At 43.9% G+C, this 144,179-nt stretch overlaps 6 protein-coding genes across 6 annotated transcripts; 1 reads left to right on the forward strand and 5 right to left on the reverse strand.

The window, feature by feature from the left end:
• Positions 1 to 6,512: 6,512 nt before the first annotated feature.
• Positions 6,513 to 25,813, forward strand: LOC140077740 (cytochrome P450 2H2-like). The gene is made up of 9 exons (XM_072125175.1): positions 6,513 to 6,740; positions 9,877 to 10,039; positions 10,201 to 10,350; positions 15,160 to 15,320; positions 16,718 to 16,894; positions 18,108 to 18,249; positions 20,281 to 20,468; positions 20,728 to 20,869; positions 24,863 to 25,813. The coding sequence occupies exons 1-9, from the start codon at positions 6,561 to 6,563 to the stop codon at positions 25,045 to 25,047; spliced, it is 1,488 nt and encodes a 495-aa protein (XP_071981276.1). The 5' UTR covers positions 6,513 to 6,560; the 3' UTR covers positions 25,048 to 25,813.
• Positions 25,814 to 43,673: 17,860 nt separating this feature from the next.
• LOC140077762 (cytochrome P450 2G1-like) lies at positions 43,674 to 52,353 on the reverse strand. The gene is made up of 9 exons (XM_072125206.1): positions 52,140 to 52,353; positions 51,132 to 51,294; positions 48,861 to 49,010; positions 48,504 to 48,664; positions 47,540 to 47,716; positions 46,211 to 46,352; positions 45,586 to 45,773; positions 44,776 to 44,917; positions 43,674 to 44,546 (listed from the first exon to the last, which is right to left on the reverse strand). The coding sequence occupies exons 1-9, from the start codon at positions 52,317 to 52,319 to the stop codon at positions 44,362 to 44,364; spliced, it is 1,488 nt and encodes a 495-aa protein (XP_071981307.1). The 5' UTR covers positions 52,320 to 52,353; the 3' UTR covers positions 43,674 to 44,361.
• Positions 52,354 to 73,564: 21,211 nt separating this feature from the next.
• Positions 73,565 to 86,036, reverse strand: LOC140077753 (cytochrome P450 2G1-like). The gene is made up of 9 exons (XM_072125194.1): positions 85,697 to 86,036; positions 83,695 to 83,857; positions 81,944 to 82,093; positions 80,277 to 80,437; positions 79,285 to 79,461; positions 78,231 to 78,372; positions 77,768 to 77,955; positions 75,240 to 75,381; positions 73,565 to 74,898 (listed from the first exon to the last, which is right to left on the reverse strand). The coding sequence occupies exons 1-9, from the start codon at positions 85,874 to 85,876 to the stop codon at positions 74,717 to 74,719; spliced, it is 1,485 nt and encodes a 494-aa protein (XP_071981295.1). The 5' UTR covers positions 85,877 to 86,036; the 3' UTR covers positions 73,565 to 74,716.
• A 3,466-nt stretch (positions 86,037 to 89,502) lies between these two features.
• On the reverse strand, positions 89,503 to 98,383 carry LOC140077743 (cytochrome P450 2G1-like). Its single transcript, XM_072125179.1, has 9 exons — positions 98,166 to 98,383; positions 96,375 to 96,537; positions 95,715 to 95,864; positions 95,367 to 95,527; positions 93,976 to 94,152; positions 93,742 to 93,883; positions 92,995 to 93,182; positions 92,605 to 92,746; positions 89,503 to 89,922 (listed from the first exon to the last, which is right to left on the reverse strand). The coding sequence occupies exons 1-9, from the start codon at positions 98,343 to 98,345 to the stop codon at positions 89,738 to 89,740; spliced, it is 1,488 nt and encodes a 495-aa protein (XP_071981280.1). The 5' UTR covers positions 98,346 to 98,383; the 3' UTR covers positions 89,503 to 89,737.
• An 8,897-nt stretch (positions 98,384 to 107,280) lies between these two features.
• LOC140077736 (cytochrome P450 2C8-like) lies at positions 107,281 to 116,798 on the reverse strand. The gene is made up of 9 exons (XM_072125171.1): positions 116,572 to 116,798; positions 115,362 to 115,524; positions 113,913 to 114,062; positions 113,668 to 113,828; positions 111,811 to 111,987; positions 111,564 to 111,705; positions 108,861 to 109,048; positions 108,469 to 108,610; positions 107,281 to 107,684 (listed from the first exon to the last, which is right to left on the reverse strand). The coding sequence occupies exons 1-9, from the start codon at positions 116,749 to 116,751 to the stop codon at positions 107,500 to 107,502; spliced, it is 1,488 nt and encodes a 495-aa protein (XP_071981272.1). The 5' UTR covers positions 116,752 to 116,798; the 3' UTR covers positions 107,281 to 107,499.
• Positions 116,799 to 131,877: 15,079 nt separating this feature from the next.
• Positions 131,878 to 139,342, reverse strand: LOC140077505 (cytochrome P450 2G1-like). Its single transcript, XM_072124745.1, has 9 exons — positions 139,148 to 139,342; positions 138,237 to 138,399; positions 137,894 to 138,043; positions 137,562 to 137,722; positions 135,604 to 135,780; positions 134,687 to 134,828; positions 133,325 to 133,512; positions 132,438 to 132,579; positions 131,878 to 132,062 (listed from the first exon to the last, which is right to left on the reverse strand). Exons 1-9 carry the CDS (start codon positions 139,325 to 139,327, stop codon positions 131,878 to 131,880), a joined length of 1,488 nt encoding a protein of 495 aa, XP_071980846.1. The 5' UTR covers positions 139,328 to 139,342.
• Between the last annotated feature and the right edge of the window lie 4,837 nt (positions 139,343 to 144,179).

Raw genomic sequence — 144,179 nt, forward strand, 5'->3', positions numbered from 1 at the left:
GTGGACGAGTGCTGCCGGGCAGGGCCACTATATATCGCTGACGGCACATTGGGTTAACTTGGTGGAGGCTTGGACCGAGTCTGACCCTGCGGCTGGTCATATACTGCCGACGCCGAGCATTGCGGGGCCTACCTCGGTCCAGGTCTCAAAGGCCTACTATGCCTCCTCCTCCTCCCACCCCTCCTCCACCTCCTCCTCCGAACGACCATCCGTGGGCATGGCGCCATCAGTCGGTAGCTCTAGGCACAGCAGCAGTGCCGTCGCTAAGCGACAGCAGGCGGTGCTCAAACTGCTGAGCTTAGGCGATAAAAGGCACACCGCCGAAGAACTATTACAGGGCATCACGGCGCAGACTGATCTGTGGCTGGCACCGCTGAACCTGAAGCCAGGCATGGTTGTGTGTGACAACGGCCGTAACCTGGTGGCGGCTCTGCAACTCGGCAGACTGACACATGTGCCATGCCTGGCCCATGTGTTAAATCTGATAGTTCAGCGTTTCCTCAAGACATATCTCAATTTGTCTGATTTGCTCACGAAGGTGCGCCGCATCTGTGCGCATTTCAGGAAGTCCAGCACAGATGCTGCCACTCTCAGGGCAGCGCAGCGCCGCCTCCAACTGCCCGCTCACCGACTGTTGTGCGACGTGCCCACGAGGTGGAATTCAACACTGACCATGTTATCCAGAGTTTACCAGCAGCGCAGAGCGATTGTAGACTGCCAGATGTCAACTTCCACCAGAACTGGAAGTCAGGTCAGTCAGCTTCCTCAAGTCTACAATGAGGAGTGGACGTGGATGTCTGATATCTGTCAGGTGCTGAGTAACTTTGAGGAGTCAACACAGATGGTCAGTGGCGATGCCGCCATCATCAGCCTCACCATCCCGCTGCTTGGCCTGTTGAAAAACTCTCTGGTCAGCATGAAGTCGGAAGCTTTGCGCTCCTCACAAGAGACGGGGGAAGAAGATTCCCTTGTTGATAGCCAAAGCACCCTTAGGTCTGTTTCTCAGCGCATATCGGAGGAGGTGGAGGTGCAGGAGGATGAGGAGGAAGAGGAGGAGAATGTTGGCGAGACACAAGAGGGGACCATTGTTGAGTCCTCCACTGTTCAGCGTGTATGGGCAGAAGAAGAGGAGTTGGAGGAGTTGGAGGAGGAGGAAATGGACAGTCAGGCCAGTGAGGGGAGTGAATTCTTACGCGTTGGTACTCTGGCGCATATGGCAGATTTCATGCTAGGCTGCCTATCCCGTGACCCTCGCGTTCAAAGAATTTATTCCAGCACCGATTACTGGGTGTTCACTCTCCTGGACCCACGGTACAAGCAAAATCTTTCCACTCTCATCCCTGGAGAGGAAAGGAGTGTGAGAATGCATGAATACCAGCAGGCCCTGGTGCACAAGCTGAAACAGTATTTCCCTTCTGACAGCGCTAGCGGCAGAGTGCGTAGTTCTGCGGGACAAGTAGCGAGGGAGAGTAGGCGAGCAGGCAGCTTGTCCAGCACTGGCAAGGGTACGCTTTACAAGGCTTTTGCCAGCTTTATGTCACCCCAGCAAGACACTGTCACCTGTCCCCAGTGTCGGCAGAGTAGGGCTGATCTTTACAGAAAGATGGTGAGGGAGTACGTAGCTGACCATACCATCGTCCTAAATGATCACACAGCTCCCTACAACTACTGGGTTTCAAAGCTGGACATGTGGCACGAACTGGCGCTGTACGCCTTGGAGGTTCTTGCCTGCCCTGCCGCTAGCGTCTTGTCCGAGCGGGTTTTCAGTGCAGCTGGTGGCATCATCACCGATAAGCGTACACGCCTGTCGACTGACAGCGCTGACAGGCTGACGCTTATCAAGATGAATAAAGCCTGGATTTCTCCTAATTTCCAATCTCCAGCAGGTGAAGGAAGCTCAACCTGAATAATTTATCCACTCCTCCTCCTCCTCATTTTCCTCCTTCTCCTCCTCTTTGTACAGTAAAGCAGAGGAAACTGGCTATTTTTTGACAGGGCCCACTGGCTCTAGCTATAGTACTTTATGCATTTAATTTTTATGGAGGGCCACCGACCCGGTCCTCTGTTTTAAACAATTGTTGGGAGTGCCACATACAGGCACTCAATCTATTCAATTTTTCTGGAGGGCCACCTTCCTGCTCCTCTGGTTTGAAAACTTTTTTGGACTGCCACATACAGGCACTCAATCTATTCCATTTTTTCTGGAGGGCCACCTACCTGCTCCTCTGGTTTGAAAACTTTTTTGGACTGCCACATACAGGCACTCAATCTATTCCATTTTTCTGGAGGGCCACCTACCTGCTCCTCTGGTTTGAAAACTTTTTTGGACTGCCACATACAGGCACTCAATCTATTCCATTTTTCTGGAGGGCCACCTACCTGCTCCTCTGGTTTGAAAACTTTTTTGGACTGCCACATACAGGCACTCAATCTATTCCATTTTTCTGGAGGGCCACCTACCTGCTCCTCTGTTTTGAAAACTTTTTTGGACTGCCACATACAGGCACTCAATCTATTCCATTTTTCTGGAGGGCCACCTACCTGCTCCTCTGGTTTGAAAACTTTTTTGGACTGCCACATACAGGCACTCAATCTATTCCATTTTTCTGGAGGGCCACCTACCTGCTCCTCTGGTTTGAAAACTTTTTTGGACTGCCACATACAGGCACTCAATCTATTCCATTTTTCTGGAGGGCCACCTACCTGCTCCTCTGGTTTGAAAACTTTTTTGGACTGCCACATACAGGCACTATCCAAATTGAATTGTCTCCATAGCAGCCTCCACACGTTGTCTCCATTGCTACCTCCAAAAGTCGTCCATATAGCTGCCTCCATACATCGTCCCTTTATCAAACGTGCTGTGTCAGGGAGAATTTTGGGTTGTTTTCATGGCTTCCACAACAAACTTGTTAACTTTGTCGCCACCTTGCTGTGTAATCCTCAAAATATACTGGCAAACTTTTACCATGTACGGATATTATTTCAGCGCTTCTTGCGCATCTGTTTACATTCCCCTCACCCGCCATATCCCAAACTTATAAGAACGCTACTACACTTGATCTTATACAAAAGGTTCTTAGAAGTGCTGTTTGGGGAGTAGCCTAGAGACAGGGGCTTGGATTGGCGAAAGCTCGCCTGGCAGCGGAGCGCCAGCTCCATGCCAAGATCCAACTAACATAGTTTTAACTGCAGCACCTTTAATCTACTACTAGTTCACTGCCTCCATACATGGTCCCCTTATCAAACGAGCTGTGTCAGGCAGAATTTTGGATTGTTTTCATGGCTTCCATGTTAACTTTGTCGCCACCCTGCTGTGTAATCCACAAAATATACTGGCAAACTTTTATCATGTACCGATATTATTTGAGCGCTTCTTGCTCACCTCCTTTGGTTCCTCTCTGCCACCCATTGGTTTGAAGCCTGAGTCCATTTAGGGTATGTTGCCATGACACTCTCTAGCCTGCCGCTGCTGCCGCTGCCTCTGCATGCCGTCCCCTATAGTGTCAGGGTCAATTATTGGATGTTTTAGATGCTATCTAGCCTCATTCGGTCACTCTGTCATGGCCATGCTGTTGCCCATAATTTTGGCATAATGGTGCATTTAAGCAGCCTCAGAGGCATCCATGCATGCTGCCCCTGCTGTTTCCTGTCCATTTCCGTGGTGTTTCCATCCTTTTCTGAGGTTCCCAGGTGTTTGGCCAAGCTTCCCTGTGCAGAGCCTTGGTCCCCTTGAAAAATGCTCGAGTCTCCCATTGACTTCAATGGGGCTCGTTACTCGAAACGAGCACTCGAGCATCGGGAAAAGTTCGTCTCGAATAACGAGTACCCGAGCATTTTAGTGCTCGCTCATCTCTAGTCCTTATGCCATAATTCCCTGAAATAATTTTTAAGAACCTTCCATCAATCTCTTTCTTGGTTGTTGACCTTTGTGACAATTCGCCCTGTCTGTTCCCCTAATAATGGACTTATTAGTGTTCCCACTACCAGCACCTGTCTGACCTTGCCTGTGCTCCCATTCCCTTTCTTACTGCAGCAGACAGTTACTAGAGGCTGTGTTTCACTGCAGCATCGCTACCCCTGTGGTGATACATGTAGGAGCCCCCCACCCGACACTGTGGGCCCCATAGCAGCTGCTATGGCTGCTACCACTGTAGTTACGCCCCTGCTACCAGTGCAGTCTCTAGGTCATTGGGCCAACATTTGCGACTCCCTGCCAAAATATTGTTGAAAGCTGCAGAACCTTATAATATACAGCTGCTGTAGAACCTCATTTAAAACCCCCTATATTCTACAGAACCTCCTCATACATACCTTAGCTAATACTAATGCCGCACTTGCGGCTGCAGCTCACAGTCCACAGCTCAGCTGCTACACAACCTCACAATACACCTTCCAATGCTGCTGAACATTATAATGAGAACGGCTGTGCAGTGATCTTTGTCTCTGGGCAGGCTGTGTATTCTCGGAGGGGGCAGGTTGTGTATACTAGGATGGGCAGGCTGTATATACTGAGGGGGAGGCTGTGTATACTAGGGGAGGCTGTGTATACTGGGGGGGCAGTTTGTGTATACTAGGATGGTCAGACTGTATATACTGGGGGGACAGGCTGTTTATACTGGGGGAGGCTGTGTATTCTCGGAGGGGGCAGGTTGTGTATACTAGGATGGGCAGGCTGTATATAATGGCGGGGAGGCTGTGTATACTATGGGAGGCTGTGTATACTGGGGGGGCAGGTTGTGTATACTAGGATGGGCAGGCTGTATATACTGGTGGGGAGGCTGTGTATACTAGGGGAGGCTGTGTATACTGGGGGGGGCAGTTTGTTTATACTAGGATGGGCAGACTGTATATACTGGGGGGACAGGCTGTTTATACTGGGGGAGGCTGTGTATACTGGGGTGGGGGAGCTGTGTGGTACTGGGGTTGGCGTAGCTCTATATACTGTCCATGGAGGAGTCTGTATATAGGGGCTGCATTTTAATTAAGCTGGGTGGCCTTATAAGAAGTAATGTATATCATTTAATTTGTGAGTGTATACATGGGGGCTGTTATAAATAAATTAAGGAAACTGTATATAAGTTGGGTGTGTATGTAAATTAGCAGGGTGCTGAAGTTCAGGGGGCCTGCTATATATTATACAATGTGGTAGCTGTAGATACTATACATTTTTAGGGGGAATATAAAGGATGTTTATGAGAATAGTGTTCAGTCATGTTGTAAGGATAATACATATTGGGAACACCCTCCATTATACTGTAAGTGACTGTGGTATTTTTATGAGCGTAGTGTGGAGTTGTGCTGCATAGAGCTGAAGACATTTGACTGTGAAGTCAGCAGAAATAAACCATGGCTGTGAGAAATCGTAAAGACGTCCACTTCCTGATGTAGCAGATCATCACCTGTACTGTGTCTATGTATACCCTGCTGTGCTGTGTCTCTGTATATCCTGCTCAGCTGTGTCTCTGTATATCCCGCTGTGCTCTGTCTCTGTATACCCTGTTGTGCTCTGTGTCTCTGTATACCTTGCTTTCTTGTATGTCTCTGTATACCCTGCTGTGCTGTGTCTCTGTATATCCTGCTCTGCTGTGTTTCTGTACTCCCTGCTGTGCTGTGTCTCTGTGTATCCTGCTCTGCTGTGTCTCTGTAGACCCCGCTCTGCTGTGTCACTGTATACTCTGCTGTGCTGTGGCCCTGTATACCCCACTGTGCTGTGTCTCTGTATATCCTGCTGTGCTGTGTCCCTGTATACCCCGCTGTGCTGTGTCACTGTATACCCAGGGGTGAACCAAGCCTTTCTGCTGCCTGAGGCGAGCCATAGAGAGATGCCCCCCCCTCCCCATATTTGTAATATATCAGGGACCAGATGTGTCAGCATACAGCGTACCGCCATGTAGTATAAGATAGATACAGCGTGCCACCATGTAGTATAAAATGCATACAGCGTACCGCCATGTAGTATAAAATGCACACAGTGTGCAGCCACGTAGTATAAAATGCATACATCATACATACATGCATACATTGTGCCGGCCGGAAGGCGGGAGCACCGTGCCGATCAGTGGGTGGGTGGGAGCATGGCCCCGGTCGTGGTGGGAAGACGATGTCGACCAGCGGGTGGGCGGGAGCATGGTGTCGGTGCCGCCCCCTCGTCCAGCATGGCAGGTGCGCCCCTGTGTATACCCTGCTGTGCTGTGTCTCTCTTACCTCCTCCAGTTTCTAGTCACCTAGTAACTTGATCATACGTGCACCCTCAGCCAGTAACAGGAGATCTCTCTCATGAAGAATTATACAGGGGTTCGATGCTTCGACTCTTCTATCCTTCCATGTATAACTCGTACTTGATGGGAAAACACAAGAGGCCCAATATGTAGCTAAGTTTCTTCTGCCTTGGGGCTCACTTATAATAGTGTCCTGAGGTTGTAGACATATTTATGCATAATGATATATGGTGGAGACTGTGATGTGCTCCTCAGCGCCTCCTCCACCCTGGTGCCCCAGGGCAGTCACACGCCTTGCCAGTGGTTGGCACAGCCTCGCTCCGTACAGACAGAGGGCACAGGATGGCTCTGAACATTGCAGCGACGCTTCTCCTGACCACTGGGGTCACCCTACTAATCTATCTTATAAAGTGGTGGTATGGGGTCAAGCAGAAGAACCTACCTCCAGGACCTACCCCTCTACCCATCCTGGGGAACATCTTTCAGCTAGATGCCTCTGAATTACCTCAGTCTTTAGTTAAGGTAAGTACAGTATTTTTCGGACTATAAGGCACACCGGAGTATAATAAATGCCTGCTAAAATGTCTAGGTTCATATATAAGGCGCACCTGATTATAAGGATGAATGACCAGCAGGTGGCAGACCTGTGCACAGTTCAAGGCAGCTGTTGTCTGTAAGTACGGTTCATATATAAGGCGCACTGGACTATAAGGCGCACCTGATTATAAGGATGAATGACCAGCTGGTGGCAGACCTGTGCACAGTACAAGGCAGCTGTTGTCTGTAAGTGCGGTTCATATATAAGGCGCACTGGACTATAAGGAGCACCTTTGATTTCTGAGAAAATCAAAGGATTTTTTGTGCGCCTTATAGTCCGAAAAATACGGTACATGTCATGAGGTCTGTATATGCTATGGCTAAAAACCACCAGAACTGCAACCTGAACTCTGCTGACTTTTTTTATAGTAAGAGAATGTGAGGATTTCCTATATTTGACTAAAAAAAAAACCTATTTTAACCCCTTCCTGCTGTAGCATTTTTACTTTTTGTCCGTTTTCTAATTGCTACTTGAAAAATGTGAAAATTTTGCATTATTATTGTATTTTCTGTCGGTACAAAAGGTACATTATAATAACCATTAAATATGAAATGTACTGGAAACCTGTAAAAATTCTGGGGATGGGAAAAAAAAATGATTCCCATAATGTGAAAAAGACATTTACAATATTTGTGCAGCGTCATCACATCAATACCAGTTTTATATAAATTTTCACTTTTTTTTATTGTTTTTATAAAAGTATAAAAAAAGTATAAAAGTAAAACAAAAAAAAAATTCCCTTGTTTCATCCTAATCTGACCCTCATAACTTTTTTTTAACATTTAAGTATACATATCATAGCTGTGTAAGGGAAAGGGAGGGGAAGTACTGAGGGAAGTAGAGGGGGAGACAATGTAACAGCCTGTGAAGCTAAAGCACGGGGAAACCCTGGTAATTCTCCCCAAAGCGGTTGCGTCTATATTCATTAGCATAATTTCAAAAAATGCTTTTAATTTTATATACATTGTTACATTTTTTATGCCTAGACTTAGACCTTTCTATAAAAATCTAAACACATGTTTATGCAAATTGGCATTTGATTTTTATTTACTGCTACACTGTTAATCAAAGTTTATACAGTTGAAAGAAGACACGTGTCCATCAAGTTCAACCAAGGAAGGGAAGGGAATTGGATGAAGAAGAGATTTATGGGAAAAAATTCTATATATAACATAACCATCAATGTTATTTATTTGTAAAAAGGCATCTAGAACCTTCTTGAAGCTCTCTGCTGTCCCGGCTGTGACCAGCGCCTGAGCTCGGCTATTCCTCAGATTGACAGTTCTCATAGTAAAAAAGTCCTGTCATCTCTAGTGATTAAACCTTGTTTTCACCAGACTGAGACATTGCCCCCTCGTCTTTTGGTTTGATTTAATCTGAAAAACTTTCCACAAATCTTTTGCATGGACCATTCATATATTTATAATAAATTAATCATGTCCCCTCGTAGTCGCCTCTTTTCCAGACTAAATAAATCTAGTTGTTTTAATCTTTCCTCATAACTGAGACCATCCATACCCTTCCATTTTTGTAGCTCTACGTTGTCCCCTCTCCAGCTCCAGGGCCTCCTTTTTATGGACCGATGCCCAGAACTGGACAGCACATTCCAGGTGAGGCGGAACCAATGCCTTGTACAGTGGTAATATTACATCCTTATCACCAGAGTCCAGACCTCTTCTGATACATGACAAGATCGAAACACACGGTCTATAGAAACGGTCTATTGAGGATGGGGGGAGTAGTACAAACTGTGTAGTGTAGTACAGTCTATGGAGGATGGGGGAAGTAGTACAAGCTGTGTAGTATATTACAGTCTATGGAGGATGGGGGGAGTAGTACAAGCTGTGTAGTGTAATACAGTCTATTGAGGATGGGGGGAGTAGTACAAACTGTGTAGTGTAGTACAGTCTATGGAGGATGGGGGAAGTAGTACAAGCTGTGTAGTATATTACAGTCTATGGAGGATGGGGGGAGTAGTACAAGCTGTGTAGTGTAATACAGTCTTTGGAGGATGTTCATATGCTGCAGAATGTTTGGTCATCCATTGGCAAATGAGGTTTAATGTGGATAAATATAAGGTTATGCACCTGGGGACTAAAAATCCCCAGGACTAAAGTCCTTGGGGGAGTAAATCTGGGAGAGTCCCTTGTTGAGAAGGACCTGGGTCACTAGTAGATCATACATTAAATAACAGCACAATGTCAATCAGCGGCCTCTAAAGCCAGTAGGATTTTGTCATGTATCAGCAGTGGTCTGGACTCTGGGGATAGGGATGTAATATTACCACTATACAAGGCACTGGTTCCACCTCATCTGGAATATGCTGTCCAGTTCTGGGCTCCGGTCCATAAAAAGGAGGCCCTGGAGCTGGAGAGGGTTCAACGTAGAGCCACAAAAATGATAAGGGGTGTGGAGGGTCTCAGTTGTGAGGAAAGATTAAAACAACTAGATTTATTTAGTCTGGAAAAGAGATGACTACGAGGGGACATGATTAATTTATTTAAATATATGAATGGTCCATACAAAAAATATGGTGGAAAGTTGTTTCAGATTAAATCAAATCAAAAGATGAGGGGGCACTGTCTCCGTCTGGAGAAAACAAGGTTTAATCACCAGAGGTGACAGGGCTTTTTTACTATGAGAATTGTCAATCTGTGGAATAGCCTGCCTCAGGCGCTGGTCACAGCAGGGACAGCAGAGAGCTTCAAGAAGGGTCTAGATGTCTTTTTACACCTAAATAACATTGACGGTTTTGTTATAAAGAATTGTTTCCCAGAAATCTCTTCCTCATCCAATCCCTTCCCTTCCTTGGTTGAACTTGATGGACAAGTGTCTTTTTTCAACCGTATGAACTATGATACTATGAAGGAGGATGTATAAAGTCATTGGATAAATGTAAAACATGGAATAGCTGAGTTCTCCAGGAACAAGTCCTTAAATTATTTTCACTTTACTAGCAAATAAAGGAGAGTCCTAAAAAAGTCCCAATTTTCCCTATAATAATTCAGAAATCCATTTTAGAGTAATACTATTTTTTAATATTTTTAAATATTTCCATAGTTGAGCAAGAAGTATGGACCTGTCTACACCATTTACATAGGAAACCTTCGGGCGATAGTTCTGGTTGGGTATGATGTGGTGAAGGAAGCCTTGGTGGACCACAGTGATGCTTTTAGCAGTAGGGGGGACACAGGAGCCGGCAAATTTTTTCAGAAGGATTTTGGTAAGTTGTTAAAATTATTACTGGTGTGTCTCATTGTAACTGGTGATGATTTTATTGTAAATTCCTTTATAATCTTATAACCAGACATTTCTACCGTACAATATTTGACAATATTGAATATTGCAAACCCTTGAAATTGGTTTCATGCTTGATATTAACAGGGGTCATTGCCAGCAATGGAGAAAGGTGGAAAATACTTCGGCGATTTTCAATGACAATTTTAAGAAATTTTGGAATGGGAAAGAGAAGCATTGAAGAAAGAATCCAAGAAGAAGCTCGTTTTCTTAGTGGGAAATTTTTGGAAGATAAAGGTGGGTGGAAAAACCAAACCCAATTTGGCAAATTTACTAAGAGCAATGCAGTATGTACTATGTGCAGTGTGTACTATGTGCAGTGTGTACTATGTGCAGTGTGTGTACTATGTGCAGTGTGTACTATGTGCAGTGTGTGTACTATGTGCAGTGTGTACTATGTGCAGGGGGTGTACTATGTGCAGGGGGTGTACTATGTGCAGTGTGTACTATGTGCAGGGGGTGTACTATGTGCAGGGGGTGTACTATGTGCAGTGTGTACTATGTGCAGTGTGTGTACTATGTGCAGGGTGTGTACTATGTGCGGGGTGTACTATGTGCAGTGTGTACTATGTGCAAGGTGTACTATGAGCATTGTGTACTATGTGCAGTGTGTGTACTATGTGCAGTCTGTACTACGTGCACGGTGTACTATGTGCATTGTGTACTATGTGCAGAGTGTGTACTATGTGCGGGGTGTACTATGTGCAGTGTGTACTATGTGCAGGTGTGTACTATGTGCAGTGTGTACTATGTGCAGGGTGTACTATGTGCAGTATGTGTACTATGTGCAGTGTGTGTACTATGTGCAGTGTGTGTACTATGTGCAGCGCTTACTATGTGCAGCGTGTACTATGTGCAGCGTGTACTATGTGCAGATAAAGGTGGGTGGAAAAACCAAACCCAATTTGGCAAATTTACTAAGAGCAGTGCAGTATGTACTATGTGCAGGGTGTACTATGTGCAGCGTGTACTATGTGCAGATAAAGGTGGGTGGAAAAACCAAACCCAATTTGGCAAATTTACTAAGAGCAGTGCAGTATGTACTATGTGCAGGGTGTACTATGTGCAGGGGGTGTACTATGTGCAGGGGGTGTACTATGTGCAGGGGGTGTACTATGTGCAGTGTGTACTATGTGCAGTGTGTGTACTATGTGCAGGGTGTGTACTATGTGCGGGGTGTACTATGTGCAGTGTGTGTACTATGTGAAGGGTGTGTACTATGTGCAGGGGGTGTACTATGTGCAGTGTGTACTATGTGCAGGGTGTACTATGTGCATTGTGTACTATGTGCAGTGTGTGTAGTATGTGCAGGGTGTGTACTGTGTGCAGGGTGTACTATGTGCAGGGTGTACTATGTGCTGTGTGTACTATGTGCAGGGTGTACTATGTCAAGGGTGTACTATGTGCAGGTGTGTACTATGTGCAGGGTGACTATGTGCAAGGTGACTATGTGCAGTGTGTGTACTATGTGCAGGGTGTGTACTATGTGCAGGGTGTACTATGTGCAGTGTGTACTATGTGCAGTGTGTATACTATGTGCAGTGTGTACTATGTGCAGGGTGACTATGTGCAGTGTGTGTACTATGTGCAGGGTGTGTACTATGTGCAGGGTGTACTATGTGCAGTGTGTACTATGTGCAGTGTGTATACTATGTGCAGGGTGTGTACTATGTGCAGGGTGTACTATGTGCAGGGTGTACTATGTGCAGGTGTGTACTATGTGCAGTGTGTACTATGTGTAGGGTGTACTATGTGCCGTATGTGTACTATGTGCAGTGTGTGTACTATGTGCAGCGTGTACTATGTGCAGATAAAGGTGGGTGGAAAAACCAAACCCAATTTGGCAAATTTACTAAGAGCAGTGCAGTATGTACTATGTGCAGGGTGTACTATGTGCAGGGGGTGTACTATGTGCAGGGGGTGTACTATGTGCAGGGGGTGTACTATGTGCAGTGTGTACTATGTGCAGTGTGTGTACTATGTGCAGGGTGTGTACTATGTGCGGGGTGTACTATGTGCAGTGTGTACTATGTGCAGTGTGTGTACTATGTGAAGGGTGTGTACTATGTGCAGGGGGTGTACTATGTGCAGTGTGTACTATGTGCAGGGTGTACTATGTGCATTGTGTACTATGTGCAGTGTGTGTAGTATGTGCAGGGTGTGTACTGTGTGCAGGGTGTACTATGTGCAGGGTGTACTATGTGCTGTGTGTACTATGTGCAGGGTGTACTATGTCAAGGGTGTACTATGTGCAGGTGTGTACTATGTGCAGGGTGACTATGTGCAAGGTGACTATGTGCAGTGTGTGTACTATGTGCAGGGTGTGTACTATGTGCAGGGTGTACTATGTGCAGTGTGTACTATGTGCAGTGTGTATACTATGTGCAGTGTGTACTATGTGCAGGGTGACTATGTGCAGTGTGTGTACTATGTGCAGGGTGTGTACTATGTGCAGGGTGTACTATGTGCAGTGTGTACTATGTGCAGTGTGTATACTATGTGCAGGGTGTGTACTATGTGCAGGGTGTACTATGTGCAGGGTGTACTATGTGCAGGTGTGTACTATGTGCAGTGTGTACTATGTGTAGGGTGTACTATGTGCAGTATGTGTACTATGTGCAGTGTTTGTACTATGTGCAGCGTGTACTATGTGCAGCGTGTACTATGTGCAGTGTGTACTATGTGCAGCGTGTACTATGTGCAGTGTGTGTACTATGTGCAGGGTGTGTACTGTGTACAGTGTGTACTATGTGCAGGGTGTGTACTATGGGCAGGGTGTGTACTATGTGCAGTGTGTACTATGTGCAGCGTGTACTATGTGCAGTGTGTGTACAATGTGCAGGGTGTGTACTATGTACAGTGTGGACTATGTGCAGGGTGTGTACTATGTGAAGTGTGTACTAAGTGTGGTGTGTACTATGTGCGGTGTGTACTATGTGCAGCGTGTACTATGTGCAGTGTGTACTATGTGCAGCGTGTACTATGTGCAGTGTGTGTACTATGTGCAGGGTGTGTACTGTGTACAGTGTGTACTATGTGCAGGGTGTGTTCTATGGGCAGGGTGTGTACTATGTGCAGTGTGTACTATGTGCAGCGTGTACTATGTGCAGTGTGTGTACTATGTGCAGGGTGTGTACTATGTACAGTGTGGACTATGTGCAGGGTGTGTACTATGTGAAGTGTGTACTAAGTGCGGTGTGTACTATGTGCGGTGTGTACTATGTGCAGTGTCCTGTGTACTATGTGCGGTGTGTACTATGTGCAGTGTCCTGTGTACTATGTGAAGTGTGTACTAAGTGCGGTGTGTACTATGTGCAGTGTGTACTATGTGTGGTGTGTACTATGTGCAGTGTCCTGTGTACTATGTGCGGTGTGTACTATGTGCAGTGTCCTGTGTACTATGTGTAGTTTGTACTATGTGCTGTGCATACTTTGTGCAGTTACCTGTGTATAGTGCAGGGGGTGCCAGATTCAGGATTTCTGCCACATGTTCATCATGAATCTGGTGCCCCCTGCACTGCTCCGACAGAGGGCACCACTTGTTTTTGGTGTGTAGTGTACTATGTGCAGTGTGTACAATGTGCAGTGTGTGTACTATGTGCAGGGTGTGTACTATGTGCAGGGTGTACTATGTGCAGCGTGTACTATGTGCAGTGTGTGTACTATGTGCAGGGTGTGTACTATGTGCAGGGTGTACTATTTGCAGGGTGTACTATGTGCAGGGTGTGTACTATGTGCAGTGTGTACTATGTGCGGTGTGTACTATGTGCAGTGTCCTGTGTACTATGTGCGGTGTGTACTATGTGCAGTGTCCTGTGTACTATGTGTAGTTTGTACTATGTGCTGTGCATACTTTGTGCAGTTACCTGTGTATAGTGCAGGGGTTGCCAGATTCAGGATTTCTGCCACATGTTCATCATGAATCTGGTGCCCCCTGCACTGCTCCGACAGAGGGCACCACTTGTTTTTGGTGCCCCTTTAACATGGGGAGTGCAACACATTTCTGTCGGACTTTGCATGTTAAATCTGGCACACGGTCCGACTGAGCACCCATGCGTCCAATTCAGTGCAGAAATTTGTGTTGCACAATGCCTAGTGCAGCCGTGACACAAAAGGGCAGTGTACGACACAAATGTGGTGCGGAAATTTCTTAAATGCCTGTGCAAGAAGGAACGTGCAGTCTGACAGAAAACTGGCGCCCAACCCTTAGTAAGTGTGCCCCAGTGTTTATTCATCCATAACAAGTCTTTGAACTGTAATCATCATCTATGGGCTGTGCATGGTCGTGTGCATGGTCGTATGCATGGTCATGTGCATGGTCGTGTGCATGGTCGTGTACATGGTCGTGTGCATGGTCGTGTGCATGGTCATGTACATGGTCATGTGCATGGTCGTGTGCAGGTCGTGTGCATGGTCGTGTGCATGGTCGTGCACAGGTAGTTTTCCTTAGCAACATTCTTACTCACTTTGTACAAACTCTATGTGGGGGATTGTATCAAGTCTTGTTCTTGTACAAGCTTCAATATACTCACAGTTTGTGGTGCACTTCTAGGAACTGTGACTATATGCCCCCATACACAAGTTGTAATGTTGTAAGATTATTACAATGCTGGAAATTTATCAAATCCACATTTTCCATGCACCAAATTCAAGACAAGTAGAGATGATCAGGTTGGGTTCAGCCATGGCTATCATTGGCCAGGAGCAAGTTGCTAGAAGGTTTAATTTGTCGAAAATTGGTTGTTCCTCCACCAAGCTGGTAAGGGTCAGGTGGAAGTACCCAAACCCAGCCTTCAGCTCTGCTCGTCTCTAATGACAAGACATCCACCTCCTGCCACAAAAATTGAATCTGATGATAAATCTGGTGAAGTCCTGTGGTCATCCATGCTACCTTTTAAAAAAAAAAAAAGTGCTTAGAGGGGTGAAAATACTCCTTGTGCATGAATAAATGCAACGTACAAATGTAATTTAAAAAGCCACAAACCTTGAATGTATATAAGACCATAATAAATCTGTCCCAATGATTATCTATTGATTTATCTTCAGATACACCATTTGACCCAAGAGTTATATTACGACTCGCTGCTTTTAATGTCATCTGCCCCGTTGTGTTTGGTAAAAGATTTGATTATAAGGACCAAACATATTTGACTCTCCTGAAAAATCTTCAGGAACTATTCCAACTATTGATCAAACGTCCTGGACAGGTAAATGTAACAAAATAGTGATTATAACATAACTCTCTACATGTAGATACCGTATATACTTGAGTATAAGCCGATCCGAGTTTAAGCTGAGACTCCTAATTTTAACACAAAAAAACTGGAAAAACCTATTGACTCGGGTATAAGCCAAGGGTGGGAAATGCATTGGTCACAGTTCCCCCAGTATATAGCCAGCCAGCCCTCTGTAGTACATAGCCAGCTAGCCCCCTGTAGTATATAGCCTGCCAGCCCCTGCAGTATATAGCCTGCCAGCCCCCTCTAGTATATAGCCTGCCAACCCCCTGTAGTATATACCCTGCCAGCCCCCTGTAGTATACAGCCTGCCAGCCCCCTGTAGTATCTAGCCTGCCAGCCCCTGCAGTTTATAGCCTGCCAACCCCCTGTAGTAAATAGCCTGCCAACCCCTGTAGTATATAGCCTGCCAGCCCCCGCAGTATTTAGTCTGCCAACCCCCTCTAGTATATAGCCAGACCCCCTCTAGTATACAGCCTGCCAGCCCCTCTAGTATATAGACTGCCAGCCCTCTGTAGTATATAGCCTACCAGCCCCTGTAGTATATAGCCTGCCAGCCCCTGCAGTATATAGCCTGCCAGCCCCCTGTAGTATATAGCCTGCCAACCCCCTGTAGTATATACCCTGCCAGCCCCCTGTAGTATATAGCCTGTCAGCCCCCTGTAGTATATAGCCTGCCAGCCCCTGCAGTGTATAGCCTGCCAGCCCCCGCAGTATATAGCCTGCCAACCCCCTCTAGTATATAGCCAGACCCCCCTCTAGTATACAGCCTGCCAGCCCCCTCTAGTATATAGACTTCCAGCTCCCTTGAGCATATAGACTGCCAGCCGCTGTAGTATATAGCCTGCCAGCCCCTGACCCCAATATAATGCCTGTAGGAAAAAATTAAAAATTATACTCACCTTCCAACGCCCCCCTGGCAGGCCCTCTTCTATCCATTGCAGTTCTGGCATCAGCTCCGAGTCCCGGTCATGCAAGCACCATGACGTCAGCCGTACACTTTTTTTTTTTTCTTGACTTGAATATAAGCCGACCTTTTTGTGCTAAAAAACTCTTCTCATACTCCAGTATATACGTTAATCATTATGTATATCCAAAAATGTCTTTACTTTCTTAGATGACTTTAGTGTCTCCATGGCTACAGACCACAAACAAACCTGGTGTAGTCTGATTCTACAGCCACACTGGATATTTTTTATCAGACCTATTTTGGGAAATCTACATGTAACAGCACTATAGTATCTTTTGTAAGGGACATTTTTGAAGAGTTTTTAAAGTATGAAGTTAACTGAATTAATATATATTTTTCAACTAATATAATATTATCATCGTGTTTTCTAATTCTTTTACATTGTTTTTTTAATTAGCTTTTCAACATATTCCCATCCATAATGCGGCACCTGCCCGGTCCTCACCAGAAGATCTTCAAACACCTAGCCAAGGCAAAAGAATGTATTAAGGAGATGGTGGACACCCACAGAGCCACCTTGGATGAGGGCTGCCCTCGTAACTTCATAGATTGCTTCCTCATCAAGATGAATGAGGTGAATTTATGTACAATATTTTTTTTCTTCAAATAGTAAATGACCTTTAAGGTAACATATTTAGGAGCTGCCCGTATTAACAAAAATTCAACAATTTCAACAAATTCTACAAATATTTTATGAATTTTTAACCATAAAATGTTAGAAGTAGCCACTTATTTGTTTTTATTTTACTTTTATTTACTTTTTTATTATAAGCCGAGGTACCTAATTTTTCCACCGAAATCTGGGAAAACCTATTGACTCGAGTATAAGCCGAGGGTGGGAAATGCATTGGTCACAGTGTCCCCAGTATATCACTTGATAGCCCCCTGCAGTATGTAGCCTTGCAGTCCCCTGTAGTGTATAGCCTTCCAGGCCCCTGTAGTGTATAGCCTGCCAGCCCCCTGTAGTATATAGCCTGCCAGCCCCCTGTAGTATATAGCCTGCCAGCCCCCTGTAGTATATAGCCTGCTAGCCCCTGTAGTATATAGCCAGCCAGCCCCTGCAGTATATAGCCTGCCAGCCCCCTGTAGTATATAGCCTGCTAGCCCCTGTAGTATATAGCCTGCCAGCCCTTGTAGTATATAGCCTGCCAGCCCCCTGTAGTATATAGCCTGCTAGCCCCTGTAGTATATAGCCAGCCAGCCCCTGCAGTATACAGCCTGCCAGCCGCCTCTAGTATATAGCCCCCTTGTAGTATACAGCCTGCCAGCCTCTGTAGTATATAGCCTGCCAGCCCCTGCAGTATATAGCCTGCCAGCCCCCTCTAGTATATAGCCTGCCAGCCCCTTGTAGTATATAGCCAGACCCCCCTTTAGTATATGGCCTACCAGCCCATTAAAGTATATAGCAAGCCCTCTGTAGCGTATAGTTTGCCCGTAAAAAAAAGTACTCTTCATTCCAGAGGCCTGGGCAGCTCCTCTTCTATCTTCATGTGCGCTGCTGACATCACGGAGTGCGCCGGCCAGGCCGTGCGCACGGAGCTGTCGCAGACCTGCCACGCACATGAAGATAGAAGAGGAGCTGCCCAGGCTGTCGGAATGGTGAGTAGTCAGTTTATTTTTTGTATATACCCGAGTATAAGCCAAGTGGCGAATTTTCAGCACAAAAATTGTGCTGAAAAACTCGGCTTATACTCGAGTATATACGGTACTTTTGTTACTTCAACATCATCTATAAGGACTTTCAAATGGTTTTACGTTTAAATAACAAGCCATTTAATATTTCTTAGGAAAAAATGAACCGAGACACAGAATTTCACGAGGAAAACTTTGAGGCGACAATATTAGATTTATTCGTTGCTGGAACAGAATCCACAGGTTTAACGCTGAGATATGGGTTTTTGTTACTCATGAAATATCCAGAAATTCAAGGTAACAATTTTGATGACTTTTTTTAAAATAAAACATTAACACTACAAATAGAGCTGTAGCTACACCCAGAAGCCTGTTATGTTGTATCAGGAGTCCTGAATTATTTTCACATAACGAGACCCAAATATTAGATACGGCACATAATAAGTGGGTAACCCTGGAATTTCCCTTATTTCTGTCTCCTTCATATCTGTCAAGTCAGTGACATAGTAAGAGCAAAAGAAGTCTTCTGCTGCACCAGACTTAAAACTTGCATAGTTTGAAGATAGGTAATTAACCAATATACATCTATTTAAAGTTCTGCTCCGCTTTCCTTATATGTAAAGTGTCGCCTCCTGTCTTTTACCTCATTAGCCGGAGATTCCTGTCCATAAAATGGCCATGGCCACAGATGAAAGGTCATGTGATCTGTACCTGTACATGAGCAATCACCAGTGTCACGGGTGTCCCTACGATCCACGTCTCGGATCGCAGGCACACCCGTGCCCCTCTCCATGGCGGCTCGATTCCCAGCCCTCACTTACCTCTCCACGCTCCTGCTTCCTCCTCATCCGATCGGCGAGCGCGTCGGCTCTCGAACACTTAAAGGGCCAGTGCACTGCTGATTGGTGCTGGTCACTTCTGGGTTTTCCTTAAAGGCCGGCTGCTCCCATCAATCCCTGCCGGATCTTTGTGCTACATGCATCTGAGAAGGCTTCCTCCCTGCGTTCCTTGTGTTCCTGTTCTGCTCTCCCATTGTGACCCCAGACTTGACCCTGACTCTGCACCTCTGCCGCCTGCCTTGAAGTTCTACCTGCTTCTGACCATGAGATTGCCTATCGTGCCTGTACCTCGACCTTGACTGCCACTCCGGGCTAGTTGTACCTGTGGTATGACCTAGTGGCACCCTGCCGCAGCAAGACCATCATGCTTTGCGGCGGGCTCTGGTGAAGATCAGGTGCCACTTAGATTCTGGTCCTAGGTGTCGGCTAGTGTTATTGTCCGCGGTGGTTCAGGGGGTTCACTGACCCAGAACCCTGACAACTAGTTAGAGATCACATGACCCTCCATCTGCGGCCATTTTATGGTCAGGAATCTCTGTCTGATGAGGTAAAAGACAGGAGGCTTCACTTTACATATCAATAAAGCGGAGCAGAACATTCAATAGATGTATATTGGTAAATTACCTCATATACCTCATATATGTAGTGTATAGCCTTCCAGGCCCCTGTAGTGTATAGCCTGCCAGCCCCCTGTAGTATATAGCCTGCCAGCCCATGTAGTATATAGTCTGCCAGCCCCCTGTAGTATATAGCCAGCCCCCTGTAGTATACAGCCTGCCAGCCCCTGTAGTATATAGCCTGCCAGCCCCTGCAGTATATAGCCTGCCAGCCCCCTCTAGTATATAGCCTGCCAGCTCCTTGTAGCATGTAGCCAGACCCCCCTTTAGCATATAGCCTTCCAGCCCAGTATTTAGCAAGCCCTTTGTAGCGTATAGTTTGCCCGTAAAAAAAAAAATAAACTAAGTACTCACCATTCCAGAGGCCTGGGCAGCTCCTCTTCTATCTTCATGTGCGCTGCTGACATCACGGAGTGCGCCGGCCAGGCCGTGCGCACGGAGCTATCGCAGACCTGCCACGCACATGAAGATAGAAGAGGAGCTGCCCCGACTGTCGGAATGGTGAGTAGTCAGTTTATTTTTTTTATATTCCCGAGTATAAGCCAAGAGGGGAATTTTCAGCGCAAAAATTGTGCTGAAAAACTCGGTTTATACTCGAGCTAAGGCATTTTAATTGGCGGTAATCACAACAGTATTCAATCATAGACTGATTAGTAAACCTGCCCCTATATGTCTCTGTGTAGTATTTCAAGTATACGGTGCTATATGGTCTCATATATTTCTGAGTGTTGAATGATTGTATCTTATTTCATGTGGTTTATTTATGTAACTTATCTTCTTAGCATCTTCACTCATACATTTAGCTGTAAAAGTTCCCTAGATACAAAGATGAGGGAATAATATAATTTTAATTCTGGTTTCGTCAACTTCAGAGAAGCTCCACAAAGAGATTGACCAAGTGATCGGCAGAGATCGATGTCCATCAATAGACGACAGGAGTAAGATGCCCTATACAGAAGCCGTGATCCACGAGATCCAGAGATTTGCAGATATTGTCCCATTAGGAACTTTACATGCTTTGAGCAAAGACACAACATTCAGAGGATATCACATCCCTAAGGTGCAGTATAATGGTCTTCTAAAAATTTTTATTTTTAAGCTTTTTGTTGGTGGCTTGAATGTAAAACTTTTTATTTTGTATTGTTACTACTCTTACTTATAACCAGTCTTTATGCTTCAACTAGATTTGGTACCATCAGGTCTGAAGATGATGGCCTGCCATCAAGATCCTGGTTTACTTCTTCTCTGGTTTCCCTTCTTCTCTTATCTTCTGGATTTGACTTTTCGTGATTTTTTATATTTTATACTTGTATTTTCAGGGAACCTTGGTGTTTCCACTCCTGACTTCTGTACTCAAAGACCCCAAAAAGTTCAAGAACCCAGAAGAGTTTGATCCTGGACACTTTCTGGATGACAAAGGTGGCTTCAAGAAAAGTGATGCCTTCATGCCCTTCTCTGCAGGTAAGAGATTGTTATATTATTATCATGAAGTTTCTTTCAAAAATATTTTAATCATATTGTATTTGTTACAAAAAGTTTGAAATTTCCTTTGTATATTATTGTATGTGAATACTGAATGTGGATTTTTTTTAATAGTAAATATATATGAGCTTCTTTGGATATGCAGGGGCTTATTTACTAAGGGTCAGCACAACGCACTTTTGTCGGATTTTGGAAATTTTCGGGGTTTGCGCAGCTAGAAGGGAATTTTGACGGACGCGATTGGATTTTGACGCAATCAATCGAAATTTGGCTTTCATCCGGTGGGGGGGGGGGGTTTGGAGCGGGTCATGAGACGATCCGACTGATTCGGACTGAGCGTGGGATTTAACTTTAAAATTGTGTCGCAAAACGTGTACATGCACCAGGAAGAAGAAGGTGAACTCCGGGGACCTGAGCGGGGAAGCGACACATGCAGGATATCTGGCAGACGATCTTAGTGATTCGCGGCACAATGCATTCCAGTCGGACATTCCGGATCGGGGAACGCGCTAGGGACGGACTGATAAGTAAATGTGCCCCGTTGTATGTTATGTGCACCAGGATGCCAATTTACATTATAGGATTTCCCCATCTATGAGATTTAGGAGACTTTCTTAATTATTAAAGATGTTTCTCTTTATTATTTCTGCAAATATTATTCCATTGCACAGAAGATGAAGACTGGTTAAGAGGTGAAAAATTAGTTATAGGGTTTTCTTCATTTTCAATTGTTATGCCCTATTGATAGGATAGAACCACTGGGATCTCCACCGATCAACTGATGAAGCAGAAGGACCAGCATGCATCCTGCCTATCTATTATTTATCTATGAGAGTTCCGGGAATGCGCAAAAGCTGTGTTAGGCTATTATTTCATAGCTCCATAGACTTAAAATTGAGACACTAGGAAACTCCATCAATTTGGTAAAAGGGACCCCTTTAATAGTATTCAATTGGGGGCCCTATAATTAGGACTCCATCATTTTAATACTAGACAGACAGTTTAAATCTTAACAATCACTTTAAGGCAATATACTAGGGCACACAAATTTCCTATGGTAAATTGCTAGTGACACATGATGTAAACCTCGCCTAATGGTAATATATTATTAAAATATAAATGGTTGTTATTTCAGTCTTCATTAGAACCTTATTCAGAAAATGAGCATGATAAGCAATCACTTTGATTTATTAAAATGATACAAAGAACTAAAGAGATTAAAACTATTTCTGTAGCAGCTGTGATTCCAACAATATGCATTCAGTTACACTACAGTGCCCCCATAGGAAAAATTAAGTATTACCTTAGGACTAGTTCTCTTCCACAAGACTGGCACATAGCAAATGTGGTGCCAATAAACAAAAAATGACAAAAAGCGATCCTGGAAACTACAGACTTGTGAGTCTAACTTCTGTTATAGGGAAAATATTTGAGGGGTTTGTTAGAGATGCTATCCTGGAGTATCTAACTGTACATGTCCTTATAATCCAGCATCAGCATGGGTTTATGAGGGAATGGTCCTACCAAACTAATCTGATTGGCTTCTAAGGCAATACAGACTGGATCTGAGGAATGCTGTAGATGTTGTATATCTGGACTATTCCAAGGCAAAATGAGACCACTGATATTTGAGAAGCAATTGGCTTAGTGATAGAAAACAGATGGTCATTAATGGCACATTCTCAGATTGGGATGACGTTACCAGTGGAGTGCTAAAGGGGTCAGTATTGGGGCCACTTCTTTTTTATATTTTTATTAATGACCTTGTAGTGGGTTTACAAAATCAAGTTTCAATATTTGCAGATGATACTAAGCTGTGTAAAGTAATAAATACTGAGGTCGATAGTTTAGCATTACAGAGGGATTTGTGGAAGCTTGAGGAGTAGGCAGAGAAATGGTTGATGAGGTTTAATGTAGATAAATGTAAAGTTATGCACTTGGGCCACGGAAACAAAAATTATAAGTATGTTCTAAACAGTCAATTATTTGGTAAAACTGGAGCTGAAAAGGACTTGGGGGTATTGGTGGATGGTAAACTTAATTTTAGTGACTAGAGCCAGGCGGCTGCTGCTAAAAAAAAATAAAATTATGGGATGTTAAAGAGATTTTCGTGATAAAGACATAGTTTTGCCCTTATACAAATCACTGGTCAGATCACTCATGGAATATTGTGGACAGGTTTGGGTGCCGGTGTATAAAAAGGACATAGTAGAGCTGGAACGGGTCCAGAGGAGAGCAACCAAGATTATTAGGGGAATGGAAGGACTAGAATACACTGACAGATTACAAAACTTGGGATTTAATCAGTTTAGAAAAAAGGCGACTGTGGGGGGGGGGACCACATTACAATGTACAAATACCTGAACAGGCAGTGCAAGGATCTCTCAAAAGATCTTTTTATACCTAGGCATGTGACCAGGAAAAGGGGGCATCCTCTACACCTAGAGGTGGTTCTACCATCACCATAGACAGGGGCATCCTCTACACCTAGAGGAGAGGAGGTTCAACAATCACCATAGACAGGGGGCATCCTCTACACATAGAGATGGTTCTACCATCATCATAGACAGGGGGCATCCTCTATGCCTAGAGGAGAGGAAATTCTACCATCACCATAGACAGGGGGCATCCTCTACACCTAGAGGAGAGCAGGTTCAACAATCACCATAGACAGGGGGCATCCTCTACACCTAGAGGTGGTTCTACCATCATCATAGACAGGGGGCATCCTCTATGTCTAGAGGAGAGGAAATTCTACCATCACCATAGTCAGGGGACATCCTCTACATCTAGAGGAGAGGAGGTTCTACCATCACCATAGACAGGGGACATCCTCTACACCTAGAGGAGAGGAGGTTCTACAATCACCATAGACAGGAGGCATCCTCTACACCTAGAGGAGAGGAGGTTCTACCATTACCATAGACAGGAGGCATCCTCTACACCTAGAGGAGAGGAGGTTCTACCATCACCATAGACAGGGGGCATCCTCTACACCTAGAGGAGAGGAGGTTCTACCATCACCATAGACAGGGGCATCCTCTACACCTAGAGGAGAGTAGGTTCTACCATCACCATAGACAGGGGGCATCCTCTACATCTAGAGGAGAGGAGGTTCTACCATCACCATAGACAGGGGGCATCCTCTACACCTAGAGGAGAGGAGGTTCTACCATTACCATAGACAGGAGGCATCCTCTACACCTAGAGGAGAGGAGGTTCTACCATCACCATAGACAGGGGGCATCCTCTACACCTAGAGGAGAGGAGGTTCTACCATTACCATAGACAGGAGGCATCCTCTACACCTAGAGGAGAGGAGGTTCTACCATCACCATAGACAGGGGGCATCCTCTACACCTAGAGGAGAGGAGGTTCTACCATCACCATAGACAGGGGCATCCTCTACACCTAGAGGAGAGTAGGTTCTACCATCACCATAGACAGGGGGCATCCTCTACATCTAGAGGAGAGGAGGTTCTACCATCACCATAGACAGGGGACATCCTCTACACCTAGAGGAGAGGAGGTTCTACAATCACCATAGACAGGGGGCATCCTCTACACCTAAAGGAAAGGAGGTTCTACCATCGCCATAGATGGGGATTCTTTACTGTAAGAGCAGTGAGACTATGTAATTCTCTTCCACAGGAGGTGGTTAGGGCCAACTCTATGTACGTGTTTAAGATAGGCCTGGATGCCTTCTGGAGAGCAAAAATATTACTGAATATGGGGAAAAACATTTTTTTAATTCTTAAAGGTTGGACTTGATGGACTTGCATATATTTTCAGCTTTATATATTATGATACGATGATACTAGTAACGATTAATCATTATAGCTCAACTATGTGGATATCATAAAAATTTTTATGAAAAACGCTAAAAAGTACAATAAAAAATTAGTTTTTCAAACATGTAAACTCCTCTAAGTTTACATTTGTTTTTGTTCTATATGCTTTTTCTCTTCTCAGGCAAACGGATGTGTATGGGAAAAAACCTTGCCCGTATGGAGCTCTTCCTCTTCCTCACCTCCATACTGCAGAAGTTTTCCCTGGAGCCGACCATAGACAGAGAAGATCTGAACATAAGACCAGAACCCAACATCAATGCATCCATACCCCATATTTACCTGATGAAAGTCGTCCCTCGTCTCTGAGGAAAACCTCTTGCATAAAATAAGTGTATAAGTTGTAGATTTGAGCAGAGAAAACTTTAAAAAAAATTTCCTGTATCAATATAAAAATCTAATAGAATTCTCAAAATCTGTAACTATTTAATGTTTAATTCAATATGCTGTGTTAATGGGTTTGTAGCATAAAGATGAACCTATTCCGCAAATACAAAAATTACCATGTTGTGGGAGGAGCTTAGATCTGAAATTATAAGTTTGAACAATCGTTCTGCTTTGAGCTAGAGTGGCAGCCGGATTCCATAGAAACGAGTATTTTTGTTTCTGGCAAAAAGTAAATAAGAATCAGTTTCTTGGGACTATATATTAAACCAGCTAAGAGTATGATCTCTTAATAAATGCAACATTTCATTTGCAATAAGTGAGGGAGTGGGGCCAAACAGAAGAACCCACCCTAAAACACACACTTATAGGTGGCCTGGGGAATGTGCTTCCCATCTGAACTACCACAGTCTTCGAAGGTTCAACTGCGTCCCTCTGTGTGCCCCAGCGCCCCACAGCTTCTAGTCACCTATTCTTGCTCCTGCTTCCGGCCTGGACTTCATTGTTGTTAAGGTCCACTCTACCCAACTAAGGACCATGGATGAAGTTTGGAAGTAAATCAGATTTTATCATTAGATACAGTTAACTGTGTACTGTCATGATCAATAAGTGCATTTCATGTATTTTGGAACTTTGTCCTATGTTGCTCCTTTGGACGTGGTAAAAATGTTAAATATTCCCATTTTGCCTACTGAAGGCTCTGTTTGCATTGTGTTTTTATGTTCTACTACTCTATATTGAAGCCATATTTCAATCTTTTAATGCCTGCGTGTACAATTTGCGTCCATATGATGTGGCCAGAGATGGCAACAGGCCAACAGCAACTCTACAATATTACACCTACAACCTCAGAAGTGAAATATAGTAAAAACGAGCCGTGTGGTAGGATTCAGTTTGGCTGTTTCCATACTCTCTACTATGTCTGGTTGTGACTGTAAATACAAAAGAGGATTTAATCTCAGCCATATATCTATTTATTTTTAATTAATGTATGTACACTTATCTATAGAATTAGGGTCTCAGTGTCACTGTTGTCCCATGTTACACAACGGAAAAGGAGAATTATGAATTCCTAATTTAACTAATAAAAAGATGAAGCTAGTATCACCAACCAATGGATACGTCATGAGAATCCCCCTTCACATTCTCGAAGAGTCTCAGAGATTCAAGCTTCAGAACATCTTTGTAGGTGGTGTTTCTTAATAGGTGGAGTCTCACGAGGTTGTTTATCTGTGGATTTTTTTTCATGTTAACTTTTTAACATGTTCCCAACCTTAATGGCCTACATCCCTGGTCCTCATTAGAAGATGTTCCAAATTATGGACAGACTGAAACCGTTTTGTAAGGAAATGGTGAAAACCCATCGAACTGCCCTCGAGACTTCAGAGATTGCTTCCTCATAAAGATGGAAGATGTACATTTGTAAATAATGGAATCGGAGATTTTGGTAACTCATTTAGAGGTATCACATAATAATATGGTTTATTAATAAATTACAAATGTTCTCTACATGAGGCCGGTAAAATAATAAACCTTGCTCACCACTGTTCCCTATTCTTATGGACTTAACGTCCTAGATGCCTCCTAACACCACAGAAGGCACTAAAAGTGTCTTCTTAGCCAATCACTGGTTGACCCCAGAAATTACTCCAACCAGTGATCGGCTTGTATTTTGTTTATTGTTGGGAAACACAGTGGAAGTGGAGTGTGCATCAAGGACCAGGAGTGGTGGTAGTAAAAGCCACATGTAGCGGTAAGTAATGTTTAATTATTATACTTCCCCCCTGTAGGGTTTATTTTAGTAATGTTGTTCACAAATCAACCTCTTTTAGTGGCCACTGGCAACTTGAAATGTTCTATTTGTTATTGAGTTGATTGATCAACAATGAAATAATATTAAAACCTTTTTTTTAGGAAAAAAAAAATCCAAACACAAAATTTAGAGGGGACTAATTTTGATTTATATGGGTTTTTGTTACTCATGACCGTGGTGAACTTGGAAGGAATATGATGCCTATGCACTTAATCTTTGAATTCACCACTATGACCATTGTGACCTAAAAGTCCCTAAAATGCAAGCAAAAAATTATAAATGTGCGACAATAACAGATCAGAAGAAAAATCTGTAAGCTCCCAAGCTATTGCAGAAGTCGCTGTATACAAGCTGGGACAGTAATACTGTCAACATGTTACCTGACTGCAAGTATGTGTTTTTGGGTTCTTTTTATTCCCACCCTGGCTCTGGCTCCTTCAGTTTCATATATTTCTCGAAACCCCTTTATCTAAGAGAAGTAACGGGAACTTATTAGAGTAATAGTAATTATTAGAGCATTTCCAGTATATTAAAGGGGTATTTCGGGAATATGAACATCTGATACAAAAACCCATAAATAAATAAATATAACAAAACTAAATGTTATTAGTCACAAAATGGGTGGAGTTATCCCCAAGATGGCCACCAGTGGAAACTACAAGTCCCATGATACTTTAGCTCTCATTAACTCATCCTCCTTCTTATGCTCTACTCCCAGTGATGATCTTCCAGACTTGTTTGCTCTGTTAATAGCAATGATGCCATCACTGTACCATATTTTTCGGACTATAAGGCGCTATAAGGTTTTAGCAGGCATTTATTGATGGTGCGCCTTATACTCCGTTGCGCCTTATAGTCTGAAAAATACTGTAATGGAAAACCAAAATTCGAAGATACAACATGTCTTCTCTATAAAAGACAGTTCATGTAACCTTATTTCAACTATGAATGAACCCAAGTTGCAACATAGCTTATTCTCATTTGACACATATTGTTCTTCACATACTATTGTGAAGAACACCTTTCTGCGCTAATGTCTTCTGATAAGTTAGCAGATGTACGGAAACATCTGCAATGTGTTCTTCAGTGAAGAACTCATTGCAGATGTTTCCATACATCTGCTAATTTGTCAGAAGACATGAGTACAGAAAGGTGTTCTTCACAATAGTATGTGAAGAACAATGGGGCACATTTACTAAGGGCCCGATTCGCGTTTTCCCGATGTGTTACCCGAATATTTCCGATTTGCGCCGATTTTCCCTGAATTGCCCCGGGATTGTGGCGCACGGGTTTGAATTTTGTCGCGCGCGCACCAGCTTCCGTGCGCCACAAATAGGGGGTGTGGTTTTCGAGCAACTCGAATTATTCGGACAAGCCCCAGAATTTAAAAACCGAATTGTGTCGCAAGACGTGCACTCATATACACCGGGCTGAGGAGGTGAATGTCAGGGCAATTTTCTTTTGCTTAGGATCCTACTTGGAGAATGTTGCTTTTGAAAAGCAAGAAGCCCCAGTTAAAGGGATAAATCTGCAGGTATGCTCTCTCCTCAAGCCCCACTTAAAGGGATAGGTCTGCAGGTATGCTCTCTCCTGAAGCCCCACTTAAAGGGATAGGTCTGCAGCTATGTTCCATCCACAAGCCCCACTTAAAGGGATAGGTCTGCAGCTATGTTCCACCCACAAGCCCCACTTAAAGGGATAGGTCTGCAGCTATGTTCCACCCACAAGCCCCACTTAAAGGGATAGGTCTGCAGCTATGTTCCACCCACAAGCCCCACTTAAAGGGATAGGTCTGCAGCTATGTTCCATCCACAAGCCCCACTTAAAGGGATAGGTCTGCAGCTATGTTCCATCCACAAGCCCCACTTAAAGGGATAGGTCTGCAGCTATGTTCCACCCACAAGCCCCACTTAAAGGGATAGGTCTGCAGCTATGTTCCACCCACAAGCCCCACTTAAAGGGATAGGTCTGCAGCTATGTTCCACCCACAAGCCCCACTTAAAGGGATAGGTCTGCAGCTATGTTCCATCCACAAGCACCACTTAAAGGGATAGGTCTGCAGCTATGTTCCATCCACAAGCCCCACTTAAAGGGATAGGTCTGCAGCTATGTTCCACCCACAAGCCCCACTTAAAGGGATAGGTCTGCAGCTATGTTCCACCCACAAGCCCCACTTAAAGGGATGGTTTGCAGCTATGTTCCATCCACAAGCCCCACTTAAAGGGATAGGTCTGCAGCTATGTTCCACCCACAAGCCCCACTTAAAGGGATAGGTCTGCAGCTATGTTCCATCCACAAGCACCACTTAAAGGGATAGGTCTGCAGCCATGCTCTCTCCTCCTGGTCCATTTAAAGGGGTTTTGTGTGATGTATGTGCATTACACCCTGCTCCTATCTCCTGATGATTGATATAAGTGCTTGTCGAAAGTGAATAAGGATGCAAAACACTGCTTTTGCTTAACATAGGCATCACTTGCCTCCGATGAGCACATAAGAATTAATAATCAGTCCTTATCAGAATGTTCCCTGTCCCCAATGGGGCTCCCAATCAAAAAAACCTGCAAGTATGTTTTTGAGCGTGGGATGAAACCGGAGGACCTGGAGGAAACCAACACAAACATGGAGAGAACTGCAAACTCTGTGCAGATATTGACCTGGATGGGACTTGAACCGAGGTCCCCAGTGCTACAGGGCTGTAATGCTAACTAATGAGCCACCATGCCACCCAGCATACATTGCTCTTGTGGAGGCTGCATAGTGGAAAGATGTATATTTATTTGTAAAGCTTTACGGAATTTACTGACGCAATATAAATAAAAATTATCTTGTTAACTGTTGCAAGCTTTTAGTCCTTGATTTAAAGTTTTAGCATCAGATGGAGCCAAAAGGCCACCCGCCGTCTGCAACTATGTGCCAATGTATACACAAAGGTCACACGTCAGGGGCTTTAGTGACATATACGCTGAGCCTAGACCAAGAATATGGTGTGAACCCAGCCAAATACACCAAGCTGCCCACATCATGTAAGTTATCTTTAGCCAAAGTGTCTGTGTGTCCCTGTACTCCCCCCCCAGTGTTTATGTCACCATCCCCCCCCACCAGTGTTTATGTCACCATACCCCCCCACCAGTGTTTATGTCACCATACCCCCCCACCAGTGTTTATGTCACCATACCCCCCCTCCACCAGTGTTTATGTCACCATACCCCCCCACCAGTGTTTGTCACCATACCCCCCCCCCACCAGTGTTTATGTCACCATACCCCCCCACCAGTGTTTATGTCACCATACCCCCCCTCCACCAGTGTTTATGTCACCATACCCCCCCACCAGTGTTTGTCACCATACCCCCCCACCAGTGTTTATGTCACCATACCCCCCCACCAGTGTTTATGTCACCATACCCCCCCCCCCCCCCACCAGTGTGTTGCTGCTCCTGTTTTATTCTGGAGGTTAACGTAATAAACAGTCTTTTTTATGCAAAAAATAATAATTTATTCAAGCATTGTTTTAAAATCACATTACATTTATTTCAATTCAGACATCAAAGAAAAATAATGCTACCTTAATAAATACGTCTCACGCTATTGATTTACAGCAACTTTACAAACACAGTTGCCTGTTTTGGGGGATAATCATGGTAAAAAGGTAACTTTTTGTTACATTTTTTTTTTCCATAACGTTTTTTTTTTTTTTTTTGTTTTGTAAAAATTTTTTATTTTTTATTGCATTTTTAGTGTTGGGGGGGCTTGCCGATTCGCCGCCTCCATCTCCCGTGCTCTGCGGATGGCATTGTCGTACACCTGGGGACACTGCTGCCGAAGTAGCTCCAGAACAATGGCACTGGGAGCATCAGGTGCTGCTGTGGACTGCTCAGGACGCCCAGCCATGATAGATACCAGCTGTGCAATTAGCCTCGCTGTGCACCTTTTATGCATAAATTTGTGGCGCAACTCATGCGCCACATTTATCACGCGTGCGACACAATTAGTAAATGGGCGCATATCCCATTCTAGTGGGAGGGACGCACTTTTTGTGCATTCCAATTCGATCTTAGTAAATGTGCCCCAATATGTGTGAAGAACAATGGGGCACATTTACTTACCCGGCCCATTCGCGATCCAGCGGCGCGTTCTCTGCACAGGATTCGGGTCCGGCTGGGATTTAAGATGGTAGTTCCTCCGCCGTCCACCAGGTGGCGCTGCAGCGCCGAAAATAATCTTAACGCCCCGGAATGCACCATCCCATAGAAGGTGAAGGTGAGCGCTCCCCAAGCGACACATTTTCGGTTTTTAAATGCGGCGGTTTTTCCGAATACGTCGGGTTTTCGTTCGGCCACGCCCCCCCGATTTCTGTCGCGCGCATGCCGGCCCCGATGCGCCACAATCCGATCGCGTGCGCCAAAAACCCGGGGCAATTCATGTACAAGCGGCGCAAATCGGAAATATTCGGGTAACACGTCGGGAAAACGCGAATCGGGCCCTTAGTAAATGACCCCCAATATGTGTGAAGAACACATTTCAGATGTTTAACACGGGTCATTCTCCTTTTTGAAGTTCCACGAATATTCCATTGAATAAAAAAACTAAGAAACACGACTGACTTCCTTATTTCTCATTAAAATGACACATTTTATTGCAGAGCCTTGGTCCCCTTGAAAAATGCTGGAGTCTCCCGTTGACTTCAATGGGGTTCGTTATTCGCTAAGAGCACACGAGCATCGGAAAAAGTTTGACCCGAGTAACGAGCACTCGAGCATTTTAGTTCTCGCTCATCTCTACTCATAACCACATATCAGTCCCCATATATTAACTGTATTTTTCGGATTATAAGGCACACAAAAAATCAAATGATTTTCTCAGAAATCAAAAGTGCGCCTTAAAGTCCGGTGCGCCTTATATATGAACCGACCATGTTTAACAAGAGCCCCGCCATCAATATCGTGCAAACATCCGGAACCAATGCATGCTGTAGACCGGGCACACTGGCTCCTGAAGAGCACTGGCACCGCAATACCAACATCGTGCCCCTCCTTGCATCGGAACCGGGCAGTAGCATGGAGAGACCGGAGCCACGACCCTGCAGGGCTGGCAGTGCCACCAGCGAAGGGACTCGGCAGTGACGGGAGGAGGCAAATCGGAGGATGGCAGTGGACTCTACTTACGCCCAGAGACCACATAGGGCGCGAACCACAGGCACCATAGTGCGGACCATGTGACTTCCTCATCGGCCGCCCGCACGGACTCCCTTCTAACCCAAGCAGCCACCAACAGCCTTATAATCCGGTGTGCCTCATATATGAACCTAGACATCTTAGCAGGGCTTTATTGATAATGTGCCTTATAGTCCGAAAAATACGGTAAATAAGATCTAATCTGCAGTGACCAGATCTGGCCACTAAACTCAGAACTGTTCTGTCTGTATCCTTATCTATTTTCTGTGTGAGATCAAGTTGCCTGGGAGGATGTCAGAAAATTCAAACATTGACGACCCATATTATATAGGTCACATACAGTATATTTTTAGTCTGGCAAACATATTAATTCTGTGTAAATTCATGTTCACTGCATTATACCCATATACATTCTAGATGCTTTCTTGTACTTACTTGGCCAGATCGAGTGTTAGACAACTCAAGAATATCCTGGATATATGACAAGAGAGTCAAGAATTTTTGGTCTTCATAGTCAAACCTTTTTCCATAAACAATGGAGCAAATTACATTGGCAACAGCGAGACGTGTCATATATGTGGGGTTAAATGGAGCATCTGTAAATTTAATAGAAAGAGGTTGTCAGACACCGCTACTACTATATGATATAATACAACAATTGGAAATATATGTGCAACATCCCCCACCGGGGCGTAGCCCTTTGCGGTGCCTGGAGACAGCCGGGGCCCGCGGTACCGGAGTGGCTGGCGGTTGCGGCCTAAGCACGCTATTGTCACGGTGCTTGGTACGGGGGAACCGGAGGGCTGTCCTGCAGCCTGGCAGGTCTCCAGCAGGGTGGTGTTGGCAAGAAATGATGAGGGAGCGGCTGCTATAGCGGATCTCCCTGGGGCAACCCCTTAACGTCCCGAGTGTGAGTCTCTGTGTGGTGGACAGGGTGCCGGTGATGATGAGAGTTGTAGTAGCAGGGACCAGACGGAGGCAGAGGTTGAAGAAAACAACTTACAGTTCTTTATTGGAACCGCAGGAACTTCAGCAAACGTGCCTTTAACAGGTAGATGGAGTACTGGAGAGGTATTTGGAGGGAGCCGCAGGATGTAGGTCACCAGCCTGGATGTAAGGGCAGGCTGGGAGGCAGCTGTGTCCTTAGAGGAGGCTTCAGCTCGGTCCTGGATCTCTTCAGGTATCACCCTTGAAGGTAGGATGATACCCCTTTCCTCACTACACTAACTCTAGTCTTATTCTCCATAAAGTACAGGGGCTAGGCTCTTCCTGCACTGGTCCGGTGTGCTAGAGACTCTCTGAGCTGCTGCTCAGCTAACTACTCTCTGCATGCGTCCTGCAGACCCAGAGGGCCTGACTAGGACCGGCCTCTTCTCCCTTCTGGGAGAGACTGCTCTCTTTCTCCTCTAGGGAGAGACTTCTCTAGAACATTCCAGGCTAGGGGGTTTTATTACCTCCCTTTGGTCAGGTGGTGGCTGCTCCTCCAATTACCTCTCAGTGCACAAAGACAGGATGTAACACAGACATTGGTGGACATAATTACATCACAGATTAACATCTGCCTCGCCAGGCAGGATTAACCACTGCAATTTCCCCTTGATCCTATAAGGACCATGTAGTGTAATGTGGTGTTACCTACAGATGGGACGTATTCGCAAGCACTACCTCGCCATTGCATCGGCGAGGGTGTTGCATACCCCGGGGGCAATTGAAAGAGCCGCCCTCGGCTCGACTACAGTTGTTTTGGGGCACAGAGGGGGGCTAAGGGCACTTCTGGGAAGTGCAGGCTGTGTGAGGTGTAGGGACAAACCGCCCATGGTCCTGGAGACAGGCACCTGGGTTGGTGTCGGACTAAGACAAAACATGTAGCTGTATGACAGTTGGTCGCTGACGCCATTAAACCGAACTGTACAGTAGGAAAGGTGTGGTGTCATGTCCTGTAATCCACTCCTTGCACCAAGGCCTGTATATTTGTTATGTAAACACTTCTTCCCTGGCGACAATTATATAGTGTGTCTATTGCATTGCATTAGCATATGCGACACGAGTACCTCCTGACGTCCTTACCCATAGTATGAGTGGCATCCAGGTGCTATCTCTGTAACACCCCCGGTCCCCGAAGGACCCGCAGTTTACGGACTACCCCCATGTGCAAACCTCAGTTTGAGGGATCAGGTAGCGGTCAGTGTTTTTCACATAAAAAGACGGTCCGACACAGCCACACTACAACCTGAAAAGCCTATGAAAGGGTTAATGCAGACTACTGGCATATAGACAGGGTGCTAGCATATTGTAAGCTCACATTGGCTTAGGAGCCCAATGGGTACATATCTTAAACGTTACAACGTTACATAGGTAGATAGGCTACTCAGGGTAGCAGCATAGAATGTCTCTTTCCTGCAAAGAAAAGGCATGGAAGTGCAAACATAATGTCCGTACCTAAAAAGGAAGGCATCAAGTGCAATATAATAGTCAATAGATTACATGTCAACTTTTCCTCAAGATTGGCAACAGTCTCTCAGAAGGTCTCCAATAGGAAAGTCCATCTTCTGGGCACAGCCCTTGATGTGGGGAAAAGTGCAATAAAGTTGCAAAGGGTCTCCTCTTTTTGGGTAGAGGGACAGAGTCCTTTGAAGACATTCTCTGCTGTGGCAGAGAAAGGGTGCTATCATAGCACATGACAGTGTATAATCTCTTGATTGAGATAAATAAGGGTAAGAGTTTCAGGACTGTCTCTGGCTCTATAGGGTAGGAAAAAGCAAATATACAATATGTACAATGGACAAAGTATCTGAAGAGGGCTTTCAGCCCATCAGGGGTTACTCAGTATCGCTGGGTTCAGCAAAGACAGGATCCAGCTCCTGCAGGGAATCCTGTGCATCCTCAGCGGGAGTAGGTACCGGCTGGGGACACCCGGTGGCAGCAGTGGGTACTGCAGGTGCAGCAACATCCTCCGGACCTTCAGGGGGAGGAGCGCTGTCGCCCGGGGTGTCGGCTGTTCCAGCCGGGGGCTCAACTGAGCCAGGGACCACGGAGGGGTCCAGGAAAAAATAAACGGAGTCCAGCGGCCGCGCCGCGGCTCCTTCCAGCTCCGGTTCTTCCGGGGCCGGGTCATCACCCCATTGGTAACCGGCAAGGGGAGATGCGGGCCTAGATGGAACCTCCGGACAAGGTTCGCTAGCCGGGATGTCTTCTCCCACAGAAGAACCGCGGGACCTGACAATGCTCCCGGCAGGGGAGACGGTGGGGGTGGCGCCCTGGATCATGCCCGGCCCATGGATGGCAATGGGGCCCGTACTCACGATTACCGTGGATGGGGCATTCACGTGGGTCACCGCCCGGGGACTCGCAGCCGAGGAAGAAGAGGTGTTCGGAGATTCCGGCCACTCGTCGTCCTCATACCAGTCATCGTGCGGGTAGTAGCGGTCCTCATCGGAGTCGGGGATCCGGATCACACCAGCCGCCCAAGGTCCTCGGGGCCCCTCTTGCAGGGAGAACTCAATACACTCGCCTGGCTTCAGGTTGTGCTGGCTCTCCGGCAGATCAGGCCTCTTGACGGACCGGCGGGGTATAAATACTTCCCGTCCGGTGTAGTCCTGGGTGGCGAAGCCATAGCCCTTCCGCTTGTCAAAGAACCGGACCATACCGGTGGTGCGGTTTTTCTCGACCCAAGCTCCAGCTGTAGATCGGCCGGCCATATACCGCTGGGCCTCCTTCTCTCGGCGTCGCTGGTCCGAGACAGCGTCTCGGAGTCGCCGGCGGGCGGCCTCACCTCGGCCTTGAGGCTGCGGAGGTTTCGGTGCTGGGGCTCGTGGCTCCGGTTCAGGTTCGGATCTCCTTGGGCGACAGGTAGGTGCCGGAACAGGAGCAGGAACCACCGGAGGGTCAGGAACCACCACATCGGGGCTAGCAGGCCGCGCAGGAGGAGTAGTAGGCCTCGGAGCAGGTGGAGCGGCAACACTAGGCCCAGGCGTTGGCTCAGCAGGAGTCGGGGCCTCCCCACGTGGCGCCTCCACGTGGACCCGCGGTACCGGGATGGTAGCCGGGATAGGGACGAGGAACCGCCCGGGTGGGATTTGGTACTGCGTCACCGTTTGGTAGCATGTCCTGGTGACGAAGGCCCGAGTCAATCCTCGGTGCAGCCGATGTCCAGCGGAGGGTCTTCGGACGGGCTGCGCAGAGACCACCACCATAGTCTCTAAGACCTCGTAAAACTCCGGACGCTCCACAGGAGGGAAAGGCGGAGGACCCCACATGGCGTTGTCCTCTTTGTCCAAAGTCCACTCCAGTTCTCGCGCTTCTCTGAGGCAGGGCAGGAAGTCCGCCTCGAGCCAGTGGGAGGAGTCCGAGTCCTTCCCGCCAAGAGCTGTGGCGGGCTCTAATTTTTCCTGCGCCACAGGAGGCGGGGTTCGCGCGCTTCGCGCGTGGGTGGAGCTTGATGCGTCATCTGGATTTCCCGCCAGTGAAGGTTTTGGCGGGCTGGAATTATTTGCTGCGCCACAGTTTCTGAGGTAAAAATCTTCGGGCGCGGCAGCGCCGGATGTAGCAGAGCTGGTACAGTTCTTGCCAGGATTAACCTCTGGAGTGCGGGAGCGGCGCTCGACCGCACGTGGCAGCAGTATAACACAGTTCATTACAGAAACGTACAAGTCCTTAGGCCTAAACCCGGATGGCAGCAGGGTTAGGCAGCACAGTCTTTTAATAAAGGAAAGTCTTTAATGCCGTAATAAGGCACAGAAGTCTATATCCTGTTCGTGACGCCACTTGCAACATCCCCCACCGGGGCCTAGCCCTTTGCGGTGCCTGGAGACAGCCGGGGCCCGCGGTACCGGAGTGGCTGGCGGTTGCGGCCTAAGCACGCTATTGTCACGGTGCTTGGTACGGGGGAACCGGAGGGCTGTCCTGCAGCCTGGCAGGTCTCCAGCAGGGTGGTGTTGGCAAGAAATGATGAGGGAGCGGCTGCTATAGCGGATCTCCCTGGGGCAACCCCTTAACGTCCCGAGTGTGAGTCTCTGTGTGGTGGACAGGGTGCCGGTGATGATGAGAGTTGTAGTAGCAGGGACCAGACGGAGGCAGAGGTTGAAGAAAACAACTTACAGTTCTTTATTGGAACCGCAGGAACTTCAGCAAACGTGCCTTTAACAGGTAGATGGAGTACTGGAGAGGTATTTGGAGGGAGCCGCAGGATGTAGGTCACCAGCCTGGATGTAAGGGCAGGCTGGGAGGCAGCTGTGTCCTTAGAGGAGGCTTCAGCTCGGTCCTGGATCTCTTCAGGTATCACCCTTGAAGGTAGGATGATACCCCTTTCCTCACTACACTAACTCTAGTCTTATTCTCCATAAAGTACAGGGGCTAGGCTCTTCCTGCACTGGTCCGGTGTGCTAGAGACTCTCTGAGCTGCTGCTCAGCTAACTACTCTCTGCATGCGTCCTGCAGACCCAGAGGGCCTGACTAGGACCGGCCTCTTCTCCCTTCTGGGAGAGACTGCTCTCTTTCTCCTCTAGGGAGAGACTTCTCTAGAACATTCCAGGCTAGGGGGTTTTATTACCTCCCTTTGGTCAGGTGGTGGCTGCTCCTCCAATTACCTCTCAGTGCACAAAGACAGGATGTAACACAGACATTGGTGGACATAATTACATCACAGATTAACATCTGCCTCGCCAGGCAGGATTAACCACTGCAATTTCCCCTTGATCCTATAAGGACCATGTAGTGTAATGTGGTGTTACCTACAGATGGGACGTATTCGCAAGCACTACCTCGCCATTGCATCGGCGAGGGTGTTGCATATGGAACATATAAAAAAATGAATACATGGAGGCCTAGGAAGATGGCGGCTACCCAACAGCTATATAATACTAATGGTCATTAGTAAAATCAATTCCTTTCTAAATGAATGCTGAGAAATATTTTTGGATTTTCACCCACCTTTGTCCTTCATAAATTTTTTAGTAAGGAAGCCGGCTTCTTCTTGGACTCTTTCCTCAATGCTCCTCTTTCCCATTCCAAAATTTCTCAAAGTGGTCATAGAAAATCGACGAAGGGTTTTCCACCTTTCGCCATTGCTTGGAAAAACTCCTGTAAGTCCAAAATGTAAATGGTTAAAGGGTTTCACCAGAAACATGGGGGCCTTCACCAGAAACATGGGGGCCTTCAACCAGAAACATGGGGGCCTTCAACCAGAAACATGGGGGCCTTCACCAGAAACATGGGGTCCTTCACCAGAAACATGGGGGCCTTCAACCAGAAACATGGGGGCCTTCACCAGAAACATGGGGCCTTCACCAGAAACATGGGGGCCTTCACCAGAAACATGGGGGCCTTCAAACAGAAACATGGGGGCCTTCACCAGAAACATGGGGGCCTTCACCAGAAACATGGGGGTCTTCAACCAGAAACATGGGGGCCTTCACCAGAAACATGGGGAACTTCACCAGAAACATGGAGGCTTTCTTTCAAAAATCATAATGTCTCTTCCATAGTGGTTAATATTAAAGTAACTTTAACCAGTAGATGTAAGAGGCTTTGTTTGGCCACATCTGTAAGTTTTTCAAGGTTTGTGATTAGTTTGCACTTCTACAGAACGTGAAGTAGACATGATCAGGTTTATAGCCTCTGGTTGTTACAAAGAAGCGGAACTTTAGAGAATGGAGCAAATTCCATTTTTAAGATAAGTTATATAATGAATGGACATTGTTTACATATAATTCAGCATCCCTTTTAATGTAACTTGCAATGGACTTCACCGTGTAATGAATGTCATCAGGTTCTAAAAACACTGTCTATTCTTTTGCCAGAAAATGTCATTTAAAGTATATTACATCAAATATGACTAAATGTACAAAAAAATTATCTGATAAAACATGTCAATGGTCCTTGAGGAGAAGGACATGTTGTCCTTTACTGACCTTGTCTTACTCTGACCACTGTCAACAAAAAATTTTACTTTCTGCTAAACAGTGGATACCTATTGATAAACATGCCCTGGTGAGTCTATGGGGGGCAAACAGTTTGGCAATCTCCAGTGTAGGATTGTCAACCAAGTAACGAGCAGTGGTGGTGGAGAATGTAACCGATTCTTACTATTCTTGAGAACACTACGGCAATTTCAGATTTAGAAGATACTTTTATACTTTACAACAGAGCTAGTGTTTTAGGAGTGTCCTCTTGAAGACCACTGGAAGTTCTGAATGGCCATTAAGTGTCATTGCTAGTGAAAAGACCAGGGCCATATGTGGCATGAGGTGGGATGAAGTTCCAGCCCAAGGCAGCAGATGACAGACCCCTGATGGGGACGGCAGATTGTCCTAACCACGGTCTTGTCAATAGCTGGTAAGTCTGTACTACCCGAAAAATCATTTACAACGGTGTCTTTAAGATGCAAGTGATGTGCAGAGCAGAGAAGCGCTGATACTTCAGACAGTACCACTCTGCATGATTCATATATCCCGGCGTGACGCCATACAGAGTGACACAGCGCCTCTACGAGCTTGGCCCACAGTATACTATAATTTGATCAGGGAAAATATATAAGATATTTTATACGTGGGGCATGTACTCGTACATAATTTTCTGTATAATTATTAATACAGATTATTTAGGCGCAAAGTGTAGGACATTGTTATCCAGGTGTAATTATACTGTAAGTGACTGTGGCATTTTTATGGGTGCAGTGTGGAAATCTTCTGCATGGAGCTGAAAACATCAGTTGTCGGATGCAACAGTGATAAACCATGGCCGGAAGAAGTCACAATGAAGTTGTCTTCCTGATGGAGAAGATCGTCACCCGTAAGGTAAGATGCAACTAATGTCTGTCGCTGACTGATACTACTGTGTGAGACCCCATCAGCCTGTGTAGTGTCAGTAAGTCCGTGGGGCTGTGTGGTTGTATTGTAGATGCTATTTTGTCTGTGAATTTGATGGGCTGTATATAGCAGCGGTTTAGGGTATAGAGTGCTGGGGGGCAGCATTAAACTTTTCCTCTCAGGCAGCAAAAGGCTAGAATCAGCCCTGGAACAGACACATTAAAATTGTTGTAATAAACCATCCCCAGGGAATGGCCTAAATGCATTTAAGCTTACCAAAATCTTTTGTTAAAAACTCTGATGCTCCTGTGTCTCCTCTATCACTAAACGCATCGCTGTGGTCCACCAAGGCTTCCTTCACCGCATCGTACCCAACCAGTACAAGCGTCCGAAGGTTTGCTAGGTAGATGGTGTAGACAGGTCCATACGTCTTACTCATCTAGACACTATAATAAAATTGCAAATGTGACATATTGTCACGGGTGCACCCGCGATCCCTGTCTCGGATCGCGGGCGCATCCGTGCTCCTCCATGTGCCCCCGCTGCTGCCCGGTCTCACTTACCTCTCCCGGCTCCTGCGCTTCCCCGGACTGCCGTGGGCGCGCGTCCCCGCCTCCTAGGGCGCGCGCCCGGCTCCTGCCGAAAATTCAAAGAGCCAGCGCACCGCTAATTGGTGCACTGGCTGAACACCTCACCTTTGAGAATTCTGCCTCTTCCTGTGTTCCTTGCCGGACCTTTGTGCCTCATCGCCTTTAGAGAAAGCTTCCAAGCGAGTATTCCTGTGTTCCTGCGTATTCCTGTGTTCCTGCGTATTCCTGTATTCCTGCGTATTCCTGTATTTCTGCGTTCCTGTGTATTCCTGTGTGTTCCCGCTCCTGAGTCCTTTGTTGCTGTGTTACCTGAGTTCCTCCGTGTTGCTGTGTGCCTGTGTTCCCGTTCCCACCTGCCTGGACCTCCTGTTGCTGACCCCGGACTTGGACCTGACGTTGCATCTCTGCCGCCTGCCCTGACCCTGTGCCTGGACCTGTCTACGAGATTGTCATCCGCTAAGGTACCTCGACCTCGGCTGCCACCGTGGGCTAGTCACACCTGGGAACGACCTAGTGGTATCCTGCCTCAGCAAGTCCAACCCGCTTTGCGGCGGGCTCTGGTGAATACCAGGTGCCGCTAGGCTCCGGTTCCGGGTGTTGGCTAGTTCCATCTCTCGCGGTGGTCCAGAGGATCCACTGATCGTAACACATATATTCAGTTTATACCTTTTATATCTCTCTTAGTTATAATGTTTTTTTTCTGAAAACTTAGAAAACTCCATAGAGGAAGGAACTTCAAAAATAAGTTCTACTATCCTCCTCCAGCACTGCAGTGATCTGTTCTCTGGGCTCTTCTAACCAGGACAGAAGGTTCAGGGATCATAGGATCCACAGCCAATCAGTTGCCTCCATATGCTCCAGTGACTTAACGTATTTGAGAACAACTGGGGCCACAGAAAAACCTCTATGGGGCCCGCCAAGGCCAGAAAAACCCCCTTAAATATGGAAAAAGGCATTGGGGATGTAAAATGGAATATAATTCTGGTAGAAGCCTCTACTGTGTTATCATAGATTCTTATTTCTTACAAAGGAGGGACCCAACTTATCCAGTACAGATAGCTTCTTGATTTCAATAGCCAACGTGTCATCCCACATTTTACCTGTGGTGGCGCTGCAGGCACATTAAACACTTGGTTCTGAGTGTCCCCAGAGATTTTAGTTGATCATTTTTATCTGCTTATTATAAATGCAACTTTCCAGCAAAACCCAATCAACTAAAAAGAAAACATCTATTGTTTTTTACAGTAAAATGTATCTCATAGTATCCACTACTCATTTAGAAATAGCTTATATTATATTATACATGGTTTATTAATTATGTACTTGGGTGCAAAGAATATAAATCCTCTAAAGATCCCTATTTTCATCACCGAATCCCTATGACGTGGGAGCTATAACAACAGATTTATAGGCCAGTAACCCAATAAGTAAGTGTACTTACCTTAACTAAAGACTGTGGTATTTCGGAGGTGCTGATCTGAAGGACATTCCCCAGGATGGGTAGAGGGGTAGGTCCTGGGGGTAGGTTTTCCTGTTTCACCCTGTACCACCATTTAATGAGATATATTAGTAGGGTGACCCCAGTAACCAGGAGAAGTGTCGCTGCAATGTTCAGAGCCATTCTGTGCCCTGAGACGACAGCTCTGTCTGTACTATGCCCCTTGTACTTATATGACCAGGAAACGGGCACTCATCCAACATGTGATCTTTGGGCAGATGCTGGTCACATCTAGAGGGCAGAGTTACACTTGTATTTCATAATATATTGTGAATAACATTCTAGTTTATACTTCAATAATAAAGGAAAGCAGTTCCTATCACTTGTCCTGGTCAACTGCGAAGCCTAGTAGCTCCGAAAAGCTAGTTCCAAAACAGCAGTGCTGTTACCTAAGCCTTCTGTCCGGGATTACAGCTCAGACCAATATGGCTCAATTCAATGAGTATATCGCATAACGTATGACTCGGTACGAAGGAGACTGTCCATTACTTGACCTTCTTCTTTCCCAGTTTCAAACTAAAACCCTTATTTTTTTAAGATATTTTCTCCATTTTTGGAGGAGCCATCATGGTACTGGCTTAGATTCAAAAGAAAAAATGGTCCAACCAACACCAATGGTCTTTCAAACTTTTATTGTATCAACTTCATTTATCCACAGTGTCATTCCTTTAATCCATAATTCCTAAGCGTTTCAAATGGACTGGCCGTTCTTAATCATGGATCATCATGGTTCTTGCCATGATTAAGAACGGCCAGTTCGTTTGAAACGCGTAGGAATTATGGATTAAAGGAATGACACTGTGGATAAATGAAGATGACACAATAAAAGCTTGAGCTTCAGTGTTGGCTGGACCATCAAATTTTTTCTTTTGAATTGTATCTTGCCGTTGCAAACAAGGTGGGTGCCGTGCCGACTCCAGTGTGTACTTAGAGGTGAGCTGGGATTCTTTTTCACTTTACAGGCTTAGATGCCTATGTTGATATATACCACGGTATCTAAGGAGTCGAATGCCTGAAAAGAGACAGTGGGGCAGATTTACTTTAGTGGTCCTGTCGCAATCCCGATGCGTTGTCCGACGAGGATTCGTTTCTGCCACGATTCACTAAGCTCGTGCGCCCGAGTTCTGGCATCCGTCGCTTCTTCGCCAAGGTCCGACGGAGTTCACCTGCTTCTTCCCGATGCTTCTTCCCGAAGTGCGTGTCTTGCGTCACAATTCTGAATGTTAAATCCTGCGCCTTGCCCCCCCCATTTCTGTCGCGTGCAAGCCGGCGCCATTGTGCCAAAATCCAATCCCATTTGCTAAAATCTCGGGACAATTTGGTGCAAAACGGAAATCGTCAGGAAACTCAACAAAAATGTGTACGACTGGCCCTTAGTAAATGAGCCCCAGTCTCTCCAATGTTTAATCAAGTTCCAACAAGGTTTTTCACCATGGAAAAGGTCCATGGAAAGGTCCATAGATGAAGCATTACACCTTTCCCCGTGCTGAAGAGTTTTATTTATAACATCCCAAAATAAACGCTCATGCATCTTGGTTCAGGGTAACTAAGCTCATTGTAGCCTAAATCAGGAAGGGTAAATCTATGGCGCAGATAAAAAGATAGAGAGTAAAATGTTTCTAAAAATGCATTTATTGTACTCACAAACATAAAAGTTTAAGCGCTTTTCATTAAAATCCAAAACATTCAAGGCAGAGAGCTTTACACGCCCAAGGGTAGACAGGGTTTCTCCACTGTTGACCATTGAAGCAAAGTATCAGTGGTGAAGCACAGCTAACACCTTGTTGCTGAGCCACTGCCATTTTTATGATGTGAAGGTACTTCAGTTTTCAGCCCATATTACATTAAGGGATAGCAAGGTGCTAAACATTAGTAAGCTACAGGGAAAGCATGTAGGATCCTTAGTAGAGATGAGCAGACTCAGCATTCAAGTTCAGACACATTGCCAGATTGGTGGATTGCCGGTTTGCGGCCAAGAATCAAGACCCGGACAACCAAAAATCAGGGGTGGGACATCATTTGATCATGACATCATAGTGCATCTTTTATCATAGAAACAAGGGTAGTATACATTTAGCTATACCACTTTATACTATTCTGGCTATGAGATATCCAGTTATGGACACAAAAAAATTATGAAAAAAACTACAACCAATAGTACAGGAAAAGAGACACAACAGTCTATGGTTTTTATTGAAATAAAATAATTACACATGTACTGAATAACATTCTAACATATATATTGGTACATCCATGTAAAACCCAGTATGTCAGTTAAAAATCTTTTTTAAGTGGCCTTCTAATTTTTGAAAAGTAAAACTTCAGTTTCCTTGAAACAAGGACTTGATCCCTACCACACATCAGAGGCGAGGGATAACTTTCATCTGGTATATATGGGGTCTTGATGCATTAGTGTTGGGCTCTGGTTTTATGCTCAGGTTTTTTCTGTCTATGGTCGGCTCCAAGGTGAACTTCTGCAGTATGGTGGTTAGAAAGAGGAAGAGCTCCATGCGGGCCAGACCTTCTCCCGCACACATACGTTTACCTAAAGAGCAACCAAAAGTAGTCAAGATACTATAACCAACCAACACATAGATATAATCAAATGCTAATTTAAGTTTCATTTTTTTTTTTTTTTACGAGACCAATAATCGGACAACATTTAGACATTTAAACCAAACGTACATTAGTATAAATATGAAAATCCACATTATATTTCATTATATTGAACTTTGACCTAATTTATGAACTTTTTTGAAGTTGTGATCTCTTACCTGCAGAGAATGGCATAAATGCGTCATGTTTCTTGAAGCCACCTTTCTCATTAAGAAAATGTCCAGGATAAAACTCTTCTGGGTTCTTGAATTGTTTTGGGTCTTTCAGGACAGAGGTTAGAACTGGAAACACCAAGGTTCCCTGAGAATGAATGCATGAAATATAAAGTTTAGAGATGAGCGGATCGGCTGTGATTGGCCATGACTAATTGCTAAGGGTGTAAATTTGTTCCATTGGCTGTTCAACGGCCATTCTGGCAATATGTTCAGGTTGCGTGGCCAAACACGAACTGAATTAAAATGTTGGGTCCAATCCTCTCTAATGAAGATCAACCAAAGTTTCAGTGCTGAGTGGTAGATGATTAGACCCATGGAAACAAGAAGTTGAGAACACCCCACCTTCTGTGGCATGTGATGTCCATTAAAATTATTGCCTTCATAGATACCAGAAAGTTTTCCCTTAGATATACATTAGAAGTTCATGGAAGCAGTATTCCTCGAATGAATGAATAGTGGTTCCTTTATTCACCCATGGTTGGGGGTACAAATACACGATTCAGCTCCTGCATGGAGAATTGATAATGGCTTCCGAGGAGGAGCTGGGACGTGTCTTCACCACAAACCATGGATGAATTAATTTACCGCTATTCATTCAAGGCGTGCTGCTTCCTTGAACTTCTTTATGCTCTTTAATATTGGATTAGATAATACAAGGATTAAAATCTAAAATGTAACTGTTGAAGAACAAGAATTTGGGATTTTTGAAGGAAGTATAAACAGAAGAGGTTGACAGGCCGACACACATAGTACCTTAGGAATGTGATATCCTCGGAAGGTTGTGTCCTTGCTAGTAGCATGGGGCAAACCACCTGGGACAATATCTGCAAATCTCTGGATCTCATGGATCAAGGCTTCTGTATAGGGCATTTTACTCTTGTCTTCTATTGATGGACAGCGATCTCTGCCGATCACATTGTCAATTTCTTTGTGGATCTTATCTGAAATTTACAAGAACTGGTGTCATAGTCTAATTTTATCTACATCGTATCACATGACTAATGGAAGATAAATTGATAGTGTTTGAATCGTATTGCATATATAAATAAAACTTTACATTACTTTGTTGAGCCTATAGTGTACCAGCCCATGCCTGAGGAATCAAAGACATTAGATACAAGGAGTACTTTGCTTTCTATAAGTTTTTGTGCATAAGTAGGTTATTCATCACATGTGATAAAGATTTATTTAGCTTTTTTATTCCATAAATAGTCCCTTCACAAACCCCTTCACCTCCTTGTCCTTCATTTCCTCTAGTAAAATGATGCCTTCAAGAGGCTCTTTAGCTTCTATCTTGATGGGGAGGAGTCACACAATAAGCAATATTATAAAATAAACAAATAAGAAGAATCAATGAAAAAAGCAAAAAATGTATTACCTTGCATTTCTGGGTATTTTAACAAGATAAGAAATCCATATCTCAGAGTTAAACTTGTGGTCTCTGTTCCAGCAAAGAATAAATCTAATATAGTCCCCTCTAAGTTTTCCTCATTAAATTCTGTGTCTGGATTACTTTTTTCCTAAAGAGTAAACAAATAAAACATTTAAACTAAGAGCAATCAGAAAATGTATGTTGCCAAACCAAAAGGGCTTCTAGAGTTAAAAAAAGGGAGTTTAAACACAGCATTGTGTGGAGCACCTTGTACTCTGTCACAGATGCCCCTGTGATCCATGGCTCGGATTGCGGGCACATGCATGCCCCTCTCCGTTGCGGCGCTGCCCCAGCCCCCCCCCCCCGGCCCCAGCATCAAACTCACCTCTCCATGCTCCTGCTCCTCCTGCTCCTGTCCGGTCTGGTGCGTGCTTGTCCCAGGTCCCTAGGGCATGTGGACGCCGAAAATTTAGGATTTAAAAGGCCAGCACACCTCTGATTGGCGCTGGCACTCCCGGATTTCCTTTGCACTCATTGCCATTGAGAAAGCTTCCCATTGTGTTCCCTGCGGTTTTCCTGTTCACTGCTCTGCTGTATTCCTGTTGTGAACTTGGACCTGACCTCTCCATCTCTGCCGCCTGCCCTGACTCTCTGCCTGTTACTGACCTCGAGCCTGGACTTCGATTCGGTACCTCGACCTCGGCTGCCAGCGTGGGCTAGTCGCACCTGTGGAACGACATGGTGGCACCCTGCCGCAGAAAGACCATCCCAGGTGCCACTTAGATTCCGGTCCCAGGTGTCGGCTAGTACCATCTCCCACAGTGGTCCAGGGGATCCACTGACCCAGAATCCTGACAAACTCTTTATCAATTCTTTCTACAATCAATGTTTCTCAGTCATGTGTTGTTCAAGGGAAAATTCTCTTTTAAAATTCATGCAAATTAGCTTCTCAACGAACAAAAGGTAAGTTCTCTAAAATGAACACTAGAAAACAGAAAAGGTAAATTGAGAACACATGTAAGGTGTCCTACATAATGATAGTTATTTGTGGGTTAATTGGGAGGTGGTAGAGTCCTTATAAAGCTTTGTGCATCTTTGTTTCCTTAACTCCTGTTCTCCGCTCTACTGCACATCCTTTGTCTCTTGTAACACCACAGTAAACAATAACTTTGATCAGTTAGTGATTGGCTGAGCATCCTTTCTTGCAACTTCCTGTTGTGACAGGTGATTGCCAGGAAGTAGAGTAAAGTGGGAATCATAAATGGCAGACTGGCCTTCTGTAGAGACCATTTTTCTATTATTCTTTTCACAAATACAAATTTATTACAAACTCACCTCTTCCATCTTTGTGAGGAAACAATCTATGAAGTCACGAGGACAGTTCTCATCCAGGGTGGCTCGATGGGTTTTCACCATCTCCCTAATAAACTGTTTCAGACCATCTACAATTTTGAAGATCTTCTGGTGAGGACCAGGGATGTAGGGCATGATGGTTGGGAACATGTTAAAAAGCTAGGATAAAAAAATGGGATCAGTATTCTTCTTTTATCAAATAATATTTAATTTATACTATATACAGGCGGTCCCCTACTTAAGAAAAAACGGGACTTACAGACGACCCCTAGTTACAAACGGACCTCTGGATGTTGGTAATTTACTGTACTTAAGCCCTAGGCTTCAATAAACAGCTATAACAGTTATCACAGGCGTCTGCAATTAAGATTTATTATTAATCCTGGTTCTTATAACAACCCAACATTTTTAAAATCCAATAATCATAGAGACCAAAAAAATGTTGACTCGGGTTACAATTATAAAGTATTCAGTTCCGACTTACATACAAATTCAGCTTCAGAACAAACCTACAGAACCTATCTTGTACGTAACCTGGGGACTTTCTGTATTGTCTTTTCAGTTTAGTCCTGAATGTAAATAATATACTCCTGATTAAATACAATAAAAAGAAACATTTTATACTGTGCCTACAGTTTCTATGCCGACCTTAGTGTTTCTTTTGGGTTTAAAACAGTTAAAATATCTTTTTAGTCATCAGGTCTGGTAGGTTTACTGTTTTCCATTGCTCCCTACTTTTTGCTATCAAATGAATGTCTACAAAGTATCCCTTTTTTTAATGGGATCTAAGTTGCAGTAACTCAGTTCAGCCAGTACACAGAAAATGTTTTATTCTGTTTATCAGCTACAAAGAACAGCTGACCTGTTGGGCTGCTGGGTGTTGGACCCCAATCTGATATCATACCCTTGTATTGTTGTTAAATTGTAGACATTTTGTAAAACTTACCTGCCCGGAACGACTGTTGAACAACTGAAGAAGATCCTGAAGATATGACAAGAGAGTCAGGAATTTTTGGTCGTCATAATCATATCTTGCACCAAACACAACGGAGCAGATGATATTGGAAACAGAGAGTCGTGTGATATGTGTTGGGTTAATTGGAGCATCTGTTATTAAATATAAAGAGGTGGTTAGATATGGCTTTTACTGTACAATAAAATACAAGCATTGGAAAACTATGGACCATATAAAAAATGTTTACATGAGAGGCCCAAAAATTTCTTTTGACCAACTCTTATGCTCAATCTTGACCAACTCTTAAGCTCAAGAGTATAAGACAGATATTTTTGGATCTCAACTCGCCTTTATCCTTCATAAATTTCTCAGCCAAGCATTGAGCTTCTTCTTGGATTCGTTCCTCGATGCTCCTCTTTCCCATTCCAAAATTTCTTAAAGTTGACAGAGAAAATCGTCGAAGGATTTTCCACCTTTCTCCACTGCTTGCAATGACCCCTGTGAGTTAAAGGTTTTGTTCAGGAAAATGAAACATGGCTGGTTTCTTTAAAATATAATAACATATTATCCATAATATTCACCAAGTATCTATTAGTTTACCACCTTAGTAGGCGATACAGTTTAGTAGCCTCCAAGCTGTGTTGTCTTCTGCAGAACCTCTGGGGAATAGTATTTTCTTGAACCTGACCACAACAGAGCAGTTTGACACTGACAGCTATAGCTACGTGGGGTAGGTATAGCCGGGGCTATAGCCAGGGTTTTGTTCGGTTGGCTTTGCAGTTTTTAAATGCTACTTATAAGGTTTGTGCTTGGTTTGCCCCAATAATAAAGAAAGCAGAATGTTTGAAAATGGAGGAAAATCTACCTATGGCCCTCAACAACAAGCAATTCAACTGGATTGGCCATTGGATAAACTACAAGAGTAGGTGAATTACGACCCTTGTTAGAAGAAGCAAAAAACTTGGTAAAAGTCTTCTTGGTGGGATTGGCAAAGTTTAACAGAGTTGAGCTATTCTATATACTGGACAGTGGATTCTTAGTGATAAACATGGGAAAGTCATTCTATGAATCCCAATCCCAACCTGGATGAGCCACAAAGTGGAAAACAGTGTGACCTTCTCCAGTATAGGATTGACGCAAGTGGATCTTTTATTGTGGAGTTTGACAATGGAGTAGTGAGGGTTGACTATTCACTGGACTCAATTTTAGTGAGTCTTATGGCTAAAATATTCAAGCCTTGGAAGGACTTGTGACACTTGAATTGGTCTACCTGTCCTGTACTGAGTCATACCCTGAGAAGCTCTTTGGTGGATCAAGAATCATCATCAGATTTGTTCTAGACTTACATAGGAGAGCAGGAAATGTTAAAATATCACCCTACAGACTGCTAGAAGCTCTGGCGGGTCATGAAGTGTTGGTGCCCTTGTTCGTTGGCTGTAGTCAAGGATTTAGGTGATCCACCATTCTACACTGGAAAGGTGCTACGGAGAATCATGAATATCACCAAAACTCTGTGGTCCTTGCATCCTTGATTCCTTTTAAGGCAGGGGTCCCCAAACTTTTTACATTGGGGGCCGTTCACTGTTCCTCTCAGACCGTTGGAGGGCCGGACTAAAGTTTAAAAATAAATAGCGGTACATGTGACTGCATCTGTAATACACTGGGCCCCCCTCAATTAATTATTTAATATACTGCACCCCTTGTGAACTATTTTATATATTGGCCCAATTAATTAATTAATTGGGTCAATTAATTTTGAAATATACGGGGACCACTCTCCATTAATTATTGAATAATACTGCCTCCCCCCCTTTAATTACTAGACTGCCCCTCATAATTAATTATTTCCTTTGCTGCCCCCCACCATTACTTCATACGCTGCCCCTCCATCATTCATTATTTTATGCCTCATCACAATTAATTATTTTCTGATGCCTCTCCACCATTAATTATTTTGTATAATGCCCCTCCACCATTAATTGTTTTCTGATGCCCCTTCATCATTAATTATTTTCCGATGCCCCTCCATCATTAATTATTTTGTATAATGCCCCTCCACCATTAATTATTTTCTGATGCCCCTCCATCATTAATTATTTTGTATAATGCCCCTTCATCATTAATTATTTTGTATAATGCCCCTCCACCATTAATTATTTTCTGATGCCCCTCCATCATTAATTATTTTGTATAATGCCCTCAGCCGCCACAATCTATTTGCTGCTGGTAAAAAAAAAAACCTATACTCACCTCTGGCAGTGGCTTCCGCGTCTTCTTTCTTCTGGCTGCTGCCAGACAGGAAGGGGTGCGCGGCCGCATAGAGCACTATTCAGTGACGGACAGGAGCTTCCTGTCCAGACGGGACGACTGCCGCGACCCGCCGGGGCCTCAGCAGCAGCAGCTGGCGCTCCAAGCTCTGAATGTGGCGGGGGCCAGATAAAAATGTGGCGGGGGCCAGATAAAAACGGGCCGCGGGCCGTAGTTTGGGGACCACTGTTCTAAGGGAACAGCACGTAAAAACACAAGAATGAAGCTGCCAAATTTGCAATATCCTTCAATGTCGTAAGCCATACACAGATCAATTACAAGTTTAAGCAGTTATTTACTATATTGTCTTACCAAAATCCTTCTGAAAAAACTCTCCAGCTCCGGTGTCTCCTCTATCACTAAATGCATCACTACGGTCCACCAATGCTTCCTTCACTGCATCGTACCCAATTAGTACCACGGTACGAAGATTTGCCAGGTAGAGGGTATAAACAGGTCCATACTTCTCACTTAGCTACATATAAAAAAACATACAAAAATGATGCATATAATGTAACCTTTATTGAGTTTTTATATTTTATGGGTCTGAACAGATGAGCTAAACAGGATCCGGGGAGAAAAAAAAATTCCCGTTCTCGTATAACACTGAACATCTGTTTCCCACCACCTCTGAAAGTTAAGGGGGGTCATGAAACCTGATGTGGTCAATCGGTGACCTTAATGGGCCACCGGTGCCTGCAAGGCAAACATCTGGAGGGCCCACTTAACTCGGAGAGGAGATCTTTGAGGAGATCTTACCCAGAAGGCTTGGAAATGGTTTTCTGGGTCTCATAAAAAGGGGTAGGATTCCTAAGATATGGCAAGTCACATTCTACCTTAATCCTTTATAAACCTAAAAGGTGCTATGTCTCTATGGATGTAGAGCATGTAGTGCTTCCTTTCCCCTTTTGGGGGGGGGGGGCTGCAGGATTTAGTGCCAGTAAACAAAATCAAATCATCCAAAACAGACGAATCTAAACATATACAGGCAGTCCCCGGGTTACATACAAGATAGGGTCTGTAGGTTTGTTCTCAAGTTGAGTTTGTATGTAAGTCGGAACTGTATATTTTATCATTGAAACCCCAGCCAGAACTTTTTTGGTCTCTGTGACAATCTGATTTTAAAAATGTTGGGTTGTCATAAGAATCAATAATAACACTAAATCTTCATTACAGACGCCTGTGATAACTGTTACAGCTGATTATTGTAGCCTAGGACTAAAGTACAATAAATTACCAATATCCAGAGGTCTGTTTGTAACTAGGGGTCGTATGTAAGTCGAGTGTTCTTAAGTAGGGGACCGCCTGTACAGTACTTACCTTAATTAAAGACTGTGGTATTTCGGAGGTGCTGAGATGAAAAATATTCCCCAGGATTGGAATAGGAGGAGGTCCTGGGGGTAGGTTCTTCTTTTTGATCCAATGCCACCACTTTATAAGATAGATTAGTAGGGTGACCCCAGTGGTCAGGAGAAGTGTTGATGCAATGCTCAGAGCCATCCTGTGCCCCGGTGACTGTAACTCTGCCTGTACTGAGCTCCTCTATGTTTATATATTGTCATGAAATGGGCAACAATCCAACATGTGATGTTCGGGCAGAGATTGGTCATATGAGAGGGCAGAGTCACAATTGCATTGCTCAATATTTTGCAAATACTATTATAATTAGCAATCCAGATAATACCTCAACAATAAAGTATAAGAGCCACTCACATTACTTCTCTCAGCTGATTTCCCAACCTAAGATTATGGCAACAGAACATAAAGTTTCTTCTAGAATTCAATTTTTTTGCAAATCCTCTCTAAAGGCCTTGTGTGGGAATGCAGCTCAAAGTTATTACGTTGCAATATCATACATATTAATTTGACAGCATAAATCAGATGACGTGTGTGCATGAAGAGTATCACCAATAGGACATAGTGGGGCAGATTTACTTACCAGTCACTGAGCGATCCCCGAGGTGCATTCCCCGACGATAATGCACAGCTGCCGTGATTTACTAAGATTGTGCCCCCGATATCCTGCATGTGTCGCTTCCCCGCTCAGGTCCTCGGAGTTCACCTTCTTCTTCCTGGTGCATGTAAGTGCATTGTCCGTGTATAATGCGCTGTGCGGGGAGTCACTAAGATCGTGCCCCCGATATCCTGCATGAGTCGCTTCCCCGCTCAGGTCCGCCGGAGTTCACCTTCTTCTTCCTGGTGCATGTAAGTGCATTGTCCGTGTATAATGCGCTGTGCGGGGAGTCACTTAGATCGTGCGCCCGATATCCTGCATGTGTCGCTTCCCCGCTCAGGTCCCCGGAGTTCACCTTCTTCTTCCTGGTGCATGTAAGTGCATTGTCCGTGTATAATGCGCTGTGCGGGGAGTCACTAAGATCGTGCGCCCGATATCCTGCATGTGTCACTTCCCCGCTCAGGTCCCCGGAGTTCACCTTCTTTTTCCTGATGCATGTAAGTGCATTGTCCGTGTATAATGCGCTGTGCAGGGAGTCACTAAGATCGTTCGTCCGATATCCTTCATGTGTCCCTTCCCCGCTCAGGTCCCCGGAGTTCACCTTCTTCTTCCTGGTGCATGTAAGTGCATTGTTTTGAGACACAATTTAAATGTTAAATCCCGGGGTTTATCCGATTCCGAAGGATCGTCCGTCCCCCGATGAAAATGCGGCCACAGGACCCTTAGTAAATAAGCCCAAATGTGATAAATTGGGCGTCATTTATCCCATCTCTGTTTGTTTCAGCTGTTTTTTGCCTGGCTTTGTCCGTCTACTACTTTGGTAATTTATCAATCTCACTTTTTTCTTGGATTTTGTAGTTATCACTACTGTACCTTATAGATCTTGAGACCTGGACTCATATCTGACCCGTTATTAGAGATGAGCAAATATATATATATATGGATTTGTAGATTTCTGGCACCAAATTGAATCCACTACACAGAGAAAACAGAGCTGTCCTCTTACTGTCCCCGTAAGTGCATTGGCTGCTGCTATTCTAAGATCTTAATCCTTAGGATAAGTCATCAATATTTGTAGCCTAGTAAACCCTGAATTTAATCAGATAGGATGTTGGCAGTAGAATTGCTGTATCTACACTTGAGCTTTGGATTTTGTATTTACATGTGAACATAGTAAATTAAGATAACTCATTCAAATGCCCGAAACACAAAATGTGGTTGAAGCCTTTAACCCCTTAAGGACGGTGGGTTTTTCGGCTAATTTCTCGCTCTCCAACTTCAAAAATCCATAACTTTTTCATTTTTACGTGTACAGACCTGTGTGAGGGCTTATTTTGTGCGTAACAAATTTTACTTTCCCGTAATGTTATTTATTTTAACATGCCGTGTACTGCGAAGCTGAAAAAAAATTCCAAATGTGGAAAAATTGAAAAAAAACCGCACGTGCGTCACGTTCTTGTGGGCTCAGTTTTTACGACTTTCACTCTTCGCTCCAAATAACACGCCTACTTTATTCTTTGGTTCGGTGCGATCGCGGTGATACCAAATTTATATAGGTTTTATTGTGTTTTAATACATTTTCAAAAATTAAACGAATGTGTACAAAAAAGAAAAAAATTTTTTTGCCATCTTCTGACGCTAATAACTTTTTCATACTTTGGCGAACGGAAATGTGTAAGGGGTCATTTTTTGCGAAATGAGGCGACGTCTTCATTGCTACCATTTTGAGGTCTGTGCGACATTTTGATCATTTTTTATTTCATTTTTTATGTTATGTAAAAAGGTGTAAAAGTCGCATTTCGGACATTTGGGCGCCATTTCCCGCCTCGGAGGTCACCGCCGGCCGTAACCGTTTTTATATTTTGATAGATCGGGCATTTTGGGACGCGGCGATACCTAATATGTCTGTGATTTTTACTGTTTGTTATGTTTTATATCCGTTCTAGGGAAAGGGGGGTGATTTGAACTTTTAATATTTTATTAATTTTTTTTATTTTTTAAACTTTTTTTTTTCTTTTTTTTTTCACTATTTTTTAGACCATCTAGGGTACATTAACCCTAGATAGTCAGATCGCTCCTACCATATACTGCAATACTACAGTATTGCAATATATGGCGTTTTTGCAGCCCGTGAGCCCTCTTCATACATCCCTTATACCTCTGCGCCGTAGAGCTACGGCGCAGAGCGTTAAGGGGTTAAGAGAAGATACAATTAAATGAGATACCATTAGATGCACTCTCTGTGTGACATGGGTGGTATGATGTCATTACACCTTTTGTGTCCTTCTATACAAGTCCAGACAGAAAAGTCCGGGAGAAGAGCCAGACCCAGGATTTCTGGTAGGTAAGTAACTTTTACTATTTTATTTTGATGACTAAACCAGTCAGTTGGTGGGGGCTGCGTGCATTACTCCCTTTTTTCTGCCCAGTTCCATTAGAGGTTGTTGGTCATTATAGTCTTTTTGCTTCGCGTTTATCTAGGGTCATTGCTTTACCTGCTATTCGGTGTATCCAACCTCAGTTACGTTTAGTCAACCATTCTCTTCCTATATTATTCTGTGCCTCATAGACATCTTGGATTTGACCCGGTTCTGTCTGACTTTACTTGTCTGTCTATCATCTGTCTATCATCTCTGAGCCTTGTCTCTCCCTGCTGATCTCCCGTGCGTCCCTGTTTTCCTTGACTGTGTTTGGCTATTGGCTTGACAATGTCAGAACTTGCATTTTTCAGGATTCTGTGCTTGAAAACTACACTCAGAGCTGCCTGTGATGACAGCTCCCTTTCAGGAATTTTCCTTAGGAAAAGCTGGCAGCAGCTGCGGCTTGGTTGATAATTGACTGAACCAGTCAAGGCTGGGGGAAGTGTCCATTACTCCCTTTATATTCTGCCCAGTACTTTCAGAAGGTGCTGGTTATTGCACATCTACTAATTGCCTTTCGATCCTAGCAGCACAAAACGAGTCATCCTTCGCACTTTCTTCCTGCTGTGTACATCCCTCTCTGTGTCGCTTGGATGTTTTTAAAGAGAAAAATATAGACAAAGATTTTTTAAACTTGTGTTGAGTGCTAACTCTTTCCTCTCTTTGTGTCATAAGCCACATACACAGCCAAGCCCAGACATATTGCAGATAACTTTCCATACACTGGACTACTGGTTACACTTCTACAATTCTACTCATTGGGGCAGATTTACTTACCCTGCCCATTCGCAATCCAGCGGCGCGTTCTCTGCGCTGGATTCGGGTCCGGCCGGGATTCACTAAGGTAGTTCCTCCGCCGTCCACCAGGTGGCGCTGCTGCGCTGAAGAGCATCGGAACGCACTGGAATACACCGAGCTGGGTTGAGTGAAGGTAAGTGCAATTTTTTTTTTAAATGCGGCGGTTTTTCCGAATCCGTCGGGTTTTCGTTCGGCCAAGCCCCCGATTTCCGTTGCGTGCATGCCGGCGCCGATGCACCACAATCCGATCGTGTGCGCCAAAATTCCGGGGCAATACAGGGAAAATCGTCGCAAATCAGAAATATTCGGGTAACACGGCGCCCTTAGTAAATGACCCCCATTCCCCTTGAGTTCATCTTTTCTATCTATATCTATTCCGTTCTGTACCTCTGTCTGTATCTGTTGTTTGTCCCTCAGTGTAATGTAGCTCTCTATGTGACCCTGCTTTCTCTGTGTCAGTCTTGTGGTTTTTTAGACTTAACACTCTTCTCTGTTCTAGTGTGAATACTGGTCTATCTCTGATTTCTTGTTACCTGTCTGTTCCTCCATTCAGCAGCTGCCAGAAGATGTATGTCTTCCTTTCACCTTGCAGGGTCACTCAAGTTCCGTTGGTTAGGTTCCTGAGAGCAGGTTTGCCCTTCTCAGGGCGGTTTTATCTTCTGTAGACAGGGCCATAGCCCGCAAGGACTTTGTAGGAGCTTGCCACTGCTTAGCCAGTATGACAGCTGGCGCCAAGTCTGCTTCTGGTTGTACTGTTGCTGGGCAGGTTAATTGCAAGACAAAGTAAATTCCTACTCTCACCTTGCAAGGTCTCTCTGGGTCTGTTAGCAGGTTCCTGATAGTGGTTTCACCCTTGCCAGAGCAGTTTATCTGCTGTAGGCAGAGCCATAGACTGCAGAGATGTCTCAGGGTTATTTTGCGACCCAGTCACAACCCAGTCTGACAGCTAGTGCCAAATTAAAAAAAAAACATGACAGATGTTTTTTAATTTGGTGGAAGAAGTAGACATTATATATAAATAGGGAACGCTGAATGTAATGAATTCAGACCTATAGATATTATACACTTTTCTTTCTCTGGTGACTACCAAAGTCTGTGATATGTCACAATGATCCCACCTGTTTAGCTAAAACGTAATTAGCCAAAAATAAATATATAGATACCAAGCAAGGTTGCCATACACAGTTTTGGGGGCCAACGTTGCTCTCATCTTGCAAATATCAATCCTATACCTGCTAGTCTAGAGACCAGCTAGGGGCCAGCTGTGGCCACTTCACTTGGGCCCCGCTGCAGAGTACTTATCACTATATTAGTCACTCTGCACATTTGATACCCCTTAGTGACCCTATAACAGGGGCCACTGTATCTATTAATGTCCGCATTTCACCGATGTAGACCCTCTGATGAATCCCAAGTGTGAAAAAACGCATCAGGATGGGGGGATGCGGGGGTATTTTTGATTTTTCATAGGGCAAGTCTTAATGTTACTGCCCTTGTAAGGGCGGGAGACAACTCCGGGATGATAGGGAAAGTGTAGGGGCACCTTTGATTTCTCCTCACATCCATTCCTCCCCAGGAGAGGACTTATACTCCCAAACCAGGAACCCACCAGGTACCTCTGTACGGACACCAGCATGTATGGTAAGATGCAAATATTTTCTACCACATCTATGTGTCTGTAAGAGATCAAAAGACTTTCTATCTGAGGATTTGGTGTGTACATTGTTTGATGCCAGTGATACTGTGACCATCCGGGCTGGATGCACTGGATGATTTTACTGCTATTTGCAATTTCCTATATCAAGAGGTTCCTACTACTATGTGCGTGCGGGTAACAGTGAGGGACGTGTCATAGTTACATCACATCTAGACTAAAAATATTGCAAAACGACTCATGCAATTTTGGTGAAATATCTTCATCATATGATGTCACTTTCATGTTCCAACTCAACTTAAACTTTAATACAATCTTTATACAGCTATACTCATATTCTTCTGGCTCATGTCACTTTGCGTATGCTGAGCATATGCAGATCAACTCTACGCCAGGCTATAGGTTAGGTAAAACGCCAGAAATTGTTACTTTTTCATGACTTGCATGTTCGAAAAAAGACGTACAAGCCATAAAAAATCACCACCATATTACATTGCCCAATGGAGTAGGCAAGTGAATTTTTTTCCTTGCTCAACCAGACTTCCCGTGGGCAATGCAATGTGTAATTTGCTTTTGTTGTGGCTTGAAAATGTCATATATGTCTTCAGGATGTACAGAACCTTAAACTAATCTCAGAAGTAGGCATCATGAACATGAGATAAGGCAATAAAATGTATCATATGTAATATAGTTGGAGGCTTAGTCCAGACATTGAATCAGGACCGGCAGCTTCAATTGTACCTTTGACCAGAATCCGATGGCCTCAATGTATTAGTATATCCTAGTGATACCATCAATACTAATCATTCACCTTAAGCATCATGAAGAAATTTTGCCACGAATTTACAAACTAAATATTTATTAATTAAGTCTAAGGATCATGAGTATTATTATCCCTCCCACCAGACCGAACAGTCGCAATTGATCCCTCCACACTCTACCTGATCCCAAATGTCTCCAGCCTTTGATATATACACTCACCGGCCACTTTATTAGGTACACCTGTCCAACTGCTCATTAACACTTAATTTCTAATCAGCCAATCACATGGCGGCAACTCAGTGCATTTAGGCATGTAGACATGGTCAAGACAATCTACTGGTCTGAGTATTTCAGAAACTGCTGATCTACTGGGATTTTCACGCACAACCATCTCTAGGGTTTACAAAGAATGGTCCGAAAAAGAAAAAACATCCAGTGAGCGGCAGTTCTGTGGGCGGAAGTTCTGTGGGCAGAAATGCATTGTTGATGCCAGAGGTCAGAGGAGAATGGGCAGACTGGTTCGAGCTGATAGAAAGGCAACAGTGACTCAAATCGCCACCCGTTACAACCAAGGTAGGCAGAAGAGCATCTCTGAACGCACAATACGTCCAACTTTGAGGCAGATGGGCTACAGCAGCAGACCACACCGGGTGCCACTCCTTTCAGCTAAGAACAGGAAACTGAGGCTACAATTTGCACAAGCTCATCGAAATTGGACAGTAGAAGATTGGAAAAACGTTGCCTGGTCTGATGAGTCTCGATTTCTGCTGCGACAAGGCAAGACAAGCCTTTGACAGCGTGGAGTGGGAGTTTCTATGGGCTGTGCTGCGAAAACTGGGATTTGGATCTCAATATATTGGCTGGGTTCAATTGCTATATGCCAATCCCTTGGCGAGAATAAAGGTCAATGGCCTTGTTTCAGATGCAATTCAGCTAGAGAGGGGAACGAGGCAGGGATGTCCACTCTCCCCTTTTCTATTTGCATTGGCAATAGAGCCACTTGCGGCTGCACTCAGATCTACCGCAGACATACAGGGCTTTAAGGGAGGAGAGAGAGAGGAACGGGTCTCCCTTTATGCCGATGACCTTCTTATATATTTAGGGGATACGGATAGGTCACTAATTGGAGCCATGGAAATTGTCAGAACCTTTGGAAGGTACTCCGGAGTTAACATTAACTGGGATAAGTCCGTGGTGCTTCCATTGGACCCAATTCCAGGGAACCCCCAAACCTTAGGCCCTCTACAGGTGACAGCCAAAATGAAGTATCTGGGAGTGGTGGTGACTGGTCGACCAAAAGATTATATCAAAGATAACTTAGAACCTCTACTTTCTCGCTCGCTTACGAAAATAGTAACATGGTGTAAGTTGCCCCTGTCCCCAATAGGAAGAGGCAACTTGATTAAAATGGTCTTGATGCCGCAACTCTTATATGTCTTACACAATTCCCCAGTATGGGTGGCACAACATTACTTTCATAAAATACAAGGCTTATTCCGTAAGCTGATTTGGAAAGGTAAACAGGCGCGTATCAGCCTGGATACACTCCAGAGAGGTAAAACAGAGGGGGGGTTAGCAATTCCTAATCCTTGGCTGTACTTCCTAGCCTCACAGGTCCAGCACTTTGTGGGTTGGGGTAAGAAAGAAGGGCTTAATGCAGCAGGTAATTTGATAATTGCGTGGACAGGGTTTCCTACCCCTACGCACGCTTTGGAGGCCAATTTTGGTGGAGGAGTACACAACAAAAAACCCACTTTAATTCTTATGAGGAAGATATGGAACAAGGTGAAGGACATAATGGGTATATCCGAATTCACCCCTTACAGTCCCCTATGGAGAAATCCGGCGCTCCCGGAGATCTTTCGTTTAGAGGGCTTCACTCCCTGGGAGGAAAAGGGGATTCTCACTATAGAGAACTTATGTAGTGATGGTGTATGCAAGACGTTTGACGATCTCAGTACCTCCTATCAACTTCCTAGAGCCTGGTTTTTTCAATATCTGCAACTACGCCACGCTTACGACACTCAGCACCGCTTGACACCTATCACGTTAGGACCGTGCGGAGCTCTAAATAGAGCATTGATGACTAATACAACTAAGGGTTTGATCTCTTTTTATAACACGGTGCTGCTTAATAAAACAGTAGATAATGTACCAATTAAATGTAGGGCCAAGTGGGAAAGGGACATGGGACCTATCTCAGATGAACAGTGGTCTGACTGTTTAGAAATAGTGCCTGCTCTATCTCCGAGTGAGGCCTACAGGATGTCCCACCTTTTTATGCTACACAGGGCATACAGGTCACCGCAACTACTGTTTAAAATTGGGGTCCGGGGAGACTCAGCCTGTCCTAGATGCGGGATAGAAGAAGCGGGCATTTTACATATGATGTGGGAGTGCGGAGACCTTGGAAATCTTTGGAAGGAAGCATTAGACTTGTTGGGTAGAGTGTTCTCAACTACCATTCCAGCAACACCTCATGCTTGCTTATTGGGTCTTTTGGATTTAAATGATGTATCATCCTCTAATATAATAGGAATCCAACGATCTCTATACCAGGTTAGAAAGTTAATTGCTGCGCATTGGATCAAGCCCAGGCCCCCATCTTTTAGGGAATATGTAGATAGAGTAAATAATGTCATTAGATTGGAATATGGTTCGTATTTGAAGAGAAACTCTCTTAAAAAATTTGAAAAAATATGGGGGAAATGGATGGATGTACCAGGATTACCGTCAAGGCCGTTGATACAACTTAGAGCAAGCCTGCAGTACCAATTGTCGTTAGCTACGTAGAAGGATAAGTAGTCTTCTATATATTTTGGGGCATATAGGCCCTACCTTTGGGAGCTGACTCTGGTGGGTGGGGTGGGTGGAGGGTGGCTGTTAAATTTCGTTTAGGGCAGGTGCCTTGTTACACTGTATTTTCCATTTTCTGTTGAAGATTAATATTATAAGGTCTTACTGTGACTGCTGAAGATGCAAATTGATGTTCTGTAAAGTCTGTAAGAATTTCCTTATACAGTGGCTCATAATGTGCAAAATGTATCACATGTACACGTGCTTGTTTGTGTTAAAAGTAAAAATCCAATAAAAAATTTATCTGATTTAAAAAAAAGAACAGGAAACTGAGGCTATAATTTGCACAAGCTCATCGAAATTGGACAGTAGAAGATTGGAAAAACGTTGCCTGGTCTGATGAGTCTCGATTTCTGCTGCGACATTCGGATGGTAGGGTCAGAATTTGGCATCAACAACATGAAAGCATGGATCCATCCTGCCTTGTATCAGCGGATCAGGCTGGTGGTGGTGGTGTCATGGTGTGGGGAATATTTTCTTGTACGGACACCAGCATGTATGGTAAGATGCAAATATTTTCTACCACATCTATGTGTTTGTAAGAGATCAAGAGACTTTCTATCTGAGGATTTGGTGTGTACATTGTTTGATCCCAGTGATACTGTGACCATCCGGGCTGGATGCACTGGATGATTTTACTGTTATTTGATATTATTTAGATGTTGGTTTTTAATGCATATCCAATAAAAAGTTATGAATTTTAGTTATCTCACTTGACTAGCTCACTAAGACTGTTTAGCTAAAACCATAAATATCTCAATGAAACTATTAGGATACTTGGAGGAGCTGAGAACATTCCTACTCTGGCCTGCAGTTTCTCTTTCCTAAAGGTTTCTTTTACATTTCCGGCTCCTGTTCATTCCAGTTGGGTGTTAAGGACACTGCAGAACTGTGGATAGATGATTTAAAGTGCTATATCCAATGTATGGTCTTTTTTAAAGGAGATCTCACTGAAAGATTTGGTCGGAATGGAAGGGGGTCTACATATAGAAAGGCCAACTACTCTACTTTCCATAGAGAACAACGGAGGAAAACTTTGAAGGCTCGGTCTAGAAAGAAGGGAAGACCCACCAAAGTGTCGATCTTCTAAAGATAGTTTACTTATCAGCAAACCAGATATTTTTAGATTTCATTTACAGTATATACTAATTTCTCAAAGTAAGTATAAAACATCCAAAACTTACATCACATCCATTTTATTGCTAAATGTCTCACGCAATTTTGTGAAATATCTTCATTACATTCTGCCCAGACATGATTCTATTGCACCACTTCCAGCACTTTAATACAGCTGTATTATAAAATTATATTTATTGTATTTATGCAAATGTCTTTCCGGGACATCAAAATATGTGTACCAGGAAAGTGATCTACGTGTCTATGTAGATGTATAGGTCCCTGGTGGTCTTGAAAAATCATAAAAGGCTTCAGCACCACACAAGGCATCTTCGGTTCTTAACAAGGTGTTCTTGATTAGTCGTCGCTAGTCGTTGAAATGCGTTGGTCATTTCTATCACCATGTTTGCTGTTTGGATCCTTGTTATGGAATAAATAATACCTTTTTAACATCCAAAGACACCTTGTGTAGTGCTGAAGCCTTTTGTGATTGTCCTGGTTGTTTGCCAAACAGAGTTTAATATGCATCGTGCACCATAAGGACGGAGGATCTACAAGGGGTGAGCTGGTGTTTCAGCCTTGTGGCTTTGCAATCTATCTTTGGTGGTCTCTTACGAGGTGGGGGTCGCCATCTGGCATTGGCAATAAAGGTTAATTTAATTTCCGTGTGATGTGCTGTGACAAGTAGAGGGCCAACGTCTCTCCAATGTTGGTGTCTTAGTAGCTGTGAACTTTCCATAGAATGAGGAAGCTTATTCGCTTCTGGTCAATAAGGCGCAGCAGGGGTCATGGGGAACAATTGCAGTAGAAGTGGCAAATGAAAACATGGTAGCAGTTGTAGTGTTTACTTGTCCTCTAAGGCATTTGTCTGGTCAGCAGGTATTTTCTATCATCCACCACTTGATATCCAATGACATTGTCCTCTGATCACTTTACCGATAGTCACTAACAAAATAGCACAGAACATTGGGATTCACTATAACAAGTCCTTGATCAGGGTTTCAGATAAAGAGATATTTATTCTGTCAGGACAGATAAATATGAAGACAAATAAGTATCAGGGAACAGGCATGAGATCGGGGTTCAAGCTCAGGAACAGGATTCCGAGTACAGGTTTGGGATTCAGAGTTCCGGATCAAGCAAGATACAAGGTAAAGGTTCAGGAGGTCCCAGGATTTCAGATACTTCCAGGTTCCAGATTCAGGATACACGATAAAGGTTCTCGATCAGATAGGTAAACAGGATACATAGTTGTGGATCAGGTCAGGATTCAGGATCAGGGTTCTGGATCAGGTCAGGATACAGGATCAAGTTTCTGGATCAGGTCAGGATACAGGATCAAGGTTCTGGATCAGGTCAGGATACAGAATCAGAAAAAGGAAACTGGATTTCAGGTCAGGACACAGTGTTAGATACAAGTTACAGTTCACACTGGGGTTCAGGGTACCAGCTCAGACTGGATGAAGGCCCAGATAGAGTTTATAGTCCTGCTGGCAGGATACAGGGTGCCAGAGCCTCTGGCAGGATGCAGGTTTTCAGAGACGCTGGCAGTATACAGGGTTCCAGAGTCACTGTCAGGATAGAGGTTTCCTGAAAAATGGAAACAGACAGTAGGGCTACATATTATAGGAGAAAGTATAACCAGCATTGAGTGAACTGGAGATTAGCTCTTTATCCAGGTCTTGGGTGTTAGCCCCTGCATCACATAACCCATAACTGAGATCAGCATTAGGCTGCAGAATGAACCACTCAACTTTCCAGGAATCTGATACTGGCAGCCCCAGATGTGGCTCACAAGCTTTGAGCAAAGAGTCCATTCAGAGGAATCTGACAACCTCCCTCCTCCTTTTACACATAACCAAAAAGAGTAGGTTCTCTGTGATATCAAGAGCAAGGAGAGAGCTTGCATTTTCAGCAACTGTGGACTTCATGCTGATTCATGGAACAGGGAACTGTAAGATAAGGGTTTTCCCATCCCTAACCTGGACCATTTTCAGGACTTCTAGATATATAGCCTATAGCTTTAAGTCCCAGCTATGGAGCATAGGAAACTTGGGAAAGATACCTACGTTGGGATTGAGTCCCTTCAGGTTGAGACTTTGAAGAATAAGTGAAATATGCAAATACACAGAAGATAAACAGTGAGGCTCGAGGCTAGATGATTCACTGTGGATTATGGTGAAGCAATTTCCTATATCATGAAGTTCCTACTGCTATGTGCGTGCGGGTAACAGTGAGGGACGTGTCATAGTTACATCACATCTAGACTAAAAATATTGCAAAACGACTCATGCAATTTTGGTGAAATATCTTCATCATATGATGTCACTTTCATGTCCCAACTCAACCCAAACTTTCATGTAATCTTTATACAGCTATACTCATATTCTTCTGGCTCATGTCATATACTAAGAAGAGCCCAGATCAACTCTACGCCAGGCTATAGGTAAAACGCCAGAAATTGTTACTTTTTCATGACTTGCATGTTCGTAAAAAGATGTACAAGCCATAAAAAATCACCACCATATGTCGTTGCCCATTGAAGTGGGCAAGTGAAATTTTTTCCCTTGGTAGGGGATGCACCTTGCTCAACCGGACTTCCCGTGGGCAATGTAATATGTAATTTGCTTTTGTAGTGGCTTGAAAATGGAAAGCTTCATATATGTCTTCAGGATGTTTGAATATGATAACGCAATAAAATATATCATCTGTATGATAGTTGGAGGCTTAGTCCAGACATCGAATCAGGACCGGCAGCTTCAATTCTACCTTTGACCGGAATCCAATGACCTTAATGTATTAGTATATCCTAGTGATACCATCAATACTTACCATTCACCTTGAGCATCATGAAGAAATTTTCCAACGAATTTACAAACAAAATATTTATTAAGTCTAAGGATCATGAGTAAAACGTATTAATATCCCTTACACCAGACCCAATAGTCGCAATTGATCCCTCCACACTCTACCTGATCCCAGATTTCTGCAGCCTTTAATATATATTTAAAGAGCAGAAGGTGGACGGCACTCAGGGAATGTGCGGTGCTCTGGGTGCGGTTCAAGTCAGTAGATAATAGAAAGATCCCGGCACTCGCAAATGCTGATATTTCAAGTTTTAATATGCATCACTGCAATAACATCAATAGGAGGAAACGCGTTTTCGGCTCTGCACACGAGCCTTTATCAACCATAAACTAACAATGGTAACGAATACACTTAAATAGGAAGACGTTCCTCACATACCCTGCCCACTGACGTCACATCCTTCCGGAATCCCATGGTCCGAGGTGTGACGTAGTGATTCAGGTGTTCACATCATTTTGGGTGCGTTTCTAGGGAAAAATATAAAACAAAACAATAAGTACAAAGAACATAAGTTTGAGAGAACAATACAAAAAACAGGTAAGACATCGGAAAATCAGAAATCAAAGTAAACCCGAGAGGTCATAGTCTCGATTTAAACCCTTTGGTTCAAGTGTATTGAGTACGTGTATCCAGTATGCCTCACGGCGACGGAGAAGGACTTTGACATTGCCGCCCCTCCTGGGGACTTCTATCTGTTCTAGCACTTGAAATTTAAGTTGGGCAATGGTATGTTTTCGCTGGTGGAAATGGTAAGGGATAGGTAACAATTCATTCCTGCACCTGATGGTCGATTTATGTTTATTAATACGTGTTTTTATCGGTTGCATCGTTTCACCGATATACAGGTAGCCACAAGGGCATTTAATTAAGTAAATCACATTGTTAGAATTACAGGTATAGAAACCCTGAATTTTGAACTGTTGTCCGGTGTGAGGATGGTAAACCGTGTCTCCTTTTATTACGTTGGAACATTCTGAACATGTTAAACACGGGAATGTCCCTTTTCTCTGGGTAGCCAAGAACACTTGTCTAGGTACTTTAGTGCTCCCACCCATGTCTGCACGTATCAGTTTATTGTATAATGATGGTGCTTTTTTATTGCAAATCAATGGGGGGTTATTAAATTCCTGTATATTAGGATATGATGTCCTTAGAATATGCCAATGTTTCTTGACTACGGCATCAATCTTACCATTAAAAGGGTGGTATTGATGGCTAAACACAATTCTTTTGCTCTTATCGGTTGAAGGTGTAGTGGTACCCCTAATGGCAGTAGCACGTGCCTCCTTCAAAAGATGTTGGGGGTAACCTCTATCATGAAATCTGAGTTCCATCTCATCTAATCTCTTGTTTTTGGTGACTTCATCAGAGACAATTCTGCACACTCTTTGAAATTGTGACTTCGGTACTGACCTTTTAGTCGGATGTGGATGGTTACTCCTATAGTGCAGAACACTATTTCTATCTGTGTTTTTTCTAAATAGGTCTGTACCAAGTGTACCATCTGTGTTTTTATACACCATCGTATCGAGAAAACTAATTTCCTTAGTGCTGCTAGTCATGGTGAATTGTAGTTCACCTCGAATTGAATTGAGGTGTAGTAGGAACTCATCAAGGGTCTCCTGTGGCCCCGCCCAAACGCAGAAGACGTCATCTATAAATCGTCGCCAAACTTTGGCGTACTGCATGAACAAAATGTTGTTAAACACAAAATCCTCTTCAAAAGCTATCATATAGCAATTTGCGTAGGGCGGAGCCACATTCGACCCCATGGCCGTCCCCCTCTTTTGCAAATAGTACTCATCTTGAATCAAGAAGTAATTATCTGATAGTACTATATTGAGCATCTCCAATAGGAATTCTCTTAGACCAACTGTAATAGATGAATCTTGACATAACATCCTCTCTACTGCAGCACTACCTAGCGTATGTTTAATTGAGGTATACAGACTGACGACATCGATCGTAACCAGTAAATCAGATGGGGTGATGTTATCCAGTTCTTTGATGATGTTAAGGAATGATGTAGTGTCTAATATAAAGGAGAGGCTCTGTTTAACATAGGGGGTTAATATTTTCTCCAACAATCTTGAGGGGGGTGTAAGAATGGAATTGTTTGACGCCACAATCGGTCTTCCCGGGGGGTTAACCAAGGTTTTGTGCACTTTAGGTAAGATATAAAGCACAGGTACCACAGGGTCATGGTTTATTAAGAATTTCGTCAGTTTGTTATCAATAAGACCCTTTTGTACACCCATCTCTACCAAAGTCATTAACTTATTTTTAATCCTAGAAGTAGGATTATTGTCAAGTTTCTCATAGGTATCATGGTCGGACAGCTGACGATAAATCTCTTTAGTGTAAGCTACCCTGTCCATCACTACGATGGAACCACCTTTGTCAGCCGGTTTTAAAATTATGTCATTGTCCGACCATAATGACCTAAGAGCTCTATATTCATTGCCAGTGAGGTTATTGGATACAGTAAAGTCGCCAAGTTTTTGAGTCAAAATTGTAACATCACGTTTTACTACATCAACAAATGTTTCTACGGGATGGTATCGCTTAGGGGCATTAAAGGAGCTCTTGTTCCTCAGCCCTAAATCATCTAGTTTCAACAGGCTCATAGTAGTTACATTCTCAGAAGGTGGGATATCAACATCATTGGCAAAATATGCTTTAAGTCTAACATTTCTGAACAATTTTTGTAAGTCTAAGTCCATATGGAACGAATCATAATGTCCAAGTGGGCTAAAGGACAATCCCTTTTGCAAAAGACTCATTTGAGCCGAGTCCAAGTTCTTGGAGGAGATATTAATAACTAGACTGGGTACAGTACCTGTGATCTGGTCAGGGGTGGTTGGGGGGGTGGGATGGTCACCGTCGGTGGTTGGACCGGTTGATGGGTAGCGTCTGTGGTGACGACCCCCGCGGCGGATGCTCCTGGGGGTTCCCTGTAACCGCCTCTCCGAAAAGGGCGACGTCTGCCCTGATTCACACTGTGTTCGCTGTTGGAACTTGAAGAACGATATCCACCGCGTGCGCCATATCTGGTCCCACCTCGCTGCCAACCTGAAAAGTCCCGCCATTTATACACTCTATTGAGCCTATAATCTTCCAAGTCTCGCAGATATTTAATCCTCTTTGTTTCTTCGTTTTCCTTACGATATTTATCCACTAGGGTCTCCACAGATGATTTCAAAGTCGTGAACTCGTCAGAATTCATGCAGTCCTGCAATTGTTGTTTAGTAGATTCGGTTTTGGCGTGAAGTTCTTCAATGCCTTTTTGTAGACGTGATATAGTAAGTACCATTAAATCCAGCGAACATTTGTTAAGGATTTTTTCAAAATTATTCCGGAATTCGTCTTCTTCCGAAAACAGGGTAGGTCGTAAATGGACTCTCAGGCCTCTCGGTATACGACCGGCTTTATAGTATTCAGCCAAGGTTGCTGAATGCAGTTGATAGGCAGTTAATTTCTTTAAATCCCTCTCCCAGTCTCGCCTCTTAAATTCACTTTGTGGGATGTTGAGGAAGTCAGTCGGCACAGTTACCTGTGATATGATGTTTGCAGCTTCATCATCGCTGAACGCAAATGTTGCTGACATCAGGACCCAGGTGCTCGTTCCGTGTAAGTAATCAAAGAGCAGAAGGTGGACGGCACTCAGGGAATGTGCGGTGCTCTGGGTGCGGTTCAAGTCAGTAGATAATAGAAAGATCCCGGCACTCGCAAATGCTGATATTTCAAGTTTTAATATGCATCACTGCAATAACATCAATAGGAGGAAACGCGTTTTCGGCTCTGCACACGAGCCTTTATCAACCATAAACTAACAATGGTAACGAATACACTTAAATAGGAAGACGTTCCTCACATACCCTGCCCACTGACGTCACATCCTTCCGGAATCCCATGGTCCGAGGTGTGACGTAGTGATTCAGGTGTTCACATCATTTTGGGTGCGTTTCTAGGGAAAAATATAAAACAAAACAATAAGTACAAAGAACATAAGTTTGAGAGAACAATACAAAAAACAGGTAAGACATCGGAAAATCAGAAATCAAAGTAAACCCGAGAGGTCATAGTCTCGATTTAAACCCTTTGGTTCAAGTGTATTGAGTACGTGTATCCAGTATGCCTCACGGCGACGGAGAAGGACTTTGACATTGCCGCCCCTCCTGGGGACTTCTATCTGTTCTAGCACTTGAAATTTAAGTTGGGCAATGGTATGTTTTCGCTGGTGGAAATGGTAAGGGATCCCTTACCATTTCCACCAGCGAAAACATACCATTGCCCAACTTAAATTTCAAGTGCTAGAACAGATAGAAGTCCCCAGGAGGGGCGGCAATGTCAAAGTCCTTCTCCGTCGCCGTGAGGCATACTGGATACACGTACTCAATACACTTGAACCAAAGGGTTTAAATCGAGACTATGACCTCTCGGGTTTACTTTGATTTCTGATTTTCCGATGTCTTACCTGTTTTTTGTATTGTTCTCTCAAACTTATGTTCTTTGTACTTATTGTTTTGTTTTATATTTTTCCCTAGAAACGCACCCAAAATGATGTGAACACCTGAATCACTACGTCACACCTCGGACCATGGGATTCCGGAAGGATGTGACGTCAGTGGGCAGGGTATGTGAGGAACGTCTTCCTATTTAAGTGTATTCGTTACCATTGTTAGTTTATGGTTGATAAAGGCTCGTGTGCAGAGCTGAAAACGCGTTTCCTCCTATTGATGTTATTGCAGTGATGCATATTAAAACTTGAAATATCAGCATTTGCGAGTGCCGGGATCTTTCTATTATCTACTGACTTGAACCGCACCCAGAGCACCGCACATTCCCTGAGTGCCGTCCACCTTCTGCTCTTTGATTACTTACACGGAACGAGCACCTGGGTCCTGATGTCAGCAACATTTGCGTTCAGCGATGATGAAGCTGCAAACATCATATCACAGGTAACTGTGCCGACTGACTTCCTCAACATCCCACAAAGTGAATTTAAGAGGCGAGACTGGGAGAGGGATTTAAAGAAATTAACTGCCTATCAACTGCATTCAGCAACCTTGGCTGAATACTATAAAGCCGGTCGTATACCGAGAGGCCTGAGAGTCCATTTACGACCTACCCTGTTTTCGGAAGAAGACGAATTCCGGAATAATTTTGAAAAAATCCTTAACAAATGTTCGCTGGATTTAATGGTACTTACTATATCACGTCTACAAAAAGGCATTGAAGAACTTCACGCCAAAACCGAATCTACTAAACAACAATTGCAGGACTGCATGAATTCTGACGAGTTCACGACTTTGAAATCATCTGTGGAGACCCTAGTGGATAAATATCGTAAGGAAAACGAAGAAACAAAGAGGATTAAATATCTGCGAGACTTGGAAGATTATAGGCTCAATAGAGTGTATAAATGGCGGGACTTTTCAGGTTGGCAGCGAGGTGGGACCAGATATGGCGCACGCGGTGGATATCGTTCTTCAAGTTCCAACAGCGAACACAGTGTGAATCAGGGCAGACGTCGCCCTTTTCGGAGAGGCGGTTACAGGGAACCCCCAGGAGCATCCGCCGCGGGGGTCGTCACCACAGACGCTACCCATCAACCGGTCCAACCACCGACGGTGACCATCCCACCCCCCCAACCACCCCTGACCAGATCACAGGTACTGTACCCAGTCTAGTTATTAATATCTCCTCCAAGAACTTGGACTCGGCTCAAATGAGTCTTTTGCAAAAGGGATTGTCCTTTAGCCCACTTGGACATTATGATTCGTTCCATATGGACTTAGACTTACAAAAATTGTTCAGAAATGTTAGACTTAAAGCATATTTTGCCAATGATGTTGATATCCCACCTTCTGAGAATGTAACTACTATGAGCCTGTTGAAACTAGATGATTTAGGGCTGAGGAACAAGAGCTCCTTTAATGCCCCTAAGCGATACCATCCCGTAGAAACATTTGTTGATGTAGTAAAACGTGATGTTACAATTTTGACTCAAAAACTTGGCGACTTTACTGTATCCAATAACCTCACTGGCAATGAATATAGAGCTCTTAGGTCATTATGGTCGGACAATGACATAATTTTAAAACCGGCTGACAAAGGTGGTTCCATCGTAGTGATGGACAGGGTAGCTTACACTAAAGAGATTTATCGTCAGCTGTCCGACCATGATACCTATGAGAAACTTGACAATAATCCTACTTCTAGGATTAAAAATAAGTTAATGACTTTGGTAGAGATGGGTGTACAAAAGGGTCTTATTGATAACAAACTGGCGAAATTCTTAATAAACCATGACCCTGTGGTACCTGTGCTTTATATCTTACCTAAAGTGCACAAAACCTTGGTTAACCCCCCGGGAAGACCGATTGTGGCGTCAAACAATTCCATTCTTACACCCCCCTCAAGATTGTTGGAGAAAATATTAACCCCCTATGTTAAACAGAGCCTCTCCTTTATATTAGACACTACATCATTCCTTAACATCATCAAAGAACTGGATAACATCACCCCATCTGATTTACTGGTTACGATCGATGTCGTCAGTCTGTATACCTCAATTAAACATACGCTAGGTAGTGCTGCAGTAGAGAGGATGTTATGTCAAGATTCATCTATTACAGTTGGTCTAAGAGAATTCCTATTGGAGATGCTCAATATAGTACTATCAGATAATTACTTCTTGATTCAAGATGAGTACTATTTGCAAAAGAGGGGGACGGCCATGGGGTCGAATGTGGCTCCGCCCTACGCAAATTGCTATATGATAGCTTTTGAAGAGGATTTTGTGTTTAACAACATTTTGTTCATGCAGTACGCCAAAGTTTGGCGACGATTTATAGATGACGTCTTCTGCGTTTGGGCGGGGCCACAGGAGACCCTTGATGAGTTCCTACTACACCTCAATTCAATTCGAGGTGAACTACAATTCACCATGACTAGCAGCACTAAGGAAATTAGTTTTCTCGATACGATGGTGTATAAAAACACAGATGGTACACTTGGTACAGACCTATTTAGAAAAAACACAGATAGAAATAGTGTTCTGCACTATAGGAGTAACCATCCACATCCGACTAAAAGGTCAGTACCGAAGTCACAATTTCAAAGAGTGTGCAGAATTGTCTCTGATGAAGTCACCAAAAACAAGAGATTAGATGAGATGGAACTCAGATTTCATGATAGAGGTTACCCCCAACATCTTTTGAAGGAGGCACGTGCTACTGCCATTAGGGGTACCACTACACCTTCAACCGATAAGAGCAAAAGAATTGTGTTTAGCCATCAATACCACCCTTTTAATGGTAAGATTGATGCCGTAGTCAAGAAACATTGGCATATTCTAAGGACATCATATCCTAATATACAGGAATTTAATAACCCCCCATTGATTTGCAATAAAAAAGCACCATCATTATACAATAAACTGATACGTGCAGACATGGGTGGGAGCACTAAAGTACCTAGACAAGTGTTCTTGGCTACCCAGAGAAAAGGGACATTCCCGTGTTTAACATGTTCAGAATGTTCCAACGTAATAAAAGGAGACACGGTTTACCATCCTCACACCGGACAACAGTTCAAAATTCAGGGTTTCTATACCTGTAATTCTAACAATGTGATTTACTTAATTAAATGCCCTTGTGGCTACCTGTATATCGGTGAAACGATGCAACCGATAAAAACACGTATTAATAAACATAAATCGACCATCAGGTGCAGGAATGAATTGTTACCTATCCCTTACCATTTCCACCAGCGAAAACATACCATTGCCCAACTTAAATTTCAAGTGCTAGAACAGATAGAAGTCCCCAGGAGGGGCGGCAATGTCAAAGTCCTTCTCCGTCGCCGTGAGGCATACTGGATACACGTACTCAATACACTTGAACCAAAGGGTTTAAATCGAGACTATGACCTCTCGGGTTTACTTTGATTTCTGATTTTCCGATGTCTTACCTGTTTTTTGTATTGTTCTCTCAAACTTATGTTCTTTGTACTTATTGTTTTGTTTTATATTTTTCCCTAGAAACGCACCCAAAATGATGTGAACACCTGAATCACTACGTCACACCTCGGACCATGGGATTCCGGAAGGATGTGACGTCAGTGGGCAGGGTATGTGAGGAACGTCTTCCTATTTAAGTGTATTCGTTACCATTGTTAGTTTATGGTTGATAAAGGCTCGTGTGCAGAGCCGAAAACGCGTTTCCTCCTATTGATGTTATTGCAGTGATGCATATTAAAACTTGAAATATCAGCATTTGCGAGTGCCGGGATCTTTCTATTATTTAATATATATTTGACTCTGCTTTACCCTTAAGCCTCACATCCAGGCCCTTACTACAACCTGCCACATCCATCTTAAGAACATTTCTCATATTCGACCCTTCCTCAACTGTGGGGTCTACTGCAACATTCTTTTCTGTGGTCTCCCAACTAACGGGCCTCCAATCTATCCTTAACTCTGCCACCCTGCTAATCCATCTGTCTCCTCACTTCCTCTCTGCCAGTCTCTCCACTGGTTGTGCACATGAATCCATGACTTACAAAGCCGTCTACAACCCATCCCCTCCATATATCTCTGAATTCATCTGCTCCTCACAGGACGTTCTGCTTCAGTCTATTAACATTCACTCTTCTAACAATTGTCTCCAGGACTTCTCCTGTGCATCTCCCCTCTACCAAATCCCCCCTCTACCTCTATCAGACTGTCCCCCGCCTTCCAAACCTGCAAACCTCACCTGAAAACCCACCTGTTCAGGATCACCTACAATACACACTGGGGGTCATTTACTAAGGGCCCGATTTGCGTTTTCCCGACGTGTTACCCGAATATTTCCGATTTGCGCTGATTTTCCCTGAATTGCTCCAGGATTTTGGCGCACGTGATCGGATTGTGGCGCATCGGCGCTGGCATGCACGCGACGGAAATCGGGGGGCGTGGCCGAACGAAAACCCGACGGGTTCGGAAAAACCGCCGCATTTAAGACAAAAAATGTGTCGCGAAAATTACACTTACCTTCACCAGGTATAGGCCGGTGTATTTCAGGGCATTCCAGCGAGCCTCCGGGGAACTTCAGCGCAGCAGTGCCACCTGGTGGACGGCGGAGGAACTACCTTGATGAATCCCGGCCGGACCCGAATCCACCGCAGAGAACGCGCCGCTGGATCGCGAATGGACCGGGTAAGTAAATCTGCCCCAATATCGGCTCTGCTCCCTCACCTCATGTCTCTGTCTGCACTCACATATAAATTATAAGCCCTTAAGGGCAGGGTCCTTGTTCCGCTTGTTCCAGATCTCTGTAATTTTTGTATTTTGTACTTTTTTCTCATTTTGATGTAATGTATGTGAACCCCTTATTGACTGTACAGCACCACGGAGTGACTGGGTCTCCATAAATAAAAAAATAAAAATAATAAGGATTCCATAAAGTTACGGTGTGTCCCCTCATCTGGGAACTGCACACATCTTATAGGGTTGAGGTCTGGTTCCATTGGTGTTGGGTTCTGGTGTGATCTTTATGTTCTTCTTGTCCGTGGTGGTTTTCAGTGTAAATTTCTGCAATATAGTGGTAAGAAACAGGAAGACTTCTGTACGAGCCAGACCTTCTCCCATACACAGGCGTTTTCCTAAGAGGACAGAAAATGGGAAAGTCAAAAAACAATGAAGATGGATCACTGATTAGAATCAAGTCAACAAACAAAGCAACCACAACAATGTGTATCACTAAAGCTATAAGGAGTTCCAAAGAAGTGGCAACCTGAGAGGCTCGTGGTAGATTGAGGTCTAGAAACTGTAGATATACAGTTTGGGGATAGGCTGGGTCTACCATTAAAAAGCCACTCAGTTATTGATCGTAACCTTCACTCTACTTCTTAGAGCATTGCCAGAGATGTCCCTTGTAAAAGGTCCATAAGCCCGAATAGCATTTTGTGAGGGCCCCAAAATCAAGAGCAAGATAAGTGACTACCTGTTGAAAATGGCATAAAGGCCTCATTCTTCTTAAACTTTCCATTCTCATCTAGAAAATGTCCAGGGTCAAACAAGTCAGGATCCTTAAAATATTTGGGATCCTTCAAGACAGATGACAGGACTGGAATGACCAGGGTTCCCTAAAATATAAAATGGAGAACATCTGGGCATAAGTCGTAATTTCTAGCATTAATGTATATTTAAAAATGTGTACAATGATGTCAAACATATGTATCACCATCTATCAAAACTGTCTGACTGATTACATCTTCCACTGAAAGCTAGGAGACCCCCCATGAGTGGTTAGTTTTACATGGGTACATGTGACGTCCGAGGTGGACCTTCCTAAAATATGACGGTCTGAATGATGCGATATCCTTTGCCCAGTTTATTGGCTGACCGCACCTTTCTCCCTTGATCATTTGGATTTTTAGGGATAGATTGATCCTTAATAGAAGCCTCTTGGTTATCTTAGGACATTTTAATCTTTAATAAACTTACAAGAGGATGGACAGTCCTTTAGAAGTATCTTCGTACAGTATATACCATATTGTTGTCACACATTGGGGTGTATAAACTTACACCATTGGCATGTGGACTTTATTATACTACATCTGGCTACTCCGTGCTGCTATATAGCTTTGTCCATCCTTATTATTATTCGCTATGGTTGGCTTTGGTATGGTTGGTGAGCTGGTTTAGACAAGCCTTATGTATTTACGGAGATTGATCTCTGGTTATGCTTGGAAGCGATCTGATGTTGTAAGAAAGTTGATCCTGCTCAGATGAATTACTTACCTATTGGCTTTACAGCATGGAGACTCCTTAGTGATGAAAGCTTCATGATTGGCCACTCCATACCCGGAGCATAATTGGTCACCTGGCCTGCCCCAATGGACTTCCGTGGTGACATCACAGAATGGATGGGAGTGGGAGGAGCTTTATCTTTTTATACGAGACATTTTCTTGACGCGTTTGTTGGCTATTATCAAGTGCCCGGCGTCCACCATCAGGACACTGGCATCAGTTTAATATTAATATTGGATGCATTAGAGATGTAGAGTATATAACATCTACTGCATTAGTGAGTGTGTTGACTTCATAGGGTGGGGGTTAGAATAGGGAAACAACAGACTAGGTAGATGACTTATAGCTTCGACACATCCACTGCTCCCTTTATAGACCAATTTGGGTCCTGGCAACTAGACTTTTGTTGGGCGTTGAGTCTGATGGATTCACTCATACATAATGTTGTGTAGTAATATTTTGACTTGGTAAAGGAGACTATATTGGAGAAACGTAGGACATAAGCATGGATATTGATAGAGATGAGTCCTACTTTAAATAAATGCCAAATACAGGCCAAGGATTTACAGCTTCCCACAACACAATCGACAGGGCTGGACTTTCATTTGGTAGTATCCTGACTAGGGATGAGTGGACCCAATCTGCTTTGGTTTCGGAGAGTTAGGCCGAACCTTAAAAAAAAGTGTGTGTCAACTCTTCAAATGCTGCGGGAAAGAATGTGCCTGTGTTAAATGTGACGGCAGGTGCTATTGTAGGTGCTAACATTGTAGATTAGCACCTACAATTGGTGTCAGCACTGATCGCGGGTAATCCCGTGGTAGAGACCAAACACCCGAAGTTCTGGCTGAAGTATGGGTTCAGAGACTAAATTCGTAATGTTTGCTATGGACCTGAACTAGCCGGTCCCTAGTCTTGATTAATCCCTTATATCAACCTCCCGCTGTGACACCAAAGAATCAAGTTGTTGGTGCTCAGGACATCACGGCCAGTGGCTCAATATTCACAGCTAATGACAACTATACAGCAAATACACAGGGAAGTTATATGTCATGAAAATCATCTAGTTGAAACTCAATATAATGATTTTCAACATGTCCTACTGTAAATCAACATGTCCTACATTAGAAAGTGCATTGGACCTGCATGTAATCTGGGTTCATACTGGCAGCCCTCCAGGATTTATTAGACTTTAGTCAAGTTTTATCACCTGGGGAGGCCATTTATGTCCAAATAAATAGCAGGTAATACACAAAACAAGTTGCACAAAGTCAGCGTCATCAACTTTTAAAAAAATCTTCTAAAGGAAACCTACCAACTGCAGAGGTTACAGGGGCTTCGAGTAGCCTCAGCTCCCAGTGCCCGGCCAGGCTAGTACACGCCCCAGTAGCCTCTGCAGTTGATTTACATATTACTAAAATACAGTTTAATTGTTGGGGTGTCTATGGACTTGTTTAATTGTTTCAAGTTAAAAATTCCATTGCAGCCTAGAAGTTAAATGTTGAATTAAAATTAGTCTCAAATAATAGTAGTCTAAGGGAATTGTGGGTATTTAGAATGGATGTCTTCCAGCATCCCAATGTATAAATAGAGGGTAGCTAAAATCCTCATTTCTATGTGTTATATAGCCATTTCACCCATTCTGTACCTAATACCTAATTTCCCTTTTGTTGGTGCTACAAAACTTGTCGTAGACTCCAGCATCCCTCCCAATTGACTGACCTTTGGAACATAATACCCTCTGAATGTTGTATCTCTGCTGGCCTCATGTAGTAACCCCAGTGGTACTATATCTGCAAATCTGTGGATTTCATGACAAACAGCATCGGTATATGGCATCTTGGGCCTGTCTTCTGCTGACGGAAGACGTTCTTGGCCAATTACGTCATCAATCTCTCTCTGGACCTTATCTGAAAGTAAAAAGCTCTATGAGAAAATCAATAAAGAAGCAGAAAACGCAAAACAAGTATGGAAACATTTTGGCACAAAGAACAATTAAAGAAGTGGGTTAAGGATGTTTAGATTAGTGCATATGGATATGAACAGCCAAGTAGTAGTAACATGTAGGCCTAGATGTGGTCCTCCATGTGAGTTACGGCTGATCTCTGAGGCTCAGGAGACATTTTAGAACATTTTTGGTTGGTCATCACAAAGAGACTTAGTTGTACATGAAGTGCAATGTTACCTTGTATCTCAGGGTACTTCAGGAGGACCAGGAAAGCGTATGTTAGTGTCATACTTGTAGTCTCTGTCCCAGCAAAAAACAGGTCAATAACCGTCCCCTGTAAATTGTCCATGTGGAACTCCGTGTTTGGATTATTTTTTTCCTGGAAGATTAAAGTATTTGGTTATTGCTTTCTGCAATCTGATACAGACTAAGCCATTCACCGAATTGAATAGTAGACCAGCCAAAAGTGAGGAACATTAACCTATTTTCAACACAACCACCCAGTCACAGCATGTACCTTCTAAACCGACTGGATTAGAGCTTGGATCATCCTGTGGTCCATTCCACATACCCACCCAACACACTAACTACCACCCTGTTCAAGAGGAATAATAAAACCCAGCTAGTGTTACTCATTAACGGGAACCTGTCATCAGCACTTGGTCTCTTAAACCACTACCAGTATATTGTCAAGCATTGTGATACTTTCTAGCTTTTGTGTTTTACATGGACCTCGGTGGTGGCATCATCTAGAAAATCTACTTTGAAGTGAGATGTAAATTTGTTGTATAAAGTTAAGGAGGCAGATGAGTTTAAGACTAAAGTCAAGGTGGGGAGCTCTGATCACCTCCTCCTCTGTGGTTGACATCATGCATTGGGCTTCAGGAGATCTGGTTAGTGATGTCTTTGGATGCAGGACCATCAGTGAGAGAGTGAGAGAGCTTGACTTCAGTGTTAAACTCTCCACCTCCTTGACTTCATAAAACCAGTTTTCATCTCAGTTCAAAGTTGATTTTCTGGATTATTCCACTACACTGGATCATGAAAGAAACCTGCTCTGGAAGGTGTTCAGCTGCTTGGCAACATACTGGTAGTGGTTTATTAGGTCAATTTCTGCTAACAGGTTCCCTTTAATATTATGTACCCAAATATATGTACACTTGAAATGTCTTCACTTCCCCTTTAAGAATGTTCTACTGAAGATGACACTGTATGTTTTACACCTTTTTCCAATGTTTGGCTTTACTTACTGAAACCAAACCGGATTGGGTCCATTGTAAATGTATCTCACCTCTTCCATCTTAACGAGAAAACAGTCAATAAAGTCCCTTGGACAGTTCTTGTCTAACGTCTCTTGATGGGATCTGATCATGTCCATGACAAAATCCTTCAGATTTTGACTAAGAACAAATAAATTCTGATGTGGTCCAGGGAGCATCTTCATCAAATCTGGATACATGTTCAGTAACTAAAATATCAGATTGGTAAATGATGAATTACAAAATGAATATTTCTAGGTTGTTTCAGGGATAGAGACAGTCAATGTGACCAATGTACACATACAGGATGTATATGGTGACAGCCTGGCAGCTTCCATCACATGGAGGAGCAGGGAACATGTTATACATGATAGAAATCATAAGTAAACAAGTAGCATAAAGTCTGCAGCCTTTGTTGTGTGAGCACAAAGGGTTAATAGCTTATCTGCACAGAGCTGATACTGCGATGACAAGGTGGGGGAAGGGCTGCATCATGAGGTGCAGAGAGAGACAGAAAAAGGTTGTAAAATCACAGAGTGGGATGGAGGAAATGGGAAAATCTTGTGCCTCACTATTCTGTGCAGGAGACATATGTATCCACTGTTCTGAACACATCTAACTGTGCTACATACATAAAGAGAACTGTCACACAACCTCCTCCTCTGTGAGTAGGGAGCAGCAGGCCATATCCTGCCATGAAACCATCAGATAAACTAACTATGGGACTCCTAGGGTTGTCAGCTAAGGCAGAGGAAGCAGCTACTGCAGCACTGAGGTAAACTTCCTCAAAACAGAAGTTAGACTCACAGGTCTGTAGTTTCCAGGACTGCTTTTTGATCCTTTTTTGTATATTGGTACCACATTTGCTATGCGCTAGTCCTGTGGAACAGAACCAGTCCTCAGGGAATCTTCAAATATTAAAAATAACAGTTTGTCTATCATGGTACATAGTTCATGCAGAACCCGGGGGTTTGTCTATCTTAAATTTTACAAAAGATGTTAAAACATTTTAGCAATTCATTACCTGTCCTGAGGCAGAACTCACAAGCCGGAAGATTTCTCTGATGTAGGATAGAAGAGACATGAACTTCTTGTCCTCATAGTCAAATCGCTCACCAAACACAATAGAGCAGATGACATTGGACACGGCCAGCCCCAGCAAGTATTTAGGATCAAACAGAGAATCTGATTGTAAAATTGCAAAGAGTAAAAATAAATGTATTTGATAAACTTTATATAACCTAAATATAAAATACAATGGTCATAATGGGGCTCATTTACTTACCTGGTCCAGTCGCGACCCAGCGACGCGTTCTCCGAAGAGGATTCGGGTTCTGCCGGGATTCACTAAGGTCATGTGCCTGAGTTCCTGCATGTGTCGCTGCTGCGCTGAGGTCCACCGGAGTTCACCTGCTTCTTCCTGGTGCATGAAAGTGCTTGATCTTGTGACACAAATCGCTTTTTAAATTCCACGGTTTTTCAAAATCCGTTGGGTTGTCCGATGGCCACGCCCCAGATTTCTGTCGCATGAAAGCCCCCGCAATTGTGCTGAAATCCAATCACAGTGCCAAAAACCCTGGCGGAATTTGTCACAAAACTGAAAAATTTAGGACGGAAATGCACGATTTGGGCCCTTAGTAAATGAGCCCCAATATCTCTCAATGTATGAAACACTTGAAGGGCTTTTCCTGAAATCCTGGAAACCTCTCAGGGTCCGGGCTCTAAGTTCCGGTGTTTCGGCACTCTCCTGAACTTTGACACTTCCAGTCATCATAGAGTAACAATTCTTTCCAAAACGGTGGTACATAATTTTTAATGGTGAGTCTGTTGACCCCAACCGGGGCCCGGCCCCAAAATTATAATGAAGTTTGAGTTCACTCAACACTACCAGAAGCTTTTCAGATCGGGGCCTCAGCAAAACCGGGACATCACTTTCTCTATGTCTACATTTGCAGAAGACCAGGAGACTGCTGAAGTATTGTGACTAGGTAAATATAATTATTTTTTAAGACCCTGGCTCTGGCTATCATGGGGTTTTTCTAGGACTCCTGTAAAATCTCTTTAAACTATAACTCCAAAATTTCATAAAGAAACATATTACTAGTTGCCTATCCTCCTGGTTTGGCAAAAGACACTATATAAATAACCAAGACTTCACGGTTTTGGCCAGAAGACACTTTGTGATCATGCATTAAACAGTATGGCCAGATGTTTGGTGTCAACAAGAAACACGGGAAATAGTAACTTCAGGACGACCCAGAGAAGATGTCAGCAAGAAAGAAGTGGTCCATCTGCCGTGGTATGGCCAGGACATTTGGTGTGGAGAAGTGGACAATTTTGGTGGCACTTCTCCTCAATGCTTTTTTTAAAAAGTAGGTCACAACTTCAGATTACTGTCCCTATGAAGACTTAAGGCAAGTCTGTTGATGTTTTCATAAGACAGGAGTCTACCAAGCATGGATCCTGTGCAACATTGTTGGCACAATGTTATGGTTTTCATTCGAAGTTGATAGAGCTTGTTGGGTGCCTCCAGTGCTTGTTAATGAAGAGTTGTTGGTTAATTATTAGTCCATGGAACTCGTTGGACATCCAGTGTCATCATTTTACAGACCTGGAACCCCATTGCCGGTCTAAGCAGCCTTATGTAGTGTATATATTTCTGTCACCCTCATACTATATTTACCATCATACCTTTATGCTCCATGAATCTCTCCGCTAGGCACTGGGCCTCCTCCTGGATTCGCTCCTCCACACTCCTCTTCCCCAGACCAAAACTTCTTAAGGTCATAAGAGAGAAGCGTCGCATTGTTTTCCACCTCTCTCCATTGCTCAAAGAGATTCCTGCAACAAGACAAGAGTGTGAGTATGAGTGTGCTTGGAGAGAGGATCCTGCCAGAGGGGGCGCACACCAGTATGTCAGTGTGCTTGGTTTGCAATGCTTCATCCTAGTGGTAGGCGTCCTTTAAAGGAAATTTACCATTTGTTTTTATTCATTGTGACTCCAGGGGTGGTGGACCCATTGAACCACCGCGAGTGATGACCTAAGCCAACACCTGGGAGCGGAATCTAAGTGGCCACCGGTTTTCACAAGAACCGGGTTGGACTTCCCAAGGGGAAGTAGAGAATCTTGAGACAGGATCGTGGTCGGGACAGGCTGGAGGCCAGGAGAGCCGGCACGGGATCGGAGTCAGGTACAAGAAAGAAGGTCAGGGCTGGTAGCAGAGTAGCAAATTCCGGAACAAAGCCAGGGTCAAAACTGGAATTTGCAATATCAGTGTATAGGATCAGGGGCAAGCCTTCTCTAGGGCACTAAGCGCAAAGATCCGGCAGCAGACACAGAAAGGGGGTGGTCAATCATCAGCGCACTGGCCATTTAAATCTTACAGAGCGGTGAGCGAACCTACTAGGAGGTGGGGACTTGTGCGCCGGAGTGTGGGGACTGGAGCAAGGGAAGGTAAGTGAGGCTGCAGGCTGGATTTGGGGGCACAGGGAGGCAGATAGGTGCACCTACAACCTGGGACATGGCTCATAGGAGCACACACCTTGAGAATGCTGTAGCTACACTGATGCAGAAACATATCTTGTTTAATCCCCGATCCGAGTAGTTTTGCTAAAAAAAACTATTGTAAAATTCAGGACCTTGGGAAAGCTGGGTTGCATGCTGCCTACCATATATAAACACATAACATGGAGCTTCCTGAACTGTCCAGACAGGACTAATCAACCTGAGATGGATGACTCATACACAGCAGTCGGGGGATGGTACAGTGATTGATTACTTCTGCCTGTCAGCCACAACACAGTGATTACATCATTCTCTAGAGCAGAGCATAATTAGGGTAAGAGGAGAAGTGCAGGGCAGCCACAGGAGTGACAGAGTCTCATTATCATAATTGTATAATTGTTTTTTTAGCAAAACCACTCGGTTCAGGGATTAAACAAGATATGTTTCTGCATCACTGTAGCTACAGCATTCTCAAGGTATGTTTGGTTCACAATGCATAAAGCAGATGGTAGTTTTCCTTTAAAGGGCATCTATCACCAGGATGAAGGATTGTAAACCAAGCACACTGACCTACAGGTGTGCACGTCCTCTGACAGGATCCGTTCTTCTTTTAGCTTCTTATGCCCTCATTTGGTTAATTTAAAAAGCCTTTATTTGTAAAAACAAGGGCATAAGAAGCTAAAATATGAGCAGATCCTGCCAGAGCGGGAGAACACCAGTATGTCAGTGTGCTTGGTTTACAATCCTTCATCCTGGTGGTAGATGCCCTTGAATGTTAAAATTCTGGTATATTCCACATATAGAACATGGGTAGATACTCTTGCACTTGCAATGACTCTACTTCAATCCCATTCAAATCTGCAAATTTCATTGACAATAAATTAAGTGGTTTATGAATGTGTTCATTTTTATGTCAAAATAATTTTTGGCCTCTTACCATAAGTTTTAAACAATATTTCGTTCAATTTTAAGTTTCCTCGGTCACTAAATACATCACTGTGCTCCACCAGAGCTTCTCGTACAGCATCATAGCCAATGAGTATGATCCCCCGATAGTTAGCCAGATATGTCGTGTACACAGGTCCATAGGTATCACTTAGCTGTAAAGAGATGGATTATCAGATAGGATACTATGTACAATCTGCTCAGCTCCTCCTGCTCTATAACATGCTGCCTGCAGATAGGATAATATGTACAATCTCCTCAGCTCCTCCTGCTCTATAACATGCTACCCGCAGATAGGACTATGTACAATACACACAACTCCTCCTGCTCTATAACATGCTGCCTGCAGATAGGATAATATGTACAATCTGCTCAGCTCCTCCTGCTCTATAACATGCTGCCTGCAGATAGGACACTATGTACAATCTGCTCAGCTCCTCCTGCTCTATAACATGCTGCCTGCAGATAGGACACTATGTACAATCTGCTCAGCTCCTCCTGCTCTATAACATGCTGCCTGCAGATAGGACACTATGTACAATCTTCTCAGCTCCTGCTGCTCTATAACATGCTGCCTGCAGATAAGACACTATGTACAATCTACTGAGCTCCTCCTGCTCCATAACATGCTGCCTGCGGATAGGACACTATGTACAATCTGCTCAGCTCCTCCTGCTCTATAACATGCTGCCTGCGGATAGGACACTATGTACAATCTGCTTCGCTCCTCCTGCTCCATAACATGCTGCCTGCAGATAGGACACTATGTACAATCTGCTCAGCTTCTGTTGCTCTATAACATGCTGCCTGCAGATAGGACACTATGTACAATCTGCTCAGCTCCTCCTGCTCTATAACATGCTGCCTGCAGATAGGACGCTATGTACAATCTGCACAGCTCATCCTGCTCTATAACATGCTGCCTGCAGATAGGACACTATGTATAATCTGCTCAGCTCCCCCTGCTCTATAACATGCTGCCTGCAGATAGGACACTATGTACAATCTGCTCAGCTCCTCTTGCTCTATAACATGCTGCCTGCAGATAGGACGCTATGTACAATCTGCTCAGCTCCTCTTGCTCTATAACATGCTGCCTGCAGATAGGACACTATGTACAATCTACTGAGCTCCTCCTGCTCCATAACATGCTGCCTGCAGATAGGACACTATGTACAATCTGCTCAGCTTCTGTTGCTCTATAACATGCTGCCTGCATATAAGACACTATGTACAATCTGCTCAGCTCCTGTTGCTCTATAACATGCTGCCTGCAGATAGGACACTATGTACAATCTGCTCAGCTCCTGTTGCTCTATAACATGCTGCCTGCAGATAGGACACTATGTACAATCTGCTCAGCTCCTCCTGCTCTATAACATACTGCCTGCAGATAAGACACTATGTACAATCTACTGAGCTCCTCCTGCTCTATAACATGCTGCCTGCAGATAAGACACTATGTACAATCTGCTCAGCTCCTCCTGCTCTATAACATGCTGCCTGCAGATAGGACACTATGTACAATCTGCTCAGCTCCTGTTGCTCTATAACATGCTGCCTGCAGATAAGACACTATGTACAATCTACTGAGCTCCTCCTGCTCTATAACAAGCTGCCTGCAGATAGGACACTATGTACAATCTGCACAGCTCCTCCTGCTCTATAACATGCTGCCTGCAGATAGTGTCCTATCTGCAGGCAGCATGTTATAGAGCAGGAGCAGCTGAGCAGATTGTACATAGTGTCCTATGTACAATCTGCTCAGCTGCTCCTGCTCTGTAACATGCTGCCTGCAGATAGGACACTATGTACAATCTGCTCAGCTGCTCTTGCTCTATAACATGCCGCCTGCAGATAGGACACTATTTACCATCTGATTAGCAATCTGATAGATTTGCATTTTGTACAGACTGGATCTGCAGAAGAAGCTTTGAGTTTTATGCGATTTCTCGCTTACATGTACAATAAATGCTAAAAATAGTGACCCTTACCTTTATCAGGCCCCGTGGCATCTCTGTGGTGCTGATCTGTAGGGCGTTCCCCAGGACAGGCAGGGGCATGGGTCCGGGGGGCAGGTTCTTCAGGGTCACCCTCTTCCACCACTTCAGCAGGTATATGAGCAGGATGACGGCGGGGGGCAGGAGCAGGGCAGATGCAGCACTCAGCACCATGATCCCAGGTTATGGGGTCGTCTCCATTCAGGGTCAGGGAAGTGGATACAATGATCTTTGAACCAGACTTTCCTGTTTTCCTGTGGTCATGGAAGGTCGGGGCGGGACAGGATAGAATTACACTGGGGATGGGTTAGACTTTGAGGCCTAGGACTGATAGTATATGTCACTCTATACATTACAGTAATAGGGTCTAGTACAGACCAGGGTCATACAGGTCACACTGAGGATAAGCTGGACCTTTATATAAAACACGGGACTCATCACCTCCGATATTTATCCCATTGATGGAAAATGTTCACGTAGTTTTGTATAATTGTCCTCAATAAATAACCAAATCTGATAAGTCTCATGTATTTGATTTATTTCAGTTTCTCTTGTCATTTTAGGTCAAATATATTTTTTAAATTCTGAAGAATTCACAAACTTTGAAGCACCAGTGTATAATGGATTATATTGAGATATATAAAGATGAGCAGACCCCGGGGGGTTGGGGTCCAGGGCAGGTGCCAGCACTGGGCTAGTGCCGGGCCCGAGGTGCTGGGGGGCCCACATAAGGCTGTACATAAGGAATTCATGGGGGTGAGGGAGGCTGTATCTAATGAATCCATATTGGGTGAGGAGGCTGTATATAAAATAACCATGTAGGGGTGCTTGGGATGATAAACTAGGGAACATGTTAGGAAACAGGAGAAGGTTTTAGTTTCTGAATTTTTTATGCTGCCACGTGAGGTCACTGCAAAGGGGCCCACTGAGGCTCTGTCACCCAGGGGCCTACTGAAACCTGGTGTGGGCCCTGCTCGGGTCTACTGGGTTTGGCCAAACCTGGAAGCAAAGTTCAGGTGTGTGTTAATCCTTTCTAATAAGTCATAAACTCGTAAACACCCATGTTTAGTGCTGGCATCAATTGGGGGTCTATCCCTTACAACTCACAGGCAAAGCCTACAACAGCATGTAATTGTATCTGCCATATGCCTGGTATCACAGGGAGCAACAAGATCCTCAGAAAAATGGCGACATAGTAGACTCTGTGCTAGTAACTTCTTACTGTCCCTAATTTAGCACCCGAATTCCTGTTTTTGTAAAGAATGAGAATGAGAAAGAGTGTGAACCTCTAAACTAACCCATGACCTCTGCCCCTGCCTACTGGCCAGGCCATGCACTAACCCACAAGGGCACCTGCTCAAAATTACCTGCGTATGTGATCACAGCAGATGACAAACAAACAGAGAAATAGACCAAGGCACAAGCAGAATCAGGATATCTGGTTCAAAACCAAGATGGCAGCAGATACAAAATTGTTAGGAAAACAATAGTCAAGGACGTAGGTTGGGGAAAAATACACAATGATAGCACAATAGAGGAAGTCATACAACAGGTATCAGGAGACCAGTATAAGCTGCACCTGAATAAAGCAAGAAGCAGCTATATGTCAAGTTCCCGGGATGCCATCCGCACTGCTGACTGCTCTGGCGCACCTAAACCTATCGCTCTCCCAGCTCAGAACAAAAAAACACAATCAAACAACTTTCCATCAAACATACACCCGGCTCAGCCTAATAAACTAATCCAGCAGAGCAAGTTGTCAATCATAGCCTCAGTCGGAGCAGCCCTGGGAGTGGTCCACAAGCTCTGCACACTGCAGCAGGAACCCAATCAGAGAGCTTCATGGCTTCCCATTACCTACCCTACTCTAAAGCTACTCTATACAGTGACCATAATACTGTATATATGACCAGCCTTATTATTCCATCACTCATCTTAGTATCACTCAGCTTACTTCTTCCCTACGCAGAGACAGTAGTGTCCTTGCTCTGGTCATCGTCCGGGCTCTTCTGTAAATAGTATGGAGCAGCCCATTGGCTTGTAGTCATGTCAGTCAGACAAAGGGGCTAATTTACTAAGGGCTCCGCGGCAGCACTTCCCATCATTTTCTGTTTTGCGACGAATTCTGCCTGGATTTTGGCACACGCGATCGGATTTCAGCGCAATCGCGCCGACTTTCACACGACAGAAATGGGGGGCGTGGCTGTCGGAAAATCCGATGGATTCGGAAAAACCGTGGAATTTAAAAAACAAAATGTGTCGCAAGATCAAGCACTCACATGCACCGGGGAGAAGATGGTGAACTCCGGCGGACCTCGGCGCAGCAGCGACACCTGCAGGAAGTTGGACGCACAAGCTTGCTGAACCGCCAGAAGACCCGAATCCGGGTAAGTAAATGAGCCCCAAAGAGTCCATGCAACTAGCCGTTAAAAAGTTGAGATGGCAACAACCCTTTAATACAGAGTAGAAGTAGTAGAGAAGGAGTGTGACACAGACAAGATATCATTCCAGTAGTAGAAGGTCCTTGTTTGAGGACAATACTGTAGGAGACATCCCTGAATCATCACATTACTTAAGCCAAAGCCTCTTCAGTCAGTAAGAAGATTCAACTGTCCATTTGTATCCGGTCTAATGGAACCACACGAGTTAAAATGTAACGCGCTTATCAATGAAATCATGTGCGTAGATGTAGTAAATGCACCAAGATTGGGCCGATTGTGTCCTCAAAACATTGAGAAGGGTTTTGATTATAAGATTCCTCTACAAATTTGTCTGCCAAACTTTTCAGGTCATTGACTTTGAGCTAAAATTAAGCTAACCTGAAATTTGCTGCTTATATAGAATCTTAGAAATCTCATCAGTTTTGATTATAAACCCTAATATGGAAATCCCCAGAATATGACCAAAATAGAAGTCAGTCAGCAGGAAGTTTAAGCGGAACCCGGACCCACCCCCAAACTACTAATCTTTTTAGGAACCCAAACTTTGCCGTTTGGGTTCACTCATCACTAATACATTACCATGGAAACAGTGGAGGGATACGTTTGGCTTTATCAGTTTATTATTCTAAAAACTACCAAGCAAGGAGCATACAAACCTCAAAACCCCAAAAATGCTGAAAAAAACAACATTATGAAAAAAACTGTACAGGACAGGAGACACAATGGAGTCCAATGTTTTTACAGGCGGTCCCCTACTCAAGGACACCCGACTTACAGACAACCCATAGTTACAGACGGACCCCTCTGCCCACTGTGACCTCTGGTGACCTCTCTGGATGTTACTATAGTCCCAGGCTGCAATGATCAGCTGTAAGGTGTCTGTAATGAAGCTTTATTGATAATTCTTGGTCCAATTACACCAAAAATTTTGAAACTCCAATTGTCACTGGGGCAAAAGAAAAAAAATTGTCTAGAACTTCCATTATAAAATATACAGTTTCGACTTACATACAAATTCAACTTAAGAACACACCTCCAGACCCTATCTTGTATGTAACCCGGGAACTGCCTGTATTAACACAAAATAACTACAGGCAGTCCCCGAGTTACGTACAAGATAGGGTCCATAGATTGGTTCTTTATTTGAATTTGTATGTAAGTTGAAATTGTATATTTTATAATTGTAGTTTAGACAAAAAATTTTCTTGCCCCAGTGACAATCGTAGTTGCAAAATATTTTGCTGTAATTGGACCAAGGATTATCAATAAAGCTTCATTACAGACACCTTACAGCTGATCATTGCAGCCTGGGACTATAGTAACATCCAGAGAGGTCACCAGAGGTCACAGGGGCAGAGGGGTCACCAGAGGTCACATGGGGCAGTGGGGTCCGTCTGTAAGTCGGGTGTCCTAAAGTAGGGGACCGCCTGCACACATTTACAGAATGATTTTTAGCACATATATTATTACATCCATGACCATAACAAAAAAAAATGCAGTCATTGAAATTGAAGAGAACCAAAAATCGGAGTAGCCTTGTGTTTTCTAAGTTCTAAAATTTTTCAGCGTCTATGATGCAAGAGCTTATCCCAGATCAGAGACGAGGGACAACTTTCATCTTGTATGTATGAGGTCTTGATGCATTGGTGTTGGGTTCTGGTCTTATACTCAATTTTTTTCTGTCTACTGTGGGCTCCAAGGTAAACTTCTGCAGTACAGTGGTGAGGAAGAGGAAGATTTCCATGCGGGCCAGGCCTTCTCCCATACACAAGCGTTTTCCTGAGGAACATACAAGAGAAGTGAAGATACCGCAACAGTAAAAGATCAACAGTTAAGTAGCCCGGCCCTTTATCCAGAGCTAATGTAAATTTCAATAGTGACATTGTAATGCTTTACTTTTCCTCTGGAGGCACTGTAGGGAAGTTAAACCCTTGCTGCCTATTCCAATACAGATATAGACTAATACAAGTGCTTCTCTATAATAAAATATCGGTAAATTTATATTTCAGTAATTCAATTCAAAAAGTGTAACTAATATATCGTCATTACAAACAGAGTGAACAGAGTGAAACAAGTGTTTGCTTATGTTAGTGTTAATGATTATGGCTCACAGCCAAGTTATTGGGGCACACAGCCAAGTTATTGGGGCACATTTACTTAATGGGTCCGACGAGTTCACAGAAAGATAAGATCAGTAAGATCGTGCCCCCGATATTTTGCATGTCGCTTCCCCGCTCAGGTCCCCGGGGTTCACCTACTTCTTCCTGGTGCATGTAAGTGCATTGGTTGCGACACAATTTTAATATTAAATCCCGTGCTCAGTCCGAATCAGTTGGATTGTCCGACGGCCCGCCCTCCTGATTTCTGTCGCATTAAAGCCAGCGCAGCTGCGCCACAATCCGATTGCGTGCATCACAATACCCAGTTAAATACCTGTCATGGCGGCGCAATTCCCGAAAACATCGGAAACCCCACGAAAGTCCAATCCGCAGACCCTTAGTAAATAAGCTCCATTGTCTCAGAAAATTAGAATAACTAACCCAAAACACCTGTAAAGGAAGAGTTTTAAAAGCTTCCATAGTCTGGTTCAGTAAGCGACACATTCATGGGGAAGAAAAGTGACTTGACAGATGTCCAGAAGGCAGTCATTGGGGCACATTTACTTACCTGGTCCAGTCGCCATCCCGCGGCGCGTTGTCCGGCGAGGATTCGGGTCTGCCGGGATTCACTAAGGTCGTGTGCCCAATATCCATCAGGTGTCGCTGCTGGGCCGAGGTCCACCTGAGTTCACCTTCTTCTTCCCGGTGCATGTAAGCGCTTGATTTTGCGACACAAAAGGTTTTTTAAATTCCACAGTTTTTCCGAATCCCTCGGGTTGTCCCCCCCCATTTCTGATGTGTGAAAGCCGGCGCCGCTGCGCCAAAATCTGATCGCGTGCGCCAAAATCCCGGGGCAATTCGGAAATTGCCGGTAAACCCGATGAAAGTGCGCGATTCTGACCCTTAGTAAATGAGCCCCATTGACTCACCTCACAAGGAAGGTAAACCACTAAAGGTCATTGCGAAAGAACTGCATGCAAGTGACCCGGAATAAGCCGTCAAGTAAGTCAAAACTCGAGTTGGGTGTGAGCATGGACCTTTTTACCACTGCTCCTTTCCTCACCAGGGGTGAACTTTTTAATATTGATTTTATTGATGCCTACTTTTACCTTTCCTTTAAGATTACAGAGTGGAACACCAGCCTCTTGTTTCATAATCTCTGTTTCTGGAGGCACCAGATGGTGGGTGCACACAGGACACACGGGAGAGTTACAGACCTTGCCTGAAGTCTAGACTAGGTCTCACGTGTCAGTGTCTATTCCATTTGAAATGATCCTTTTTGTCAGTGTTTACTTTGGATTGTAGATATTAGAAGGAGGTTAATGCTGCAAAATTTTTCATCATCTCTGAATTTGGGACTAAATGGCATTTTTGAGCAGAAAGACCGGTTTATGTTTTTTGATTTGACTCATTTGTGCTTTAAAACTTGCATGTGTTTTTCTTTTTGGTCCACTGGGTTTTATTAGATATTACTAATCCATCCTGGCTACACATAGTTTACTGTATTGTGTTCTGTTTACGGTCAATCTTATGTTTGTTATTATTAGACGGCCAATGATTCAACAGCATTTATCAAACATTAAAAAAATATGACCGTATATACTCGAGTATAAGCTGAGTTTTTCAGCATAAAAAGCGTGCTGAAAAACCCTAACTTGGCTAATACTCGAGTCTATAAAAAAAGTGTACTCACCTTCCGACGCCTCCCAGTAGGTCCTTTTCTAGCCATCGATGTTCTGGCTCTGGCTCCCTCTCTCCATGCGGTGCCGTTGCTCGAACTGTGATGTCAGAGGCTCGTTGAAATTCTAGTGTGTGCCGCCAACGGAACACACTATGATGTCAGCAAGCCGTTGATGTCACCGCACAGAGAGAGGGAGCTGGAGCCAGAACATCGATAGCTAGATAAGGACCTACCGGGGGAAGGGAGGCGTCGGAAGATGACTACACTTTTTTTTCTTGTAGGCTGGGCATCGGTGAGGGGCCGTATAATGGCGGACCGGGGGCTGTAGGCTGTATACTAGGGGACCAGGGGCTGCAGTATATATACTTGGGGTCAGAAGCTGCAGGCTATATACTGGGGACAAGGGGCTTCTGGGTATATACTGGAGGGCATTCACTGGCTGGCTGTATACTGGGGGCAGACTGGGGCCAATGCATATCCTACCCTCGGCTTTTACTCAAGTCAATACTTTTTTCCATTTTTGGTGTTAAAATTAGGTACCTCAGCTTATACTCGGGTCAGCTTATACTCGAGTATATAGGGTATTTTGAACCTTACTCTGAAGTAGTAGGAGGCTTTACTTTATTTATTTATTTTTGTTTGATTGCTTTATTTATGCTTTATCTCTAGAGAAACTCTTACCTATGGAGAATGGCATAAATGCATCACTTTTCTTGAAGCCACCTTTATCATTAAGAAAGTGTCCGGGATCAAACTCTTCAGGTTTCTTAAATTGTTTGGGGTCTTTCAGGACAGAGGTCAGCATGGGAAACACCATGGTGCCCTGAAAAATGAATGAATGAAATGAAGATCTACCAAAGTTTCAAGTCTGGGAAGAAGCTGAATCGAAGTTTAGAACAAAGATTTTCAGGTCACCAAAACTTTATTGGCATGGGGTGTCCCTAGAAGATACTTCCTTTAAAGGAACCCAAATTTCTCTTCAATATACATTAGATTGTATAAAGTTTAAAAGTATAATACAGGACAGAAGGTATAAAGAGAAGACAAGTTGACAAGAGGAACATTCTGTACCTTTGGAATGTGATATCCCCTGAAGGTTGTGTCCTTGCTGACCGCATGGGGAGCTCCTGTGGGAGCAATATCTGAAAATCTCTGGATCTCGTGGATCACGGCATCTGTATAGGGCATTTTACTCCTGTCTTCTATTGATGGACATCGATCTTTTCCTATTACATTGTCAATCTCTTTGTGCATCTTCCCTGAAATTACGAGGACAAAACAAAGACTTTATTTTTTAAGAAACATAGTCTATCCATAGTACAATGTCATGACAACCATATTCTTAATAGAAGAGGACTTGATAGTTAATCATTGTTTATATGAATGTATGAGGCATTACAACTACCCATCAGATAACAACATAAGCAAGACGCAGGGGAATAACGATGGCGAATGAAAGAGGTGTGACCGTGACCGGGCCGGCAAGGAGAGGGGCCCTGCTACGAGCACAGGTAAATAAGAGCTGCCAACTAAACACTGCAGTGTATTGAACTGTGTGACAGCCCAACTTTAAACTGTATGGTGGTGTCCTCCGATACAGTTGGAAGCCAAGACAGAGACAGGGATTAATTCTATTAACAGACGTGTGCAGGACGGACGCATTGCTGGAGCTGGACAGCTTACTCTTCTGGCACTCTACCTCGCTCTATAGTTCACCACCCTTGGGAGGATCATGGTGAAGTAGGTGAGGTGAGTAGGTGAGAACTGCGCTGCTACTTTTTATAAATAAAACACATTGAAGAGCATTAAAGTTTTTACCTTGTATTTCTGGATATTTCATGAGTATAAGAAAACTATATCTCAGGGTCATGCTTGTAGTCTCTGTTCCAGCAAAGAATAAATCTAATATCGTTCCCTCTAAGTTTTCCTCATGAAATTCTGTGTCTGGATTCTTTTTTTCCTGAAAAGCATAAATGTAATATTATTTTAATGTGAGAGCTCAGAGCTGTTTGTGTAAGTCATTGAAATAATATTATTTAAAAAAAAACCTACCTCTTTCATCTTAATAAGAAAGCAATCTATGTAGTCGCGAGGGCAGTTCTCATCCAGGGTGGCCCGGTGGGTCTTCACTATCTCTCTAATAAAAAGTTTCAGCTCGTCCAAAATTTTGAAGATCTTCTGATGAGGACCAGGGATGTAGGCCATTATGGTTGGCAACATGTTAAAAAGCTGAAATGCAAAAAGCATTTATATGTTGACATACTTTTCTTCAATTCATACCATGTTTTGTATTTCTATGGTTACAGAATACAAGAAACACTTTGTGGCCAGATCCCGTAGTTGTACCACCTTCCAATTGTCCTTTTACTTGCAAAGATGTCAAATGTGTTTCAACAAGAAGATTGTCACGGGTGTCCCCGTGACCCACGTCCTGGATTGTGGGCACACCCGTGTCTCTCTCCAATCCCCAGCTCCCCTCCCCGCTGTCTTACCTGTCTTTTCTGCTCCGGCTCCAGCAGCCTGGCATGCGCGTCCCTGCCTCCTAGGGTCTCAAAGATTTCAAGGGCCAGCACACCGCTGATTTGTCCGGGCCATTCTGAGGGAATTGGATAAAAGCCTGTCTCTCCCAGCATTTTCCGCCGGATCTTTGTGCCCAGTGCCTCTGAGAAAGCTATTCCATGGGATTTGCTGTATTTCTGATCTTCTGTTGTGACCCTGGTTCCGTTCCTGACATTGACTCCGTGCTGCCTGTCCGGACCCCTGCCTTGTTCCTGACATTGATCCTGTGCTGCCTGTCTCAACCTTCTGCCCTTCCCTGACCACGATTCTGCCTCACGACTTAGTACCACACCTTGGCCACCACCGCTGGCAAAGTTGCGCCTGTGGAGAGACCTGGTGGTACCTTGCCGCTGCAAGTACATCCCGCTTTGTGGGGGGCTCTGGTTTACGCCATTGCTCGCGGTGGCACAGAGGATCCACTATTTTAGATCCTGACAAAGATGAGGACGGAAAAAAGGACTATGACAAATGGATAAAAACAGAGGGTTTCTTCCTAGCCTGTAAGCTTCAGGGGTGTGGTTGGTGCATAACATCACTTGGCATGGTGTCTCTTGGCAACTTGGATCCTTTGAGGGAATGACCTAATACAGAGCCTGCCATTCGTTAATAGTGTAATACCCTGCACTAAAATAAAAATATTCCAAACACATTCAATGAAGAAGTATCCAACATCAGATTGATGGGAGTCTAACACCCAGCACTTCCACAGATCATTCACAGCAAATTATACACTAAGAATGGAGCAGGAAGTAAACTGCCAAACCAGGTTACTGCGGACTAGTTGCCTTCCATTTGAGTGGGACTTATGATGAAGTGACTGTTGTTGGAAAATTAAGTTAATTACATTTCCCTCAATATAAATTTTAGACGGTCTCTAAACGTACCTGCCCAGAAGCACCAGTGAATAATTGAATAAGAACATTAATATTTGACAAAAGAGTCCCGAATCTTTGGTTGTCGTAGTCAAATCTTTCACCAAACACAATGGAGCAGATGACATTGGAAACAGCCAGTCGTGTGATATGTGTTGGGTCAATGGGATCATCTGTTATTCAGTACAAAAGAGTTGGTTATGTATTGGTCTTGCTGTAGGATATAATACAAAAATGAAAATACTATGGACCACAAAAAATGTAAACATGGGTGGCTCTGAGCAATCGTTAAATATTAGCTATTTGATACTTATGGACAATCTGAGAGTATGAGACTAATATTTTTGGATCTCTACCCACTTTTATCCTTCATAAATTTCTCAGCTAGAAATCGGGCTTCTTCTTGGATTCTTTCCTCAATGCTCCTCTTTCCCATTCCAAAATTTCTCAAAGTTGTTAGAGAGAATCTTCGAAGGATTTTCCATCTTTCTCCATTGCTCGCAACGACTCCTGTAAGTTAAAGGGTTTCTTCAGAAATTAAAAAATACTTAGATGATTACTTTAAAAAATGGTATCATATTACCCATAGTGGTCACCATTATAGTGATCAACCTTTCGTCCACCCCTAAGAAATAGACCTTGGTCACCTACAAAATGGTTTGTCTTCTGCCGAAACTCTAAAGTAAGACAAAGGGCAGGAGCTCTGGCCCACTAGAGGAACTTTTGGTAATCTGATGGACCAGTCTGACAGTTATTGCCCTTAGAGTTAAAGGATTTGACATATTGTTCTACAACTACACCTAAGCTACCATTCTGACTACAAGCACTTAGATGAGCCACCATTCTGTCAGCACAAGAAAAGTGCTACAGAGAATGATGTCACCAAAGATTCTGAGCTTATGGCTGGAGAATATCAGTTAAAAAACAAGAAATACATCATCCTACAGATTCAGGAACTGCTTCCGTACGTAGATCATGGAGAAGTAGAAGCTTTAAGCTGTTATTTCCTATAACTCTTACCAAAACCCCTCTGAAGAAATTCTCCTGCTCCTGTGTCTCCTCTATCGCTGAAGGCATCACTGCGGTCCACCAACGCTTCCTTCACCGCATCGAACCCGGTCAGTACTATTGTCCGAAAGTTTGCCAGGTAGAGGGTATAGACAGGTCCATGCTTCTCGCTCAGCTACAAAGAGATAAAAAACATATAATGATATAGAAAACATATAAAGAAATGGCGCATGTAATATGTATTTAGTTTTTATTTTTTAATTGGTTTTCACACTGCTCTGCCATCCAGTTGCAGTATATCAGCGTTCATCTGCTCTGTGCCACCCCTGGCCAAACCTGGAAGTGAAGCGGGTTAGGGCAGGTATGCACCTAATACTTCTACTGCCTGAGGTTAGCGAATAAATAGCAGCCCCCCATCTACCTTTTATGGACATCTACCACCAGGATCAAGGATTGTAAACCGAGCACACGGATATACTGGTGTGTGCTCCCTCTGGTAGGATCTACTCAACTTTAAGCTTCCTATATCCTCGTTTTTAAGAAAAAAGACTTTAAAAATTATGCAAATAAGACAGATAAGACAGGCTCCATTAACACCTATGGGTCCTGAAGCCCCTCAGCCTTATTTGCATAATTTTAAAAGCATTTTTTTGTAAAAACCTGGGCAGCTAAGCATGTAAGAGAAGGGCAGATCCTGCCCGAGGGTGCACACACCGGTATGTCAGTGGGCTTGGTTTACAATCCTTGGTTCTGGTCATAGATGTCCTCTAAAACAAAGCTCGGTAGGGGAGATATGTCCACCTGGTAGACTTTCTTTTACATAAACAGAGAGACATGTTAACCACTTCCATACTGCTTTATGACTATATACAAGGGCTAAGCCCTCTCTATACGTGACAGGTATCAGCTGTGTTACTGGATTTAACCTGTTAGGTGGTGCGGTCATAGCCGACAGTGGTACCTAACAGTGCTTCCAATGGGCGCCCCATCTTGGATTGCCGATTGGTTCCCTTCATGATGTCATCGGAGGGCTAATGAAGCTGCTCATAGCTGTACTAGTAGGTCACAATGTGCAGGGGCGCATGTCCTTCCCCCACACACTTCTCTGACGCGACTGCCATGCTTCGGTTTTGCTGCTTTGTAATTTTCTGAACCTCACACATGAACAGAAGAGTCAGGGGACTCTCCTTTGTGAATCAATATCACTGCCTCTGATAGAAAAAGCGGCCATACCTCTATCCTTTCTCAACTTTCCCTGACACGACTCACTACTGCTGGAGTCAACTTCAGCCTGTTGAATGCTGAGCTGCCTCTATTTCCTAAAGACTGCTGCCCCCTGCAGACAGGAGGAAGTGCTGCCCGAGGCACAATTCTCGCTTTGTTACAAAAGATTCTTAGCTAAAAAAAGGGAAGGTCTTATTTTAGGATAACACCTTATAAGCCAAAGAGAGTCTCTCTGAGGACAATACAAAACAGTTAGCTCGTTGCTTTCAATATAATGAAAACCATGCAATTCTTTATTACAACTGCGGGGGCGCTGCAGGCAGATTGTGGTGCTGGACACTAAAACCAAATCATCCAAAGAAACCATTTTCACCAAAAAATATTCTATCCACTACATCCATATTTAGATATATCTAGCATATACTCTAATTGTATATGGCAAACCGCCCAGCCCAAGGCGACACATTTCTATTATCTTATCTCCATAACATTTGAGCAATTTTATGAACAGATTTATAGATAGATTTACTATAAAACCACTTACCTAACAGGAGTAGAAGGGCAATTACATTTACTTACCTTAACTAAAGACTGTGGTAGCTCAGAGGTGCTGATCTGTAGGAGATTCCCCAGGATGGGTAGAGGGGTCGGTCCTGGAGGTAGGTTCTTCTGTCTTACCCCATGCCACCACTTTATAAGATAGATTAGTAGGGTGACCCCAGTGGTCAGGAGAAGCGTCGCTGCAATGCTCAGAGCCATCCTGTGTCCCGGGGACTAGAGTTCTGTCTGTGCTGAGCTCCTCTGTAATTATATATTGGCAGGTAATGGGCACTGATACAACATGTTTGGGCAGAGGCTCATATCAGAGGTCAGAGTTACACTAGTATTGCCTAATATATGGAAAATACGATTATTATTATCAACCAGATAAAACCTCAGCAATAAAGTATAAGAGCAGCTCACATGACTCCTCTCAGATCATTGTCATATTTTAGTTCATTGCCATAAAAGAAAGTTCTACGGAAAATGTAATTTTTTTATAAACAGCGTCAACAATCCAACAAAAAAGAGAATAGAGAGACCACCAAGGGGAAAGGATGAAAGCAAAAATCTGTAATCACAAATAGAAGGACATTGAATGAAGGTTGGTATTCAATAACAGAATTATGTGAAATGGCGTAGAAGAAAATACTGCCCGAGATGTCAGTGTTTCAAACATATCAGGGCACATTACTTACCTGGTCCTGTCGCGATCCCCGCTGTGCGTTGACCGACGACAATGCCCTGTGCCACGACTCACTAAGATTGTGCATCCGATATCCTGCATATGTCACTTCCCCGCTCAGGTCCCCGGAGTTCACCTTCTTCCTCCTGGTGCATGTAAGTGCATTGTCCGTGTATAATGCGCTGTGCGAGGAGTCACTAAGATTGTGCATCCGATATCCTGCATGTGTCGCTTCCCTGCTCAGGTCCCTGGAGTTCACCTTCTTCTTCCTGGTGCATGTAAGTGCATTGTCCGTGTATAATGCGCTGTGCAGGGAGTCACTAAGATTGTGCATCCGATATCCTGCATGTGTCGCTTCCCTGCTCAGGTCCCTGGAGTTCACCTTCTTCTTCCTGGTGCATGTAAGTGCATTGTCCGTGTATAATGCGCTGTGCGAGGAGTCACTAAGATTGTGCATCCGATATCCTGCATGTGTCACTTCCCCGCTCAGGTCCCCGGAGTTCACCTTCTTCTTCCCAGTGCATGTAAGTGCATTGTCCGTGTATAATGCGCTGTGCGGGGAGTCACTAAGATCCTGCGCCCGATATCCTGCATGTGTCGCTTCCCCGCTCAGGTCCCCGGAGTTCACCTTCTTCTTCCTGGTGCATGTAAGTGCATTAGTTGCGACACAATTTGAATATTAAATCCCACGCTCAGTCCGAATCAGTCGGATCGCCCCCCCCTCCCCCGATTTCTGTCACATGAAAGCGGCGCAGCTGTGCCACAATCCGATCGCGTGCACACATTCCCCTTCCACATCCCTGTCCCAGCACCGCAAATCCTGAAAAACATGAACAGTCCGACGGAAATGCGATCCGCGGACCCTTAGAAAATAAACCCCATAGGGTCCAAATCAAATACATAAAATGATAAATATTACATTGAAAAAAATACCAATAATCACAGAGGGGCTCATTTACTAAGGGTCACGCAATGCACTTTTGACGGACTGTGCACCGTTTTCGGGGATTACACGGCTTGCACAGGTATTTAAGAAATGTCTGTGCTTTTCTCGAGTAAGAACCTCCATTCTATGGTCCGGTACGCATCACCTTCGCTTTGTATGTGATGACTGTTTCAAAAATGACCCAATAAAGAGTTTTTGGTGCGCAGTGTTTTAATGTTCCTCTCTACATCCATTGCTAGTTTCTATTATTTTCTCACCCAGAGCCCTACCACTCTAAATAAAATTTATATAACACAATCTATGGTACTAAACACTTCTACAAAGAAACATTTCTTAAAAAATACATTAAAGGAAACCTACCAGTTAGAATGGCCGGGGTAAGCAGTAAGTACCGAGCACCAGCTCAGGGTGAGCTCAGGGTGAGCTGGTGCCGGTACTTACTTTCGTTAGTGTTATAAACTGCTGTATCGCGGTTTTAACACTTTTTAAACTTTAGAGCAGAAGACGCTTCGGCGCTGCGCGACCGTGCGCGCGCAACATCTCCGGCATCGCCTATGTAGGCACTGCGTTGAATTTTGTCATATTCCTGGAACTGGACAAAGCTGTTTGACCACCGGCCTTTCACTTGAGCAGAAAAAAAAAATCTTTTATACCTCTACTTCTGGGATTGCAGCTCCGGCCAACTCACTTGGAATGTCATAGACCTTACTAAGACTACATTCACCGTAGTAGTGCGGCGGGCACATGTAGGTGCCGGAAAGAGGAGGAGGGAGTGACTGCTGCTCACCCCGCCCCTCTCCATAGCGATATATGGCGCACGGCGCCGTATACCGGGAGAAGATAGGTCATGTCCTATCTTTCTCCTGGCTACAGGATGGTACGGAGCTGCATGTGTGCGGCACCGTACCGCTTCTGTACCTTGCCATGCGGCCATTGCCGTCTATGGGGGATGTACAAATGGCGTATATAAGTCCCCCATAGGGTCATGTGAAAATAGCCTAAATCTGATCATGCATATGGAATTGTGTGCCGCTGATGATGGAAAATAAGGGGCATTCAATGACATCTGGTCCTCATATTTGCCCACTCTGAGTTTCATACATTAAATCTCGCTCTTGATTGCATTGTTGCCCCCCCCCCAATCCCACCACATTTCCTCTTTTCCCTCCCCAAATATAATTTCTTTAAGTGTTTTGTTTAGTTTTATAGGTTTTGTTTATTTTCCCACCGACTAAATTATTTAACCCCTTCCTGCAATGGGACGTAATAGTACTGCAAGTGACTTCTTGCATCTGGCGCATAAGTGGAGATGGTGCCAGTGGGTGTCACCTGTATATTACAGCTGACCCTATGCTCTAACACCCCTCAACCGGAGATAACTTGGATCGCTGATGATAACCCCTTACATGCCGTGGTTAAACATAACCGTGGAGTGTAATGGGATTCTGTGTGTGTCCCCCTGGTTTGCACAACTCCCACCCCCCAACCCCCCGTGCAATTTCATGGGGAAATCCGATCCTTCCCCTGGCAGCCCCGAGGTCTAATATGTACCCCTGGGCTGTTCCAGTAGCTGTTTACACATGCATCATACCTTAACATATCAGTGCCGTAGCTTCAACAAGCAGTCAGACGTTCCAATGGAAGTATGTTTAAAGTGGAAAAAAAGTTAATAACATTTTATATAATGTAAAACACATTTTAAAATGTCCCTAAAACACAAATATTCTATCGAAATACTTAATATTCATATTTCAATGATAATATTGAAAATTATATGAAATGGAAATGGAGAACATTTGGGAAGAAGAATAATTTATGGCTTTGCATTTAAAATTTTGTATAGTGATGTCCAATTAGCATATCTAAAGTTAGACTTCTCTTTGCATTGTGAACTCTTAGGGGGACATTCCCACCATGCATAGGATTTCTTTTTATTAGTTTATCTAGGAGCAGATATTTGGTAGGACAGGTCCCTCCTATCAACTCCCCACTGTTATGATGTGCCATATAGTAAGATGTGTTGCTTAATGGGGTGCAGAGGTTGTGGTTGTACCTGGGGCCAGGATCCTTCTGGAGCCCATGAGGTGTCTCTTCCTGATATCAAAGAAGTTAAAGAAAATCTACTATTAGATTTGGTGCAGTATGAAGCAAACATACCTGGAGACTGCTGTAGCTACACTGATGCAGGATCATATCTTGGTTAATCCCTGAGCTGAGTGGTTTTGCAGAAAAAAGCAATTAAAACATTCAGGACCTTGAGAAAGCTGGGACAGCATGACTGCCAAGATAAATACATCAGAGCTTGGAATTGCAAGCACTAATCAACCTGAGCTGGATCACTCATACACAGCAGCTGGGGGATGGTGCGGCAATTGATTATTTTGTCTGGCAGGGAGAAAAGTGATTGCACCATCATCTCCTGCAGAGAAAAACTCACCCAAGCGCTGAAGGAGCCATAGGGGCAGAGCTTCATTATCATAGTGTTATATCTGTTTTATCAGCAAAAACACTTAGCTCAGGGATTAACCAAGATATGATCCTGCATCAGTGTAGCTACAGCATTCTCAAGGTATATTTGCTTCAAAATGCATCAAATCAGATGGTAGGTTTCCTTTAATACAATTAACAATATATTATATCTGGGAGCCTGGTATAAATTTAACTTTGTAGAACAAGTGGCTTCAAGTTGTGTCCCTTCATATTATGCTTAATTAAAACAGTCCTACAGTGCTAAAAATACAGGGGGACATTAATCAGGGCTCTATGGAAGAAAACTGGCGTAGATGCCCTGAAATCATCTCAATGACTTGTGAAGTGCCAGGTATTGTTGTTATTATACTCTTCGTGCCAGTTTATTGCCGGATAGGGGTGAAGGCGGCACAGCCGGTGGAGGAGTGGAGCGGTGCACCGTATTCCTGCCACGCCCCCTACACACTGCAGCGAAAGTGAAAGTTTGCATTCCTCGGCTCATTTCTACACCAGATCGGGATTTCATCATGTAGGTGTATGATAACGCTCACCTACAGCCTGTAACCCTGCAAAGTTTATTTATTCTTGGTGGCCAGGACATTGAGGTCTGTGGCACCTTGATGGTCTGATGACTGCATATAATAACACACAAGGATCATGGGAGTTCAAAGCCAAGTTCGGATAATATAAACCATGCAGATCCTAACTCAAGTATGAAGTTTCAAAACAGTCGTAAACCAACATGTCCTACTGAACCTGTGACCTGTTTTATAGATTGATCTTGGGTGACAAGGACAATCACTGGCAATACAAACATCTGTGTGTGCCAAAAGCCAATAAACTGCTGGGAATTTGGCACAAACATATCTTTAAAGGTCTCTCAGAAGGTTACAAATCATCATCAGGACACAAAGCTATGAACTCAGCTGCAGGGTTGGCTCCAGGTTTCATTAGGCCCCGGGGTGACAAAGCCTCAGTAGGCCCCCTTGTAAACTCACATGGCGGCATTAAAGTCTCCCTAAAATATTTCCTAGTTTATAGTAGCAAAAACAGCCCCCGTATGGTTTTATTATATACAGCCCCCACATGGTTATATTATATACAGCCCCTCATGGTTATATTATATACAGCCCCCTCATGGTTATATTATATACAGCCCCCTCATGGTTATATTATATACAGCCCCTCATGGTTATATTATACAGCCCCTCATGGTTATTTTATATACAGCCCCCTCATGGTAATATTATATACAGCCCCCTCATGGTTATTTTATATACAACGCCCTCCTGGTTATATTATATACAGCCCCCTCATGGTTATATTATATACAGCCCTCTCATGGTTATATTATATACAGCCCCCTCATGGTTATTTTATATACAGCCTCCCTCATGGTAATATTATATACAGCCCTCTCATGGTTATATTATATACAGCCCCCTCATGGTTATTTTTTATACAGCACCCTCATGGTTATATTATATACAGCCCCTCATGGTTATATTATATACAGCCCCCTCATGGTTATATTATATACAGCCCCCTCATGGTTATTTTTTATACAGCACCCTCATGGTTATATTATATACAGCCCCTCATGGGTATTTTATATACAGCCTCCCTCATGGTTATATTATACAGCCCCTCATGGTAATATTATATACAGCCCCCTCATGGTAATATTATATACAGCCCCCTCATGGTTATTTTATATACAGCCCCTCATGGTTATATTATACAGCCCCCTCATGGTTACCGTATTTTCCGGACTATAAGGCGCACATAAAAGCCTAGAATTTCCTTAGAAATCCAAAGTGCGCCTTATAGTCTGGTGCGCCCTATGTATGGAGGAGGGCAGCGGACCCTACTTACATAGGACCCCGCTAGGACCGGAGACAGCAGATCTCCAGCGGGATCAACAGGCGCCATAGCGTGAACCAACTTCTGCCACGTGGTCTGCAGTTCCCGCTGGAGATCTGCTGTCTCCGGTAGCGGGGATATACAGCCCCCTCATGGTAATATTATATACAGCCCCCTCATGGATATTTTATATACTGCCCCTCATAGTTATATTATATACAGCCCCCTCATGGTTATTTTATAAACAGTCCCCTCATGGTAATATTATATACAGCCCCCTCATGGTTATTTTATATACAGCCCCTCATGGTTATTTTATATACAGCCCCCTCATGGTTATTTTATGTAAAGCCCATCTCAGCCCTTATGGATTCATTAGATATAACCCCCTCACCCCCATGGATTCCGTATTTACAGCCTATTTGGGCCCCCCTCTGGCTCGGCTATGGCCAGTGCTGGCCCCAGCCCTACTCAGCTGATTCCTCCTATAAAACTGGCAACTCACATCACACCGAGGATCCACTAATGGCCAAGAAAATAATTGGTAATATATGGATTGTGTAATATAAATTTTTATTGAAAGTGGTAGGGCTCTGGGCTATGTCATCCACCAAGGTGAAACAAAACATTTGAGCAGAGTAAAAGAAAGGATTTAGTAACAGTTCTCAGTCCGTTGATCCAACAACACCCCCAAAAAGAAATTCATTGAGATAATAAATCACACATATTGTCATTATGTTATTATGTTGTATTTTGTCTGCTTTGTAATCTCTCTAAATGAGTTACCTTGGAAGTATTTCTGTTCCCCTTATTTACAAACAAACCTCCTTCCTCTTTATGAGGAAGCAATCTACGAAGTCACAAAGACAGCTCTCGTCTAGGGTGGCCAATCCTCCAATAAACTGTTATAGGCAAACATATTTGTCATAATATTTGGTTACATATTAAAAAGGTAATAACAAATAAAAAATTTAAATTATTTATATTTATATATTTCTATTCACAATATGCTGTATTCCGTCCATCATCACCCCCCTCCCCCCTGCATATACATACTTAAATAGTTAATGCAGTGGAAAAAAGATTTATTTACAATAAGTTCAACCAAGAAAAGGAAGGGATTGGATAAGAAGGGATTTAAGGGAATACATTCTATATTATAACCTAAAGGTCAATGCTATTTTGATGTTAACAAGCATCTAGACTTCTTCAAGTTCTCTGCTATCTCTGCTGTGACCAGCTCCTGAGCTTGGCTATTTCACAGATCCACAGATCTTCCAGTAAAGAAGCCGTGTCTCCTCTGGATATTAAACCTTGTTTTCTCCTGAAGGAGACAGTACCCCCCTGTCTTTTGATTTGATTTAATTTGGATCAATTTTCCTCAATATGGACACAAATGAATCATGTCCCCTCTTAGTCTTCTCTCTTAGATCCCTGTTCATGCCCAAATTTGATTCTATGTACTCGTTGTAACGCTATAGTCGAATTACACTGGTGCATGTCAAGTTTCAATTACTAAGAGTCGTAAAGATCAATCCTATGCCAGCCTTCTATGAAACATTCCTCTCTGTAGTCTTCCAGCTAACTCTCTACTGCCCCTCCAATCTATCCTTAAAGGGGTTATCCGGGTTTAAAAAATATCTTATGTCCGGGCTGGGGAAGGCTAGTTAAACATAATAAACATGTACTTACCTCCTCCGGAGCCGCCGATGTCCCGCGCCGCGGTCCCTTTGATCCGTGCCCCTGTTTGTTTACAGGGGCACGGAAGCCGCGCACAGGTAGCTTCCGGTCCGCGATGTGGACGGCTCCTCCCATCCGTCCCTATCTCTCAGCATTGTAAGCGCTGGGAGATGGTGCGCATGGGAGCATCCGGCCGGCCGGAAGCTCCCTGTGCGCCCTTGTAATGAAACCGGCGCACGGAGAAGACCAGCCGCGGCGCGGGACATCGGCAGCACCGGAGGAGGTAAGTAGATGTTTATTGTGTTTAAATAGCCCTCCCCAGCCCGGCCATAAAAATTTTTTTAAACCCGGATAACCCCTTTAACTCTGCTGCCCGGCTCACCCATTTCTCTCCTCAATTCTCCTCAGACTTTCCTCTCTCCCAGACTCTCCACTGGTTACACATTGTACAACAAATTCAGTTTAACATATTAACCATGATTTACAAAGCCGTCCAAAACCTGTCCCGTCTACACATCTCTGACCTTATCAGCCAATAACGTCTCACACGTAATCTCTGTTCTTCACAGGACCTTCTGCTTCATTGTATTACCATCCGCTCATCTCACAACCATCTCCAGGACTTCTCCCGTGCATCTCCCATACTCTACCAAAATGTGTCAAACTGTTCCCCACCTTCCAAACCTTCTAACGTATCCAGAAAACCTACATGTATAGGATTACCTACAAACACGATATCCTCCCTCACCTTGTGTATCCTTCTACCCTCTAACTATTTTGGCAGCACTTCTTCTCAAGGCTTTGTCTCAAAGGGTAAGTATATACCACAATTGCTCTCTATATACCCTCTATCGAGACTTTAGTCAAAATATGGTGATGGTTTAATAAGACATGATCAAGCATGAATCCTCTGGAATATTGTTGGCGCAATGTTGTAGTTTTCATTAGAACTTGTGTGGCGCCTCCAGCGCTTGTTAATTGAGGGTTAATGGTCAATCAGAAGTTAATGGGATTCGATGGCCATCCAGGATCATAATTTTACGGACCTGAAACCCCATTGCCGGTCTAAGCAGCCTTATATAGTGTATACATTGCTGTCACCCTCATACTGTATTTACCCTCATACCTTTATGCTCCATGAATCTCTCCGCTAGGCACTGGGCCTCCTTCTGGATTCAGTCCTCCACACTCCTCTTCCCCAGACCAAAACTTCTTAAGGTCATAAGAGAGAAGCGTATTTAAAGAGTTAACCCCCACAATAGGTGCCAGCATTGACCACAGGGATTAATGGCGGGAACATTGTGGGGTTGAGCCGAACCCGTAGCAGCACCCAAACTTCTAATATTGTTATGAACCGGAACTTTGCAGTAGAAGGATAAGTTTGGCTTTTTCACTTTATATTTATAAAAACTATTTATATGGCATTGACCATATACCTCAACCTCAAGAACAAAAAAACGTTATAAAAAAATCAACATTATGAAAAACAAAAAACTGTACAGGAAACGTAATACGGTCCAAAATATTTATTAACACAACATAATTACACATGTACGCAATGACTTTATAGAACATATATTGATTGACATCCATGACCATAAACAAAAAAAACAAAAAAACTTTTTGGAAAACGTCAGTCTTTCAAATTGAAAAGACCAAAAGTTGAAGCAGCCTCTAGTTCTCAAAGTTCCAAAAATTTTAGTTTCTCTGATGTGAGAGCTTGTTCCGCATCAGAGACGGGGGACAAATTTCATTTTGTATACATGGGGTCTGGATGCATTGGTGTTGGGTTCTGGTCTTATACTCAGATTCTTTCTGTCTACGGTGGGCTCCAAGGTCGACTTCTGTAGTATGGTGGTGAGGAAGAGGAAGATTTCCATGCGGGCCAGGCCTTCTCCCATACACATGCGTTTTCCTGTAGAACCGTAACAGTCTTTTTAAATTCCACTTTTGTTAATTTTGAGTTAATAGAGTAAAGGGTCACCAGCTATGTAACCCGGCCTTTTAGCGAGAGCTAATGTTGATTACAATAGCGTTGATGTAATACCTTATTTTTCCTATGGGGGCACTGTGGGGGAGTGAAACAATTGTAGCATATTCCAAAACAAATATAGTCTGAGGTATGATCTTTAAAATGTAATTTAATTCTTAAGAAGTAAAATACGTGAGGTGGATCCTATGTATAAAGGTATAAGAGCATTCTAATGAATGTAAGGATAGCCGTTTTTAGGCTAATCCTTTAGACCCCACAATTTTTAAGAAAGTTTAATGGCCTTGATATGCAAATTTTCTAAAGAGGTACTGGGGCGTGGAGTAGCCGGAGCTGAGGCTACACGGCGCAGGTGCAGTAGCTCCGGCTTTGGAGCAGAGATTGCGCAGCCATTGACCTGTGTTCTGCTCATGTGCAGAACTCTGGCTTCGTGGATGAGTGCGCGCAGCTCCTTGTAGCTGTGCGCTGAAGATATCTGATAGGAGGATCAAAGAGGCTACTGGGGCCTTGAATATCAAGGCCATTAAACTTTCTAAAAGATTGTGGGGACTAAAGGATTAGCCCTAAAAAGGGCAATACTTACATTTGTTAGATGCACCTACTACCGGATCTACCTTCATAGGTAGATCCGTGGTGATTGGTTTCCTTTAATAAACTTTATGATATTGAACAATTCAAGACGTTACTTTATATTTACAGATATTCGTACCTGTGGAGAAGGGCATGAATGCATCACTTTTCTTGAAGCCGCCTTTATCATAAAGAAAATTTCCAGGGTCAAACTCTTCTGGATTCTTGAACTGTTTGGGGTCTTTCAAGACTGATGTCAGAAGTGGAAATACAAAAGTCCCCTAAAAATTGAATGAATGAAATATGAAGTTCTGTTAAAGTTTCAGGTCTAGGTGGAAGTTGAAGTGTGGAGCAAAGATGTTCAGCACAACTTCTTGGCATGGGGTGTCCATTGAAGTTACGGCCTTTATAGATATCAGAACATATGCTCTTAGATATACAGTAGATAGTATGAGGTTCAAAAGTATAATTCTCTAAGAGTAGAAATATGGGGTTAAAAGAGAAGAGGTTGACAAGACCAACAAACCGAACCTTAGGGATGTGATATCCTCGGAAGGTTGTGTCCTTGCTAGTAGCATGAGGAACTCCTGTAGGGACAATATCTGAAAATCTCTGGATCTCGTGGATCACGGCGTCTGTGTAGGGCATCTTACTCCTGTCTTCTATTGATGGACAACGATCTTTTCCAATGATGTTATCAATCTCTTTGTGGATCTTCTCTGAATTTTACAGGGACATAACAAAGGAGAGGTATTTTATGTTTCATAGACTAAATGTTTCCATATCACACTGCATGTACAACAACTATATTCCAAATGGAAGATAAGATAACATGCTTAGAAATTGTCACGGGTGTTCCTGCGACTCATATTGTGGGTCGCGGTTTCTCCCGTGCCCCTCAGTGCCCACTGGCGCAGCGCCGGAACCACTCACCTGTCCCCGTTCCAGATTCCGGCCCGCGGCTTGTGTGCGTGCATCCTCATCGCCTAAGGCGTGCCAGCTTCAGAAAATTTAAAGGGCCAGCGCATCTTTAATTGGCACTGGCCATTTTCCCAGAAAGCTATTTAACCTGCCTCTTTCATCACACCCTGTCGGATCTTTGTGCCTTGTACCTTAGAGAAAACTGAGTAACCCCGTTGTAACCCCGGCTCCGTTCCTGACTACGTTCCTCTGCCATCTGCCCTGACCTATTGCTACGTCCCTGACTCTGAACCAGGCCCACCTGTCCTGACCTCCTGCCTGTCCTCGACTATGAGATTGCCTGATGTTCCTTTACCACGACTTTGGCTGCCAGTCGCGCCTGTGGAACAACCAGGTGGTACCAAGTCACAGCAAGTCCAACCCGCTTTGCAGCAGGCTCTAGTGAAAACCAGGTACCACTTAGACTCCCGTCCCAAGTGTCGGCTTGTGTCATCGTCCGCGGTGGTTCAGAGGATCCATTACCTCTGAGCCTGACAGAAATGTCCTGTTCCATCAGATGACAAAAACTGAAGGCACAGCCCCCCTGGAACAATCTACAAAGATGCATCATGTAGAGATACAAAGAGTAATGTTGGAAAAGTTTCATGTTTTGCTTATAATAAATTTGTGACTATGTCAATATCCATGTCACAGGTCTATACCAAGGCAAACAGCCGAAACATGTAAATCTGCATAATTTGAATTGGGGTCCACAAATTTGATGTATCACGATGTTAAAGAATGAAGAAACAAGGAGACTTTATTATGGATCTTGAATGCCTGAATTTCTTCTTTTTTTTGGAATCTACATGTTACAGTTAAGGGTTGAATGAAAAAGCATTAACATTTTTCTATGGCCAGGACACCCAGTAAGTTTTTATCTACCAATAACATGAGATTGTTGATAGATGCCTTATTGTGCTCTTTTCCAATCCTCATTATACATGGTTTACATGTCTAGTTATTCTCTATATCATCTTCATTATTACTGAATTATGCCTCACATTTACTAAGGGTCCTATTTGCGTGGGGTTTCCCGAATTTTTCCATTTTCCTCTGATTTGCCCCGGTTTTGCGCACTCGATCTGATTGTGGTGCATCGGCGCCGGCTTTCATGCGAAACAAACGTGGGGCGTGGCCGTTGGACAACCCAACTGATTCGGACAAACTGCGGAATTCAAAAATGAAATTGCATGGCAAGCTCAGCACTTACATGCACCGGGAAGAAGAATGTGAACTCCGGCGGACCTCAGTGGGGAATCGACACATACAGGAAATTGGACGCACAATCTTAGTGAATCGCGGCAGTTCCGAATCTTCGTCGGACATTCCGAATCGGCAGCGTCAATGGAACGGGTGAGCAAATGTGCCCCAATATGTCCCGTTACTTTCCATACAACTACAGATGTCTTCTTTCTTTTTCGTTTGAACTTAAAGACAATGTGGGAGTACGGTCTCCCTCTGCTCGCACCCATATGCAATAAGAGGCTCCTGTGCCAACTCTGCCAGCTCCGAACTTTAGACCAAATCGGAACTGGCAGAGTTTTTTTTGCCATAGTCTCCACTGGCTTTATGATGGAGACTGCAGTAAATATGAACGCCTGGCCCACTCCCCGTCCGGTTTCCGCCTTGACATGCCCATTGTGGTGTGTAGGGTAGACAAAGCCCGAAACTGGTGGCACAGGGAGATTTAAAAGCCCAGGACAAAGCTCAAAAAACTGGCGTAGAAGCCATAATGAATCTCCTCCCATGTATATTGATACTTGTTTTAGTCAAGATCCTGTTCATCATGCGGTGATGGGTTATTGCCTCCTGGTATACGAGCAATAAACGTACATACCTTCAAGAAGATCCAAATGACTCCTGATCCTCTATTGATTGAACCAAACAAGATTTCTTAAGTACTAAGATAGCCACAAATCTTTGTGCCATCCTCTGTCATAAGGATTTGTTTTTCTTCCATAATCTTTAAAAAATCTCTCTTTGAGTTCTTCCACTTACTTAAAGGGAACCTTTCACCAGGTTTTACCCCACTAAACTACCAGCCTGACTTTGGGGGACAAATATTGACTCAAAAGAGATAATTTATAAAAGGAATATTCACTCCCAACCTGAGGCGGCTGATAGTTTATTGGGGTAAAACCAGATGACAAGTTTTCTTTAACATTAATAAAATTGATAGGAATCTTGTGGCTCTTGGAATATAGTTTTGGTAGATGGGGGGGGGGGGAGTCTGTGCAAAAGAGGAATTAAGTTGTAAAAATAAGTTCTTACCTTGTATTTTTGGATATTTCATGAGTATAAGAAAGCTATATCTCAGGGTCAGGCTTGTAGTTTCCGTTCCAGCGAGGAATAAATCTAATATAGTCCCTTCTAAGTTTTCCTCATGAAATTCGGTGTCTGGATTCTTTTTCTCCTGCAAAATGTAAAAAAATCTAATATTGTCTTATTGTTTAGAAATAGTGAAAGCTTTGAGCTGTTTGTATATGAGATTAAAATAATATATGAACAAAAAACTTACTTCCTTCATCTTTATGAGGAAGCAATCGATGAAGTCACGAGGGCAGTTCTCATCCAGGGTGGCCCGGTGGGTCTTCACCATCTCTCTAATAAACAGTCTTATATCATCCAAAATTTTGAAGATCTTCTGGTGAGGACCAGGGATGTAGGGTATTATGGTTGGGAAGATATTCAAAAGCTAAGAGGACATCAAAATAATAGGATAAATGTGTAGGGAAGTAGTAGTAGAAGTAAGAGCTCTAGGAGTGCTTGGTGTTGAAACGCGTTAACACGTTGATTCTTCCCCGTGTTGTTATGCACTTTTTACATGAATAAAGGAATCTGTTTGGCAACATCCTTCTTGGATTTCCTCTGTGAAGTGCTGGTCCTTTTTATATTTCTACGTTGTTACCAGTCGGCTATGGGTGGATGGGTGTCCAGAAGCTCCTGTGCCTGAAGGAGATCTCGAGGAGGGGTGAGCTGGCATTCTTTTGTCTACATACACTTGTGTGGATGAATGGATTTTTGGAAGTAAGAACTCTACTTACGAAGACCTTGAAAATTAGAGCCGCCATGTAGGTATGAGAAGACGTATGCCTATTGTAACTCCATTAGGGGATTCTGGGAAATATGCAAATATGTTTTTGCAGGCTGGGATAAGGAAAACATTTTGGATCATTTACTAAGGGTCCGAATTGCTATTTTTCGTTGGGTTTCCCAAAAATTACTGATTTGCGCCGAATTGCCCCGGGTTTTTGGCGCACGTGATTGGATTGTGGCGCATCAGCGCCGGCATGCACGCAACGGAAATCGGGTGGCGTGGCTGTCGGGAAACCTGATGGATTTGGAAAAACCGCAGAATTTTTTTTAAAAATGTGTAGCTTGACACACGCTTACCTGCACCCAAAATAGGACGGTGAACTCCAGCGGACTTCAGTGCAGCAGCGACACCTGGTGGACATCGGGCGCACGACCTAAGTGAATCGCCGGAAGACCCGAATGCTCGACTGAGAACGCGCGCGCTGGATCGCGAATGGCTACTTTGGCTACTTTGTCGGCAACCCCCTTAATATCCCCAACGCTTCACCGGGCTGTTTCAATGTCTTTGCATCTTGTCAGTAGAGTTTAGGGAACTGGTTTAGCTTAGTGAGAGGTTTTCCTTATCTCACCGTGGAAAACTTATGTGCATCATTGACTGAAAGGTCCCACAGGCCTACAAGGTGACCTTAACTAGCAAAGTCTCCATAAGGGCCTCTAACTTCCCGGCACTAATCATAAGCCTCTCACTCAGCTGAACCAGTTCCCTACACTCTACTTAGAAAATGCCTCAACGCTGTCTAGAGTTGGGAAGCTGTTATAATGGATTACATTTACTGGTTTGGCTTTAATCCCACATCATGTCACTCGGCTTCTTCAAAGTCTTTTTTGTATATTTCCCGCCAAAAAGATGAGGATTGGAAAAATGTAATATGTCAATAGGATAAAAAAGAGAGGGTGTTTTTGTAGTCTGTTATTTCAGGGTTATGGTCAACAATGTAACTGCTGTATATTGTAGGCGGCAAGATTCCGCATGACGTCACTAGGCCGCCGGGAATCCTTCGAAGAAATGACCTAATAGAAAGCCTCTCAGGAGCTAACAGTGTCATACCCTGCACTACACTAAAATGATTGAAATCAGATCCACAGAAGAGGTTCTCAACATCAGATTGGTGGAAGTGTAAGACACATGACTTCCACCTACACTGCATGTGTGGTAGGTGCGGTAGGTACATGGTAGGTCAATATAGTAAAAATGTTTGCCAGAGGAAAAACCCTTGAGTTGAGTTGAAAAACCAAGTTAATTATATTTCCCCCAATATCAATTCTAGTGATTACTTACCTGCCCCAAAGGACTGTTGACCAAGTGAATAAGAACCTGAATATTTGACAAGAGAGTCACGAATCTTTGGTTGTCATAATCAAATCTTTCACCAAACACAACGGAGCAGATGACATTGGAAACAGCGAGTCGTGTGATATATGTTGGCTTAATGGAATCGTCTGTTATTTAGTATAAAATGGTTGGTTAGATGTTGCTCTCACTGTATATGGTATAATAAAAATATGAACATTATATTGAACCACCTTTATCCTTCATTAAATTCTCAGCTAGAAACTGGGCTTCTTCTTGGATTCTTTCCTCAATGCTTCTCTTTCCCATTCCAAAATTTCTCAAAGTTGTTAGGGAAAACCTTCGAAGGACTTTCCACCTTTCTCCATTGCTTGCAACAACTCCTGTAAGTTAAAGGGTTTGTTCAGGAATAGAAATACTGGGATGCTCACTCTACCCATACTGCTCACCATTATAGTAATCAGTTTCATTCTGGGGTTCCTTCTAGGGCCCTTCCTTCCTTCCTTCCTTCAAGAAATAGAAAACCAAACTTGGTTGTTGTCCGATACCTGTCACGATAACAGTGCGACCACAACCTTACGTAGCACAAGCAGTCAGACTGGGTTGGCAGTGGAGAACTCAACCTGTGATGTCTCTGCAGGCTACAGACGTACCTGAAGCTGATATATCACCCTGATATGGGTAAACCCGCTATCTGGAACCTGCTAACAGACCATGAGAGACTGTGAAGTGGAATGGGACAACTCACTAAGTCTGGCAGCTGCTGGATGGAGGAGCAGACAGTTAGAATGAAGCCAGAGATAGACCCCCATACACACAAGAACACAGATGGACAAACAACGTATATACGGACAAACAAGCAAAGTCAGACAGAACTTTGGAAAAACCAAGATGGCAGAGAAGTACCGAATCGAGAGGTTGAGTAAACGTAGCAGATGTTGAATGCATGAAATACCAAATAGAAAACAAGCAACAATAAGAAAGGGTATAAGGTATAGTAGAACAAGCAAGGTATTATGGAACTGGGCAGGTATATAAAGGATTTCCTGGATGGCGCCCCCAGCAGCTAACTGGATCGGCCATCAATTACTCTAGTAACCCTTGTTAAACAGGGCTGGGCAGCAGAGAGCTGGGTGTGGCTCAATCAATCCTAACACAAAGAAACCTTGGCCACAGTTCACATACACAAAACACAAAAGAAAATTAATACCACCTAAGCCAAACTCTGCAAAAGACTTTGGATGACTTTGGCATGGATGTTACATTATCTAGTGCTGAAAGCATTGGGTTAGAGTCTTGGCCCACTAGAGGAACATCTGGTATTCTGATGGGTCCATCTGACACTGGTAGTTATAGCCAGTAGGGGAAAATGATTTGATGGTTCTGTTCTACAAATTTCAACTTTAAGCCACCATTCTGACTAAAGTGCCTTATGTAAGCCACCATTCTGACTACAGCGTCTTATGTAAGCCACCATTTTGTCTACACCAGAAAGGAGCTACAGAGAGTGATGAGCATCAACAAAAATTTCAGCTGATGGCAGGAGGATACCAGATAAAAACAAGATTGACACTGTCAGATTTACATTTTTCTGCCGATTAATCAATGGCTTCCCTCATTGTGTACTAAACTAAGATCAATGACAAGTAGAAGCTTTAAGCTGTTTTTCTTATCAGTCTTACCAAGACCCTTCTGAAGAAACTTTCCAGCTCCTGTGTCTCCTCTATCGCTGAAGGCATCACTACAGTCCACCAAGGCTTCCTTCACAGTATCATAACCAATCAGAACTATCGCCCGAAGGTTTGCCAGGTAGATGGTGTAGACAGGTCCATACTTCTCACCCAACTACCAAGAGATAGAAAGCATGTATACAAATGGTTTTTGTTATATGTATTTAATTTTTATTTTTTAAAGGTTTTCACACTGTGCTTCCTCCCAGTTCCATCATAAAAGTGTTCACTTGTTTCCTGACACCCCTGGCCTAACTGGAAGTGTAGGGGGGCAGGGGTGCACCTTATAATTCTTCTGCTTGAGGCAAGTGGTGAAAAACCACCCCCTCCCCTTAAAAACCAATCATTTTGGGGGAGATATGTCCATCGGGTAGACCCTATTTTAGATATAGAAGGAGATTTGGTGAAGATTACAAACCTGCACATAGTACACAGGACACTGCACATAGTACAGACTGCACATAGTACACACTGCACATAGAACACATTGGACATAGTACACACTGCTCATAGAACACACACTGCAAATAGTACACACTGCATACAGTACACAGGACACTATACATAGAACACACTGCACATAGTACACACTGCACATAGTACACACTACACATAGTACACACACTGCACATAGTACACACTGCACATAGTACACACTGCACATAGTACACACTGCAAATAGTACACACTGCACATAGTACACCCTGCACATAGTACACCCTGCACATAGTACACACTGCACATAGTACACCCTGCACATAGTACACACACTGCACATAGTACACACTGCACATAGTACACACTGCACATAGTACACACTGTACATAGTACACACCCTGCACATAGTACATACTGCACATAGTACACACTGCACATAGTACACACTGCACATAGTACACACACTGCACATAAAACACTGCATACAGTACACACTGCACATAGTACACAGGACACTGCTCTTAGTAAATGTGCCCCTTTATATCTAATATATCCATATTTAGATATACCTAGTATTCTCTAGTTCTTTATGGCATATGGCAGCTTGCGGTTATATATAATCCAACTAACTGCCCAGCTTTCACATTTGTATTCCTGGATCTCCAGGAACTTTAGAGCAATTTCAACAGTTTTATAGGTAAAAGGGGCAATTACATGTACTTACCTTTACTAAAGACCGTGGTAGCTCAGTGGTGCTGATCTGTAGGATATTTCCAAGTAGGGGAAGAGGGGTAGGTCCTGGAGGTAGGTTCTTCTGCTTGACTCCATGCCACCACTTTATAAGATAGATTAGTAGGGTGACCCCAGTGGTCAGTAGAAGCGTCGCTGCAATGCTCAGAGCCATCCTGTGTCCCGGGGACTATAGTTCTGTCTGTGCTGAGCTCCTCTGTAGTTATATATTGGCAGGTAATGGGCACTGATACAACATGTTTGGGCAGAGGCTCATATCAGAGGTCAGAGTCACACTTGTATTGCCTAATATAATGTAAATATGATTATAATTATCAACCAGATAAAACCTAACAATAAAGTATACGAGCAGGTCACATGACTCCTCTCAGCTCGTTGCCAGCTTTAGGTCATGGCCCCAAAACATAAAATGTTGTACGGGAAATGTGTTTCTTTTATTAACAATGTCATCGCTGCATGAATAACATCCAACACAGAGAAATAGAGAGACCATTATAACACACCGGGGGGACAGGATGAAAATAAAAACTCTGTATTCTATCATTTTAAAAACTGCAATAATGTAGAAGACACATTTCGGATCATTGAATGGAGGTCGATATTTGTACCTTGTTGAGAAAATAACAGAACAATGTGAAATAGCGATGGGTGCAGTGTCGGACTGGCCCACCAGAGTACCAGAAGATCCTCCGGTGGGCCCCGGCTCAACCTTCATAGGTGTTTGGAGGAAGGATGATACTCCCCAACATGGGAGCGTTTGACACACATATACAGGATAGGGTCCAAATTAAATACATTAATAAAACAAAAAAATTACCAATAATTGCAGTGTGTTTGGTGCCTCTTAACAAATCAAAAAATGTAGATCAAGGCTCTGTGGCCTCCAAGTCTGTGACCACCGTAGAACATGTGTCTTGGGCTTATAGAGGTGGGGACTGTTCCTGTTCACATGGTGCGGTATTGCATGGCATCCGCTGCTTCTGTGGTCCGGTGCTGGTGGTGCGGTATGGCGGCTATGCCTGCCAGTATGGGTGCTGGGGGGGGGCAACCGGGTCTTGGTCCCTGCCGGTGCTGTGCTGCAGCGGTGGTGGATGCCATGTGATGCCGCACACAATAGCGTTGGGACCCACTACAATAAGGTCCCCATGAAGTGGTTAGTGGCTTATACAATGGGGCAGATTTACTTACCCGGTCCATTCGCGAACCAGCGGCGCGTTCTCTGCGGTGGGTTCGGGTCTTCTGGCGATTCACTAAGGCAGTTCCTCCGACGTCCACCAGGTGTCGCTGCTGCGCTGAAGTCCGCCGAGGTCCGTCTGAGTTCACGATCCTATTCCTGGTGAAGGTAAGCCCGAGTCCAGCAACACTTTTTTTATTTTTTAATGCAGTGGTTTCTCCAAATTCGTCGGGTTTTCGTTCGGCCACGCCCCCTGATTTCCATCGCGTGCACGCCGGGCGACGATGCGCCACAATCCGATCGCGTGCGCCAAAATCCCGGGGCAATTCAGGGAAAATCGGCGCAAATCGGAAATATTCAGGTAACACGTCGGGAAACCGCGAACGAGCCCTTAGTAAATGACCCCCAATGTGATAAAAATGTAACTAAGAACCTTGAGTTCATTATATAATGTAGCCGAGCGGCAGTAGATCATTGTGTGATGTGTGGATGTGCCGTCCAGTTCTTTTTCTGTCCACATGTTCGGATTTTCTCTACTTTTAACTTCTAATACCCTGCTTTTAAGTTTGGCAAGTCTGAGAGGCTCTGGTCTCCATAGGTGTTAATGGGGCCTGGAGCCCCTCAGGATCATTTACATAATTTTTGAAGCAGTTTTCCTTAATAATAAGGGCAAAGTTTAAAGGGAACCTGTCACCAGGAGATCCATTTTTAGCACTCCCCCAGACCCCACAGAGCATAGTACATACACTGCCAAAGTGTTTTTGTATAAAAAATTGGTTTTACAGAAAAAAAGATATGTTATATTGTACCTTTCATTAGCATCTGCTGTGTGACTAGGCACTCATCCCCTGGGAGGGGCTGGAAAGGAGCGGTTCCCCCCCCCCCCCACCCTTGGGGAACAGCTTCTCCATGTGACCTTTTAAAATATATGAAAACACCCATCACTGGGTTTAGCGACGCCCCCTGCTCCTCTACAGCCAATCCTGAGTGTGGGGAGTTATTCATGTATTTGCAAAGGTCACATGTTTCCCAAGGGTGGGGGAGGGGGAGGGACTGCTCCTTTCCAGCCCTTCCCTTTTGGCAACTGCCTAGTCACACAGCACATGGTAATGAAAGGTACAATATAACAGATCTTTTTTTCTGTAAAACCTATTTTTAATACAAAAACACTTTGGCAGTGCATGTACCATGCTCTGTGGGGACTGGGGGAGTGCTAAAAATGTGTCTCCTGGTGACAGGTTCCCTTTAAAGAAGAGCAAATCCTATCAGAGGGGGCACACACCAGCATTTAAGGGTGCTTGGTTTACAATCCTTCATCCTGGTGGCAGATGTCCTAAAGTTCTCAGCAACAAAAATGATCCACTGTATGTGTTAATAGTGTTTTGTACTTTATGTGGACTCTATGTATGGCTACATTCACACGAACGTATATACGGCCGATATACGTCCCCCATAGACGACAACATGCGGCACCGTACCACTCCGTACCCCGTAGAAAGATAGGACATGTCCTATCTTTCTCCGTAGTACGGCGCCATGCGCCATATGTTCCTATGGAGAGGGGCGCTCACCTCCTCCTCCTCTCCCTGCGTGCCGCCGTTGCCTGCCGTGCTGCGGTACGGTCTGCAACGGCTGTCTGAATGCAGCCTATGTGTGGTTTTTTTTTTCATTTTTCACATGACTAAGCTTGTTGGTGCCATCATGGTGGGCAGTGTTTCGGGGTTCCTCTCTACCTCTGTTGACTATTTCAGTTATTTTTCTGACTAAGAGCCTCCATTCTACAATCTAAATGCATCACCTTCCTTTTGTATGTTATGAATGTTTCTAAAAAGATACAATAAAGAGTTTTTGTTTTTCTCTTTTCCCCTTTGCTTGTGCTGATGGTCCTCCTACATGTTGGATTTTGTCATATTCCTGGGATCCAGCTACTTGACCACCGTCCACTGCCTTACACTAGAGAGAAAAACGACCACACGGGGAACTGAAAAAATTCTTTTCTTTTTTATTTTATACTTCTGCATTGAGGCATTTTTTGGGATTGCAGCACAGACATTACAAGGCTTTCTATAAGATCTGCTTAGTATTTTGTTGGATCCCCGACCACTATGGGTTCCATATACTAAGTCTCCTTTCTGATTGCATTGGTGTCCCACTCCCATCCCCCAACTTCTTCTCCCTCCCCAGTTTTTCCATAACCCCCCCTCCATATGTTTCTTTTCTTTTGTTATATTGGGGCAGATTTACTTACCCGGCCCATTCGTGATCCAGCGGCGCGTTCTCTGCGCAGGATTCGGGTCCGGACGGGATTTATGATGGTAGTTCCTCCGCCGTCCACCAGGTGGTGCGCTGAAAATCATCTGAACGCTCCGGAATACACCGAGCTGGACCAGGAGAAGGTAAGCGCTTCCCAAGCGACACATTTTCGGTTTTTAAATGCGGCGGTTTTTCCGAATCCGTCGGGTTTTTCGTTCGGCCACGCCCCCGATTTCGGGAAATATTCAGGTAACACGTCGGGAAACCGCGAATCGGGCCCTTAGTAAATGACCCCCATTGTGTCTATTCTCTCCAGTTATTTTGGGTTTTCTTGATTCATTACTGTAAGAGCGATAGGACAGTGAGCCCTAATCTGCCCCCCCCCTATCTGTCACCTGCTTATTGGGTCCACCCTAAACAGCGACCAGTATGTGGTTGTCATTCCCTTCCTGCGCCAAGGTGTAAACACGTAACAGGGCAGGTAAATAAATAGTCAGATAGGATATTGGCAGTAGTAGTGCCGTATCAGATCCTGATCTTTGGATGCCAGTTTGTTATTACACCTGCACACAGTAGCCTGAGATGACTCCTGCAAATGCCTTGAAACTTATCAAACACTAATGTGGACACGGCCTCTAAGGAAAATACTGAAAAAATTACAATACAACAATAATACAATACTCTATGATACTGGTGGTGCTATGTATATACATTAATAAGGTCTATAAGGATACAAAATAATTAGGGGCTGTATTGAAATGAATAAAAGTCGGTGTTGTATAGGTATTAACATGGATGTATATAAATTAATTAGGGGTGCTCTACATTACTTTGCGGGTACTGTATACAAATTATTCAAAAGTGCTGTACATTGGGTGTCACAAACAGGAAGTTTATATCACCAACCATTCCTATTTTAATTACATGTATCCATATAAATGGCCCACCGTGTACATAGATACATAGTTAATACGGTTGAAAAAAGACACATGATTATCAAGATCAACCAAGGAAGGGAAGGGATTGGATGAGGAAGGGATTTAGGGGAAACCATTCTATATTATAACTTAAACATCAATGTTATTTTGATGTAAAAAGGCATCTAGATCCTTCTTGAAGCTCTCTGCTGTCTCTGCTGTGGGAAGCACCTGAGGCCGGCTATTCCACAGATTCACAGATCTTACAGTAAAAAAAGCTTTGTGGTGGTTAAACCTTGTTTTCTCCAGACTGAGACTGTGCCCCCTTGTCTTTTCATTTGATTTAACCTAGAACAATTTTACACCATATTCTTGTATGGACCTATCATATAATTATGCAAATTAATGGTGTCCCCTCTTAGTCTTTTCTTTTTACTATTCTAAGGAGTCTTTAAACAGAGAATGAAGCAGGAAACAAACAACTCTGCTCTCTGTGTTGCGTTCAGAACATCCTAGTGAAGATCAGATCCCATACATCGATAATAGCTGTGACTGGGCAGTACAGAGCCGTCTGCTTTCTGCTCCATTCTTTGTTTTTGTAGCTGCTAATATGCGGGGGAGACAATTGATTGACCTATCTGATAAAGAAAACCTATCTGTAGCATAGATTTCATATATTATTAACCTGGGAAGCCCATTTATTTTTGTAAGGCTGTTTTCATGCTAACGTATGCACGCCCATATGCTTGCTCTATCATTCTCCCCAGTACGGCACAGTGGGCAATACGATGATCAAAATGGATGCAGATTTTGCCCATTGAAATGCAGGGGGATATATGTTACCCATTCCGCAATGCTACAGTATGGTTTATGGTTTCTAGTGTGAAAGCAGCCTTAAGTTCATGTTAATTACCATCATAAAAATCCAAGTCAATTTTTAATAATTATTTGCCCCGAAAATTGTTGGGCAACTCAAGATCCGGCATTTATAAAATATAGTAGAATACAAACACTGGAAAAATATGGACTTTTATAAAAAATAATACAGGTGGTCGCCTACTTTAGAACACTCGACTTACATACAACCCCTAGTTACAAATGGACCTCTGGATATTGGTAATTTATTGTACTTTAGCCTTAGGCTACAACAGGGCCGGATTAAGGTTGGTGGGGGCCCCTGGGCGCAAAACATGGTGGAGGCCCCCATTGAATGTAGTCCAGACAGGGAACAGCAATCGCTATATACTGACCCCCAGCAATAACTATATACAGCCTCCCCAGTAATCACTGTATACAGCTCCCCCAGCAACCACTGTATACAGCTCCCCCAGCAACCACTGTATACAGCTCCCCCAGCAACCACTGTATACATCCCCCCCAGCAACCACTGTATACATCCCCCCCAGCAACCACTATATACAGTTCCCCAGCAATCACTATATACAGCTCCCCCAGCAATCACTATATACAGCTCCCCCAGCAATCACTATATACAGTTCCCCAGCAATCACTATATACAGCTCCCCCAGCAATCACTATATACAGCTCCCCCCAGCAATCACTATATACAGCTCCCCCAGCAATCACTATATACAGCTCCCCCAGCAATCACTATATACAGCTCCCCCAGCAATCACTATATACAGCTCCCCCAGTAATCACTATATACAGCTCCCCCAGCAATCACTATATACAGATCCCCCAGCAATCACTATATACAGCTCCCCCAGCAATCACTATATACAGCTCCCCCAGCAATCACTATATACAGCTCCCCCAGCAATCACTATATACAGCTCCTCCAGCAATCACTGTATACAGCTCCCCAGCAATCACTATATACAGCTCCCCCAGACATCACTATATACAGCTCCCCCAGACATCACTATATACAGCTCCCCCCAGCAATCACTATATACAGCTCCCCCGGCAATCACTATATACAGCTCCCCCAGACATCACTATATACAGCTCCCCCAGACATCACTATATACAGCTCCCCCCAGCAATCACTATATACAGCTCCCCAGCAATCACTATATACAGCTCCCCCGGCAATCACTTTATACAGCTTCCCTGGCAATCACTATATACAGCTCCCCCAGCAATCACTATATACAGCTCCCCCAACAATCACTGTATACAGCTCCCCCAGCAATCACTGTATACAGCTCCCCCAGCAATCACTATATACAGCTCCCCCACCAATCACTATATACAGCTCCCCCAACAATCACTATATACAGCTCCCCCAGCAATCACTATATACAGCTCCCCCACCAATCACTATATACAGCTCCCCCAACAATCACTATGTACAGCTCCCCCAGCAATCACTATATACAGCTCCCCCAGCAATCATTATATACAGATCCCCCAGCAATCACTGTATACAGCTCCCCCAGCAACCACTGTATACAGCTCCCCCAGCAATCACTATATACAGCTCCCCCAGCAACCACTATATACAGCTCCCCCAGCAATCACTGTATACAGCTCCCCCAGCAATCACTGTATACAGCTCCCCCAGCAATCACTATATACAGCTCCCCCAGCAATCACTATATACAGCTCCCCCAGCAATCACTATATACAGCTCCCCCCAGCAATCACTATATACAGCTCCCCCAGCAATCACTATATACAGCTCCCCCAGCAATCACTGTATACAGCTCCCCCAGCAATCACTATATACAGCTCCCCAGCAATCACTATATACAGCTCCCCAGCAATCACTATATACAGCTCCCCAGCAATCACTATATACAGCTCCCCCAGACATCACTATATACAGCTCCCCCCAGCAATCACTATATACAGCTCCCCCCAGCAATCACTGTATACAGCTCCCCCAGCAATCACTATATACAGCTCCCCCAGCAATCACTGTATACAGCTCCCCCCAGCAATCACTGTATACAGCTCCTCCAGCAATCACTATATACAGCTCCCCCCAGCAATCACTGTATACAGCTCCCCCAGCAATCACTATATACAGCTCCCCCAGCAATCACTATATACAGCTCCCCCCAGCAATCACTATATACAGCTCCCCAGCAATCACTATATACAGCTCCCCCGGCAATCACTGTATACAGCTCCCCCCAGCAATCACTATATACAGCTCCCCCAGCAATCACTGTATACAGCTCCCCCCAGCAATCACTGTATACAGCTCCTCCAGCAATCACTATATACAGCTCCCCCCAGCAATCACTGTATACAGCTCCCCCAGCAATCACTATATACAGCTCCCCCAGCAATCACTATATACAGCTCCCCCAGCAATCACTATATACAGCTCCCCCAGACATCACTATATACAGCTCCCCCCAGCAATCACTGTATACAGCTCCCCAGCAATCACTATATACAGCTCCCCCGGCAATCGCTGTATACAGCTCCCCCAGCAATCACTATATACAGCTCCCCCAACAATCACTATATACAGCTCCCCCAGCAATCACTGTATACAGCTCCCCCAGCAATCACTGTATACAGCTCCCCCAACAATCACTGTATACAGCTCCCCCAGCAATCACTGTATACAGCTCCCCCAGCAATCACTATATACAGCTCCCCCACCAATCACTATATACAGCTCCCCCAACAATCACTATATACAGCTCCCCCAGCAATCACTATATACAGCTCCCCCAGCAATCACTATATACAGCTCCCCCAGCAATCATTATATACAGATCCCCCAGCAATCACTGTATACAGCTCCCCCAGCAACCACTGTATACAGCTCCCCCAGCAATCACTATATACAGCTCCCCCAGCAACCACTATATACAGCTCCCCCAGCAATCACTGTATACAGCTCCCCCAGCAATCACTGTATACAGCTCCCCCAGCAATCACTATATACAGCTCCCCCAGCAATCACTATATACAGCTCCCCCAGCAATCACTATATACAGCTCCCCCCAGCAATCACTATATACAGCTCCAACAGCAATCACTATATACAGCTCCCCCAGCAATCACTGTATACAGCTCCCCCAGCAATCACTATATACAGCTCCCCCCAGCAATCACTATATACAGCTCCCCCAGCAATCACTATATACAGCTCCCCCAGCAATCACTGTATACAGCTCCCCCAGCAATCACTATATACAGCTCCCCAGCAATCACTATATACAGCTCCCCAGCAATCACTATATACAGCTCCCCAGCAATCACTATATACAGCTCCCCCAGACATCACTATATACAGCTCCCCCCAGCAATCACTATATACAGCTCCCCCCAGCAATCACTGTATACAGCTCCCCCAGCAATCACTATATACAGCTCCCCCAGCAATCACTGTATACAGCTCCCCCCAGCAATCACTGTATACAGCTCCTCCAGCAATCACTATATACAGCTCCCCCCAGCAATCACTGTATACAGCTCCCCCAGCAATCACTATATACAGCTCCCCCAGCAATCACTATATACAGCTCCCCCCAGCAATCACTATATACAGCTCCCCAGCAATCACTATATACAGCTCCCCCGGCAATCACTGTATACAGCTCCCCCCAGCAATCACTATATACAGCTCCCCCAGCAATCACTGTATACAGCTCCCCCCAGCAATCACTGTATACAGCTCCTCCAGCAATCACTATATACAGCTCCCCCCAGCAATCACTGTATACAGCTCCCCCAGCAATCACTATATACAGCTCCCCCAGCAATCACTATATACAGCTCCCCCAGCAATCACTATATACAGCTCCCCCAGACATCACTATATACAGCTCCCCCCAGCAATCACTGTATACAGCTCCCCAGCAATCACTATATACAGCTCCCCCGGCAATCGCTGTATACAGCTCCCCCAGCAATCACTATATACAGCTCCCCCAACAATCACTATATACAGCTCCCCCAGCAATCACTGTATACAGCTCCCCCAGCAATCACTGTATACAGCTCCCCCAACAATCACTGTATACAGCTCCCCCAGCAATCACTGTATACAGCTCCCCCAGCAATCACTATATACAGCTCCCCCACCAATCACTATATACAGCTCCCCCAACAATCACTATATACAGCTCCCCCAGCAATCACTATATACAGCTCCCCCAGCAATCACTATATACAGCTCCCCCAGCAATCATTATATACAGATCCCCCAGCAATCACTGTATACAGCTCCCCCAGCAACCACTGTATACAGCTCCCCCAGCAATCACTATATACAGCTCCCCCAGCAACCACTATATACAGCTCCCCCAGCAATCACTGTATACAGCTCCCCCAGCAATCACTGTATACAGCTCCCCCAGCAATCACTATATACAGCTCCCCCAGCAATCACTATATACAGCTCCCCCAGCAATCACTATATACAGCTCCCCCCAGCAATCACTATATACAGCTCCAACAGCAATCACTATATACAGCTCCCCCAGCAATCACTGTATACAGCTCCCCCAGCAATCACTATATACAGCTCCCCCAGCAATCACTATATACAGCTCCCCCCAGCAATCACTATATACAGCTCCCCCAGCAATCACTATATACAGCTCCCCCAGCAATCACTGTATACAGCTCCCCCAGCAATCACTATATACAGCTCCCCAGCAATCACTATATACAGCTCCCCCAGCAATCACTATATACAGCTCCCCAGCAATCACTATATACAGCTCCCCCAGCAATCACTATATACAGCTCCCCAGCAATCACTATATACAGCTCCCCCAGACATCACTATATACAGCTCCCCCAGACATCACTATATACAGCTCCCCCCAGCAATCACTATATACAGCTCCCCCCAGCAATCACTGTATACAGCTCCCCCAGCAATCACTATATACAGCTCCCCCAGCAATCACTATATACAGCTCCCCCCAGCAATCACTGTATACAGCTCCCCCAGCAATCACTATATACAGCTCCCCCAGCAATCACTTTATACAGCTCCCCCAGCAATCACTATATACAGCTCCCCCAGACATCACTATATACAGCTCCCCCCAGCAATCACTGTATACAGCTCCCCAGCAATCACTATATACAGCTCCCCCGGCAATCGCTGTATACAGCTCCCCCAGCAATCACTATATACAGCTCCCCCAACAATCACTATATACAGCTCCCCAGCAATCACTGTATACAGCTCCCCCAGCAATCACTGTATACAGCTCCCCCAACAATCACTGTATACAGCTCCCCCAGCAATCACTGTATACAGCTCCCCCAGCAATCACTATATACAGCTCCCCCACCAATCACTATATACAGCTCCCCCAACAATCACTATATACAGTTCCCCCTAGCAATCACTGTATACAGCTCCCCAGCAATCACTATATACAGCTCCCCCGGCAATCGCTGTATACAGCTCCCCCAGCAATCACTATATACAGCTCCCCCAACAATCACTATATACAGCTTCCCCAGCAATCACTGTATACAGCTCCCCCAGCAATCACTGTATACAGCTCCCCCAGCAATCACTATATACAGCTCCCCCAGCAATCACTGTATACAGCTCCCCCAGCAATCACTGTATACAGCTCCCCCAGCAATCACTATATACAGCTCCCCCCCAGCAACCACTGTATACAGCTCTCCCAGCAATCACTATATACAGCTCCCCCAGCAATCACTATCTACAGCTCCCCCCAGCAATCACTATATACAGCTCCCCCAGCAATCACTATATACAGCTCCCCCAGCAATCACTATATACAGCTTCTCCAACAATCACTATATACAGCTCCCCCAGCAATCACTATATACAGTTCCCAGTAATCACTATATACATTCCCCCTATAACAACTATATACAGTGCCCCTATGATAACTATATACACCCCTATAATAACTGTATAACAATTACAATATACAGTCCTGCTATAATAACTATATACAGTCCCCTATAACTATATACACCCCCCTATAATAACTATATACAGTTCCCCTATAATAACTATATACAGTTCCCTGTAATAACTATGTACAGACCCCTATGATAACTATGCACACCCTATAATAACTATATACACCCCCCTATAACAACTATATACACCCCCCTATAATAACTATATACACCCCCCTATAATAACTATATACACCCCCCTATAATAACTATATACAGTTCCCCTATAATAACTATATACAGTTCCCTGTAATAACTATATACACCCCCCTATAATAACTATATACAGTTCCCCTATAATAACTATATACAGTTCCCTGTAATAACTATATACAGACCTCTATAACTATATACACCCCCCTATAATAACTATATACAGTTCCCCTATAATAACTATATACAGTTCCCTGTAATAACTATATACACCCCCCTATAACAACTATATACACCCCCCTATAACAACTATATACACCCCCCTATAATAACTATATACACCCCCCTATAATAACTATATACAGTTCCCTGTAATAACTATATACAGACCCCTATAACTATATACACCCCCCTATAATAACTATATACAGTTCCCCTATAATAACTATATACAGTTCCCTGTAATAACTATATACAGACCTCTATAATAACTATATACACCCCCCTATAATAACTATATACACCCCCTATAACAACTATATACAGTGCCCCTATAATAACTATATACACCCCCCTATAATAACTATATACACCCCCCTATAATAACTATATACACCCCCTATAACAACTATATACAGTGCCCCTATAATAACTATATACACCCCCTATAATAACTATATACACCCCCCTATAATAACTATATACACCCCCTATAACAGCTATATACAGTGCCCCTATAATAACTATATACACCCCCTATAACAACTATATATAGTGCCTCTATAATAACTATATACACCCCCATAATAAATATATACAATCCCCCTATAACAACTTTATACAGATTCCTATTATTGCTATACACCCCCCCCCACACACATAATAAATATATACAACCCCCCCAATAATAACCATATACAGTTCTAGATATAATACCCCCCCCCCATAACAACTATATACAGTTCTAGATATAATACTAAAATTGTACTCACCCTCCATCGTTCCCACGATGCGCGCTGTCTTCATCCTCCCTCGCGTTGTTAGGGTGGAGATCGGATGTAAACAAAGATGGCGGCGCCCTGCTACAGCCCGCGCCGTGAGTCGCGCCGCGGTGACGTCACATGCTGTGACGTCACACTCGGCGCCGTGACCCAGCTGCAGGGCGCCGCCATCTTCATTTACATTGGATCGTCTATGGCAGAGCAGGGAACTTATTGTTCCCTCGCTCTGCCATAGACTAAAGGCAGAAACATCGGCGGGATTCGGCCCGCGGCCCGGGTAGCCCGGCGCCGAATATATTGCTGGCGATTCGGGTGGTCATGCGACCGCCCGAATCGCCCCAATTTGGTGGGGGCCCCTCTTAAAGGCGAAGTGGTGGGGGCCCCGGGGCTCGCGCACCGTGAGCCCCCCCTATGATCCGGCTCTGGGCTACAATGATCAGCTGTAACAGTTATCACAGGCGTCTGTAATGAAACTTTATTGTTAATCCTGGTTCTTATGACAACCCAACACTTTTAAGTTCCAATTGTCACAGAGACCAAAAAGGTTTTGGCTGGGATTACAATGATAAAATATACAGTTCCGACTTACATACAAATTCAACTTAAGAACACTGCCTGTACATAGAAGCCCCAAAAACCGTCTGCTACATAACACCTATTTAGTTGTCTGAGAGAATAAAAGAACATTTTTGGATCTCCACCTACCTGTAGCCCTTAAAAATTTCTTGCTGAAGGAATGTTCATCGCTGGATCACCACAATGGGGGGAACCCAAGGCAAAGACTCTACAGTCAGTAAAAAAAATTATACTGTCCATTTTGAATGTTCACTTTATCCAATGGAAGTACTTAAGACCAAGTTCAATATATTTACAATACTGATAATTCTTCAAAGGTTTCATTAGTAATAAAAAGGACCATACAGGTAGTCACAACGCGTTTCGGGGATCAGGTGTCCCTTTTTTTCAAGTGAAATTACAATCCTATCCTGGGTGGTATTGAAGGCTCGTCCCAGTAGACCCACTCCATTCATGCTGAGCACAACTCCACATCTGAAACTGGACAATATCACCCTATGAGCAATGTTTTGTTCTTCAACATATATACAATGCAATGATGGATGAGTTGGTAGATGCAGTTGGCAGATGGGGCATTACCATCACTATCTCCTATAACACAGAAGCTCTAGATATTGAAGATTGAAAATTATACAAAGGAGACAAATGTGTCCAGAAAACATGGATAATCTTTATGGTTATTGTCCTCCTCCCCAACTTGGTCAGCATAGGTTTAGATATGGTACTCTCCAACTTGTTAGATTGATGGCCTTTAGATTCTGTAAAGTTTAATGGATTTGTATCCTCTAAACTGCAAACATTTTCATGCTCCATTTTGATGGAGAAACCCAAACAAGGAAATCCCCAGAATAAGAGCAAAAAAATGCAATTAGGATACATCGTCCTGGAGGATGAGGTGGAACCATCATGAGGAGGCAAATTTTGTATTTATTCCAAGACAAAACCAGGAATCAGCCAGATGAGGAACTGAGAATATTTAGTAAATTAAAGTACAGTACTGGAGGGTCAAACATTATGATGAGATATGATAGAAACCTCTTGAACTGTAGAGGGTAAGAGACGCAATAGAGTCCAACATTTTATTAACATAAAGTAATTACATGTGTACAGAATAATATTATAGCATGTATACACAGTGGGGCACATTTACTAAGGGTCCTGCAGCCACACTTTCATCGGATATTCTGACGATTTCTGTTTTGCACCGCATTTAGAAGAGGATTGTGTTCCACACTATCGGATTTTGGTGCATTGGCGCCGGCTTTCATGCAACACAAATCGGGGGGGCAAGCCATCGGACGGTCCGGCCGTTTCGGACTGAGCACGCAATTTAACTTTGATATTGTGTCGCAAGCCAAGCACTTACATGCACCAGGAAGAAGAAGGTGAACTCCCTCTGAGCGGGGAAGTGACACATGCAGGATATCAGGTGCACGATCTTAGTGACTCCCCACACTGCACATTATACACAGACAATGCACTTACATGCACCAGGAAGAAGAAGGTGAACTTTGGGGACCTGAGCGGGGAAGCGACACAAGCAGGATATCGGGCGCAGGATCTTAGTGACTCCCCGCACAGCGCATTATACACGGACAATGCACTTACATGCACCAGGAAGAAGAAGGTGAACTCCGGGGACCTGATCGGGGAAGCGACACATGCAGGATCTCGGACACACAATCTTAGTGACTCCCTGTACAGCGCATTATGCACGGACAATGCGTTTACATGCACCAGGAAGAAGAAGGTGAACTCCGGGGACCTGAGCGGGGAAGCGACACATGCAGGATATCGGGGGTACGATCTTAGTGACTCCCCGCACAGCGCATTATACACGGACAATGCACTTACATGCACCAGGAAGAAGAAGGTGAACTCCGGGGACCTGAGCAGGGAAGCGACACATACAGGATATCGGGCGCAGGATCTTAGTGACTTCCCGCACAGCGCATTATACACGGACAATGCACTTACATGCACCAGGAAGAAGAAGGTGAACTCCAGGGACCTGAGCGGGGAGCGACACATGCAGGATATCGGGTGCACGATCTTTGTGACTCCCCGCACAGCGCATTATACACGGATAATGCACTTACATGCACCAGGAAGAAGAAGTTGAACTCCGGGGACCTGAGCGGGGAAGCGACACATGCAGGATACCGGGCGCACAATCTATGTGAATCGCGGCAGAGTTCATCCTCCTTGGACATTCCGGATCGGGGATCGTGCAGGGACTGGGTAAGTAAATGTAACCCAGTATGTTTATATCCATGACCAGTTTCTATGATCCATGAGCTAGTACCACATTAGAAACGAGGGATGACTTTCATCTGGTATGTACGAGGTCTTGATGCATTGGTCTTTGGTTCTGGCTTTATGCTCAGATTCTTTCTCTCTACTGTGGGCTCCAAGGTAAACTTCTGCAGTATAGTGGTAAGGAAGAGGAAGAGCTCCATGCGGGCCAGACCTTCCCCTAGACACATGCGTTTTCCTGAGGAACACACAAAAAATACTCATTACGATAAAGGGGATATCTTTTTTTTTAAATTCCCTTTTTGCCAATTTGAGGGCACCATGGGGAAGTTAAACATTTGCTACTTGTGCCGACACAGATATAGTCTGATATATTCTTCATACAAATTTTATTAAATTCATAAGATGTTGACTGTGTGAGGACAATCTTATGTACAAATGTATAATAGGAGCCATAATTCCTATAAGGCCAATGATCCCCCAGCATTTATCAGATATATAAACCTGCCATACATGAATATATAATTAAACATACTTAATATAGTTTATCATATTGAACTTTACTCTGAATTGTATAATTAAAGGTTTAACTTATACATTTCTAAACTCTTACCCGTAGAGAACGGCATAAATGCATCATGTTTCTTGAAAAAGCCTTCACCATCCAGAAAATGTCCAGGATCAAACTCCTTTGGATGTTTGAATTGTTTTGGGTCTTTCAGGACTGAGGTCAGGACTGGAAACACCAAAGTTCCCTGAAAAATTTATGAAATACAAAGAACTACTAACCAAAGTGTTAGGGTTGGGTGGTAGTTAATTTTTCTGACTATGGTAAGATTCTTCTTCTAATGAATAGCTTCTCTTCTCTGCACACTGCAGTGCTCTTTGCCTCCTGCCCCTCCCCCCTGTATTACAAGACCAGTTCAGACACAGGCACTTCCTGCCAGCAAGCAGCAGTATGCAGAGATTTACTATACAAGCTATAGACAGATAAGATCATTATCCGGGAGGGAGGCATATAGAAGAGCTGACTTTGTGTGTGTTATAGGTGAGTTACGGGGCTGAGAGTGTCATTGCACGTTATATACATATCATGGATCCCATCATCTCTCATCTCTGATCGGCCTCATCTCTCTTTTCTATGTGTCAGATACTAGTAGAATGTTCAGAAGCTAATAAAGGTGTAGATAAACCTGTACCCTGATAACCTAAACACATTGTTAGCACACAGCATTTCACAGCACAGAGGAATCATGAAGTGTCGCTAAGAGAATCTCCGCTCACCGCTCAGGGGTTAAAAAATTATCTTTATCATGTCATCACTAGGGGATTCAAATTTGAGAACTTTATTGCTCTTCTCTACAAACTACAAAGTCCTCTTTATACCAGTAAGTATGCTCTTAGATTTAAATAAAAAGGTAGATAACACAAGGGTTAAAAATTTAAGTATAATTGTTAAAGAATATGAACATGAGGAATAAAGAGATCAACATCCTACACCTTAGGGATGTGATATCCTCGGAAGGTTGTGTCCTTGCTGACTGAATGGGGAGCTCCTGCGGGAGCAATATCGGCAAATCTCTGGATCTCGTGGATCACGGCTTCTGTATAGGGCATCTTACTCCTGTCTTCTATTGATGGACATTGTTCACTTCCAATTACATTATCAATCTCTTTGTGGATCTTCTCTGAAACAAAAAATATATTTTTAACGGAATCATAGACTAATTGGGGGTCATTTATCTTTAGGCAGGCTCTTTGCGGTAGTTCTATGGCTTCCTTTTGGCGTTCCGCTGCTTTTCAGATTTATTATAGTGGAGTTGGCCCTCTCCTCTCTCTCTGGAATTTTTTAAAAAATAATTGCAAGTAGAGTAAAATAATCGCAACCGCACATACGGCAGGATGAGAGTGGAGTGACCTTGCTACTATTTTGGAATTATTTTATAAAATCGCAGGTCATGGATCTGCCTTTGCCCAGGGTTGCAATAGCAGTGGTTGCCCCTCCACGATTTTTTTTGCCACTTTTTCTATACCAAAAAGTCAGTGATAAATCTCCCCATTGTATCCATAGTGCAATGTCAGTACAACCATAGTCCTAATGGAAGATCATGTGATCAATTGGTGATTGGTTGTATGTATGTAGACCTTAAAACATCTTTGTTGGGACCAATACATTCTAGATGGATTTCTTCTTTGGAATTTCTATGGAATCCATGTAAAGGAATTACCTGCTCCATCAAGTTAAACTAAATATTTTTAAAGATTATGGCATCATGGCAGGTGACGGTAAGTCTCATGCACAAAGATTTATGGATATGTAAGTACTTTTTGTATCTCTTCATTGTGTCACTCTGTAGTTTCTTGGGGGATATGTAACTTGAAATGGATGAGGTCGGCGCTAACTTGTTCACCAAATAACTTGATTCCTTTATTGATCCATGGTTAAACAGCAGTTACAAATATTCACACATAGGTGCAATAAAAAACATTACCTGACGCGTTTCAGGCCTATTTTGGTCTTTAATCATAGTTAATGTTGTTTTACCATGGACCAATAAAGGAATCAAGTTATTTGGTGAACAAGTTAGTGCAGACCTCATCCATTTCAAGTTACATATCCCCCAAGAAACTACAGAGTGACACAATGAAGAGATACAAAAAGTACTTACATATCCATAAATCTTTGTGCATGAGACTTACCGTCACCTGCCGTGATGCCATAATCTTAAAAAATATTTTGCCGTCTTTCCCCCTACTTCCTACAAATCGTTATTCTACAAAAGTTTCTTAATATACTAATAAAATGAATAGGAACCATGTGTTGGAGGTCGAGCTAAATAAATTCAACATCAAAGTTCTTACCTTGTATTTCAGGATATTTTAAGAGTATTAAAAAACTATATCTCAGGGTCATGCTTGTATTTTCTGTTCCAGCAAGGAATAAATCTAATATAGTCCCCTCTAAGTTTTCCTCATGAAATTCTGTGTCTGGATTCTTTTTTTCCTGAAAATGTTTAAAATATTGCTTTAGTGTTTTGAAATGGTGAGAGCTCCGAGATAAAACCAGGAATAAAGAAAGTTTTACATTTCTCTCTACTGTGACTGTGACCATGGATCAGTTAGTGATTGGCTGAGCAGTCTCTATCAGTGCTTCCTGTGGTGACGCCCAGGAAGTAGAGCTTAGTAGCAGGGGTGAACCAAGCCTTTCTGCTGCCCGAGGCGAGCCATATAGAGAAGCACTCCCCCCCCCCATGTATCAGATACAGCATAGAAAATAAATACAGCGTGCCGCGGGGGCAGGACGGGGGGCTGCTGGACCCGGGAGCAGAGGAGAGTATGCGGTGGGGTGGGACCGGGGCGGAGCAGTCATGGGAAAGTTCTGAACGGCGGTCATGGGCGGTAGAGAGCACATGTGCTGGCAGGTGGGGGGATGTGCCGGCTGGCGGAAGGGGGGGATGTGCCGGCTGGCGGTCATGGGGAAGTGCCAGCTGGCGGGAAAGGGGATGTGACGGTGGGCGGGAGCCTGACGCGTCCCCCTCATCCAGCAGAAGGCTCACCGCCTGAGGCGAGATTCTCAACTCGCCTCATAACAGCGACACCCCTGCACAGTAGGGATCAGAAGTTGGGAGGAAGCCGGATTTATACTGGACTCTTTTATGAACCATTTTTCTATTTTTTTTCGTTAAATTGGTATTTATTTTCAAAGTTTCATTTTGGCTGTTGCCCCTCTTGCTGTTTTACCACAAAAGTATCCTTTCTTTGACTATTTACAAACCTACCTCAATCATCTTTATAAGAAAGCAGTCGATGAAGTCACGAGGACAGCTCTCATCCAGGGTGGCCCAGTGGCTTTTCACCATATCCCTAATAAACTGTTTCAGATTGGCCAAAATTGTGAAGATCTTCTGATGAGGACCTGGGATGTACGTCATTATGGTTGGGAACATGTTAAAAAGCTAATATGAAAGAAAGATAATAGAATAAATCTTTAGTCGCATATATTTTTTTAATAAATCTTTTTATTAGTTTTTTTAAACAAGCTACAGATTATAATGTATATGTAACGTCCATGGCTAAACGTCGCTTTATCTGCAGTTGGTAGAATAGATGGTGTTTATTTGTGTGTGAACAGTGGCTTAGTGTTTGTGTTTGGATTAACTGAGCCACACCCGGCTCCTTGCATTTTTGCCCTGCCCAGCAAGGATTACTAGCCTGATGGACAGTTCCCCCAGTGCGCTGCTGGAGGCGTGTCTGGAAACTGCCTTATATACCTGCCCATTCCCATCATACCTGGCTGGTTATTTCAAGTCTTACCTGTGTATCTAGTGCTCTTGCTATCTTGTTTGTTTTCTGTGTTTTGTATCTGATTCTGTACCTTTGCAGCCATCTTGGTTTTGACCCGGTTTGTTTGTCTGCACTTGTCTACCTGTATCTGTTGTTTGTCCCTCAGTATCATTCACCTCCTACTGTTATCCCGCTTTCCCTGCCTCAGACTGTGCACCAGTGTGAACACTGGTCTATTTCTGTATTCATTTGAATGGACGCTGGGTTACAATTAGCTCAACAACTACACAAAATAAAAAATACTTTATGCTGTACTGGGTATTGAACCCCCAGCAACACACATTTACCTCAATATCAATTGCAGACATTTTTTAACTCATTGAAGCTCTGCACCATAGCTGTACGGCACAGAGGTGCGGGATGTATCGAGAGGGCTCACTGGCAGGGGTTTGTTGCATATTGCAGCAAACCCCCACCACTAATAACGTGGTCTGTACTTGCACTGATCGTGGCTATTAACTTCTCTGATTAACAAAGCTGCCAGTGGCACTTAAAAGATGGCGGTGCATGGGCACCGCCATCTTGGATCCGATTGTCGCTCCTCTGATCACCATCGGGGGCGGCGATCAATTGCCATGACAGCCTCGGGTCTTCATCAGACCCGAGGCTGCATGCTTTGTGCAGTTTTGTTACAATGAGCCAGTGGCTCACTGTAATGTATACTGTGTAGAAATGCCATATACTGGAATACAGTTGCATTGCAGTATATGGTAGGAACGATCAGACCATCTAGGGTTAATGTACCCTAGAGGGTCTTAAAAACAGTAAAAAAAAAGTTTCAAAAAAGTTTTAAAATAATAAAAAAAATGTAAAAGACCTAAAAGCTCAAATTACCCCCCTTTCCTTAGAACTGATATAAAACATAATCAAAATGTCGCACGGACCACAAAATGGTAGAAATAAATATGTTGGCTCATTTCTCAAAAAATGACACCTCCCCCAGCTCCGTGCACTGAAGTATGAAAAAGTTATTTATGTCGGAAGATGGCGAGAATTTTCTTTCTTTTTACGTACACATTCGTTTAATTTTTGAAAATGTGTTAAAAAACAATAAAACCTATAAATCTGGTATCATGTGATCATATCCAACCAAAGAATAAAGCAGACGTGTTATTTGGAGCGCACGGTGAAAGCCGTAAAAACTGAACCCACAAGAACGCGACGCAAAAGCATTTTTTTTTCCATTTTTTCCACATTTGGAATTTTTTTCCAGCTTCCCAGTACATGGCGTGCAATAATAAATAATGTGACGGAGAAGTAAAATTTGTTACAGACAAAATAAGTTGTAACGCAGCTCTGTACATGGAAAAATGGAAAAGTTATGGATTTTTGTAGGTGGAGAGAAAGAAATGAACAAAAAAAAAAACGGCGTCCTTAAGGGGTTAAAACTTACCTGCCCAGAACGAGTGTTGGTCAACTGAATAATATCCTGAATATTCGACAAGAGAGTCAAGAATCTTTGGTTGTTGTAATGAAATCTTTCACCAAACACAACGGAGCAGATAACGTTGGAGACAGCGAGTCGTGTCATATGCGTTGGGTTAAATGGCGCATCTGTTAAGCAATGAAGACGCTTTCACTACATGATATAATACAAAGATTGGAAAAATATAGACCACAAAGCAAGCAGACATCAGAAGTCCACAGTGGTGACCACTTTTGGCCAACATATATTTAATGCTCATCTAAGAGTAGAAGACAAATATTTTTGGAACCTCCACTCACCTTTATCCTTCATAAATTTCTCAGCTAGACATTGAGCTTCTTCTTGGATTCTCTCCTCGATGCTCCTCTTCCCCATTCCAAAATTTCTCAAAGTTGTCAGAGCAAACCGTCGAAGGATTTTCCACCTTTCTCCATTGCTTGCAACAATCCCTGTAAGTTAAAGGGTTTGGACAGGATGGATGCCTTCTTAAAAATGGCAACATATTACCCATGGATGTCACCATCATAGTAGTTACGACTATCAGTCTAGGGTCACTCCTGGGTCCCACCTTCCTTTAGCCCTTAATAGACCTTAGTAGCCCTCAACTAGAGTAAAGCATTAGATCATTGCCTTGTGGCTTACCGAAACCCTTCAGAATAAATTTTATCGCTCCTGTGTCTCCTCTATCGTTGAACACATCACCCTGGTCCACCAAAGCTTCCTTCACAGCATCGTACCCAATCAGGACTATTGTACGAAGGTTTGCCAAGTAGATGGTGTAGACAGGTCCATACTTCTCCCTCAGCTACAAAGAAAACATAAAAATATTGCTCATAAAATGTATTTATTTTTTTAATTTTTACTGGTCTGAAAACGGCTCTGCCTTCTAGTTCCAGTGGTCATCCTTCCATTCCCCCGGCCAAACTTGTCATGTGACCTGCTGTGCAAAATCAGTGGCCTCAATGGGCTTCTGGTGCCGACTGTGGCCATTATGAAAAAAAATCTCTAAGCGGCCCAGAGAGGCCGAGAAAATCCCTTTATGGAGATCTCAAATGGAGACCCTTATGGAGATCGCTTTATGGAGCTCTTTATCAAAGATTCTTAGTTATTACAAGGACAGATCACATTTTAAAATATCACTGAAGCCTAAAAGGTCCTGGAGGTGAGGACTGGTATTGGAGATCATAATCAGCTCTTTGCTTTCAATATAATAGAAACCTTGCAATGCCCCATTTCTCCTGTGGGGGAGCTGCAGGCAAATTCAAAACCAAAACAAATCAACCAAAAGAAACAAAACTTAGTTTTTTCTTTAAATATTAAATACACTAGATCCATATTTATACATTCCTAGTGTACTCTACATGTATATTTGATTACGGCAAATGGTAGCTGTGGGTAATGTTATACACTAAACAATCCACCCCAAGATTTCACGTTTCTATTTCTGGGTCTCCATAAATTTTGAGCTATTTCATTAACAGATTTATGGATGGATTTACTACTGTATATAATCACTGCTGATAAGGGTAAAAGGGGCAATTACATGTACTTACCTTAACTAAAGACAGTGGTAGCTCAGTGGTGCTGATCTGTAGGAGATTCCCCAGGATGGGTAGAGGGGTAGGTCCTGGAGGTAGGTCCTTCTGTCTGACTCCATGCCACCACTTTATAAGATAGATTAGTAGGGTGACCCCAGTGGCCAGGATAAGCGTGGCTGCAATGCTCAGAGCCATCCTGTGCCCCGATGACTAGAGTTCTGTCTGTGCTGAGCTCCTCTGTAGTTATATATTATTGGGTAACGGGCACTTATACAACATGTGATGTTTAGACAGAGGCTCATATTAGAGGTCAGAGTCACACTTGTATTGCTTAATATTTTGCAATTAAATTTATATTGATCAACTTTAGTTTATAGCCCCAAACAAAAGGTTGTACGGGGATTGTACTTCTTTTATAAACAGCGCCCCTTATACATGCATAAAAACCAACACAGAAGAATAGAGAGAACGTGCGAAGTAGTGATGGGTGTTTAATGTCTAAACACCACCCAACATGACAGCGTTTGACACAAACATATCGGGTCAAAATCATGTTGATATTAATAATGCTTTTTGTTGTGCAGCTGAATAATTACACTGCTATTAAAACATTTCCTTTACATGAACTTGCTCCCTGCCAGCAGTGTGTAGTAAGTCCCGGGTAGGGGCGCTGATTAAGATAGAATTGCATTGGAGAGGCTGATAAATGTAGAGGGCAATGGGCAACTTGCGCCGTTTGAACTGCTCCCGCCCCCCATGGGCTGGAAGTTAAGGTAGTGTTAAAGGGGTCTTCCCATTTTGACAAATTAAAGTTATTGTTTGTATTATAAAAAAGTTCTACAATTTTCCAATATACTTTCTGTATAAATTCCTCACATATTCTTAGATCTCTCTAGATCTCTGCTTGCTTTTATTCTATAGAAAACTTCTACATTTACTTCCAGTGGACCGAAATCTGACCATGGTCACACAGGTGCACAGCTCGTTATAACCTAGAGCTATGATTATGGATACTAACGAGCTGTGCACCTGTGTGACCATGGTCAGATTTATGACCACTGGAAGTAAACGTAGAAGGTTTCTATAGAATAAAAGCAAGCAGAGATCTAGAAGTCTGTTAGGAATCAATACAGAAAGTATATTAGAAAATTATATAACATTTTATAATACAAACAATAACATTAATTTGCTGAAATGGGAACACCCCTTTAAGGAAATGATTTAAAAGCAGAAGAATTACTGTATATACTCGTGTATAAGCTGAGTTTTTCAGCACAAAAAATGTGCTGAAAACTGTCCCCTCGGCTTATACACGAGTCAATACTTTAAAAAAATAATTAGAAATGGACTAAAAAAAAAAACTTATTTACTCACCCTCCAGTGTCCCCGATGCGCAGCACTGCTCCCCCGATGTCATCGCGGCTCGTCTTCAGGCTTCCCGGCTCCTCTTCTTGCTTCCGCGCCGTCTTCTGTCTTCTTAAACATCTTGCTGGGCCCCGCCATTGTTCTTCACCTGTGCGGCGCCTAGTATGACGTCAGCAGCGGCGCGTCATATTAGGCGCCGCACGGGGGAGAACAGTTGCGGCGCCAAAGCGATGTTAAAGAAGACAGAAGACGGCGCAGAAGCAAGAAGAGGAGCCGGGAAGCCTGAAGACGAGCCGCGATGACATCAGGGGAGCAGCGCTGCGCATCGGGGCCACCGGAGGGTGAGTAAATAATTTTTTTTTTCTAATTCTGGGCTGACTGTATACTAGTGGGGGGACGCTGTATACTACTGGGGGCATGCTGTATACTACTGGGGGGCAGGATGGGGTGGCTGTATACTACTGGGGGCACACTGTATACAACTGGGGGTAGGCTGGGTGGCTGTATACTACTCGGGGCATGCTGTATACTACTGGGGGGCAGGCTGGGGTGGCTGTATACTACTGGGGGCATGCTGTATACTACTGGGGGGCAGGCTGGGGTGGCTGTATACTACTGGGGGCAGGCTGGGTGGCTGTATACTACTGGGGGATGGCTGGGGTGGCTGTATACTACTGGGGGCTGGCTGGGGTGGCTGTACACTACTGGGAGCAGGCTGGGGCAGGCTGTATACTACTGGGAGCAGGCTGGGGCAGGCTGTATACTACTGGGATCAGGCTGGGACAGGCTGTATACTACTGGGGGCAGGCTGTATACTACTGGGGTGGCTGTATACTACTGGGGTGGCTGTATACTACTGGGGGCAGGCTGAGGTGGCTGTATACTACTGGGGGCTGGCTGGGGTGGCTGTATACTACTGGGGGCTGGCTGGGGTGGCTGTACACTACTGGGAGCAGGCTGGGGCAGGCTGTATACTACTGGGGGCAGGCTGTATACTACTGGGGGCAAGCTGTATATTATAGGGGGCTGGCTGGCTATATACTTGGCTTGGTCTGTGACCAATGCATTTCCCACCCTCGGCTTATACTCGAGTCAATAGGTTTTCCCAGTTTTTGGTTGTAAAATTAGGGGTCTCGGCTTATACTCGGGTTGGCTTATACTCGAGTATATACGGTATTTAGATGTTCTAAATCAACGTAACAAAGATTATTAGAACCTGTCATCATGTAAAAATGATGACAGGTTCCCTTTAAGTACATAATACTATTTATACGCAGTACAAATATTAAAACAATAATCACAGCTTGTTTGGTGCCTCCAATACGGTTCAGTGGTCTCCAGGTCTGTGACCACCATAGAACTTGTGTCTTAAGCTAATAGAGGAGGGGATGGAAGCTTATTGGCTTCTTATGTTACATAATCCTAAGGGTCTCAGCTGCAAAAACAACTACTGTCTACTGTATGTATATTATATTGTTTTGTACGTAATGTGGACCCTATGGGGGTCATTTACTAAGGGCCCGATTCGCGTTTTCCCGACGTGTTACCCGAATATTTTCGATTTGCGCCGATTTCCCCTGAATTGCCCCGGGATTTTGGCGCAAGCGATCGGATTGTGGCGCATCGGTGCTGGCATGCACGCACTTACCTTCACTCAGCCCGGCTCGGTGTATTCTAGTGCGTTCCGATGCTCTTCAGCACAGCAGCGCCACCTGGTGGACGTCAGAGGAACTACCTCAATGAATCCCGGCCGGACCCGAATCCAGCGCAGAGAACCAGCTAAGTAAATCTGCCCCTATATATGTGTTTTTTACCTGTTTTTCTCATGACTTATAGGTGACGTCATGGTGGCCAGTGTCTCCATCTACACATCCATTTCTATGAATTGTGTTTCAGTTATTTCCTCACCTAAGTGTGACTAAGGACCATTAAATGGCCCAAAACGCGTCACCTTTCTATGTATTTGATCACTGTTGACTTTTGCTAATGGTCCTCCCATTTTTCTAGGACTTTGGTCATATTTCCAGGACTGGACCGAGCTGTTTGACCAGCATGCACCTGCCTTTCACTTGGGAGTAAACGACCAGATGAAAATGCTGTATTTTTGTAACTTTTGCAGGAAAGTCTTTTTTTCTGCAATTGCGGCGCAGATCACACATACTACTTTCCAAGCTTGCCCTCCCTTTCGAGAAATGTAGAATAAATTTGAAGTCCAGTAAATCCAGCACACAAGTGAAAATTCCCCAAAGCACATTAGCAGAGTTGTGTTGTCTTTTTTTTTCAGTCTGTCAGTAATTACAGGGCGAATGTTACAGAGGGTTAAATATATGTTTGTAATGTTAATGCAGCGAAATGCAAATCATTAATTTACTTGAATTAAAATAATTTTAATTTAATATTCTATTTTCTTTTTCCTAAGGATAGGTCATCAATAGAGATGAGTGGGATTTGCTTTTTTAGTTCAGGTCTGGGGTTTCGATTGAGTCTCTAACTCTCTGGACATATTGCTCGATTGGCGGCCTACCTACCGGCTCACTATAGCTGCACACAATCATCTGTGAAGCCGGAGTTTTGTGCATGCGCGGCAGCTCTAGCTTCATAGGTAAGTGCGTCCAGCTATAGCGAGCTGTGCGCCAAGTCTACCTGGTAGGAGAGATCGAAAGAGGCTACTGGGACATGGAAAAGCTTTAGTTCAATCTGATAATACACAAGATAGTAAACAGCCCGATTGTGGAGCAGCACAGCGAGTATAAAGGATCAAGTCCAATAGTGGGTGCACACCTCCAACAAACCCGATCCAGTGGTTTGTAAGGTCAGATATCCCAAAAAAATGCAATGAGGCAGCACTCCAGTAAGTATAAAGGTGATCTTTATTCACCCATGGCAAAATAAGGTGCAACATTTCAGCTCATCCATAGAGCCATTATCAGTGCACAAGATAGTAAGTACTGGTGCACTAAAAGCTTAATAAAACTAAGCATGGGGCTGCCCATAAATAGGAACCTGCCACCGGATCTCCCTTGTTAGGTAGATCCGTGATGGTTAGTTTCCTTTAACCGCACGCTCTACTGGACCCACTGTTTTTATCTGATAGCGCTCTATCAGATGCCAATTTTTCTTCAAATATAATGAAATACTTTACCAACGGGCCCGCCCTTGCTAGTCATCGCTGAAGATGCTGCGACCTTAAACACAGCACCCAACCACATAGTCCCCTATCTGATGTTCATGCGTAATGGTATTTTATAGAATAAATACTTCCATACTGTAGGGTTCTTCCATAATGCACATGATTCTTGGACATAAATAATTATAGGAACTTTGACCCCTTCAGGTTTCCGTAATAGGTCTGACCAGAGCATCTGAAATACAACCTGTGTGATCCTCACCAGTACAATGGCACCTTCTGGTGGCCCTAATACAATATTACACTCCAATTTAATTATATCACTCTCTCATTGAGTACTAACGAAGAGATATCGAGCTTCCAACAACAGCGAAAACTCTATTTTTATACAGCAATATCCCTAATATCTAATCTTCACGAGGAGACATTGATCATAACTAATAAGTTTCTTCTGTAAACAGAAGGTGAAGAGCCATTATAGAGGCCAACAGTGACGTAACTAGAAGCTGATGGGCCCCAGTGCAAAGTCTGTGCCTGGCCCCCGACTGTAATCTA

This window comes from Engystomops pustulosus, chromosome 9, assembly GCF_040894005.1.
Source record: "Engystomops pustulosus chromosome 9, aEngPut4.maternal, whole genome shotgun sequence".
NCBI classification, from domain to species: Eukaryota; Metazoa; Chordata; class Amphibia; order Anura; family Leptodactylidae; genus Engystomops; species Engystomops pustulosus.

Excerpts from the sequence above, each read along its gene's own strand:
- LOC140077740 (XM_072125175.1), top strand. The coding sequence starts at position 6,561 with ATGGCTCTGAACATTGCAGCGACGCTTCTCCTGACCACTGGGGTCACC. Across the intron at positions 6,741-9,876 it reads TACCTCAGTCTTTAGTTAAG|TTGAGCAAGAAGTATGGACC; the intron begins GTAAGTACAGTA and ends ATATTTCCATAG. Across the intron at positions 10,351-15,159 it reads GAAATTTTTGGAAGATAAAG|ATACACCATTTGACCCAAGA; the intron begins GTGGGTGGAAAA and ends ATTTATCTTCAG.
- LOC140077762 (XM_072125206.1), bottom strand. The coding sequence starts at position 52,319 with ATGGCTCTGAGCATTGCATCAACACTTCTCCTGACCACTGGGGTCACC. Across the intron at positions 48,665-48,860 it reads GAAATTTATGAAGGATAAAG|ATGCTCCAATTAACCCAACA; the intron begins GCGAGTTGAGAT and ends ATTTAATAACAG. Across the intron at positions 44,918-45,585 it reads GAGGATATCACATTCCTAAG|GGAACCTTGGTGTTTCCAGT; the intron begins GTACTATGTGTG and ends ATTCATTCTCAG.
- LOC140077753 (XM_072125194.1), bottom strand. The coding sequence starts at position 85,876 with ATGGTGCTGAGTGCTGCATCTGCCCTGCTCCTGCCCCCCGCCGTCATC. Across the intron at positions 83,858-85,696 it reads TGCCACGGGGCCTGATAAAG|CTAAGTGATACCTATGGACC; the intron begins GTAAGGGTCACT and ends ATCTCTTTACAG. Across the intron at positions 75,382-77,767 it reads GAGGGTATTATGTTCCAAAG|GGAACCCTGGTCATTCCAGT; the intron begins GTCAGTCAATTG and ends TTTATATTTTAG.
- LOC140077743 (XM_072125179.1), bottom strand. The coding sequence starts at position 98,345 with ATGGCTCTGAGCATTGCAGCGACGCTTCTCCTGACCACTGGGGTCACC. Across the intron at positions 96,538-98,165 it reads TACCACAGTCTTTAGTTAAG|CTGAGCGAGAAGCATGGACC; the intron begins GTAAGTAAATGT and ends ATCTCTTTGTAG. Across the intron at positions 93,183-93,741 it reads GAAATATCCAGAAATACAAG|GGAAGATGCACAAAGAGATT; the intron begins GTAAAAACTTTA and ends TCGTAATTTCAG.
- LOC140077736 (XM_072125171.1), bottom strand. The coding sequence starts at position 116,751 with ATGGCTCTGAGCATTGCAGCGACGCTTCTACTGACCACTGGGGTCACC. Across the intron at positions 114,063-115,361 it reads GTTTCTTCAGAAGGGTCTTG|GAGTTGTTGCAAGCAATGGA; the intron begins GTAAGACTGATA and ends TTTAACTTACAG. Across the intron at positions 113,829-113,912 it reads GAATTTAATGAAGGATAAAG|ACGATTCCATTAAGCCAACA; the intron begins GTGGTTCAATAT and ends ACTAAATAACAG.
- LOC140077505 (XM_072124745.1), bottom strand. The coding sequence starts at position 139,327 with ATGGCTCTGAGCATTGCAGCCACGCTTATCCTGGCCACTGGGGTCACC. Across the intron at positions 137,723-137,893 it reads GAAATTTATGAAGGATAAAG|ATGCGCCATTTAACCCAACG; the intron begins GTGAGTGGAGGT and ends ATTGCTTAACAG. Across the intron at positions 135,781-137,561 it reads CCAACACTCGTTCTGGGCAG|CTTTTTAACATGTTCCCAAC; the intron begins GTAAGTTTTAAC and ends CTTTCATATTAG.